The sequence below is a fragment of the Colletotrichum siamense genome (genome assembly GCF_013390195.1).
Source record: "Colletotrichum siamense strain Cg363 chromosome Unknown KSG_Cg363_contig08, whole genome shotgun sequence".
NCBI lineage: Eukaryota > Fungi > Ascomycota > Sordariomycetes > Glomerellales > Glomerellaceae > Colletotrichum > Colletotrichum siamense.
The window spans coordinates 584,878-691,626 of record NW_023501021.1 but is presented as its reverse complement, the minus strand read 5'-3'; the positions used below and the strand labels follow the sequence as shown (position 1 = coordinate 691,626).

The window sequence follows — 106,749 nt, the reverse complement described above, 5'->3', positions numbered from 1 at the left end:
AATCGAGGATTCCTCCCGGACGGCTGTGCTTGTTGCCAAGCTCGGGCGGGTATGTAGGTAAATTTGCGGCGAAGGGTGGTGGACTGCCGGGCCGGGGCTTCGGCGGTGCTGATTCGTTGACCCCAAGTACCGAGCGGAGCATACCCCGAACACACCTGCTTCTTTCGGCAGGAGGATCCGCATCGCGACATTGGTAGCTCGTTGGTTGCTTTTGGCAGTCCCCCCAACCGCTGCCTGCTGACCTTCTCTTTCCAGTCAGAACGCAGAAGAATAATCATGTTTTTGACTCGCCAAGTGGCGGGGGAGACACTGCGACGCCCGAGAGGCAGCTTGGGAAGGGGGGAGAAGACGAGATGCCAAGATGTAGTTGGAATAAGATAAAAAGAGGCGTTCTTCTCCCCGGGTTCTGGTGCTTGTAGTCAGTAGGCTCTACACCTCTCTCCGCTCTTTGACACGCCAAGCGATCGTCGTGGTTCAACCGCCAAGTCAACCCCCTGCTCTAGTCAATCCTCAGCACGTTCTTTTGAACCATTCAGAATGAAGGCCACCACCTTGGCAACCTTTGCCTTGTCGGCGCTCCTCCAGGGAGCCTCCGCCAAGGAGATCCCGCCCAGTGAGCTCGTCTCTGAGATCTACGACAGCGGTTCCGTCCACATGGACCTCATGGCCCGTAAGAAGGTAAGCGATTGACAACTTGTTCAAGTCAAGACAACGCGTCTGCTGACACGCAGTCAATTAGGAATCATGGGACCGCCAGAGAGCCGCCGGAGAGATGGAGTCCACTGCTTACCGCAGCCGTCTCGCCGAGGAGGGCCCCGTCTCCTGCGTGAACGGTGTTGCTGAGGTCGTTCCTGGCGATGCCATGAACACCTTCAAGTGCAGCAACATCGACTTCTACGACTTCAAGAGCCACTCCGACCTTGGCTCCACCACCGGCGAGGGTTCTTCCTCCTGGGGCTGGACCAGCCCTGACGGTCGCGAGTTCGCCGTCATCGCCCAGGCTGACGGTGCCGCCTTCGCTGAGGTCACCAAGGAGGGCAAGCTCGTCTACCTCGGACGTCTGCCTCAGTACTCTACCACGTCCATCTGGCGTGAGCTTCGTGGTTACAAGAACTACATCGTCATTGGCAGTGAAGCTGCCCGTCACGGTGTCCAGATCTTTGATCTGACCAAGGTCAGTTATGCACAGTCTTTTCGGCTTTCATTAGTTGGGTTTACTAACATTGCACCAGCTCTTGGACCTTGACCCCGCCAACCCCAAGACCTTCGACCCTAAGGCCGACTTGACCTCTTGGTGGAACGGTCTCCCCAACGGCTCTACTCACAACATCGTCATCAACGAGGAGAAGGAGTACGCCGTCGCCGTCGGTGCTCAGCCTCGCTCCAGCACTTGCCGCTCTGGTCTGATCTTCATTGACCTCAGCGACCCCGAGAACCCGACCTCTCCCGGTTGCGCCGGTGGTGACGGTTACGTCCACGACGCTCAGTGCCTCGTCTACCGCGGCCCTGATGAGAAGTACTTCGGCCGTGACATCTGCTACGGCTACAACGAGGACACTCTGACCATGTGAGTCTACATGAGTGATGTTCGAAGGTTCTCAAGCTAACAATCCCATCAGCTACGATGTCACTGAGAAGAACACCACCAACATCATCTCTCGCACCTCCTACGAGGGTGCCAGCTGTACGTAACTAGCCTTCCTGCAAGTGATTATAGTCGTTAATGGAATTGAAACAGACACTCACCAGGGTTGGGTTACCAACACCGAGTGGCAAGAGTACCTCGTCCTCGACGACGAGTACGACGAGTACGATGCCACTGGCCCCGCTGCCTCTGGATACCCCATCACCTACTTCTGGGACATCCGCTCCCTCGAGGCCCCTAAGCAGACTGGTGTCTACAAGAGCGCCGCCTACGGTATCGACCACAACCAGTTCGTCATTGACGGTTTCGCCTACCAGAGCCACTACGGCGCCGGCCTCCGCGTTATCGACGTCTCTTCCCTGCCCGAGGACCCCACCGGCGGTAAGGTCACCGAGGTCGGCTTCTTCGACATCTACCCCGAGAACGACGCCGAGCCCAACGGAGGATCCATCGACTTCGTCGGCACCTGGAGCCACTACCCCTACTTCAAGAGCGGCTACATCCTGGTCAACACCATTGAGCGTGGTGCTTTCCTCGTCAAGCGCACTGCCTAAATCGCTGCTTGAGGCAACTAAATCCGCAACCCTCCGGGGGCGTGGGCTTGCATTGCTCCTTCGAGTTGCAGGTTAACACTCGGCATGCCGAGATGCTCTTTTACATCTTCATGTTAATAGTAATCACAACTGTTGATAAATACCAATACCAATTTTTGATGCCATTTTCGGAAGACAAGTGATGAAAAGTGTGGCTTCATAAGCGCGCATCAAGGTTAGCCTGACATCCGTCTCGAAGACAAAGAATTTCTGCCCACGTCGGCCACGCGTCTGAATCCTTGCTGAGTCGAAGTTTCCCTGAAAGACTGGCGAACAGACTGCGTCGAGACGACGCTTTGACTTCGCCAATTTGCCTAACGTTGAAAAGAGTAACCAACCACCGAACTAATAGTACCGAGCAGAGGACGAGACAGGCCTGCACAGACCTCAGACTGAATAGTTGTAAACGCGGCAAACATTTGGAGGCGACAAAGCTCCAGTGATCTACAAATTGCAACCGCTTATTTTGTGGAATATTTCCAGGGGTCGGAAGGCCGGTCTTCAGTCCGCGGTTTAGTTGTTCTAGAAGCTGGCAAATCGCGGATAGGCTTTCGGCCTCCGAACGTTGCTGAAGGGGGCACTAGAGGAATAAAGTTGAGGCTACGAAACAATTGCGAGTCATCAAAAGGACGTCCGATCTTCTACCTTACTTGATGGGGATTAAACTCAGTATAGCCAGCGTACAATCGTTCCCCCGCATTCCCGTGTCTCCGCGTGTCCGTGGCTGCTGTGTACCGGGCAGCGACTCTTCCGCTGAGCGCCCAAGCATTGATGAAAATGTCGACGTAACCCACGGAATCATAATGCTGAAAATTTGGGAAAGCCCCGGAACGCACTTACGATTCAATTGATTGAGAGCTAAAGACGTATGATTACCGCCTGAGTCGGGGCGTCGAGGCGACGCGACAGCAGCAGCAGCAGCCATGGGGACGGAACAGCTGGACAGCATGCTGCGGCGCGATGCAAGGTTTCTGAGAGAGATTTGGTCATGGTTCACGGTCGGAGCCGTCGTCATATTCCTCCGTTTCTTCGTTCGGATCCGGATGGTTGGACCCAAAGGCCTCAAGGGCGACGACTATGTCATGTTCGTGGTGAGTATCTCAATTGAGTCATCGAGGGGTCGACTTTCTGACACAAGAGACTGCGCAGACATTAATCATGTACACTATCTGTTTCGTGATGGTGGATCTCGTTTGTAAGTTACCGTAATGTGTTCTAAATGGCAAGAACACAGACTCAAGACAGACCGGGAAGGAGTCATACTGACAGGAAGGTACAGACCGCTACGGCACCAACGTGGACCTCACCGCAGATCAGATTAAACTCCTCAATGATGAGGAAGTTTCTCGATTGGTTGAGGGTTCCAAGTTCCAGCAAGTTGCTTGGTACTCGTATACGGCATACCTATGGTCCATGAAAGGCACATTGCTCTTCTTTTAGTAAGATGATAGGCTTGGTTTGCAATGGCCGTTCTGCTAACAACTTCAATAGCAGACGGATGACTTTTGACCTGTGGCAACACGCAAGGGTATTGACATACCTGACTTGGTTCACAGTAGCCGCGTACCTAGCAGTTGTTGGCACTATAACCTTCAGTTGCCTACCGTAAGTATGACCCGTCTGGCGATGTGAAAGCTTTGGTACTAATTGCCTAATTGCAACGGTAGCTTCCAGGATAATTGGGGAGTGCGACCCCTTCCGAGTGAGAAGTGCGTCTTCAAGGCACAAAATCTACTGGTCACGACATTCTTCAGTCAGTCTTGCCCTACCCCAGACACGGCTCTAGCTGTCCCATTGTTGACTGTCTCGTAGATGTCATCACAGACGCGGCCATTCTGTGTCTGCCACTGCCAGTCTTGCGAGAAATCAGAGTTCCGCTATACAAGAAGCTGTTCATCGCTGTTCTCATCTGCTCAGGACTATTCGTCATAGCCGCGGCGATTATGAAATTGGCAGTGACCTTAGGTTCAGACCCCTCGACGATTACGGTCAACCGATGGGGCGTACGGGAATGCGAAATCGGGCTCATGGCCATCAATGCCCCGATTCTCCGCCCAATATTCTCACGCCGGTTTTGGCAATGGCATTACCGTCCACCAGCACGCGATCCGAACCCTATGGTCAGTGCGAGAAGAAGCAGAACCACGATCGGGCACAGGAGGAGGGCGTTCAAAGAAGATAGCTTGCTTGGGTGGATGAGCTCGACGCGGTCGCGCATCGAGACTGCCGTTGGAACGCGCAGGCATGGAAGCCCAGTGGACGAAGAGTTGGGAAAGGCTGCTGATGAGCAGGAACTTGAGCCTTTGGACAATACCAACGAGGCTACTGGCGATAACCAGGGAAGCTACAAGGATGTAGCGGAAGCCAGCGTGGAAGCTACGGACTCAGCGAAACATGATTGAAATCGAGATACCCGGAACGCATTTGAGATAGGTAGAGTTTGCAATCATAGATTTGAGCCACTTTGATGAAAAGAATTCCCATCTTACACTTTAGGATCATTGGTCAGATTTGAACCACACAATGTTCATGTGAAGGTGCAACGAATACGCATCTGACTTCATGCGATATCAATCGGGTGGAAGGATTAATCATACAAGCACAAGCGTGGCCACTGACTCTATTTCCAGTCCAGTCATATTTCTACAGAGTTCGCAAACCCAAGGTTGCCACCCATCTATCCATTTGTCATTCAGCGGGTGCCAACATGCCTAGCCAGAGGATACCATCTCAGTCAACCTACGGAAAATTTACCATGTGCCTCATCAAGCTCTACAGGCCAACATCAACAGGATCTAAGCACCAATCTCTACTCCAGTCCATAGCTCAAAGACGCTTCAGTCGGTCATCTAATCAATCAAGCAAGTAATAAGGACCCACACTGCCCATGTAGTTTACTCAAATCTCGTCGGCATCTTGCGATCCAGCGCCAAATCTCTTTCTCAGCGACAGGAACTCTCCGCAACGGTATACCTCAGGTAGTATATCTTCAGGAAGGCACCATTTGTCACGATTGCAAGGAACAGCAAACGAGCTTGTATCTTCGTCCTCGGTTTCCGAAGATTCGGCAGTCTGCTGGGAATGACGGAGAGGCCAGAGTAGAATCTGGCTGGGATAGGCCTGGCGACGGCTGAGCTGTTCATCGAGGTCAGTGGCTCCTACATCAAGCTCATCAACCTTGGATTCGACGAGGAATCCATCGTCATCATAAGTAGCTTCATCGAGGGGCTGTGCAATTTGATGGATCAGGGCATCAATGTTGATAGATCGTCGGGGACAAGGGGAATCATGGAATGCAGTGGCAATGAAGGAGCTTCTGTCGTCATCGGGCGAGATCCCTTGGATGGAAGTGGCCGAGGCCGCCTCTTTGTCCCAGGTCAATGTTACACTGCAATCGAGCAGGAGATTGCGATTCGGCCGGATGGGCGCGTTTTGGATCGGATCGAGAAGGAAGTCAATTGAGTCATCCTCATCAGGTTCATCCTCCTCCGGGATGACAGGAAGGGGTGTGGTAGTGCCAGTGATTGTCTTGTCGAGGTCCAAACACGTGGTTCGCTCCTCTGGGTCGATGTAGATGACGGGATCAGGGCTCGAAAACAGACTGTCTTTTTTCGAGGCCATTTTTTTCCTGGCAGACTGGAGCAAAGAGAATTCTCCGAATAAAGAGGTGTTATCCTGTGCCTCAAGAGACCAATCAGCCCATCGCGCATTGACCTGGCTTCTTGCGAACTCTGTGCTTGCGTTTGGCCGGGACTGCCAGTTCTCCTTGTCAGACATTGCATTTCGATCTCGGCGGCCTTTTCCATTTCCTGAAATGGGCTGGAGAATGTTGTTCTTGAAAGACGGGGCTACAGGTTTCGCCGAATTGCTTCGCAAGGGGATTCTGCTGGCTCTAGAGGCCACGGGCTTCCGCTTGATTTTGTTGATCTGCAACGGTCCGGGCATGGCCAAGGTGGTGTTGGGAGACGAGTCAGTCGTTGTGTCCTTCTGGGCATCCAGGGGTGCTGGCTTTGCTGAGGAGCAAATTGTCCCTTTCTTTGACACACAAAGAGGCTCAGGCTTTGCGGAGGGGTCGGCGTAGACATCTTCTTCCGAGTCGGACATGTCAGGATGTTGCTTGCGAAAGGAGACAAGTTCGGGGATCTCCAGCAGAGCGTCGATCTCCTGAACGAGACCATTGACCATGTCAGATACCTTTGTCCCACGTTCATTGAATACTGGAAGATGTTCGCAAGCGCCTTCAAACTGCCTGTCAATGGGGCTTTTGTGGAATCGCGATGGAATCATCAAGCTGTCTTCGTCACCGGTTGAGGTCTCGAGGCGGATATAAGGTCGAGGGTAAGGAGACCCGCTCCCAATGGAACTCGCACCAATCTCGGAATCGGAACCTGCTTTGCAACTGTTAACGCTTCTCGAATGGCCAGGTGATGAGAATGGTCCTATCCTTACCTGGACTTTTTGTGCAGTTTCGCGCGAGTTCAAGGCTCATGGCCGAGGAAGTGTCGCCAGTCTCTGACGGCTCCGACGAGTTCTAGTCGCCGTACATGTCGATAATCTGGTCCAACATATCTTCTACTGGATCGCCAAAAGGCCTTGAGGCCCTTGCCTTGAGGTCACACTCTCCCTCGCAGGGTTTCTGGGGTTGGCGTCCTGGGTGGATGATGGCTTCCAGAGCCATCTCGACGCGGCAGGTCAATCGTGCCATCGTGAAAGGAGAGTAGACCCAGGGTCGACGTAGTGGGCCAAGGTCGATACTCGGAGAAGCGGATACTCCCAGTGTTGGCACGAAAGCAGTAATCACAGCTCGTTGAGTGCTACGGAAAAGGTCGATGATGTCTACCTTGCCCATAGCTTTGACAGATGTGCCCCTGCGGGCTTGTGAGACCGTGAGAGTTCTTCTGTGGAATTATAGTTCCAGAGACGCGTCGACGCGTGGGTTCTCTGGGACTATGTCAGTACGGCTACGCGTTCGCGTGAGGTTGTTGACAAGATGATGGTAACCCCAGAATCGACGCTCATGGGCAGCGAAGTAAACAACTTACTAATTGGGCGGGCTTTGCGCGTTTCTTTACGGCTGACACGTACGTGACGTATCGTCAAAAGATAATTCAGATTCTTTGCGAGTCTCAGGAAGGATCTGATTGCAATCTCTGAGCGGTGCCGGGTTAATGGTTGTGCAACATCGACTTTTGTGCAACTGTTAAAGTGACAGCTGCGGAGAAGAAGGAGGAAGACAAAAGGCGCGCGGTTTGTCGCGTCTGGGTGGGTTTGGCAATTGCTTCTGTGTCCTGGACGAGAGTGGTGAGTGTTGACAGAAGAATCGCGATGTGGAGGAGAGAAGAGAGAGATGAAAAGCGAGGAGGGGGTGGGAGGGGGAGATGTAAGTGACGGGCGTGTGTGGGTGGGGCCGGCAGAGTTGTTGCCCTGGGCATGAGGCAGCACTCAACCTGACCTTCGGCCACGGCAGAAGATACTGATCTCCATGGAAACGACCGTAAACATTGATACAGCGTATAATCGACGCACGAGAAGACTCTTAGGGTGTCCACGGAAGGTAGACTGGCGCGAAATTTGAGGCCGAAGGGCGCAAGCTGGAGCTCGACGTTATTGTGCCCCTTTCATGGTAGCGAGATTTACTATTCGACGTAGATCTGATCTCTTTTTCGAGGACAGTCCCATATCAAGAGCTAATTGCGTTTAAACGTCACATTACGATGTCAGGTCTTGTTCTCGTACCTAGGAAAGGACCATCAGCGTGGCATATGAGCTGAAGTCTCGACTGCTTTCAAATATTACCGGGGTCGAAGTACAAAGATCTGTCAGGCGGAAGCAGAGCGACATATTGATCCGGGTACGGCCGACTCTTTCTTAGTATATTCCTTACTTATAAAAGGACCATCGAAATCACGTCTGATAGGAAGTCGATATATGGATGGATCTATAACTGGGACTGACGATAAAGAACGGCAGAGACGCCGACAAGGGTCACAAGGAAGGCATTACATATCAAAGATATGCAATGGGCTTGGCTTTGGGAACTTGTCACCAATAACACTGTTCTTCACGGAATTTGCTGAATGTTGGTGACGAACTCCTGTTTGATTCAATGATAAAGCTCGGACTACACAGACAACCTAAACGTTCAGCGCCTATTCCAAGCTGACGATCCCTTACTTCTAGGTGACACGCGCAGTCACAAAAGAAATCCTTGCCTCTTCTACATTCTTGCCCCAGTAAAATTCAAACCCCAATATCAGTTACAGAACAACGTCAGATGCCCACTCTCATACCTAATCCAACAATAGAACTAGAATGCCACGATTTCTATATCCGTCACCCCGACATCGATAATCTAAGTACTGTCCTAATGGACATCTTTGCATCATGAAGGACTAGCGGGCCATCGGATCCATGAGAGCGTCTGCAGGACCTTGAATAGCTCAAAATATCCTGGCGGCGAAGACGGGCTCTCTGTGAGCGAGTGGACGAGGCGAGGGACGGTCTGGGGCTTTGATTGTTCTTAGAAAGCGCCGCAGTGTCTTTCGACTCGGTCATGTGAATCCACTCGGCAACGTCAAGCGAAGTAGTTGTGTAGGGTCTCGGGTGAGCCGGAGAATCATCGGATGGTTCAAAGAACAAGACTTGGGCGTCTCGGACGTCTTGTCTACCATGACTCATCTCGTCGCTGTGACTGTCCTCACCGTCGTCCTCCTCCTCGCCGCCTTTTCTGCAATCCTCAGCGCTTTCGTTACGATCCATATCTGCGTGGAATTGTTGGATATGGGGCTGGCTGACATAGTCGTTGTAGTTCATGACGCTCTCGTGCGTTTCCTCGCAACGCGTAAGGTCTTCGCCGTCTAGTTCGGCGTAATTGAGGCCAGAGATCTGGTCATCATCTTCGCGGAAGCGTTCCAGCATTGCTATTGAGGCCTCCTGGGTGACTCCTCTTTGCCAGCGAGTCACCGAAACAGGATCGAAGTCTGACTCCTAGTCATCGTCGTACTCCTGTCGATCGGTTTGGATGATCTCGCAAACCTCATGATTAGCTGCCAGCGTCACATTGATACTCTGCCTGTGAGTGTCGTCAAATTTGTGTGCGCGTTGTGACATAGCCGATTGTGCGATGGTGCATGTCGTGAGCTGCAGTAAGAGTGACTGGACAGTCACTTTAGAGAAGCCGGTCTTCGCAACACTAAGCCCAAGGCTAGAGGCGGATCCTGCCGCGCGATCAGTCTTTCGATCTGGAAGAAGCACCTTCACGATTTGACCAGTTTGGCCCGAGACAGCGTCTTTGATGAAAGGCCAAAGCCCATCGTCCTTGATCGCCTCCAGCGGTGATTTGTAGCGATCCATCACTATTCATAAAGTACGTTAGCAACGGCAGGGAACACGCGACTCGTCAGAGCGTGCGGGAGTGCGGTAATTGAAGTCATCGCAACTGTATCAGAACATACCTTTAGAAGTGGGCGTCGTCATGCTAGAACAAAGTCGCCAGGTTTTTGAAATTTCTGGTAGTGTAATTACACTGCGCGACAAGCCTCTCGGGAGATTTGAGGGGGGTCTCTAGCGAGCAGTAGAAGATGTATGAGAGTGGAAAGAATTTGGGCCCGGGGGCAGAGAAGGTATAGCTTATGGACGTTGGCCTGACGAGGCAGCTCTGGTTGCTATGGACATCGCGAGGTGAGGCACCCACGAGGCACCCATAGCGACCACCACCACCAGAGCAACAACGAAGCCGATGAGTGAGCTATTCCACATTGCAAGTATTTCAAAACGCCTAGAACTACTTGTGAGATCGTCTTAGTATCTTTAAAAGAGAGACATGGACCGCAGTGACGAGGGAGACATCAAGGTCAGCATAGTCACGCAAGTGATTGCCTACCTTAACAGCTTCCCCCGAAGGGCCAAACTGTATTGAATTGGCCAGGGAGGCATGAGAGGAATAGAATAAGACCGCCTATTTTTCCTGTGCTATGTTGACTACTTTTCCTGTAGCTATTCTACTTTATCGTCGTATTTCAATCGTAGTCGCTTCTATAGTTATTATCGCTTCTATTATCGCTATCGTTTATACCGTCGTCGTCGTCGTCGTCGTCGTTATCGTCGTTATCGTCCTCGCTATGACTATTATCTCGGACAGGTATAATCAAATATATACGAAATACAGCCGCGCAGACACAGGCAAAATAGGCGGTCTCAAAAAAATAAAAAGGCATACCGGCCGCTCACAGAAGAAGAAAGTCACCAGAATGTTTAAGTTATTGAACACGGTTGGGCACTCTTGATGCCACATATGAATTGACTTGACTGGTTTAAAGTAATAACTGCGATGAACGTGTTCCGTCAGCTGAGTGAATTGCTCGATCAGGACTCCTCCATTTTGTCATCCACAATCACTGTTATTCTTGGTCATGCTTTTCACCGCGCTCACTTTTCCCACACAACTGGACTCAAGCCCCTTCTCTGTAGTCTGCTCATCATCTCACGCTGCCAAGGGCGCGCCATTCTGCCACAAACTCCAAGTACTAGCCTAGCACGTCCGAAATACAAACTCCAAAGCAAAGACGACAACGACAGAGCCAAAAACCAAGCAAATCATCACATCCATCTCCATACCTCTTTCTACTCCAAGCACCAATCTTTCTTCATCCTACGTCAAGCATGCAGACATCCGTGGCTACAACAAGCTGGAAAGCATCGCTACCGATTGCAGACACCAAGTGGACCAATCATCATGCAGAGTACAACGACAACCCTTTTGGACCACTCAAGATGAGTGGGAGCACGCAAGTCTGGTATGGGTCCAGACTGAGCTCAAGGGGCTTACGGTAGCCTACAATACATACCAAGCGCAGGAATCTCACACAGTCAACGGGAGTGGTTCACACGGCCCAATCGTAGGTCTCTCCATCATCTGTATTGGTATCTATCTTCCCGGCAGTGGAGGCTTCGTAGACGCCAAGGAGCGCGGCTCCGCTGGTAATGGTCTGGATGAAGCGCATGAAGCTGCTTCCGAGGGTGGCAAAACACCATTTTTTCGTCTCCGCAGGGGCCTTCGCGCTGTCACTGGCGCGGATCATCTTGTACTGTCCCGTCTCGTAGTTTCCGAAGAGCAGGTTGCGCGCAGACTTGGGAGAGGTCGTGAAGTTCTCGCCCTCGGGCTTGGGAAGATCTTCGTAGATCTCCTGGATGACGCTCTGCTTGGAGTACGTCTCGTAGCCAATGACGTTCTTGTGGCCGGTCAGAGCCCAGTCTTTGAGGTCGAGAACAGCGGTGTTGAAGCCCTCGTCGGCCTGGATTTCCTCGACGTCCTTGTATCGCGCGAGCTTTCCTTCGGTCTCAAGGAGGCCATCGAGCCTTGTGCCCCGGCGACCAGCTGATCTGAAGGTGGGGAAGGCGACAAGAGCTGAGTCGGTGTCTGTGTGAATGGTGCTGATGGATGAGACCTGGGACACGGAGATGGACCTGACACGCTGTTTGTTGTCGGCTTGGATGGAATTGCCGTCGATCTGGTATTGATCAGAAAGGCCAGTGACGCCCTTCTTCCTCTTCAGGGTGCGGGTGCTGCTTTTTCCAGCTGAAGACGAGGTGCCGGCGCTCGAGCCAGACGCGCTGCGGCTGTGAATCTGCGTCTTCTTGTCGGTGGCGATGTCGATGGACTGATAGCTGACGCCCTTTGATGCGAGCGGGAAAGCTCTAGTTGTTGTGGGTGAGCCCGCGACGCGTGAGGACTAGTCAGCGTCTTGGGTATCAGCCGCAATGATGGGAAAGGTGGCCGAGTTGGCACCGCCGGGTCGTTGTCCGTCTGTGCCTGGAGTGGTAGCCAGGTGTTGGGCGCTCTGACTCTCTTCGGTGAATGCAATGATGTGCTTGCGCGTCTTGTTCGCGTCGTGAGAGTCAGGCATGGTGACACAAGCCAAAGGCTGAGAGTGCGAAGTGGCCTTCACAGTCACCCAGGGCTGCTTGTAGGGCTTCCGAAGGGCAGAGCGAGTGGTGCTGTGCTTGGCAGCGACGTCGCCGTCGACTGCGGTCTTGTTGTTTTTGGCGGTGTGAGCCTGAAGGCCGAAGACGCGAACGAACAAGCCCATTGTGGGAGCTATTTCGAAGTCAGTATCTTTCACCATTGCGAGATTGTAGAGGGGTCGCGCTGAGGAGCGAGGAGGCGATCATCGAGGAAAGGGGCGGGCATGAACGTACTAGAGTTTTTTGTTTCGTGGAGATCTATGTAAGTAATCCTTCTGACCTGTAGAACGTCTTGATAATCGGTGACGTCTGCGAAAGAGCAACTCGTCAAGGGCAATTGAGGGAAATTGAGGGCGCAAGATAGAATAAGTCGCCGTGTATGCTCAACTTCTCAGCCTGCAGGGTAGAAAGGAGTTATCTTTTTAATTGATAGTAAGACGATCAAGATCTGAGTGCTTGCGAGGCAATTGGGTTACCAGTCGCGTTGATATTGTTGGTTGACGAGTTGTGCGTGATGTTGTTGTGGGAGGGAAGGAAGAAGTGAAGCTGGAGAGAGAGTCGGGGCAGAAGAAGTGGACGACCCTCGACGAAGAGTGATTGTGTCGAGGACCCACTGCATTGATTAAAAAGAATTTCCTATTTGGGATAGTCGCGAGGCATCAAGAGCGTTGTTTGATGGGTGCCTTGGGAACAAGGAGAAGATCACGACGCGTTGCCCAGCTACCAGGCCCGAGCCTCAGGCGCGCCTCGAAGGGATGGAACCAGTCAGGCATCAACCATCGCCAACGCAATAAGGCCATGGACAACTATTAGACCTGATATTCCACGCCGATTTACATCTTGCTGTGATAGATGGAAGGATTCGGTTGCTTTTTCTTGGCTTCGGCCACGAACTACCTGTCAGCTTTATTGTCATAAATGCCACGGGCTTATTCAATCATGATCTTGAAGGCTATTTACGTTTTCAAACTATCTCTTCCTCTCCGTCAATGAAACGTGAACCTTGCTCGAATTCTTGAAGGCGACGGAGCTCTCCTCGACTGATTGAATCAGCCCAATCCCGAAATGCGGAAATGTGGAAGAGGTGCCGGCAGCGGGAAGCCGCCTCCAAAAAGTCACGCTTGAAGCCGGAACTTTCCTCTTCCACACTCCATCCAGGGCGTAACTTCTCCATACGCGCCGTGTAGAGCTTCCTCAGTTTGGTCTGCTCGAATTGCATCAAGTGTTCCCAATACAGAATAGTCTTCCCTTCACTATCTAGGCCATCGTCTTTCCAGTCGTCTCCATTGTCGTTACCGTAAATTTCGCGGACTGGTTCTCGGTTTCTCACCTTGCCATCCAAGAATGACGGCATTTGCGTGAGGAACCAAGAGGGCATAGTGGAAACGGAGTTCCAGTTTACCAGACCGGTAATGTTTCCATCGTCGTCTATCAAGATATCTTCCAAGTCTGTTATGGGACTCCAGGGAACAGTCTGTTGAGAAGATTATGGATCGGAGAATACTATCGGAAGCACAGTCAAAAGCTTTCGTTCGACCTCCGCGATAGCTTCCGGTTCATCCTTGTCTGATTCGGTCTCCGCATTTTCTGCTTCTGCGGTTTTCTCCAGAATGATAATGTTTAGGAGCGACTTGAGCCATTCTTGGCTGGACTCAAATGGCCCTCGAGGTATATCGTAGTTATAGTTATTACCGCAGAAAAACACGTAATCAACCACCCTGCCTGGTGTGAAATGAAGCTCTGAGGGTGGCTGGTCATTTTCTTTGAGCTCGTCGAAATAAAGAGTCCCTACGGTTCGAAACTCTTTCAGCCTGATGCCGGCGTCAAGAATTTGTGCGTGATAATCGGCCATCTTCTCAGCAATAGCTTCCTTCTTCGCCATCGGCATCTTTCGCCAACGTTTGTGGGCTCGTATGCCGGGCATAAACTCCATGAGCATCCACTCGAAGCCGATCTCGTTGTCACTGGGGTTGTCAAATACAAAGACTTCAGGGACTGGAATGCTGGTTCTTTATTTGATCCACCTCATGGTCGCCACCTCACCGCGAGTCTGGTAGCCAGGATCAAGTGGAAGAAAGACGCGCATGATGGCCTTTCTGCCGTTGCCTTGAACGAGATATGTCTTTTTACCACCCCATTTTCCGTAAGGTGAAACATCGCATCTTGAGTTCTCGTCAAAGTTCAAATGTCGACGGCAGACCTTCTCAATGGCTTCCAGTGAAGGTTCTCGTGCCCACTCAGGGCTCGGACCCCAGATGGCGTCGTGCTCCCATACTAGCCCGTCTCGGTTCGGTCTGGACATCTAGCAGACTCAGTAGGTAGTGGTGAGATAAGACCCCACCCTAACTTCCGAAACACCCCCACTTCCGAAATAGCACTTTTGATGTATTTTAACCCTCGCTACGATAATTATATTTTTATATATCGCTAAATATCTTAATTAATCCGTAATAAAAATATATAATTTTATACTCTCTTTATTATTTAATAATTCGTTTTTAGATAATATTAATTTTACTTAATTTAAATTATTCTATACTTCCTATTTCTTCTTAATTATTTACTTAATTACTATAAAGTATTTATTTATATTTAGCTTAACTTTAACTTATTTTTTTAGCTATAATATTTTAATTTAAACTTTTAGAGATTTAATTATCTACTAATTATTAGTACTAAATATATTATTAAGGTTTAGATATTTACTTAGTTTCTAAATAAATAGTATATATACTACTAAATTAATAGCTTTTAGTTTTAACTATAAACTATTATAAAATAGCTATTTAAATTATAGTAAATTAATAGAAAACTTAAGTATTTTAATTATAATATTTTCTAAAGTTATAATAACGTTCTAATTATTTATAGCTACTTCTTTCTATAATAATACTCTTAGAATATCTATAAGAGCTAAAGTGAAGATAAACTTACTTATTAATAGCTTAGTAATATTAATAAATTATAGTTTTATTACTATTTATTCTATTTTAATAATATATAATTATAAAACTTTAGATCTTATATATAAATAGTATTAGAAGAAGTTCTACTTACTAATTAGTACTAAATTTAGTTAGAAATTCTAATTTACTAATTAATACTTATATAACACCTTTAGAAATAAAAAAACTAATATATTAAGTAGCTAAATAATATATAATAAGTATATAAGTAGATATATTAAGTAAATATTATATATATAGTATTACTATATAAAATTATTAGAAATATAGCTACTATAGCTATTAATAACTAATAGATATTTAAATTATAGTTTTTTTATTTTTATAGTAGTTTCTAGTATAAATATTTTATTTAATTACTTAAGATTAATAGTATTTAATATCTAGCTATTTACTAATAATATAAACTACTACTTCTTAAACTCCTATAAATTATTAGAGAATTACTACTATTAAATAGTCTTACTTTTAAAAATAATAAGGGGAGGTAAGTATATATTAGTAATAGAGATATACTTAATAATTATTATCTAAGTATAGTTTTTATTACTCTAAATAAATACTAAAAGTTTTTTAATATATTTTATTACTAAATAATCCTTTTATAAATCCTTAATAATACCTATTTTATCTATATTTTATCTAAGATTTATTAAGATTATCTTAACTACTAGAAGTTAGAAGATCTTAAAGAATAACTTAATACTATTAATTATAATATATTTTATATATTTAATATTTATTTTTTAAGTTCTTATTATTTTATAAAATAAGTTATAATATAAGAAGCCCTCTATTTATTTCTTATTAAGGGATTAAATATTACTATTAATATAGAGGATCTAAGTTATAAAGATTTAGATATATTAGTAGTTTAGAGTAAAACTTAATAATACTTATATAAGAACTTATATAATAAGAGAAACTTCTTATTATACTAAAATATATTACTAGCTTATATAAACTTCTTTTTTAAGCTTTTTACTATTAATTTTATAATAGATAGTAGGATATAATATACTTTACTTTTTTAAGGTTTATTAATAGGATTTACTACTATATATAGCTATAATAGCTATAGAGATATAACTCTTATTATATATAGCTATCTAGAGTATAGTAGTATTTTTAAAAATATTAATATTAATTATAGTAGTTAAGAAAGAAGAAGATAAAGTTAAGGATATATAGGTAGTAATATACGAAAACATAGTTTTTAACGCGTTTCGGAAGTAGGGGTATTTCGGAAGTTAGGGTGGGGTCTTAAACAACGACAATGAGGCTTTCAGGCGGTGCTGACGTGATTTCTGGTCGTAGGTAGCAATCGTGATGGGTGAAGTCGTCCGGAGGACAATGTTTCCCAGCCAGGAAAAAGAGTCTGCGCGCGATCTACACTTATAGTCTCGCTCAGGATTTATCTTGGAAATTCAAACATATCACCTCAAGGTTGTGGGGCCTTGATGACTGGACAAACGTTTTGTGTGCGGAGGAGAAAAGGTGAGCAATTGTTATACCCAACCGGCAAAGCTTCGGCACTCTTCCTGGCGTTCCACCATTTCTGGGGCGCAGTAAGCAGCCTGGGACTTTTCCATTGACCATGATGAGATTATTACCCAAGTAACCACTCGGATGAGCAAGGATTTTAAAAAGATGCGCGCAGCAACGCCCACAGCAGGAGAGAAATTATTCAAAGCTGACATCAAGAAAACTGGAGTAGAAAACCTCCGGCTAAATTTGTTTCTGCGGCCAGTATATTCGTCATCTTTTACGTTACTTGATTCGCGTAATTGATCTAATGTTAATCGTCGTAGTCCTAGAGGTTTAGTTCATCCATGGATCTATCAAGCGACCCCCTTTCATTTAGTACAATAGGAAAATTATTGATCAGGGCTCTTGTGTACGTCAATTCGAAGCCCATATCTCCACAATGAGTCTCTACCTGTATGGACGCTTTCTAGTTCTAGAGCTTAGTTTTACTATCTGGACGACAAGGACGACAAGGACGACAGGGACGATAGGGATGATGAGGATAATGGAATTATTAATATTAAAAACTATTAGAGCTCATATAATACTTATCCGCCCGGATAGCAAGACTATTTCAAATAACAATGCAGCCGAAATAACCAGGAGATCAGCAATGATAGCGACAATGAGTGGATGCTCGATTCCTCTCGGACAGTAGGAAAAGATCGTCTAAGTTGTTTGCCTGTGTTTGGGCGGCTACATTCTCTACTTGCTTGGCGGCTTCGATGAGGACGTTGGAACAGATACAACGATAGAAGAGATGATGATGGTAACGATAACGACGACATGCGACGACATGCGACGACATGCGACGAGGGAAACGATCAGAGGTGACGATGGCGACGACGAGACCGAGTGTACGCGCTAGAAATAGAGGGATAATCCCAGGATTGGGGCAAACTACTATTTAATACGTTTGAACCACCCGATGACCCGACGCATAGTTTCGTAACCCTTCATTGACTGTCAACGGACGCTGTTAGTTACCGCTGGTCGTCGTATAAGTCCCGTGTGAAGCGCCCTTGGCACAATAAACTGCTGACCATCCTCTTGGCAACACTGCCTTGGCACTGCAACTGATCCTGCGAATAACGCCACTGCCGAAAAGCCAAGTTTTATCAGCTGCTTGGTACCTTGGCAACATCAGTCATCTTTCGGACCATTTGACAACCACCTTGTGATCCTCCCGAATCACCATAACCTCAATGCATAGATGTCGTTGAATGTGAGGCGAATTCTTGTTGAATTTTTCATCCGCCACAATCATAGGTTATATGATCAACAATTATTGTATGCCAGCACATCATGGCGTCCCAGTGACCCGGCCCAGGCTAGTCATCTGCTAGCTCGAGCCTCCACCTGTCCACCAGCACCATGGTAAACCCCGATTCATCGTACATCCATCGTGGTATTTGTTGACAACCAATCCCTGTATCGGAGTTCAGCCTCAGCGATCGCTATCTGGCCTTGAAGCGCTGCCCCGCAACTCCGCCGGAATACAACAAGATGCCGTTAAGCTTATGGTTATCATTCCGGCCGTCGATGCCTAAAGAAGGAAGCCTTGCAAGGAGTCGTCGTCATCGGCTCATGGTCAGATACTTCAAAGAAGCACATGCGCCCGCCAAAAGGTCAAGGTCACGCTCAGCTGCAGTCAACATCAATCATACTTGCCATCCGTTCTCGGGCTCGCACGTTCCGACAGAGGCGCAGCTCATCCGAGCCTTTGGGACTGTTTGTCGCAGAGCCCTGCAGGATGCACGATGCACAGTGCAACCACGTTCCGTCTCCGGGTCAACCGCCTGCCCGGTACGGAATGCAGGATCTGCTGTTTCGATCGATTTGAATTGAAAGGGTAAGACCACCGGTTTTCGGCAGTCCAAAAACGCGCCTTAAAGGGGACTCGCCTGAGCGTCTTTCGGCGCGCTACGAGCTGAGGATGCCGACGCGGTGCGTCTTGGTGTAAGGGGGATCATCCCGGTTAGCCCTCCTAGCGCCGATCTCCCGCCCCCAACAGCAGAGGGCGATGTGAGAGTGTTCTTTTTTGGTCACTTGAGATAGGGTTGCATTTCTTATCTTACGGATCCTTTGATGCTACCCATCAGCCCTAAACATCGTCCTGCAGATCTTGTGCCTTTGAAGCATTGGATCAGAATGAAGCGTTTCTTGACGTGAGACTTCGACAGCGTGTTTCCAATCGTTAGTATTCCAATTACGAAATCCGATGTTCAACTCTGCCACAACCGTATTGGGCAAAACAGCTCGGACGAGAGTGTGCGAGCACTCAAGCCGCTGTGTAGCCCGGGCTGAAGTGGATGCCAGAACAGCAGGCTTCCTGCACTTAACCGGGTTTGAAGGCCGAGGAAACATGGCATTTCACGGCATCTCCAAAAGAAGCGCTGACAGGTTTGGAATTGTGGTATGACAGTCTGCTTGAATCATTCTAGTGCCCCCGGAAGTCCGTTTCAACGTTTCAGGGCGCCGTTCATCGTAGTCGCTCTCGGGTTCTCCACATACGTAAGTCGAACGGTATGACAGCCCCATTCAAGTTGCTGCACGAATGAAAGGTGCATGTTGTTGGAGTGGATTCCCTAATTCCGACGGACCCGAATACATGACCCGACTGTGTCGGGCTTGAGTTTTCTTTGAGTCAGACGAAGGATCCTTAGTGCAGATACGTATTCTCAGCCGGCGGTTGAAGCGATTCCACAATCATGTAAGCGCACGAACAAACTCAAACCATTAGCAGACTCGTATCAAAAGCCTTCCCGCTACACCCGCTCTAGCTTCCAACGGCCGCTTGCCGTTCACCTGAACCCCCTTTGTGAGCCCCCTTTTGCATGTAAGACTGGAGACCTTTGATCCGATGACGATGATTGGCAAATTCTGTTGGCTATAGCAGGTAGCGAACGCAGGATAATTCCTGAGGCAACCGCTGCGCGTGATGTGCAGGCGGTACCTGGCAGCTCGAAGCTTTCCGACGAACACTCTACGTCTCGGAAACCTTCACAATCTTACATCCATATTTGGAAATAATGTCAAATTTTCGTAACTCATCCAATCGACCCGGCTTCCTTCGAAAGTTACCAAACATCTGGCCCCAAATCGTCTCTACTCTCAGGCACAAGACACGAGCCTGGCGCTAAGCCACGCTAGAATATCAGGGACTACGCATGTGGCTGGCACCATTATTAGCCCACGCGCCAGGCTAGCTTAGAATCATCTGTCCTGTGCAGTAGTGCAGGCGCCGATCAGGTCAAGCTTGTTGTTCTCGTTACGGACATCGTCCAAGTATGGAGGTTCCCGAGCCGGCAGCCTGGGATGTGGGGATGGGGATCGACTCTAGAAGCCGTGAAGCCGGCATTGTGCAGTCCGGTCCCATTGAGTATCCGATCTGGACTCGAGTTATGATGAACTCGAGCCTCCTTCGAACAGGTATATAGCTCAAACATGCTCACCCCGTTTCTTGGCTTTTGGATTCATCATCAGTCACTCACTCAGGCTCTTGACTTCATTCTTTCTTTGGTCTCTACTTACATTCGTTTCTTCTGATCCACATTAGTGCGCCGCCAAGATGGTCGCCATCAAAGACCTTATGAAAGGCAGCCTTAAGTGGCTATTCACAGTCCAAGCGGCTTTGCGGCAGGACAAGACAAACGGGTACGCTGCCTCACTCTTTATTGAATGACAATAAGCTTCGTCTAATGCTCTAAACAGAAAGTGCGTCCTCGGCACACCGAATGCCCCCAAGCTTCCGAACTTTTTGAACAACAACCCTTTGCCCAACGGCTTCCCGTGGGGCCCTCTGACAGCCGACGGCACGAACTACTACAAGCAGTGGCCCAACACTGGCGTCGTCCGCAACTACGACTTCACCATCAGCCGAGGTGTCATCGCCCCCGATGGATATGAGCGTCAGGTCCTCCTGGTGAACGGAGCTTACCCCGGCCCCACCATTGAGGCAAACTGGGGAGACTGGATCCAGGTCACGGTTCACAACAACATTGACAACAACCCCGAGGGTACCTCCCTGCATTGGCACGGATTCCGTCAGCAGAACACCCAGTGGGAAGACGGTGTCCCTGCCATCAGCCAGTGTCCCATTGCCCCCGGCAAGAGCTACACCTACAAGTTCCAGGCATGTATACCCACCACCCACGCGAGATTCTCCCGACTGTGAGATGCCCTAGTACTGACAGCCCACCTTAGGCTACCCTCTACGGAACCTCTTGGTACCACTCTCACTACTCTTCTCAGTATGCCGGTGGTCTTACCGGCCCCATCGTGATCTACGGCCCTGGAAAGTCTGCCTACGACATTGACGTCGGCCCCGTCTTCCTTTCTGATTGGTACCACAAGCAATACTTCGACATTATTGAGGATATCCTGACTCCTAATGCCTCCGGCTTGGTCTTCTCTGACAACAACCTCATCAACGGCAAGGGCAACTTCAACTGCTCCACTGTTGCTGCTGGAGACAAGACTAAGTGCACGAACAATGCTGGTATCTCCAAGTTCAAGTTCCAGACCGGCAAGACCCACCGTCTCCGTCTCATCAACTCCGGTGCCGAGGGTACTCAGCGTTTCTCCATCGATGGACACACCATGACCGTCATCGCCAACGATTTCGTCCCCGTCGAGGCCTACGACACCAAGGTCGTCACTCTCGGCATCGGCCAGCGCACTGATGTCCTCGTCAAGGCCAACGCCGGAAACTCCAGGAGCTCTTACTGGATCCGCAGCAACCTCACCAGCTGCAGTCTGGCCAACCAGCCTCTTGGTATCGCCGCTCTCTTCTACGACCAGGCGGACCAGAACCAGAACCCCACCAGCACTGCCTGGGACGTTCCCGACCCAGGCAACTGCGCCAACGACGATCTTGCCATCACCAAGCCAGTCATGAAGCTTACTCCCCCTACCCCTAGCTACGTCAAGACCATGGAGATCCAGGTCACTCGCAACGCTTCTGGTATTGTTCAGTGGACTCTTGACGGCGAGGACTTCCGTGGCGACTTCAACAGCCCCACCCTTCTTCAGACCAACAAAAACAACCTCACCTATGCTGCTGACTGGAACGTCAAGAACGTCGCCAACAACGGTAGCGTTCGTGTTATTGTGAGCAACAACAGCCCTGCAGCGTAAGTACCTTCTTATACTCCCTAGAATTAACTGGAAACTAATGGGTTCTTAGTCACCCTATGCATCTTCACGGCTTCAACATGTACATCCTCGCCGAGGGTGACGGCCTGACCTGGGACGGAACCATTACCAACCCCACCAACCCCCAGCGTCGTGACGTCCAGCAGGTCCGCGCCAACGGCCACATGGTCATGCAGTTCGACGCCCAGGAGAACCCTGGTGCCTGGCCCTTCCATTGCCACATCGCCTGGCACGCATCTGCTGGTCTCTTCTCTCAGTTCATCGTCCAGCCCGATAAGATCAGACAGTTCCAGATCCCATCCAAGGTTGACCAGGTTTGCAAGGACTGGAGCGCCTGGACCAGCCGCAACATCCCCGATGTCATTGACAGCGGTCAGTAAGGGGCTAATTTTTACTTCTTGTTCATATGTACCAATCTGTTTGTAATTGTCTTTTTCATTTCGTTTAGGCATTGCGAGCTGTAGATCTTGCATTTGGCGGGCCCATTGTATTTAAGTAGTGGAGAGCATACATAGCATTTTCAATAAGAGTACATACTCTCCCAAATCCCAAGTCTTTACTGACGTGACGAGATGTCCTTGGCATGATGTTTCTCTCAAGAGATCCTAGCAGCCGGGTAGTATAGTCTCAGTACGAAAACAATTAGATTCTGAGAGGTGTGATGTCTATCATACATGGTCATACAGAATTACGTTCCATCACACTTGTATTTGCGACTACCTTCTTGGGTGCCCAATCAGCCTCAAGTTGTCGCGCCCACGCCCCCCATCACACAATACAAATACATGCAAGACGCCTCCTGCTTGCATTGTTAAAAGCCGGACTACTTGAGGAGCCATTTCTGTTCGAGGCCTTTTTTAATTCGGGGCCTTATACCCGTTCAAGTCCCGCACAAGGCTCGCAAAGCTGTCTTGGAACAAGAGCATAGCGTAAACCCGGTGAAAGACAAGTGCAAATTCGGGGGCAAAGGGCTTGTTCACAGTAGGATTGCATGACAAGCTCTCGAATACCACCCGAATTTCGTCCGATCGATTCGAGTTTCGTATAACACTAAACCTATGAGCGCCTGCAAATCGGCCTTGGTCGCTGCCGTAGGCGAAGTCGATGCTGCTCCTCGTACTGGGACCGTCCCCAGCGTCCTTATCCTCGTATTGAAGCTCGATGTTGCAGACTTGAAACGCGCCAAACAACAACGAATGCAATGTAGGAAGCTTTAGGGAAGAAACTCCCGAAACTGTCCAGACTCTTCGAAGTTCGGAATTTGTTCCCACGCCTTTTTGATAATCAGCTATACTCGGAAGACAAAATCTCCTGACTCACCTTCGAAACCAGTGAAATCCCGCCCGATGGCTGCCAGCACTATCCTCTCCGGCGCAAAGACTTTACCACCGAAGAAGCCATGCGTGAAGGCCGCCAAGATCCGTTCGTCTGTTACTTTACTTGCGTTCTTCGGTAAGGTCAAGTCCACGTATCGTGAATCGGATGTCGAGACATGGTTTCTCGGGTTGACGATGTCTTTAATGGTTGAAGATTGGCAATATGCATCAGAGATGCCGTTGTCGCTATGTATTCGACGTCTGTCGACGACACGGATCTGATTGTACACTTCCCACGCGTGCTTGAGGGCGAAAATGGTTGGTACGGCGACCACAACGCCAACCATGCTCCTGGCGCTCATCACATGCGTTGAGATCATTGTTACCAACGAATTCTTCTTTGGGTTTTGGATGAATAGGCATCTAGGATTGATGTTTACAGCATTCAGCTAGGCCATTATTTTACAATTATGGGAGTCACACAGCATTCGCGAGTTCTTCCGTCACACACCCGACTCTGCCCGTGTCTTTGGTCAGCACTGGTGTCCTTTCGTTCTAGCGTCTTGTTCCTTGGCGGTCAAAGGCAGTTCATCAGGTATTTAGGCAAATACAGTACGAACGTTTTCAAGAACAGGCACATTGGCTCGACGTGCAAATCATCACATGAAAAGCTCACGATCGGGAGCATGCATGATGCCAAGTGTGGTTTCTTCCGTATCGGTTCAACGGACGGGTCGGGTCCCGGCAGGCGGCGGCTAAGTTCTTTTCCGCTCATCGGTGACTTGGCCCGGGCCCCGCCCCCACTAAAGAAACATCCGGGAGGTTACCCGCCACATGCCGTATCGATTTTCCTCCTCGACGTCAAATGCCGTTGGAGAAGACGTGAACACCAACTTTTCCCATAGCACTGCGTTCAATGTTTTTCCGAGGCCTTGATCACTTGTCTTGTGTAAGCGACGTGTCGCACATCAGGACTGGGTGCTAGGGCGGTCAACGATGCCGCGACGACGACCGAAGCCGACACCATATCCCGGCGTGGCCCGACTCTTTTGAACGGTCGACTGTTTCTCGCGAGCCCAATGTGCTGGAAATCATCTGAAGAGCCATGTCTAATTCATCGTCGTTCGTGTCCACATCACCCGGGACGTCCGCTTGTCATGGCTTCAGCGACAACACCAGTCTAGGGATGTCGCCCCCTCAGTCCTCGCCGCCGACGCCCTGGCGCGGCTTCAGTCCCCGCGCCAAGGGCTACAATCCGGACGCATCCATTGCTCTGGTAGGAATTCGTGGGACTGGGAGATCGACTTTGGCAGTCATGGCATCCGGCGCGCTCGGATTCCGTCTCCTCGACGCAGACCAGCATTTCTTCCAGGTGACAGGTCTTTCGCGGGCGGCTTACAAGGCGGAACACGGTGCCGTGGAATATCGACGTGAGGAATTGAGATTGATGAGGGCAATGCTATTCGATAACCCAACAAGAGCCGTCATTGCATGCGGGCCTGGAGCCGTGGAGGGTACAGGTCAGACCTGGCTATCCGAGTACGCCCAGACTCATCCAGTCATCTACGTCCTACGAGACGCCGAGGAAATCAAAAGACATCTGCGGGTTTGGGATACAGAAGCCATCAGCCGCTTGATATACTTGAGCGGACCAACACATAGGTCGCTTTCCAATTTCGAGTTCTACAATATCTCGGACAGCTACGGCCAGGTAGCTGATCATGTTTCTGGATCCGGCCAGCAGTCTCCAAGGTCTTTAGCCCTCAAGCGGGTAGAGCACGACTTCCTTGAACTGCTGTTCCGCATCACCAACCGCGACCATCACGAATCAGGATTGTACCACGTCAGCCATGGCACGCCATCGTTAGCTCCAGAACACAGACCTTTCACCTACTCCCTGACTTTGCCGATGATGGATCTAGACAACGCTGGACCATTGCTCCGAGATATCAACACGACAGCTGATGTTGCAGAGTTGGTGATATCACTACGAGAGATGCGGGCCAGGTCACCCAACTTCGATGAGCCGGTGGCCAATTTCATCAGCCGGCAGTACTACGCCGTCAAGCGATACACGCGTCTTCCTGTCATATTCAACGTTCAGTTCGACGACTCCTGTCCGCGGCAAGACTTGGTCTACTATCTTCGCCTCATCGATCACGGCCTCCGACTCGCACCAGAGTATCTTTGCGTTGACTTGAGCTGTGGCGAGCAAATTCTCAAAAGCATAATTGCGGCCAGAGGAACGGCGAAGATCATCGGACAATATACCGATAACACGGTCTTGGAACACGGTTGGGACAACCCAGCACTTACAGCCCACGCACAACTTGCGGAACGCTTGGGTTGCGATATCGTACGGATATGCCGAGAAGCTGAGTCGACAACAGACAACTTTGCGGCCAAGTACTTCATTCAGAGCAAATCAGCAGACTTTAAGATTCCGCTCATCGCCTATAATACCGGCCGCCTGGGGCGAATGTCCTGTTACTTGAATCAGGTATTCTCACCAGTAACCGACCCTCTGCTGAGGTCCATCACCTCATCACCTTTGAACGATACCCTCCTCACCATTCAGGAAGCACAAAAGGCTCTGTATTCTTCTTTCCTCCTGGACCCCATGTACTTTGGTATCTATGGCATCAACGTGCTGCAGAGTCTATCGCCGGCAATGCATAACGCTGCATTCGAATCATGCGGAATGCCTCACGAATACAAAATCTTTCAGCACCCTACAGTTAACCACCTGAGACACCTGATATCGGACGAGAACTTTGGAGGAGCCAGTATCACTGCCCCGTTTAAGAAGGAGGTATTTGCACTGGTAGACCTGACAAGCCCAGAGGCGCAGGCCATTGGTGCCGTCAACACGTTGATACCTCTCCGGTCAGCAAGCATCGACTCTCTGATCGACCGAAACAGAACAGGCCCCGTTGCGGCTCTTTATGGAGACAATACCGATTGGATTGGCATTCATACATGCATACGCCAGAATCTCTCCCCCATCAATGGTGTGAAGAGGCGAACGACAGCTCTCGTGGTTGGGGCAGGCGGTATGGCACGGGCTGCGATGTACGCTCTGCTTCGTCTAGGGGTCCGGAACATATTCATACACAACAGAACGCTCAAGCATGCTGAGGAGATGCTAAGGCACTTCCAAGGATATTGCTCAAAAAATGGGAGAGGAAGTCAATCGCGGTCGTCATCCCGAAGCTCGGCGAACAGCGCGGAAGGCACACCTGACAGCACCACCGATATTCCAGCCATGACTTTGCTATCGTCCAAGTCAGATCCTTGGCCAGAGAACTTTGACCGACCTACTATTATCGTTTCCTGCATCTCGACGTTTGCGAAAGACGGCCAACCATCTGCAGACACTAGTCTTCCCGCGGACTGGCTAGCTAGTCCGACGGGAGGTGTTGCCATTGAGGTGAGCATATGCTACAAGTTTCATGATTGACCAACTTCTGACATCGTGTGCAGCTGTCGTACATGCCATTGGAACCCCCATTACTCAAGCAGGTTCGGGAAATGAGCGACCAAGGCTGGATCGCTGTTGACGGACTGAAGGTTCTCCCGGAACAGGGAATCAAACAGTTCGAGCTCTTCACTGCTCGGAAAGCACCTGGGAACATCATGAGAGACGAAATTTTGAAAGCATATAAAGTAAGAGGCGGTAATGGAGCTGAGTGAGCACTGTACATAGCGCGGGAAACTAGACGATTAAGATACCAATATCAATGCATGAATGAGACGATGAATTCCATACAGATGATGTCGTCTATTGGAGGCTGTACTGTCATCGAGCCGCCAGTGAAGGTCTGGCGTCATGGAATGAGCGGAATCCTTGCGAGATGCTTATAATTGATTCTTGAGTTCCACGATCCAGATCCATCAGGATTTCTTTGGAATACAATAAAAAAAAAGTCTTCACTGATGTCAAATCATCCGTCACCTGAGTTGATGTCATGCGGAAATGGCGGAAGATGTCTCTTCCGTTGTAGCAAGTAAGACTTCCCCCGTCAAGGGTCTCGGCGGATGATAGTATGATTTGGCTTGCGGCCATCTCCATCCAGGAATCTAACTCGTCCTCGTTCAGCTTCCACCATATGATTTGAGAGCTTACTGTACAGTTTTGAACAAGCGCTAACGATATCTTACTGGTCAATCTCCGGAAACAACCTACTGAATTCGCTCGATTTTTTGTCGGCAGTCTCTCTTGCCTATCATGACCGCAAATGTCTCCTCCCGGGAGGGACCAACGATGAACTTTTTCATATTCGGGCACAACATCTCCCATACTCTGTCTCCAACGCTGCACAACACTGGCTTCAGGGAGCTCGGCCTACCTCATCACTACCAGATCCACCAGACAGTGAGCGTGGATGATACTGTCAAAGAAATCATCCACCGAGATGACTTCGGCGGCGCCTCCGTCACATTCCCCCACAAGCTTCAGATTGGCAGACTACTAGACTCGGTCACCGACTTCGCCGACAAGATCGGGGCCGTGAACACCGTTGTCGTCGACACTGACCCGACATCCGGGAAGCGGCGATTGGTCGGCGATAATACGGACTGGCATGGCATCAAGAGATGTATAGCGAAGAGCGAACTTCAGGATTTGCAGTCGTCCGCTGCTTTGGTGCTGGGCGCTGGCGGAGCAGCTCGTGCTGCCTGCTTTGCCATCCAAGAGCTTGGGATTTCGGAAGTTCTCATCGTCAACCGCACAGCATCGAAGGCATATGATATGGCGATCAATTTCCCAGGAATCAAGGAAGCTCATGTGTTTGAGACTTTGGAAGAGGCTGTCGCGGACAGACAAAGACGCGGTGCTTCTGCCAAGCCGCTTCGAGTTGGAGTCGCCTGTGTCCCGGCCGATGACTTGGGGTCGGAGAAAGTCCCCGCGGCGCTGTTCTCTGGGGCTGACTCGGGGGTTCTTGTGGAGATGGCCTACCGACCTCAGGTGACAGGAATGATGTTCGTGGCCTCGCTACATGAAGGCTGGAGGGTATTCAGAGGTGTTGATGTCTTGGAGGAGCAAGCCTACGCGCAGTTCGAGTTGTGGACGGGGAGAAAGGCACCTGTGGAGGCGATGAGGGCGGCTATGCAAGCAAAGATTAAAGAAAATGAGCAATCTGCTTCCTCCAAGTAGACGTAGACAGTACATACACAATTTGGGCGCAGTTATAGAACTAGAGTTTTGCGACTTGGGCGCATAATCAATACAGTCGAGTGCATATGATTGAGAGACAGGAGACGATGGCAGAAACCATAATTACACGCAAAATAATGAACACGTAGATAATTTCGGATAGCGAAGTCCCAGAAAGACTAGAACAAGCGAATTAGTCAGGTGTCACTGTGTATTCTACCCAAGAGACCCATTTCGATGATCCCAAGACAGGCCCATTGCTCTATCTGTGCACCAAGCGATCTGGGATGAAGTTTCATAATTCTATCTTAAATATCAATGGCCTTTCCATCAACCCAGTCCTTTGCCTGCCAGTACAGCAGGTCATGTTTTTCGAGATTCCGAGTGCCAACATGCCGACGATGGCCAGGTAAGTCCAGCAATACCTCAACACCCATCGTAAGCTCTTGGAAATACGCAAGATACTTGTATCCAGGAGGATATTTCGATAGCTTCTCCTCGTCTATCTTGGGGAACTTCGCCGGGTTCGTCGGTATCACCTTGTCCTTCTCGTACCAATGCCTCACAAGCCGCGCACCCCATCGGTCGCCCACCTTCTCAAAGAAGAAGCAGAAGCGACAGTCTGCCTCGACATCAAACTCCGTACCGTCAAAGTCGAAACGCTGCGTGATAGTCGCTTTGAGTTTGGTGACAGCACGGGTGGCCTCTGGGTTGATGTCTGTGCTGCAGCCGTGGCACCGGTGCATGATGAATGCCCCTTTATCCATTCCTGCCTTCGACGCCGCAATAAAGTCTGTGAAGGGAACTCGGCCGGACCAGGTCGTGTAGACGTATGCGCCCGGATGAAAAATCGACTCGAAATTTTCCCATTCGCAAGCATCTCTGTGGGGGAATTATAGGTTAGAACAACAATTGGCCAAGTTCGGTCATACAGCTTCATACCTGTAAGATGGCCAACCCTCAGCAAGCTCTCTCAGTTTTAGCCTCTCCAAAACAAGGTGGTCTGGGCCATTGTTGCGAATAGCATTCTGAGGGCGTGAGCCGGCTGGGAGGCTATGCAGATCGGTCATTTTGAAAATGATGTCAGGCTTGCGAGTTGAATAGTTTTCGAGGTATACAAGAACCAATGCCACTCAAAATATTTTCTGGAGGACGCAGGTAGCTTCAAATGTTAGCCTAGCATTGCAACAAGCAATGTCAATAGTGCTTCGCTCCTCGGCAGCATCGGATGAAGCCTTTGCCGCTCAGTGCTCCCGCGCTGCTTCCCCGCGTCCCCGCGTGAGGGGTAGATTGGGAAGCGCTGCCTGTCTTTCACGTCAGGTTAGTATATTTTTGCAGCCATGATACCGGTGGAAAGATCTCACCATAATGAGTAAACCACTTCGTTGGGCATGTGTTGCGGCAGCTTGGCCGTGGTCGTTGTTGTTGGGCCAGCTCGGTCTTGGCTCGGATGCCGGAGCCGAAGATCGGCGCCCTGACGTGAAAGCAGGCAGTGCCGGCATACTTGTTGCGCTTGCATCCCTATCTTTTGAGCTTCTGATTTCTCCCTGCATAAGTGGTAGCTTTGTCCAATTTCTATTCATTCACCTTGCACCGGTTCCAATAGGTGGATGCGGTTCATGCAGGAGAGATCTCGAAGTGCCGACTCTGACACCAATCTGATAATGCCAGCGTACTCGGTGATTATGCTGTTGGCGACAGAACTGGAGGTCGAAATGAACAGGAACCATGACATGCGGCTATACTTGTGCTGTTCGTGGGCCTGGCTTATTCACATATGCTGGATAGATGACTCTGGAGCAGTCGCAGAATAGCGACTGTTCATAACGCCTGTGGCGTCTAGTCTCGGCTTGTCCCAGTCATTCCATCCCATCTTCGCTGAGAAAGTCGCCGACACAGGTGTTCCCAACGCGGAGTATGCGGACATAATTTGGCGTCAAGTGGAGATTGCTGACACTATCGGCCTATTTCTCCGTCAAGCGAAACCCCCTGCTAATAGCACGTAGCACGCTTTCGACGAATCACTGACCCGCGTAGAAATGCTTATTTAAATCAGTCAGGTGTAGCCGTGATTACATATCTCAAAATAGGCCAACGTAAGCGACGACTCGTTAGACTGCTCAGCACAGACGGCGGAGGAGGGCGGCAAAGATCTTAGCCGCCCACACACGTTTATTGAGATACACGCAATATCTACACATTCATGCCAAAAAGGTCCATCATGCGCAGTTCAGGGTATAGTGTAGCAGGGCCTGCCTCCCATAGCGAAACCGAGGCTCTAATCAGGGCTTGATTTGAGTAAGGGACTATCTCTGATCGAGAGCTGGTTCGTCCAATGAAACTTTGCATCCTAAAACCCAGTCTTTCTGGCAGTCTCCTCGATAAACGGTACCCCCTTTAATGCAATTGAGTCCGATTCAGGTCAAGTGGACCTTAGACACTAGCAGCCTCCCCGTCTTGCATCTTCCTGCCCATGGCAACATGCCCGTCGTCCCCATTATGACGATTTGGTGCTCTTCCGCCTTTCGATGGACTTGATCACAAATTTTGATGTCAGCTTCGTAGCTGCGCACAGCATGTCACAATGAGTCCTCTCCGCCGGCACCGGACTTCCGCAGGTGACGATGATCATGAGCGACCTACCAGCACTCGAAAGACGAAACGAGCCAGGACCGATGGTGAAGAGTCCGACGATGTGACAGCCCATGGCAAAACTCGGATGCGAGTCACACGAGCATGCAACGAGTGTCGAAAACGAAAAGATCGTTGCGATGGTGGCCGTCCAGAATGCCGACCATGTCTAGACGCAGGGCGTTCTTGCAGCTATAACCCACCGAAGAAACGTGGCCTACGAACAGGCTATGTCCGAGCCCTAGAAATCCTCTTGGGCATGATTTTCAGCTCGATAGACGAGTCTGATTCCTGGATTTCTGCACTGCTCGATGGCCAAGGCTGGAAGCCGCCCTTCCGTCTGGCAGCCATCGGGCCCACCTTGGCTGATGATGGAGACGCCTGCGAGGGATTCGTCGATGCCTGGAGAAAGACAGAAGCGCTAAAACATATCGAACAGTGGCTTTCTGTTGCGGAACCGTTAGAAAACGACAATGAGGGCAACTCTGACAAATCCTTTGACTCCCGAGTCAAGGAAGCCATCCCTCTCATAACAAAGATTCGAGGCGAACAGGACAGCCAAAACAGCACGACTACTGACATGGCAAGTCCTATGAACACGAGCACTACCTCCCCAGCGCGTAACCCTAGCCAGGATACCGGGACAATTCCCAGCACATCTGACTCCATTGCGCAAGACGCCGAGAACAACATCGATTCAATTCTGATGGCCACTCAAGTCTTCTCGCCCTTGCAAGATACGACAATGCGACAGGAATCTTTGTCTCGGCCCCAGTCTGGACGCTCGGAGCTCCCCGACAACTGGTCCATCTTATTGGATACCTATTTCTCAAACACGCACTCCTGGCTACCGATCTTCCAAAAGCACGAAATACTTAGGCTAGCGTACGTGCTGGAGAGTTGCGATAATCGTTCGAGGACAGCCGACTCAATGTCGCACGGAGACCGGTGCTCACTGTGGGCGGTACTGGCATACTCTTCACACCTTTCCAAGACCGAGGAGCACAGCACAAATGCGGTCGCCCTACACGCTAGGACGAGGCATCTTCTCGGCGAAAAGTTGGAGAAATACGAGTTGGGCCACATCAGAGCTCATATGATTCTTGCATTATTGCACCTGAGTCGCGGCGACAAAACGGCCACATGGCTTGCCGCTGGAAAAGCAACGTATGCCGCCGCGGCCCTTCTCCTAGCCCCCGATACGACGAATACATCGCAAGGCCAACTTGACGAAGGCTCCAAGAGGACTTTGGCATGCTGCTTTGTATTAGAAACTATGGTTGCTAGTTGGTTAGGTACGCGACCGTACTTCAAGCGTTCCGACCTCGCCAAAGTTGGCACGCTAGCGACAGACTCTATGGAAGAGTGGGAACCGTGGCAGATGAGGGACGGACAGGGCCGCACATTCCACTCGCACCACAGCCCGGGACATATAATCAGCACCTTCAACCATCTTGTTCAACTAGCCGTATTTCTGAACGACCTTCTAAGACTGCGCAATCAAGATGGTGAGAATGAGCGAATCCGCAAGCTGGACCGGGCTCTGAAAAGTTGGAGTCAGCAGAACAACCCTCAATGTCAAACATCTTCCGGGGCCGAGGCTTCGCCACAGATGTTCAATTTGCAGCTCATGTTTGCTGGCATCTTCGAGGCCGCGAGAACGGAACACCTACGACTAGCAGGAGACCGTCCTAGCTTTGACATTAATGGCAGCTACGGACGGATGGAAGAGCAACGCATGCTGCTGGAACAACGAATGAAGTCTATGGGAACTTCTTCTACACCCCCAACCGTTGTCATTCTTCTTTGCTGGTTTGAGAGATCGGTGGATGCTCAAGTCAGGGTTCAGAATCACGCCAGGATGAGAATGCAACTCCAGGCGTTGCGGGTGTCCATCTCCACGACAATCGAAAGCTACCTTCAGACCCAAACGCCCCTGAAAGATACTCATGAAAGCGCATCGAATCTTCTTAATGCTGGCAGCATGTCCAATTCCTTCGCCCAGTCGGGTGGACAGTCGACCCAGTCGGCCTTTCATCTGGGGTTTGCAACTCCCGCTAGCTCCGGCCTATCTACCCAGTCTCGAGAATCAAACCCTTCAATCTTCCAAGGGCTGGGCGACCCATACAACCGCAACTCGGTCAGAAACACGCCAATGGGCCAGAGCAATCTCTTAACGACTCAGACTCAAGGGCTCATGTCTCAGCCGCCGTCGATAGGTCCAGATATGAATATCGATCCTCTCTTAGATGCAGTTTCGGCGGAAATGGACGACAATGAGCTTTTCCAAAGCTTAGCTAGCTTGGACTCGGCAGATTGGTCAGTACGTCCTGCCAAGATTATCTTCCGTCTTATCCCTGACAAGTCCGTAGGTCCACAAATCCTCCCGAGTTCATGGAGCATCTTGGCATCCCACGGGGCATTGCTTCAGATCTGCAATCATTCTTTGACAAGGACCCCGGGTGAGATCTTAAAGCCGCTTTTGCTATCAACAAAACTCCCCACGGGGTATTTAGCTCAAGCGCTCTCCAATCGACCGGCATTGAAGCCGGCCCCGCGGGATACGTCAGTGAGGGGCCGGTACAAGGCTCTGCCGCCCGGTGACATCAACCAACCTGACCTTACCCGCCCACGCCACACACAAGTCCACCCTGGTCATTGGTAACCCGAAGGTTCCAACATCGACTGAACACACACAGCACACGCATACCATCTCCAAAGATCGACATTCACCTGCTTCAACCAGAAATCCCCGCGCAGCATCACCATGGCCGAATTCCGCCCTGCCCTGCTCTCTGCCTCCCTAGGCCGTGCCTGGCTTCATGACTTCGACAAGAAGGTAGCTGAAGCCGCCAAGCATGGCTTTGAGGGCATCGAAGTATTCTATGAAGACATCGAGTACCTTGCAAAGAAGCTCCACGATACCGACGAGCCGACCACCGATCACCTCCTCGCCGCCACAACCCACATCCGCAAGGTCCTCGATGACCTGAAGCTGACCGTTATCGGCCTACAGCCATTCCTCTTCTACGAAGGCCTACTAGATCGTGAACAGCACGCCCGCCTAATTGAGAAGATCAAGGTGTGGTTCAAGCTCGCTAAGACCCTCGGCACAAACACCATCCAGATCCCAGCCAACTTCCTTCCCGCGGAGAAGCTGACGGGAGACATGGGCATCATCGTCGGTGACCTCGTTGAGCTCGCGGACTTGGGGTTAAAGGAAGACCCGCCGATTCGATTCGCATACGAGAGTCTCTGCTGGAGCACTCACATTGATACATGGGAAAAGTCTTGGGAGGTTGCCTGTAAAGTCGACCGGCCGAACTTTGGTCTGTGCCTCGACACGTTCAACATCGCTGGCCGCGTGTGGGGAGACCCAGCGTCTCCAACGGGCAAGACCCCCAATGCGGATGCCGATCTCAAAGAGTCGATGGAGAGATTAGTGCGGGATGTCGATTTGGCGAAAGTGTTCTACATCCAGGTTGTCGATGCTGAGCGTATGGAGTCTCCCTTAGTCAAAGGTCACCCATTCCACGTTGATGGGAACCCGGCGCGGATGAACTGGTCTCGGAATGCTAGAGCGTATATCTATGAGACAGATAGAGGGGCTTACCTACCGGTGGAAGACGTGGCTCGGGTGCTGATTGAGAAACTTGGATACAAAGGATGGGTTTCGATGGAGCTGTTCTCAAGGACCATGTCAGAAGAGGGTGAAGGGGTACCGGCAGATCACGCTCGTAGAGGTATCGAGGCATGGAAAAAGTTTGTTCAGCGATTGCAGTTGATCAAATGAATACAAAAGTAGCAAATAATTGCACCAATTCCCTCCTCTGATACGTCACCAAAGACAAAGACGAGGAAGACGACAATGAAGATAGCGAGCACATAGGAAAAGCAGTCGCTACTATAGGGAAAATAGGGGATCACTATGTTAGAGCCATTAGAGCTTTCATTGGTGATGCCGCTGCATATCGAAGAATCAGCCACCAGCCAGCTTCCTTTCTTCACTATCTCTTGTGCTGTAAATTTAGGAGCAAATCAATACGATGAGGTCCAATGAACTGCCCCAAAATGCGATCAATTTAGACTAAAAGTTGATCCCCGGGCTTTTATCGGCAGCCTCCAAGAGAACTTTCCAAGCACCCTCCCCATCCAACTTCTTTACCCTCTCCTCTCCAGCCCAAAGTTTCCATTGCTCCTCAATCTGGTACCCAATTACGTGAGTACCCTCTACACAAGGCCATCCAAGAGACTCCGCCAACTTGATCGTCCGCGTTCTCCTTGGCTTGAAGCACATGTCCAGCAAAACACCCTTCTCGGGTCTTGAGAGGAAGTCTTCCAGGGAGTCCCTCACCGCAAGCTCAGAAGTAGACTTGGGCTCAAAATCCGGCACCGTTCCGACAACGTAGTACGGCGTCTCGAGCTTCTTCGACTCTCCCGCCTTGACATGAAATATCCGCGGCGCTGGTGACAGACGCTGCGAGTCGCGTATCAGATCGCTGACCTCTCCATCATCCCTGTTCAAGACGTAGATGACAGAGGCCTTGAAGTACGTGTGCAGAGCAAAAACGGCCGCGCGACTCGCGCCACCCGCACCGATGATCAGCGCAGGCTTGTTCAGGACTGGTCCCGGCTGGGCTCCCTTTTCAAGCAAACACCCTTTGACTCCGAGCCAGTCTGTGTTCGTACCACGCAGCTTCCGTGCATCCGTAGGGTCGCGGTACATATTGTTGCAGGCACCAATGGTCTCGGCTAGGGTGTCAAGCCCATCAAGCCGGGGCATGATGGTGTTTTTGTAGGGCATCGTGACAACCAGACCTGCCGTGGACTCTTCCCGAGCCAGGTCGAAAAGATCATCAATTGTCGCACATTCGGTCGCGAAAAACGTCCATGGCAAGTTTAGTGACTTGGCTATCGCATTGTGCATTGGTGGTGCGATGGAATGGCCGACGCCAATTCCAACGAGGTGGAGGGTCTTTTCTTCGGAGGTCGACACATTGAATGCCATGATGTACTCGGTTTTGATCAGAGGAAATATTCTCGAAACAATCCTTTGACTCCAGACATCAGAATGTTCCGCGTAGAGGCCTTCTGGGCCGCATCTGAAGTAGCCTCACACGGCTGTAAACTCTACGGCGGCCTGGGCCGGAGAAGATCTTTGCCGCCACCAGCCTAGGCATCCTGGCCCAGTAGTCACCACGTCAAGCACCTCATCATTCTCCCGCTTCTTTCGAAAATACACTCAGTATCATTTAGGCTGGAATTCATGTTTTCTTCCGAAACAGACGGGTCGAGGCGACCTGGCGGAATCTTTTACCGCTCAAATGACAGAGTAGCGCACCACCGGCATTGTAGTTCCAGGCCCAATTAATTCTTCTGCGATTCCTTGAAGCACTCAATTGGCTCCATAGAGTTACCTACTTCCGTCCTCCCCGCCGAGGATAGCATCCCGAGCCGGAGTAACGACAGCCCCACACCGGGCCCTTAGCGGTGGTCCGGGACCCTCTTCTCCGGCGCTGGTAGGGAAACTTGTAACTGCCTTAGGAAGGTTTCTAAATAGAGTGAAAAATGATTAACATTACATTGTACCTATCAATGATCTAGTCTATTTCATATCTCTCTTCTAATCAAAATGATAGGGTCACAACCCTTTACCCTAGCCGTCCAGTCCATCTCAGGTTGTGCCTACTTCCGCTTAACGCCCTGTCCCTTCGGCACCCTCACAAGCCAGTAAAGACCGCAGGCCACCACAATGTTGAAGCCAATATAGACCCAAAGCAGCCCAAAGTTCCTCCACCGGTCGTCGTACCTGATGTTGAAATGCGCAAGGTAATCATCCGTGGTCGCCATGCGACAATACCCGCAAGCGTCCGTCGCCGCTGCATCGACAAGGTATCCTCCAGCACTCTGCACGTACGGCCCAAGAAAATCACCACAAGTCAAATTCGAGGGAACAGGCACCTTCACAATCTCTTTCGACGTGCACACAACCTTTGACCCGTGCAGGCAGGTCGACAACGCTCCGGACGCGAGGTAGGTCATGGGACTGACGTAGTACATGAAGTCACTCCAAATGGCTGGCAGGTCGGCGCGTATGACGCTGATGCCGCAGAAGGACATGCATAGGATGGCGAGGAAGCTTGCCGGTATGCTGGCGAGGTCGGCAGTCTCAATAGCCACGATGGCGAGCTGCGAGAAGGTGCTCGTCCAGAGGAAGAACATCCAGATGAAGAGGAAGACGGTGAAACCGCGTATGCTCACATCGTCGGGAGTGGTGTTCCGGAAGAACCGCGCCGGGTAGTACCAGCAGAAGAAGAATACGACGGCTGCTATGGTGTTCCAGACCATCTCGATGACGACGTTGGAGAGAAGGTATGCTGGATCTATATTAATATGATGATTCAAAGCATGAGAGGGTTGGGCTCACTGGTCCACCGATAGACTCGAGACGGTCTCTCACGGACTTCGTAAAGCGCTCGTTGGGGGATGAACATGGGCATCACCTGCTTGCTGAACTCGTTGACGGTTGTCAAGCACATGAAGAAGGCGTAAAGCTGGTTCTGCAAGCCTTGGAGACTGTTGTCTGACTTGAAGGTGAAGCCGATGTACAGAGCCAGCAGGATGGTGAGAGTGAGCTTCGACCAGATATAGACAGGCGACCGCCAGAAGTGCTTGGCTGTACGGGAGAAGACTTGGACGAACTGCGTCCAGAACGAGGTGACAAACTCGTGCTCTGAGGACGGGTCACCCTGGCTGGTTTGACCTTCTGCCAGCTGGCGGAGGAGACGAAGTTCCTCCTTGACATCTTGATACTCGGCAGAAGAACGCCAGATTTCAAACCAGTTTGGTCCGTCCTCGGAAAGAGTCGTAACCTTGAGCATCCATTCCGCGGGGTTGGCATCAGGAGGACACGGCGGCGCGCCGTTGCGTTCGAGGTATTCAATCATAGTCCTGGCATTGGTGCCAATTTCTGCGTCACTGTCAGCTTATCTTCTTCTATCAACCGGGTGACTAACCTCCAAAGTAAACCGTTTTGCCGCCGCGCTGAAGCAATAGTAACCTGTCGAAGCGGGAGAACAGCATCGCCGACGGTTGGTGTATCGTGCAGAGGACCGCTTGTCCGCTCTTGGCAAGCTTCTCAATCAAATCGCAGATGGCCCAAGATGTTTGTGAATCAAGGCCTGATGTGGGCTCGTCCAGAAATACGAGTAGCTGTGGGCGTGCAGCAAGCTCAACCCCGATAGTCAAACGTTTACGTTGCTCAACGTTGAGACCTTGTCCAGGGACGCCGATCACTGCGTCGACGAAGTCGCCCATGTCAAGCAGGTCAATTACTTCGTCGATATAGGCTAGCTTTGCAGACGTCGGGATCTCCGCGCTCTGCCTGAGTAACGCACTGAACTCCAGCGCCTCGCGAACCGTCATGGTGTCCATATGCACATCCTGCTGCTGCACATAGCCGACACGGTGGGGGAAAGATTTGTCGGTAGGCTGACCGTTGACCATGGTATCGCCGGACAGAACGCCCATCGTCACACGGGTTGCCAAGGCATCTAGCAAGGTCGTCTTCCCTGCACCGGATGCCCCCTATGCCAACGTTAGCATGTCGTCCAGCGTTGGAAGGCAATTGCGCAGGACTCACCATGAGAGCTGTGATGACGCCTGGTTGCACAAAACCGTCAACGTGGTCTAGGATGCGGCGGTCCTGGCCCTTGATCTTGACATCGTAGCAGATATCCTCCCAGTGGAAAATGGGCTTTCCGCCAGCACTTGGTCGTGGTCGGTGCTCGGTTCCTTGCTTCTCTGGACGAGAAAGATGCTCCATCTCGATGACTGTGGTCTCCTTGCGTTGGCTCTCCTCGTCCATGTGGGCCTTGTCGTCAACGCCAGCAGGGGCCTTGCCGCGTCGAAAGACGAGAACCTCTCCTTCGCTCTTGGGTGGCTTGGCGTACTCAGCAGTGATGATGTAGGTGATGAAGAAGAACACAATATAGCCGCACAGAATACCGACGTTCCTGGCGAAGTTGTTAGTTGATAATCGTTAGGGGTGGACGATGTACGCGCCTCCACTTGTGACTGTTGAAGTAGCCGAAAGACTCTTCAATGTATCGGTCGCCATCGATCGCATCTGAGCCAGGAACAGCTCCGACTACAGAGCAGGTTCGTCCGCTGAGGCGCAACTGATCGTAGTCGGGCCCAGATGGCACGAGATTATCGCACTTGAAGGTGCGCCCGTGGAACTCATTCGCCATCAAGGCCTCGAAAGCATAGGACAGGGGGTTGATGTATCCCATCCATCGACTCCAACCTTGCATGTACGAGGTTGGCACGGTGAACCCAGCGTACATCATGACTCCGAGGGTGACAAGTGTGACAGGCACCATAGCCTGGTGTGACGTTCTCGCGAGCGATGCCATGGTTCTGTAAATACCGGACATGGCGAGTAAGACTGCAAACGAGACCAAGCAGAAGAAAAAGAAGGGCCCAGGCTCGCGATTCAAGTTGGCCATGAAATAGAGAATCGAGTTGAAAGTGAGGACATTGGTGATTTTGTAGGGAAGCTCTATAATGTAGCTGGAGATAGCCTCGGCGGATTGGTGATAAAGAGCGTAGCGGTTGTGCTTCTCGACGACGGGTCTTTGTGCATAAAGGGTAAGAACCTTAGCGCTTGTCAGTTCCCTCGGGAATTCCATTGGTGTTTGGGACAAATCAACTCACTTCCATCTCGCTGACGAAAGCATTGAATAATAGCGCGAAGAAAATGATGCCTCCTCGATAGTAGAATGTGCTCGAGTCAGTCTTGAGGTTGAAGAACATGCTTCCCAGCACGAACCCCACGATAATGTTGTACACAAGCGACGAAATCGTAAACCCGGGATCGGCAACCAAACGCTTCCAGCCCCGCCAAAGACAGAGCCTCACTTGGCGAGGGTACGTGATCATGTACGGAGACTTCATTCGTTGCATGGGACTTCTTTCGGCTTTGATGCTCTGCTGAAACTCTTCAAGTCGGTCTTTGGCCGGGTGGGTCTTTTCGTAAGCTTCAATGGCAGTCATGAGAGCTGCTCGGTCCGGCGATGCTTTCCATCTGGCTGCAAATTCGTCCGGAGTTCGAGGCGTCATGTTCTCATACCCGGGTCTGATGCGTCGCTCACTTGGAGATGTCATGGAGGTGAGGAAGTCGGGGGTGGTTTGCCTCTCGGGGCCTATAGTTGCTCAGTTAGTTCGATGGATTTGGGAAGTTGAACGGATCATGTAGGCTTACACATAAATCCCATGTCTTCGAAATACGATTTCGCTCGTTCAATCCTTCCAAAGTAAATCTGGCGGCCTTCGTAAAGAGCCGTCACTTTGTCGAACAACTGCATTTTATCAGCACAATGACCCGAGATTGATATGGCAGGCTTCGGGCTTACATCATAAGCAGACTGCGGCGCCTGATAAATGGCCACCACGGCTGCCACATTCAACAAGTCTGCTTGCGTCCGGAGATTCTGACAAAAGGCAATAGCATTGCCGCTATCGAGGCCGCGAGTGCTGTTGTCCCAACACTGGAATTTGGCACCTGTCAGAGCAGCCTCGACGATACACTCCGTTGCGTTGACAGCGTCCACCCCGCAGTTTTTAGCCCGAAAAAGGCAAAAAAAGGGGCTTTTTACCGAAAAACCACCAAATCGCCCTAAACTTCACGTTTTAATACCTCTATGCGTACGTAATGCGCGTAAATAAAAAATATATCAATCGATAGCCCTCGATTAGGTGATTATAATGATATCTTTTTTATTCTCGCGCATTACGTACGCATAGAGTTATCTAAGTGTGAAGTTAAGGCTAATTTTGAGGGGTTTTTTAAGCGGACAGTTCAACGCAACGCGCCGGGGGTTTCGTTTTTTCTTTTTAGCGTTGCGTTAAGTATCCGCTAACCTAGAAACCCCCTTAAAACCCCCTAAACTTCACACTTAGATAACTCTATGCGTATATAATGCGCGAGAATAAAAAAGATATCATTATAATCACCTAATCGAGGGCTATCGATTGATATATTTTTTATTTACGCGCATTGCGTACGCATAGAGTTATTAAAACGTGAAGTTTAGGGGGTTTTAAGGGGTTTCTAAGCTAGCGGAAAATTTTCCTTCCGGGTCAAACTTGGGGGCGGACGCTGTCAACGCAACGGAGTGTACTGACTCGCTTCCGCTCGCCTCCCGAAACCCCACGCACGAAATCATCGCCGACCTTCGTGTTGATCGTGTGTGAAATACCAAAGGCAGCCATGAGTACATCCCGCATGATGCGAGCATACTGCTTGCTCGTGAGACTGGCTGGGACATTCGTTGGAACTCGGGCTCTTGAGGCAAATTCCAGAGTGTCGCCAACTGTGAGAGGGGCCAGGTGCACGTCAACCTCGGCATTATATAGTACGTCGCCGCGGAACCAGTCGTGCATGTACCTGGGATTGATGCCTACACGATGTTAGTTGATGCCTTACATCGATTAGTCCCGACTTACCTCGAAAGTTCATGTATGAATCTGTTGAAACATTGAGTCCTTCAGTCTGACCAGCAAGTGTCTTGAGCAATGTCGAGCAGCCCGATCCAGGTGGGCCAAGGGCAAGAAGCATCTCACCAGGCTCGACAAGGCCCTCGAAGTCTTGCAAAATGTCGATCCTTCCCTTCGTTCTACCAGTCGCAAGCCCAACAAGATTTGTTGCTATACTCAGCGCGATGTTGCCTGTGCGTTTTTGGTATTGGGTACCGGTGCTGTATCCGAAGACGTTGAGGTTCTTGAAGGCAACCCCCGTCAATCTGCTTGGTGTTGACGCAGGGTCTGACTCGTACAGGCTTATGAAGGCTCTCGTCCACGCTGCAGAGTCAAAATTAGGGGATGACGGGTCCAGATGGCTGTTTATTGGCGGGTTGAGAACGTCATCTTGAGCATGGAGACTTTGTGGTCTGGAGGTAGCTGTGACTTGGCGTGCAAGATTCTCAATCTGTCTGTGCATGTCGTCGGTGATTGTTATTTCTGAGAGGTCAGACGCCCTGGCGTTTGAGACCTGAAAGTGATCGACCTCCTCTGATGGATGCATGGTTGCCCCCACTGATGAAGAGTTGACGTGGGGGTTCGTTCGAGGTTAGGAGTGTATGTGTTGCAGTTGCGGGAGTAAGGTTTACAAAGTGAAAGCAAACGTAACTTGGTCAGTTGAGTTGGTCTAAACGTCAGTTGGATTGATTCAATGCTGCCATCTGATTTCATGAAACCATAAACACTTATACCAACCGTTCTGAACATGGGACCGATCCTGCCATCTCGGCCGTCCGCGGTGACCGGCATTGAGAGCATCGCTCACGGGCCAAGACCCCGACAATGGCAGAAGCTCAACGAGTGTGTAAAGCCACACAGGCATCAAGTTCCCATAGGACTTCAACCCTGGAGCCTTCAACCTTTTTCAGCCCCTTTGGCCACGTGGTGTCATAAAAGAGAGCGGACCGGCCCCACGCGGTTCGGACGGCCGCGGATGGCCGATGGACAAGCGGTTCATCCAACTTGTGGGTCCACGCAGAATCAACGCCACGAAAGGCGGACCAACAACGGGAGAAGTTCTAGACTCGCGTCTCTGCGTATCGTGTACAAGCATTCAGCTAGTCTTGTCTATGTTTCCTTGTGCGAGGAAATTCTTCGGAAATCCATCCCTCCGAAGTTGCGGTTGTGTTTCTGTCACTTGGTCATTCCGTCTCCGTTGGCGCTATTGATGCTCCCACACAACGGGTGCTTGGAATAACTCAAGAGCAGTCTCCTCCGTAAGGATTCCAAGTGGGGTCCGCCCGGGGTCATCGAGAAGCCAGTCTTCCGAATTTGGATACTTAGCCGCCAGGGTTGTGTCTCGCCCGAGTGGCCTCTTGTTTCCTTCTTTTTCGCAGCAGCTTTGCAGACCCATCCCCGTTCAAAATGCCAACCGTCATTCGGCCGCATCCCGAAATTGTCGGTAAATGTACATACACGCCATCTCCTAATCGAGGCTTCTTCAAGGAGATTTCGGCCGAGGATCAATCTCGGGAATCGGTCCAAACGTCCATGTCCGATGCAGATGACGGCACTATTGTAGCCTGCGAAAACGGTTTCGTTTACTCAGTGCTCCGTGCCTGGCAGCAGCACCTACACCTCAAGCTGCGGCCCGATGATGTCTGGCTAGCCGTGCTCGTCCAATTCAGCTTCTTCATTAATGGACCTGGGGTGTGATCTTCTCCCCAGTACTGGGCTCTAGTACGAGGCACCTCTAGTATAGGGTTATTCTCTAATATAACAGAAGCCTGGAAAAACCTCATTTTTATACGCTTAACTTTTCTAAGTATTAATTTATTATTAGTAGTAAGGGGACCTTAGTATAACACTTTAATAGTAGAGTTATATAAAAAATAACTATATACCCTTTTCTCTAGTATATAGTACTTAAGTTTTCTACTATTTAAGGCTTTTCTATTATATAAAAAGCTTAGTTTATAGAGAGAGTACTTTTTAACCCTCTCTATAAGCTAGATTTTAGTATATAGTATAGCTAAAAGTAGTTAGACCTTTTTAATAGTAGAATTAATACCTCTATTATACTTTTTAATAATAATAAAGCTATAAATAAAGCTATAGATATAGTAATTTAGAGTATTTATATTACTTTAATTTAATAAAAGTAGTTATTAGCTAATTATTAAAGAACTATTAATAAAAATAGCTTTATAAAGGTATATAAATATATAAGAAGATTACTAATAAAGTTATTTTATTACTTCTTTAAGATATTCTATATAAGTAAGTAGTAGTTTAATATATTTATTTAATAACTAAATAAGTATACTAGTTTATAAGATTCTTAATATATAACTATAAAGTAAAAACTATTAATATTCCTATATATCTTAAGCTAAAGCTACTCTTAGTATATTACTACTTATATATTTAAAATTAGCTAAAATATAGTATTATAATATATTAACTTCTTACTTACTATTTATATTAAACTATATAAAGTATATATTTAACTTATAATAGAAAGAGAGATCTTATTAGAGATTAAAAAGGACCTTAAGTAAGAGGCTTTTTTAAACTATATTAGCGCTATTAATAGTACTTTAATCTATACTTTTATATTAAAAAAAAAGTAGAAGATTTAGTGTTATTAGAAAGGCTTTATAAGCTAAAATATCTTTATAGTAGTGAGGTTTAATAGTAGCTTTTTATATATACTTACTAATATAAAGAGGTTAATCTATAACTTAAAGTTAGTAATATTTATATATAACTAAGGGTTTATAATACTAAAAAGTAGATATTTCTTTATTAATACTAGCTTTAGAAGTAGAAATAGCTTTAATATTCTATACTATAAAACTTATTACTATCTATAAGATTAGAAGGATATAAACTTACTACTAATTACTACTTAAGAGCTATATAATCTTAAGTATAGCTAGCTTTAAGTAATTATAGAGTAAGCCTTTAGTTATTATAAGAAGAAGTTCTATATTATTTAAAGTTTAACGCTAGAATATAGCTTAAAGTAATAAACTATTATAAGTTTATAGTAATAAAGATATAATTAAAGTAGCTATAATAAAAAAAGAAGTAGTAAGTAAAGTAGTAAGTTAATATTAACTTTAGTAGAGGTAGGTTAATATTAAAATATATAGCAAAAACACTCTTTTTTTTAATACTAACGCTATATAGTATATATATAAAAATTATATTAAAAAACATACCTCCTTTTACTTCTCTAATATTTAATTAATATATAATCTTTTAAGCTTATTATTACTTTCTATTTTATTCTAAAGAACTATTAGTAATATAATAGAGTTTTAAAGCTTTAATAATAGTTCTCTTATAACTACTATATATTATACTACTATTAACTCACTTTAAAAATTTATTTTAAAGTTAATAAAAACTATATTAATTATTAGTTTACTCTTTATTATTTCCTCTAACTTTATTTACTTTCTCTCCTTTATAAGTTAAATACTTTAGCTTATATAAACTTAGCTCTTAGCGTTTATAATTATTTTATTACGTTTTTATAGTCTTAATATATTAAATAAGTATAGTAGTATTTATAATATTAAACGTTAAAGTAAAGGTATATAAGAAAGTATACTTAACGTAAAGTAGCTACTCTATAGGATTAAAAATATAAATAAGCTAAATATACTATTAATAATATTATCCTCTTTATTAATAAAATTATTAACTTCCTCTTTATTACTACTCTTATTATTTTTACTACTCTTATTAATATTATCCTCTATATTAGAGTCTCTTACTTATATAAGATTATCTATAATATATATACTTTTATTAGTTCTTAAGCTTCTATTCTATATCTCTAAATAAAGCTAAAGTTAACTTAACTTTATAGTTTATATCTATAATAATTTAAAGTTATTAACTAAAAAAGCTTTTTTTTTATTATTATTATAATATATTATATTAATTATTATATTAAAAGTATTACTTAATTTTAGTACTATTTATACTTATAAAGAGAATTTCTTCTTTTTAATATAGAACTTATTATATATATAATTTAATATTATAGTATAATTAAAAATCTTTATATTATTAAAGCTTTTTATAATCTCTACTTATATTAGTTTTAATACTTATAGCTTATTAATATTTAGCTTTTTATCTTAATAAGTATATAGAAATTCCTATATAAATATTAATATTTAATAAGATAACTAATAAATCTATATACTTATACTTCTTAACTTCTTTACTTTTTTAAACTTAGTTATAAGTAGAGAGTTATTATTATTTATAGGGGATATTCCCTTTTATTTTCTTAATTATAGATTTAGTAGTTTAATTAAGAGTAGCTTAATCTCTTTAATTTCTTTATTATTAGAGTTAGAACTCTTATTAATAATAAATATAGTAATAATAATACTATCTTTAATTTTTAAACTTTTATTAGTTTACTAATTACTAATAGAAATACTTAGAGTTATTATAAGAAAGTATAACTTAATAGTTTTTTAGTATATATAATAAGCTATAATATAAATAAAAGATTATAATAAATAGTAATTTAGTAAAATATAGTAATAATAGCTTTACTTAGGAGACCTTAGTTTTAAAAGTAATAAGTATATTCTATATTAGATTTAGTTAAAATACTAACTTAGTAGTAAAAAAAGTACTTCTATTATAATTCTGAAATTATATAAGGGACGTAGGTTACTGTTAAAGTCACTTTTACCTCATACTAGAGGTGCCGCGTGCTAGTACTGGGGAGAAGATCACACCCCTGGCCGCGCTGAAGCTCTGCGCCACCACTTCGTCGCCCATGAGGGCCAACGCACCCTCGTTGTTGAAGTCGGACCCGGTCAGACTGTCGACAGCTTCGACATGGCGGCCATAACGGATCATTTTGTTGTCCTGCTCCGCGAGCATTTGGTCGACCCCAATCTAGCCGACTGGCTGTTGCCGACCTTTAGCACGACCTTACCGCGTGACCGCTCCACTGCTGCTGCTGTGTTCCTCGGGACCATGAAACAATACTTCAACTACACAGTGAGCATTACCTGTGGTTTTCCTTCTATCACACTCCTCGGTGAAGTCAACGACTGGGTCGACCTGGCAAAGCGTGTCGCCCGGCTGGCAGACTTCAATGCCGACACACTGGATCGCGATGGATCTTCTATATCTGAGTGGTCGCGCTGTCTCGTCATCGTGGTTGAGTGGTGCATCGCCAGCTTTGATCGGCCGGACGATGTTGATGTACGCGATTTCTGGACGCACGCCTGCCATTCCGGAGGCGCGGGCATGTCAGGTGGAGTCGTTCATTTGTCTGGCTGGTTGACCGTATTTTGCTGGTGGCGAGCCGACGGGGCCAGGCAGAAGGCCTACAGTGACGAGGAGCTGGCAAGAGAGTACTCATGGCAGGAAAGAGACTGGGAGAGGCTGTACTTGTCCGGGGCTGAGTTTCCGGTTGTCGATCAGGGGGAAATACCCGCCGGTCTCACAAGGGTCCCGGTTACATTCGAACTTGGAGAAAAAGAACTTGGGGAAGAAAACGAGGAAGACGAGAAAATGGAGATGATCCTTTTGGGAGGTTCCAGTGGCATGAAGGTGTTGGACAGCGAAGGTTCAAGGTTCGCGCCGTTTTCTAGTTGGTGGCTCTTGAAGAGCGGGCCAAAAAGAGACAAGATGAGTACCAGACTAGCAGTCGCATCAACCACCGTCAAGGGAACCTTCTGCCAACCACGAACTGGCTTGGTACCCAAAGCAGTTGGAAATAAATCGATAAATGACCCCTCGAGAACTCGACATTCCGCGGCTCTCGAGATGCGCCAGAAGAACGTGGCATCAAGTAATGAAAAGGAAAATGCGTGAGGAGATGACTAGGTTAAGTCTTGTCGCACATTCTGTACATCTGCCGCAATTATCTCAGTCAATCATCCACCTAGGCTATTATTGTTCTCACAACCATTGTCATCTCTGCTGTCGTCGTCACTATGATACTTTAAATATGTGATTTCTATCCGCCCCAATAGCAAAACTCCCGGGATTATCAATCGGGTTGATCTTGTCTCTATCTAGATTCTACCTATCGTAGCGTCTTCACTAAGTCGTCAGGACCAAACCCTATACTAAACTCATAACCTTGCTCCTTCCCGGTACCCTATCCAAAACAACAATTCCAAAAGCGCAATCATTACAGTCATCCTCCATATTTATTCATCAGGCGTTGAAATCATGTCCAGTCATCCATCCAGCACTACGCATTCCCAGCCCACTTCTCGGCAACCCTGGAAGTGAAGAAGATGCCCGCCGCAATGAGCGTGAATCCCGGTGCAAACAACAATAGGATTGCCACGACGACGACGTTTGCGAGGAACTCTGTAGAGCCCAGAGGCGGGGCACGCCCGATGAAGCCGGGCCCGATGGTCCGCACGTTCACGACCGGCTCCCCCGCCAACTGCCTCCCGGCAGGGTTGTGCCCGTCCATATGTTGCCCTGTCGGGTTTTGAATGCCGCTGAGGGCATGCAGCACGTCGGTCACGACCGGTCTGTGCTCGTCTTCCATGACGATCCCGTCGAGCCAGGCTCGTATGTTTCCGTGCGGGTCGTCCCCGTAGCTGCGGGTCGGGTTTGGGTGGTGATGTTGATTCTCCATTGTTTGATCGACCAATGTGATTGTCGAGCGATCATCCTCGCGGGGGAAACGACTGTCTTCTGTGGTTCTCTTAGTATCTTGATATTCAGATATTTGGTCTGGACGGGTTCTCACCAATGTGCTTCACGAAATTCATTTTTTATGACCAGCTCGCGCACAAAGGCTCCTTCGGGGTTGGATGAGGCTTGGACAAAACTGTGAGAGGGAACAGACTGATTTTCCCTTAAATCTGGACTGCTTGGCTCTTGTTTTCTTAACACGTGCGTTGCTATGGGATGGACGAGGAATGGGAGGGAGAGCGATGTCACTGGAATGCTTCAATCAAACGGGGTGGCTATCGCTCATCAGCGGCGCCTTTTGAACAGTGAGACATGAGGCACCGATCTAAGTCACATAGTGCAGAGAAATTCTTTAACAGTGACTGGGCTTTCTGCTGTCTTTGAGTTGAATGGATTGAAGCCGCATGTGGTGCGATTCTTCATGGATCGGACACTATGAAATGGACATACAATAGCCTTACCTTGTACTAAAACCCGATATCTGATGGGATAGTTGGTCTCCAATTGTCAACTTTAATTCTACGGCGACTTCTTTGGCAATCGCTTCATACTACCAGGCTTTGCTACAAGCTGCGGTCTACTGACCGCACAAAGCTGATGCCTAATCAGCGAAATGTATCTAGACACAAAATCATGCCATATTTCGACAAGTGATCTCAGTTTCCATCTTCGGTCGATGAAAAGGGACTTTGGTACCGTGATGGGACTGAGGCCAAAATGCCCAGCCTGGGCACGCTTCAACCACTGAGTCAGCACGATCCTACAAAAGGCACTATCCGACCTCCACGCCACTCTTGACTTCTGCTGCGTCGCCCATCTCACGTTGAATCAAAATGGCCGACGAACTGCCGGATTTACCTTGGGCTGACCTTGCTGCCAAATTCACCTTCATCCACGCCAAGCCCAATGTTACCGACCACAAAGACCTCTTCCCCCGCCTAGAGCCCGAGCCGACGCTGGTGGCGGGCATCAACGACTTCATCCGCGTCTTCACAGAAGCCATCGCCGAGCACTCCGCCCGCGAACGCAGCAAATACGCAACAGAATACACAAGCCCACCCCACGACGAGATTCTAGTCGACGATGAGATGGTCAGGGAAATCAGCCCACTCTTCGGCCGGCTGCCTGAGTATGAGCACCTCATCAAAAACCCCAGCTGTCGCCACCGCCCCGATCCGCCGTGCAAATGTCTCGTTCCCTACAGCGAGCGCCGGGCAGATGGCCTTCTACGGCAATGGGAGGTGAACCACTGCTATGAGTTTGAACAGGTTAATGGCGCCGGCTGGAAAAGCTGGCAGTTCCTACTGACGCTGCTCATCCATGGCAAAATGGAGCCACTGCTCCGCCTTGCTGCAAATCCTGACAACGATTTTGACATATGGTCGACGGTTTGTATATGTCAATGTGGCGTAAGTATTGTGGCCCCCGCCTGTTCTGAAAAAAGGACCCCATTGAGCTCACCTAAGATAATGTAGGCGGACGAAGGCAGTGCGCGCCATATGTACGAAAACGCAACCCTGGTTTTCATCTGTTTCCAGATCCTACGCCAACACCCGGAGACCTGGACTCGCTGCGATTATCGATTGACCAAAATGTATCAGAGAATGATCAGCAAGGCGACCGGCGGCGACGCGTACTCACAGCTACCATACCTCTCCCACCTGTACTTCCTCGGCCTTCCAGAACGCCCAACGGGCCTGGCTCCGTACACGCGGATTCCCCAGCGCGATGTGTTCAACGTCGAATACATGCCGCATGATAGTGACATCCTCCCGGTAGAGGAAATGCTGAAGAAAAGAGGGCTGCCGACGGAGCTCGTCGCGGAGGTCATGGATTTGGCTAATTTCAAGCCACGACGAAGACTTAAAGTCGCACACGATCCATTTCATCGCGATAATCGGGAGGAGCTGGACAAGTACTTGGCGGAGTGCTGGGCAGTGATGGTGCGAGGGGACGTGTTCGCAAAAGCTTTCGGCTGCGAGATGAACTGGGACAACGATTTGGTGACGGCATTTAAGCAGCTTTTCCCTAGTCTTCGCTCAAAAGGAATTCCGGAGATGGTGCGGTCCGACGACGCCTATGTTCCCATGATTCCTTTCTTGGTTTGCAGATCAAATATTGAATAAGGGGTGGTGACGGCAAGGAGCCGGGCGAGGATCGCAGCGATGCAATGGACTTCAGAATTATTTCAACGGTTGTCTGCCAAGTTGAGCGCATTATTGTGTTCATGCATTCGGATTATATGCCTGCCACTCTCACTTTGCCGCTGATCAATTGATCAGAGAGAATCCCAGAGGCAAGCGTGGAAAAAGACCGAGTGACCGCCGAAATTCGCACTTCGTTCTCTTTCCCAACGCGTGCAACCAGCTCTGTTAGGCTTTTTTGCGTGCGATCTTCTTCGGGGGAAAGCAATTTGATCCGCTGCTTACCGCTGCAGCTTTGATGCCGACACAATTCCTGCTGGCGGGTCCTGCCACTCGGCTGGTCCCAGAGGATGCCATACAGCCCCATCCAGCGCCCTAGCGCCCGCAGTTAGCTCTCTCCGATACGCATCATACATTCCCCCGTTCGTCAGTTCCTACCTATCCATTCGCAAAGTTTGGCCCGACTATGAAATTTCAAACAGTTATCTATTGACTATTCCATGCGTCTGGAGTCACCCGTTGTGTGTTGCGGCTTAATCTAGGCAGCGGCTCCGGAACTATTGCATACGTGTTCGGCCAGAATGTCGTAGTAAAATTGAGGCGGTCATCGGCAGACTTTGACGGCTCCGGCGCCGGTAAAAGCGGGTACATCCAGAGAGACTTGCGGATGGACTGGCCGATAAAAGCGGGTATATAAGAGGCCATATAAGAGGCCAAAGAGATGACGGAGGAAGGGGTATGCAATAGTACCTCGTCCGATATCTCATGCATCTGAACCTAGGTTGTGGGGGCCTGCGTCTTGCTTTCGAAAGATAAAGCAGCTGATCTGATGGCCGGGGCATGATTGAGAGCCTTGTTCTAAACATGGCCAATCAGATTGTGCAATGATAATCGCTGAGCTGCCTTAGGACCAGGTACTTGCCCAAGTCCTCGTCCGTGGGTCGATCCCCTTAGCTCCGTGAAAAAAAGCCTTACAAAGGTGTCAACCAAATATTCGTGAACCTGCGCTGAGCGGGTCACGGCCGAATAGTAGCCATGATAGTCGTGCGCTGGTAGGAACAGCCAGTCATATTGTGCAGTGAAACTCCTGTCTGAATACTGGGCATCATTTTTGGTGTATTTTCGGAGGTTGGTCCGACAATCAGATGTCAAAAAATTGCCTATTGGCTGTTTGTGATTCTGGATGCATCATTTCTGCGGCGCAGAACTTTAAGGCTCTGGAGGTCTCCGTGAATGGAGAGCGAGGCTATTTTGAAGGGTAAGCAATGTCAATTACCTAGTTTGGACGCACCGTACGTAACTGGCACGGTGCGGTGGTCCGAGCGCTCAAAGCAGCAGGTCGCTCTGCACTAAATGGGGGCTATAGGTGTACATCATCTTCTAGCTGCTGCCTTGTCCGTTGCGCGTTCCGGGAAATTGACAAGGTAGGCCATGCTTTTGGCGTGCGGCCGACCTGTCAAATGTCGTCAATGCCATCATGTTGCCGGCCGGGTCTGTCTCTCGATTGTTTCTGTAGCCCTTTATAAGACGCCCGGTCCCCTCATGCACTTCAAGTTCTCCATACGTTTGACATATCGTAGCTTATGAGTCTACGCTATCATTGCTCATCACAGAAGCGATCATTAGAGTCTGTACTTTTGTTAGCACGTATCGAGCTATGGGAAGACTCCCTGACCAAGATATCGCCATCTTTCGTCATGCCCGTGCCGTTCTTGCACACTGTTTTCACGTCATCTCTTGAGTCGGGCTTAACGAAGCAACAATGTGGGCCTGAATCCTTGGACAGCAGCAGTGAGTACCCCGTCAATATTTCAACAGCAAATTGCTGGATTCTACTTCTTGGTTGCAGTATTATTCCCACTGACTAGGTGTATTTCATCTCCCGTTGTTTACTGATGTGGTTAATTGGCATAGATATACCTTCTCACAAACTATCCTGCTTACTTTATTTGTCTCCTGGTGGCCTGGGTGTGTATTATTTCGGGTCTGTCGTGGTGCGGTTGATGTATCTCGCTGGCGTTACGGTTAGTACTGTTCTCCTTTTTCGGAGATTAGGCACTTTGTCGAAAGGTATTTCAAACAGGCATGCCTACTGACTCCTATTAGTTCGTTCTTGTGCTCGTACAGCATTTTCATTGCCTGGAATGGTCCATATCGTGCTTCACCACGAACCAGACAACTTCGAGTAACTCTCAGCGAACTCGACTGGTCAGCTACAGGAATCTCACTAGGCACGAGTTTTCACACCACCGTATTGTGCAAGGGGCATCAACGACACGACATTCGACATTGACACTACAATCCAACGCCAGTTGCAACATGCTGGCTGTAGAATGCCTCTCTAAAAGGACTTCATTGTCTTCGTCTGGACTCAGCATGACTTCCAAGTCCGCCGGTCTGGAGCACATGCGAGTTCTGAAAAACGCTTTCAATTTGGCCAACAGAGGCATTAGTCGTGCCTCGTTCCAAGTGTATCATGGAAGCTCAGCTTGTCCTGAGACATCTGTTTTGGGACAACTTCCGCCGGCTCGAGTTCAAGACGATCAAAGCAGCAATGGTCTCCGAAAGTCTTTAAAGCGCTCATATTTTCAACGCAGACAAAGCGATGACGGAGAAGATAGAGACGCACCCAGCGCGAAAAGTTCCAGAGTTGAGAGCAGTCCCTCCTTCATCAAGAAGCTCGCCTGCCCATTTTACCGCAACGATCCCAAGAACCATGGAAAACACCGATCTTGCGCTGGGCCAGGATGGATAAGCATTCATCGCGTCAAGTGAGTGCAGCTGATTTCCAGACATCTCCCTATCAATATCTAATTTCTTTACAGAGAACACATACTTCGACAGCACGCCTTGCCAATTCACTGTCCTCGCTGCCTACAGACTTTCAACACAGAAACAGAATGCAACCTTCACCTCAGACAGGCTGCTCTTTGCCCGCTGAGCGATTCAACTCCCCCGGAGGGCTTCAACAAAGAGCAAGAGGCAGCCCTCCGAACAAGGAGAAGGGGCAATACAGAGAGAGAGTGGAGAGCCATATACAAGCTCTTGTTTCCCAATGTGCCAGAAGACCTCATTCCAAGTCCATGTGAGTCCTCTTTACCTTTCATATCTCTCGGAGCCCGTTGCTGATATCCGATTTTTATTGAGTGTAGACTATGAGGATGATGAGATGCATTTGGAGCTTCTCCAACGCAGGGAGTCAATTCGGTTCCAACGACACATGGAACTTGCGGTTCCTCGATCAGTCTTACGGCTTCTTGAACAGACGACGTTCGAAACCTCAGTCTCTCTCGACGTTCCCATGCGTACTCAACTGGTCGAAATCGTCGCGAGCGCTGTTGCAGAGGCGTCTCAATCTTACCGACGTGAAAGTCCACCGACTGAAGCGCAAGCCCCTGCCGTCCTCAACGAACCATCTACCTTCAGTCATCAGCCCCAGTCACCTGGCGCTCCGGACAGCATGCTCTATCTGCCGACCACGCCTATGCATGGGCCACTTCAGCCTCAAGCCAACGCGCAGCAGCAAGGCGTTCTGGAGCATTGGTTGGGCCATTCTACTGGCGTCCATGATGGGATGGAACATCAGGAAAATGATTCGCGGTCTGGGAATGGGTTGCTTGTGGACCCATGGATTCTAGACATGAGCCTTTTCGACTGGAGCCCTGATCAGGATACCTCGTTTCAGGGTCCATAGGAGTGCGTGTGTGTGCGTGTGTGTGTGTGTGTGTGTGTGTGTGTGTCTTTTAGCCTTCTAGAACCCCAAAGGGGTACGCGGCTGCTATCTGGCGCTCTGCTCATATGTTTTGTAGCCATCAGGGTTCATAGGAGCCAATTCGACATGAAGAGGGAGAGAGGAAGGGGAGAGGGGGCGGATTCTGCTTTTTCTTTTTGAACTTTGGTTTAAGTAGACACGGAATTTAGATCAACTCAAAGTCACTCCCTCAATCACCAATGTCCTTTCGTCTTGTCTTGAAGTTTGTCACACGTCTATTATCGCTGCATGCCATGAATCTAAAATACACATATGAAAATGGTGAAGCTCCAGAATGTACACTATCGTCTTCAGTCCTGCTGACCTCTCCCGCACACCCTTAACCGTAGTTAAGCTCAAACCGGGTAGCGAACCCAGCTTCCGTCGGCTCGACCTCCTTGACGGGATGTAGAATCATCGGCGGCAGACAAGGCCGGCCGTGCTCGATCTCCCAGTTCCTACCGCCGATATCCGTATCGACGTAGCCCATCCAGTTGTTGTACAACCGGGAAGGGGGCTCCGCGCGGTAGTACCACGTAGTGCCTTGGTACCTCCTCTCTCGTCCGTAGCCGAAAGGACTACCCTCGCCGCCACTGCCCATGTCTCCTGAATTGAACCACTTGTCCAGGAACGCACCGTTCCAGGGACGGTCGAACCAGGTAGGGTGCGGTGCGAAAACGGCCTTGAAACCGTGCAGCAGAGACACGGTCTGGGGGGTCATTTCCGACGCAATGTGGTTACCGCGCAGGTTCTCGACATGCATGATATCCAAAAGACGCTTCGAAAGGCGGGACTGCGTCACAATCGTCGTCCGGCGCGGGAGCGTCCTGGGATCGGGGTTCTCCTCATCCTTATATCCCCAGATATTATCACCAAAAATCCAACTACTGTTCACCGGGTTGAAGATCGGACCCAACGTGATCAGGTCGGCGTCCTCCCCGACACCCCACTTATACGCGTCGTCTTCGGGGTTCGCGACCGGCGGCTTGGGACCGACGGGGTTGATAAAGGACACCTTCGGCGGGCCCCAAACCTGGCTGCCGCGCGTGGCCTGCTCGGTATGCAGACGGAAATCGGTGTCGTAGTCGCCATGGAAGGCGGGAATGTAGTACCGCTCGTTGCGTTCCCACAGGCCCCGGCGCGGCTGGTTCCGCGCAAAGCCCTCCAGCCGGCGCACGAAGTCGTAGTTGTGCCCGACGACGCGGACGTCCATTTCCCAGTTCCAGATGAAATCGAACTCCGGGTGGTCGATGCTGAACTTCTGGACAGAGAGCCACTGCGCGTGGTGGACCGTCCGCTCCTCGGCGTCCGTCAGCGCCGTGTAGATGTCCCACACGGCCTGGTCGTTCCAGACCTTGGTCATGCTGTGGAATTCCTTCGGGATGTGCTTGTCCAGCACGTTCTGGCGCTCCTTGTCGTCAAAGATGTTGACCGAGTCGTCGCGCACGTGCAGCAGGAGGAACACCTCGTACTCTCCACCAGACCGCAGCGACAGCTCCGAGACGAGCGCCCGGATCACCTGCTTGTCGTTCTCGGTGTACTTCTTGCCGGTGTACGTCCTCAGCAGCACGGCGGTCCGGCTCTCGTGAGCCGTGTCCTCCCGCGCATCCAGCTCGCCGCCGTCCTCCCGCTTCCTCATCTCGTTCCCGTACTTGCTCGCGATGTCCTCGTACGCCGTGATGAGGTACTCGTTCGGCTTGCCCTTGCCGAACCGAGCCGCGTTCTGCTTCGCGCACTTCGTCTGCAGCTCGCCCCATTTGACGCTGTCCCAGTCGATCGGCAGGCCCGTCTTGGCGTGCAGCTGCGGCGTCAGCCCGTACTGGCCCAGCCGCGTGTCGCGCTCGTAGCAGATGTCGCCGTCCATGTCCATGATGTCGAAGCCGCCCATGCCCGGCTTGGGGAAGTCGCGCGGGTGGCCCTTGAAGACGAGCAGGTCTTCCACGGGCTCGCCGAGCGCGCCGACGCACGGCACGTACGCGGCGCGGCGCGTCTTGTTCCACTCGTCGCTGTTGTAGTCCGGGTACGGGTCGAAGTGCACCGGCCGCTGGTTCGCGGCCCAGGGCTGCTCCTCCGCGGCGGACTGTCTGAAGCGGTCTGCGAACTTGGCCGGGCGGTCGTCCTTGCGGCTCAGAGAGGCGAGCGTGTTGCCATAGATGGCGCCGCTGCCAGGAAGCCTGATCATAATGTGAGTTGGTCTGCGTTTTTGATGAAATGACGATGACGCTCGAATTAGTTGCGGCACTTACTTCTTGGCGGCTTCATACTCCCTCGCGAACTGGTCTCGCAACTGTTGCTCGTGGTGCGACCTCGCAGCCTCCGCATCCTGCTCCTTCTTCTTCCGCTTGGCCTCCGCCTCCTCCTTCTCCTTCTTCTTCTTCGCCTCCTCCTCGATCTTCTTCTTCCGCTTCTCCTCCTCGGCCTTCTTCTTGTCCTCCGCCTCGTCGTGCACTGGCACGGTCTGCGGCTGGTCCTGCTGCTTCTCCCACTCCTTGACCCTCTCGTCCTCTTCCGTCTTCTTGTCGTCCTCCTGCTTCTTCAATTCGCCGTCGTCTTTCTTGGCGTCCGCGTCCGCCGGCGTCGTCTTGGGCTGCTCCGGCTTCCACGGCTCAGTGAGCGGGACGACAGGCTTCGTGGGTGTCTCCTCGGCCAGTGTCGCCGCGTGCCCGTGGCGCCAGATGGCGACGTCCCGCCCGTTGCGGATGTACGCCGTCCATGATGTGTAGAAAAGGAAAGCGGCCACGGCCAGGAGAATGAGTGTCTTGGGTCGGGCCCTGGCCCTCAACGGGCTCTGCTTGAACATGATGCACTGCTTTTGTGGTTTTGGTGTCTCCGAGGCGTTGAGGGAGTGTAAACGCTCCGGAGGGGGTGAGTGATCCGGGGATGGCCGTGTTCTGAAATGCCAGACCACCGGCGTTATGTTTCGAGATGCTGTCTCAGCTTCTCAAAAAGAAGGATGCCCAGTGAACAGTGACATACAACGGAACGAACACCACCAGGAAGCCAAGCAAAACCTTGACCCGATATGAAATGGAAGTTGTAACCCGGTCAGTTCGTGGATGAGCGAAACTGTATTTCGATGAAGGGCATGGTGTGCGGGAAAGGGGGGGAGAAAAGAGAGTTCACGGAGGAAGGGCCCAACGGGTTTGTCCTGCGCGCGCGGGTTATAGCGAGGCGATTCAGCTTTCGCAGGGATGGCCTTCCCATCTTTTGATGTGACAAGTGTGCTTCCTGTCAAGACTAGTAGATTAAGGGGTCTCATCTTCTAGAAAGTGTGATGCTGCGTGCGTGGGAATGGTGGTGTGGGAGGCGAAATAAGGTTTTGGCTGAGTCGGTTGTGATACATGGGATGGTTGACAACTGCCGCCTCATACCCCGTCCACCGCGTCTTGGCAACTTGCCGGGAAAGATTTCCTCAGGCAGATGGGTGAGGGAAGCGCCCAGCTTTTCTGCCGATTGTTATTTCTCTGCAGAGCCTTGTGTCTCTTTCGTGAGTGCAGGACTGCAGACAACCTCTGTTGGCTCTTCAATCCGTCCCACATTTAGAGTTTGGACTTCCGACTTGAAGTTCCGACGATGCCGGCCACAATCCAACACACCACCCAACTCTACAACAAGAATAGAAATATTCTATGCAAACCATTCTGTCTTTCTATTTGAGATGAACTCATCAAAAATCTTCAGTGTCATGTCAGGTCTGAAACTCTAGTATTCTGTGCCACAGGGCAAGGTGCAGGCGGTGGTCTGCCGGTGTTGGGGTAATAAAACAGAGTTTTTGTGCAAGCAAGGACTACTCCTCCAACGAAGTTATTAAACTTTCCTCGTTGAAAATGTGATGTGGTAATTGTACCTTCACGAGGCGACCCTTCCTGCAACAGGGGGAAGGGGGGGCAACGCAATTCTCTTGGCGTAATGCTTGACGTCGCACCCGGTGGCTGCTCTGGGCAGAATAGAAGGGGTGATAACGGCTACGCAGGACGGATAGGTTGAACGCGTCGAGCGGGTGGCACTGAAGGAACAGCCCAAGATTGCACGCAAGAACGGGATCAACGATCTTTCGCCCCGAATGCACTCCCTTTAATTGCCATCTCGAGAATCTCTCTTCCCGTGTTGGACGAGGGCAGGGGTTCGGGCTTCGATAATCTCATTTCAGCTCAAAATTTGGTTTCGATATTCCTTCGAAGAGTATGATCTGGGCAGTTGAGGCTTATCGCCGCAAAGACCGTAGATAAGATCATGGCAAGCATGGCCTGCGTTCCATCACGCCATCCTCCGCGTTGTTCTTGCCACCATTCGGAAATCCCTACTCTTCAGGCAACGAGCGCTCTCAGAGAGCTGCTGACCGCTCAAGTCCGTTGAAAGTCTGTTGAATGTCCGGTGAGCATCGAGTTGCAGTCCTCGCATTGTCCCCACTTGCGACGTCTGAAGAGCCAATCCGACGCCCTTGCTTAATCGCTTCGAATCGGCACCCCGCGGCGGGGCAACTTCGTATTCTATCGGAAAGTTTAAATCACCGCAACTTCATCTCCTCTTTGGCGAGCTCCAATCGAGCAGATTTTGGACCATCGCAATTCCAACGGCCCGTGACAGGACATGATTTGAGATAAGGCTGAGAGGGCGACTTCTCCTGGTCCCATGCCTCTCCCACGTGAAACTCAAAAGAATCGCGGCTTGGGTTCAATCGATGTTGTATTTGACTTGTTTTTAAGGTTAGTAGTAAGGTATCAAAAGACCGCGCGACCTCCCGCTGTGCTCTATCCGGCCGACTCCTGGCAATCCTTTTCGCGTCTTCGGACAATGGCCTCATGGCCGCCAGCATCCGGGCTTCCATCCCGCCTAGTGCTCGACCTTGAGCGAGAAGTCGACGTGCGGTACGCCTTGGTGAATCGCGCTCGTCGAAACAATATCCACATCTGCGTAAATCGTCAGCCCAACAATCGCTCAATCCCGACGTCTCCCCAGAGTTCAACATCATCAAAGACTCACCATTGCACACGTAGTTCTCCACATTCTCCAACGTCAACCCGCCCGAGACCTCGACCAGAAAGTGCCTCTTGCCAGCCCACCTCTCCTTCAGACTCCTCGCCGCAACCTTGACGCCCTCGCCCGTGAAGTTGTCCAGCATCACCACGTCCGCACCCGCCTCAATCGCCTCGTCCGCCTCCGCCTCGCTCTGCACCTCCACCTCCACCTTCAAGCTGAACCCGCCCACGCTCTTGGCCGCCCGCACCGCGTTCGTGATGCTGCCCTTGCTCCACACGTGGTTGTCCTTCAGCATGATCATCGAGCTCAGGTCGTGCCGGTGCGCGTCCGCCCCGCCGACCATCATGCCGTACTTCTCCACCAGCCGGAACCCCGGCGTCGTCTTGCGCGTGCCCGCCAGCACGCCCCGGTACCCCGCCGCGCGCAGGTTCACCAGCATCCCGCGCGTCATGCTCGCCACCCCGGAGCACCGCGCGAGCGTGTTGAGCGCGACCCGCTCGCCGAGGAGGAGGCCGCGCGTGGGGCCCGTGACGGTCGCCACGGCCATCTTGCCCTTGGGCGCGCCGCCGTGGCCGCGCAGCTCGATGTGCGAGCCCTCTTTGACGTGCCACTCGACGGTGCAGTCGCACTGCCGGAAGATCTCGTCGACGAAGGGGCGGCCGGCGACGATGCCGCCGGATTTGCCCCAGAGGGTGGCCTTGCGTGGGTCTGAGCCGACGACGAAGCCGCCGTAGTCGAAGGAGGGCGTGTCCTCGGCCAGCCAGGCGGTGACGAGGGTCTTCCAGGAGGGCGGGAGGAGGTGCTCGAGGGAGCCGTGTTCGAGGGGGACGTCTTCCATTGTGCGGTTCGTGGTGGGGGTTGCGGGGTAGTTTTCGTTCGATCGGTAGGTATGTAGATTTCGTGGGGGGGTAGATCGATGTCGAAGGACCAATTACTCGTCGGGAGGTTGACAGGAATTAAAAATTGCAATGTGAGATGTTTGCGCCGCGAGGAAGGGAGGGAATCTTGAAGAGCAGGAAGGGGTCTTTGTCGCCACGGTTTGAGTTTCGTTGACGTTGACGCCGCGGCTTGAGTCGGTGCCGACTGCTGCCGGTCGCTGCCGATGGTGGGGTTAGCGGGTGCCAGCTCGGCGGGGCGTCTGTGCAATTGCCGCCAGCTGTGCTGCATCCGACGCGCCCGCTTCCGACGGTGTAAGTCTTCTCACCAACGACTATCACAAGCTGTTGACGCAGTCTTTGCTGCGAGAAAGTCCCGGTCAAGATGGTAACGTGGCAATTATCGGGCTCAAGAACCGAGGATGTCTGCAAAGACTGGCAATTATTCGCAATCAAGTGCGGGTTCGACCTGCGCAAGAGAGAACACCACAGGACTCAGCTTGACTTACACCGGGTGAAGATTACCTAGACGTGGCCGTTATACTAGCCATGTCTTTCAAAAGCTGCAATCTTGCTAGCCACGATCCTTCGGAAACGTTGATGGAGAGATGAGGATAAGCTACGTTTACTGCCCTCGATGGGCCATTCCCGCCGAGCACTTCAGCCTCCAGCGTCTCGTCATTGCCCAAAGCCGGCCTTTGAACAACCAGCCCCTGGATGCTTCCACCATGGCATCCAAGAGCAGCCATCACCACGTCCAACCTCTCCGCTATACTCTCAGCTTCGCACCGTCTATCGTGTATGCGCCCCGACTTCCTCAGCATCAACATCCGGCCCCGGCCCCTGAAGATGCGCCGCCGGATCCCGCTGCACACTACCCCCCTCCTTCGCCCCGTTTGCCCCGTTCTGTCCTGACCCTCCGCAACACGGCACAATCACGCTCGTCTTGTTCCTGGCCCCAGGCATATCCAGCGCCGGGTTCGACATAAAGAAATCCGCAGGCCGGATATGCATTTGATGAATCTCGACAGGCCTGTTCCGACGTTAGCAAACAACCCAACTCACTCGGACAAATGCTACTCACATCACAGGCCAGTCTTCAACCCGGGGATTGTGCGTCAGCCCGAAAACGCTCCAGATGACCGGACTACTCTTCCTCCCCTCCCCTCCTCCGTTCCCCTCCCCAACATCACCATCATTGTCGCCAAACCAGTCCCCCCGCTGCACCATATCCCACACACCCCCTTCCTCCTCAACGCTCTGGTTCGTAAACTCCCCCGCCGCCCACAGCTCCTCGTCCCGGTGCCCCGTCACCCACACATGGTGCCTTGCGAACTTGGCCCTCTTACTCACCTGGCTCGCCTCGTCCGCGAGTATCAGCTGCGTCGCGCTCGGCACAAGCTTATACGCCACGTTCCGCCCGCTCACCGCGTTCCGCACCCGCCGGTTCTGCATCTTCACCACGCGGTTCACCCGCGGCTCCGCGTCCACCCAGCACGCGCGCTCCACCTCCCGCTTCACCACCTTATAGAAATTCCCGTACGGGTTCGTCCGCTCGTCCATCGCCACCGGCACGCTCTCCTCCACCACGACCCCCGTGTCCCCGGCCGCGTACGAGTCCACCGCCGGGTCGATCCGCACCGCGAACACGTGCTGGTGGTTCTGCGCCAGCACCCCGTCCGCCACGACGACCCCGTACTCGCTCTCCGTCTTGCCCGCGTCCATCGCCACCACGCTCATCACCCCCGTCGCCCGCGTCTCCAGCGTGATCCCCCCCGCCGTGTCGAGCTTGTACGCGAACACATACTCGTAGTTCGCCAGCGTGACGACGCACTGCACCACCAGCTCCCGCAACCTCGTCACCACCGCCCGGTTCGTGCGGAAGTTCGTGTGCTTCCACCCGATCCCGTTGTCCTGCTCGTGCAGACACACCACCGCCTTGGCCACCGTCGGGTTGCCCCCCGCGTCCGCCAGCAGCGCGTCAAAGTAGTGGATCGCGCCGAGGCAGTCGCACCCGAGCTCGAGGTTATTCGCGACGCGCCCGAAGCCGCCGTCGCCGAGGTCGAAGGCCTGCTTGCGCTGGAACGGCGGCCGCGGGTCGCCGTAGGGGACGGTGAGCTCGCTGTAGCTGAGGCGGAAGAGCACGGGGCGGTTGTCGTAGCAGAGGTCGTGCAGGACGGCGCCCTCGCGCGGGGTGAAGCCGAGGCGGAAGCGCCACTTTTGCCAGGAGACGAGGTTGTCGCTGTGGACTGTGAAGCTGGCGCCCTCGGGCTGCGTGATGTTGATGGGTTTCAGGTCCGCGCGCTGGGGGATGTCGAGCAGTTCCGGGACGTATTCGGCGCCGGGGGTGATCTTCGTCGTGAAGAGCGGTTTGGGGCCCGCGGATGTGTTCCTGGGTTGCGGGTGCAGGGGGTCGTCTTTGCCGCCCGTGGCGAGGCGGTCGACGCGGACGATCTTCTTGGTGGTGAAGTCCATGACGGGGATGATGGGATCGGGTAGGCGTAGTGGTTCGAGTCCGGGTTGTTGGCGGCGGCGTCGCGGGCGAAGACGAGGCCTTGCATGGTGCGCGGAATGGCGCCGTCCGAGGGGTCTGGGCCGCCGTAGGGCCAAGGGTCGATCGTGACTGTGAAGTTCTCGGGGAGGGAGAACTCCGACATTGCGTCTTTGAAGAGGGGAGAGGCGATGCAGGCGTCTTGGAAGGCGCCGAACTCATCGCTGTGATATCGTGTCAGTGTGGGCAGACATGGCTTTCCAGGAGGGGCTTACGGGGTGTAGCCGGTCTGAGACTCTGGCTTGGCCACGATGCGCTCGGCTTCTGTCTTCGTTTCGAGATCGACGATGGACGTTGTGTATTCCGGGAGCTTCCCGCTCTTGATTACATCGTACTGGAGCCGCGCCCGTCGCGGGGGCCGCGGCGTGCTGTCGTTGAGGGTGCCTTCATGCTCGGCCTGCAAGAAGGGAATGAGCTCTGCTTTCTTCGGTTCTTGCAGGTAGATTGCGCGGAAGAAGAGCGTCACTTCAGAGGTGTAAAGCTTCTTCACGACGTCGCCAGCAAGCTTGAACTCGGCCTCGGAGAGGTCTTTCAACGGATGAATGGCCATGTCTGCACAATCACGTATTGTTTTTCTTGCGAATTGAGACGGACTGGCTGAGGCGGGCGAGGGAGCGGCAGCGGCCAGCCTTATCTAGACCTCAACGGGCGGCTGGGCGAGATGCAATGCGGGGGATCTTGCAGTAGTCTGGTGATATCGAGCCATTCAAACGCCTCCGGTATGCGACGGTTATCTTGGCGTGTGACCACAGATATGCCGCTGCTTCCTGTGGGAAGCACGACTACACATAGTCTTGACGCGATATGCAAACCAACTCGGCCAGCTCAAGACCATGACGGCGGGGTAATTGGTCTTGTCAAGATGATAGCTTCATCACGGTGGGGTAAGCTGTCGTGCATGTCCAATCCAGACGCTCATGAGCTGTAGTTTTCTCCAACATTTTTGGAGATCTCGTCGTCTCTTTAAGCTGATCTCATGCCGCATTGGGAAAGTCCATGCGGTGCAGCAAGGCGATTGGCTGCGGCCTCCATCAGCGTCTTGGGGGTATGGTTGGTGCCGCAGCGAAGGATCGCGCGCGAAGCTGATCAGGCGAGGACGAACTTCTCCGGGCGCCAGCCGAAAGGCTGGAGTCACCGTCTGGCCCAAGGCCCGTTTCCTGTGTCGTTGCATCCCGTTTGTGTTTGCTTGTTCAACTGCGATGTTTTCTGTGCCATTCAATGGCCGCGGGAACGACCGCCACACGGCCCGAACAGAGTTGCGTCAACGACGGTCCAACGTCGGAGCCGTGCATCAACATAGCATGAGCAGATCTGCAGGAAAAGAAGATTAAGATTAAGCTACGTTCGAAGCATGCGATTCATCTGACCTCCAAGGTCGCAATTCGCAATGCTGGTTATCCCCTCAAACTCGAGCGTTGCAATCCGGACGGAGGCCGGTCCACAATCAAGTATCAAGAGTGGTAGACAAGAAGCACCTCGGCAGGCTGGCCCGTGACACGGCATACCGAAGCTGCAGGCTGCCGCCCGGTCAGACGGCAGGCCGCTCGTCCGTTGCACGTCTCGGCACATGAGACCAAGAGACTTTTTCCAAACGAAGAGCGTTGATATGACGATCAGAGACATATCCCGCGACCCTGAATTTGACACCCGTGTAGGGAAGGCAAGGCAAGGCAAGGTTGGTGACCCACATCCCGAGAATGAGCGACGGCAAAGACGACAGCAAGGACGGCCCTGTTGAAGAGCCGTACCGAGTTGATGGGACAGCTCGGGTCGAGAGTTTGGACTTGAGTTGTTTCGCATACAAACACTTGTTTGAGAGAAATGCTCGCTCTTCAAAATGAGAACGCACCACCGTAGAGATTAAGTTATCATGGCCGAGTCCGTGATGATTGTCGAAATGATAATCGACGGCGGAACGTGCGCCGTCGTCTCTTGTGCGGCAAAACAAACTTCGAATTAAGCAAGTCATCATATGGCATTGTCAAGCTCCCCTGGACGAGTTCAGATTCTGATCGACCGTCGTCCAACGGGGCATGACTTGATCGGCAGGAGTCATCCGCAAGACCGGGTCGCTGTGGCCTGCGGCTGAGGTTGAGGCTATCTGAGATAAAGCAGTGGGCCGCTGTTTGGGAAGAAAAAGAAAAGAGGACTGAGAGACGTTGCGTAGACGTGGTTCTTCTCGCAACGGCGGGCCGTTCTGTCGATTGCCAATGTGGGGGCTGTGGATGGCATCAGTCTCGAGGTGCGAGCGAGACCGGTCGTTGGGTCGCTGGTGTTCGGATTGTAGTCATCCGCCTAGAGCCGAGACCATCGGATGCACCCGGCGGCCAGTCATCTGGTAGATGCATCGTGAAATGGCTTGCGTGGCATGGCGATTTTGCAGGGCGACAGGGCGGGACGGCGGAATGTCTAGACTTTTCGCAGAGACATCGGACGAAGGTGGAGGGCGCTCAGCCCCAAACGCGGGAGTAAGGTTGATGCTGTTTGATGTCAGGAATTTCTTGTTGTGGGCACACTGCGTTTTGTAAGTGATGTGCCACGAGCAGTAAGGGAGCGTCTCAAGTCTGCATGCTTGGCGAAACGGAGACGGTTCGGACTGAGGACGACACTGGAGTGGTGTTCATGGCTCTGGGCGGCGTTTGGCGATGCGATGGCTTGATGCTGCGTGGGGTGTTCACGTCCTTTTACCGGTCATGACATGAGAGTGGCCACTTGGCGTCGATGCCACGAAACAGGACAAGACAACAGCCTGCCTTGGGTGAGGTATCTTGGCGGCAGTGACGAGATGGTCGTTCCATGGCGCACGGCAGTTCAGTAAGAAAAGCGGAGGACGGGGAAGGCTCCTGGTCGAGGCCAAGTTTAATGGCGAAGGATGTGCTGCTATTGGTTCGCGTGGGTGCGGGGAGTTGTCTCTGGTTGAGTTGACGAGGCTTGATGAGGCTTGACGAGCACAAGCGATGGCCGACGTCTGCGAACCGTGGAGGCATTTTACTGCGTTCGACGGCGTCTGGGCTCTGGACAGCCGTAGTCTGGAGCTGGTGGTGCTGCTGCAGGTGCTGAAAAAGGCAGGCATGTACTGCGTACGGATAGAGTCAGTCCAGTCTTGAAGGATGAACGGCGAAGAGGTGGAGGTGCAGATTGATACCTATTTTAGGAGGTCTCCATCCAGGGTGCTCCCTTCTGAAACGCGCCAATTTATCTGATGTCGTGATGGCCCGGGGATCTCCATGATTGTTTTCTGGGCCGGCTTTTGGTACTCAATTGACATTCTTATTTCTCCTTCTCGATCTTTTTCGGGCCTCCCTGTCGTCCATGGACACGCCGAGATCCGCGAGGGCATCCACAGGACGGATCCCAATTACCAGAAATCTTGCTGAGGCCCCTGTTCGGGACACCGAAGCGAAAGGAGGAGAAGAAGACACCTGGTACGTGCCTCGTCCGGGTACATGGCAAGGTACGTATCATCAGGGGTGAGCCAGCGAGTGCCTGGCTTAGGTAAGGCACGGAGAATGGAAAACACGTGGAAGGAACTCCCAGGCAGGACTTGGCATTGGTATGGCAAGACGAACAGCAGGTGCAGGAGCGCAGAGACCAACTGATTCCACCTGCCCTCAGTGTCCCCGACTCCCCTCATCAGGTGTGCTTGGTGATCCATCCTGCCACCTGCGTATTCGTACGTGTGTGATGCCATCCATTATCCATGGACGAATTTGACTCGAATCCGTGCGCCATTCCTTGGGGTCCAACATGCCCAATATCCAGCCTTCCAAGGGACGGGCATTGCTTCGTGCAGATTGCTCCGCCAAGGCCACATCAGGCTAGACGTCCGCCGTCCCACGACTCGTTGAATACCTACTTTTTCCAAGTTAACCGGGCCAACAATGTTGGGCGACTGACTTCCACATTCGAAGCGAAGGCTTGCTCAATCTTACGAGCACACTCACACACACACACACTCCTTACTAAGAGCAGAGTGCAGAAGGCATTTGACGCGACGCGATACGAGACTTGCACGAGACGGGCGAGACGGGCGAGACGGACTCGAGTCAATCGACGAGACGGGACTCTTTGTCTGGACCGCCGCCGTGTCTCCCGTCCCCCGTCCCCCGTCTCAAAGTCACTCTCGCTCGGCAGCTCTTCCCGAGCACAGATGCCGCGATGCTCATTCGTCATATCCGTCGGCAGATGGCGTAAGTCTTTGGGCACTTTCTTCGGATTGTTTGTATCCGTCCCGTGTCCCGGCTTCCAGTGCTTCAGTGATTCATCCATTGCCTCGCTCGCCCTACCCGTCTGCCACCAGACCTCGGGCTTGTTCGTGTCTGCAATGTCCATGCACCCAGCGCGGTCGAGCACGGGGATCCCATCTCTTGGTGTCTTTCCCGTCCGTGCAATCCGCCCTCCCGTGCTGTCTCATCCGTCGTCTGGCCTGTCTGGCCTGTCGAATCCCCTGGCAGCAGCGCCAAGCGGCCAAGTTGCCCGTCAGCACCGGCGCCCATCCATCCACTACCTTAGGCCAGGTAAGGACTTGGAAAGCACTGCGCCGTAGCATTCGCGCCAGGGACGATCGTGTGGTTCTCCGACGGCCGGAAGCACCTCACGCAGTAGGGCATGCGCATACAAGGCAAGTGTGAAGATGGTGAGGTGGAGGTTACGCGGTGACGGTGCAGTGTGTACGTACTTTGCTGAGGTGTTGTCAGCACCGCAGCCCGCAGAAGGCAGACCCGGCGGCGACATCCAGCCAAGCAGCAGGTGCAGCAGGAGCAGGTGCAGCCAAGGTACCTACCCTGAGGTGTACCTTCCAGGGGGCCACGCCACCAAACCAAGGAAAGAAGGCACAGAAGGGACTTCCATTGCTCATTCTTTCCCCGGCCCGTCCAAGTCTCGTCCAGTCCCGTCCATTGCCTTGCGAATCGAATCGACGAATCGCTCGACTCCCTATCGCAACTTGCTCCTCCGAAGTAGCGCAGCCTCCATCTGCCAATCGTCCCTTCTTTTCTTCTCTTTATCGCTGAGGTGCCCTCCACTCCCTCCCTGAGTCCCTCTCTCCCTTGCATCCTGACCTACCTATTAAAGACTCGCCCTGTGCCAAGTCTCGCCCGTTTCCCATATCACTGCCGTCTCGAGGTTTTGCGAAACTCGACCGTCACTCACTCAACGAAGCAAAAACTTCGCTCCTTGGACAAAAACCCTTTCGACGACCACATTTCTACGAAGACACGCAGCTCGTCCAGATCAGCCTCCCGCTCAAGCCGTTCGGTGCCTTAATTGGAACAGCTCAGTCGTACTCGGTGCGGCACAGCACAGCCATCCGCCATCTTACGCAGCCCTGCATCCACCCCAAATCGTGTCCTCCAGCCGCATCGCCCTGACCGAAGACAAAAAAAAAATCACTAGGACCCTGGGCGAAGTCCCCTAATAATATCTTTGCCCATCTTATTCTGCCAACTTGCCGTCTACAACACAACAACTCTGCCCTTCCAGAGTCTCGACGACGTCAATTCGTCTTCATTCTCTTTCTACGTCTCTTGGCATTCAGATCGATCGCCGGGGAACTCGACCCAGTCGTCCCGTCCTGACCTGCGCCTCTCTCTGCGACGACGCTATCCCAAAGGTGCGCTCCGGTCCTCGTCTGCCCGTTACGTCTCCAGGCCCCACGCACTCTCTATCCGCTACCAGCTCATCCCTTCACCACCCAAACCTTGAACAAGCTCCCTCCCCTATTCCCCCGACCCAGACTTCATTTACCTGCCAGCCCTACCCGCCTGCTCTTCGCTGCGCAGCTTCTTGCGCCTCAACCTGTTGCCGACGTGCCCGATTTTCCTAATAATTTCCAAACTGACACCACCTCTTTTGGTTTCGCAGGAATCACCAAGCCGTAGTCCAGGCCCTCCAACTGCCGCGGCTTTGCCTTCTTTATACTCCGAATTCGACGTCCCCAACGGCTTTTTTTAAGCAACCACGTCGCATTCGTTTCGGCCCCCAACACGTCCTTCTTTAACGTCGCCGTCACTACAGCTTCCGTCTTTGCCAAGAGGAATTCGACTTCCCAATGACTTCATAGTCGTCAATTCATTCAACAAGAAAACTCGCTCTTTACAATACCACCTTCGCCATGCTTACCCCCAAGAGAGCCGTCGCCGCGGCCGCCTTCTTCCTAATCGTCTTCTACTTAATATCCTCCTCCCACGACACAACAACCACCTCCACGAAAGCTCCCGTCGCCGCCTCGAATCATGATACGACAGACTCCTCAAAGACGTCACATGCCTCCTCGATCGACAGCATGGAGCCCTCCTTCCCGAAGAAGGTAACTGGACAAAAGCCCATGATGGACATGTCCAAGATGTCGCTCGCCGACAAGCTGGCGTACCAATACCCCTATGACGTCGAGACGCGTTTCCCTGCCTACATCTGGCAGACTTGGAAGTGGACGCCTGCCGAGGAGGAGTTCAGCTTCCGCGAACAGGAGGCATCTTGGTCCGAGCAGCATCCCGGCTTCGTCCACGAGGTTATCACGGACAAGGTTGCTGTCAACCTGCTCCGTCTGCTCTACGCCTCTGTTCCCGAAGTCCTCGCCGCGTATGACGCTCTCCCTCTCCCCGTCCTCAAGGCCGACTTCTTCCGATACCTGATCCTGCTTGCGCGCGGCGGTATCTATTCCGACATTGATACCTATGCTATCCGGTCTGCTCTCGAGTGGGTTCCCGAGCGCATCCCCCGGGAGAGCATTGGTCTGGTCATCGGCATCGAGGCCGACCCTGACCGCCCCGACTGGAAGGACTGGTACAGCCGTCGCATTCAGTTCTGCCAGTGGACCATCCAGTCTAAGCCTGGCCACCCTGTAATGCGCGAGATCGTCACCCGCATCACGCAGGAGACCCTGAAGCGCAAGAGAGCCGGCCTGCTTGATAACATTATCGACAAGAACGTTGTCGAGTTTACGGGTCCGGCCGTCTGGACGGATACCATCTTCGACTACTTCAACGACCCGCGCTTCTTCGACCTGAAGAACTCCAAGGGCCCTATCGACTGGAGGAATTTCACGGGCATGGAAACTTCCAAGAAGGTCGGCGACGTGGTGGTCCTTCCCATCACCAGCTTCAGCCCTGGTGTGCAGCAAATGGGTGCCAAGGATTATGATGATCCTATGGCATTTGTCAAGCACGACTTTGAGGGTAAGATACAGTTGAATGAGGACTCCAGAATTCCAGCTAACGAGGATGTAGGCACATGGAAGCCCGAGGAGCTCCGCCATATTGGCGAGCAGAACGAGGAGAAGGCCTCCTCCTCATAAACCCCATGACAGCAACGACTTTTCTTTCGGCATATGTCTTTTAATAATTGCATCTCAAGCGGCGTCCTAAAGGCCATGTTTTCGGTGCGGACGGGGTTTCACGTGTTTTGATTTTTGAATTGGCTTTGTACGGCACCGGTGGAAGGAACTACGAGCGAACAGCATATTCTGCAAAACAGGAAAAGCATAGAGATTTCGGCATAGAGGTCCATTTCCAGTTACCATCAGATCTCAAGAGGAGGACGGCCTTCACAAGGAGGGCCGAGAGACTGCAGTCATTAGCATCGCGGTACATATACCCCAGACAGTTACAGTCAGAAATGAAGCGGTAAAAAGTTTAAGTCCCTCGATGCAAGTTATTTACATGGCTCGTGAAATGTCTTGGAAACTTAGGGGACCCAAGCCACTGCATTGGCCTGTCTATTCTTTGACGCACCTGCAATCACCCGCAGCGGAAGCTTGGCCGACTTGGCCAACAACGTGACAGCAATGAAGCGAGCTGGGCATTCGCAGGCGGCTCCTTCGGGCCCCCGGCCGAGGTTCACGTCACCGTGGACCTGCAATGGAGTTGTTCCCTGTCGCTTGTGTTGCGGCGGCGTGCAACCCCGCACATTTCCCCCCTTTTTCTCCGCATTTTGGGATCGGGAAGCTTGGAGCTCTCAGCTCTCTTCCCCTCTGCCAAGACTGGACCTTAGGTTGGGTAAGGTAGGTTGACCCCCCCGGCCGCCGGCCAGACGCGGTCCGGTGGGAGTGCGCAACACCGCATACCAGACAGCTGCCAGAGCCGAGAAGCGACCAGCCTCCCCTCACTTGTTGTTTTAGCCTTGGCTGCCGGTTATTGCGTACCCGCCAGAACGGATACTCTCAAGCAACGACGGCTCTCTTTCTCACTCTCATATGAGAGCTGTGCGAAGATCGACGGTCCGCCCGTTCGTCAGCTTTTTTCTTGTTAATGTCTTTCTTCTGTGAATCTTTGAAGATCTGAAGCGAGGACTACTGAGAGTTTCCTTTCAACGTCCGCGACCAGTGCAAGATGAGGATACCAGTGACTGGGGTCTGCCGCCTTGCGAGGTCCTCGAGCCTCGTGAGGTGGACGAGCTCGAGGGTCGCGGGTAGAGGGCTGCTTTCTGCTAGGGCTTATAGCTCCAAGCCGTTGAGCTTCAGCCAAGGTCCAGAGGATGTACGTTGCCTTCAACTCTGCTCCTGTACATGAGAGAGACCTCACCCTCACCTCAAACCACACAGATCCCTTCAAAGCTAACACCCGCCAGCCACCTCTCCTCACACACACAATCCCAGAACACTTCGCCTCCATCGTCTCCGCCCACGGCGACCGCCCCGCCGTCGTCGCCCGCGCCCCAACCGCCCTCTCCTCCGCCTCCACAACGCCCATCACCACGGAGCTGTCCTACTACGACCTCGACGTGCTCTCCAACTCCCTCGCGCACGGCCTGCGCTCCCTCGGCGTGCGCAAGGGCGACCGCCTCGCCGTCTCCCTCGGCAACGGCGCCGAGTTCGCCGCGCTGACGTACGCCGCCTTCAAGCTCGGCGCCGTGCTCGTCCCGCTCAACCCGGGCTTCAACGCGAAGCAGGTGGCCGCCGCGCTAAGGCATCTCGGGGTCGAGGTGCTTGTTATTGGCAAGGTGACGGATCTGCCGTATAAGCCCGGCCGGGGGCGGAGTAATCTGGAGTTACTGAGGGCGCTGGTGCCGGATTTGGAGAAGGGGAGCGTCGAGAGCGAGGCGGTCCCGAGCTTGAAGAGGGTCGTGGCGGTGGATAATCTCGCATTCCACCCGCAGGTCGAGTTCGGGAGGTATAGGGCGCTAACGCGGTACGAGGAGCTGCTCGCCGGCGGGCGGGGGACGGTCGTGCCGGATGAAAAGCTGCGCGCCGACGAGACGATTAATATACAGTTCACGAGCGGGACGACCTCGCAGGCGAAGGCGGCGATGCTGACGCACACGTCGGTGCTGAACAACGGGCACCTGATCGCGCGGCGGATGGGGCTCGTGCCGGGGGACAGGATCGTCGTGCCGCCGCCGCTGTTCCACTGCTTCGGGTGCGTGCTGGGGTACATGGCGACGGCGACGACGGGGGCGGGGATATTGTTCCCGAGCCCGGCGTTCGATCCGGCGGCGACGGTGAGGATGGTCGCGGAGTATGATGCCACGGGGCTGTATGGCGTGTCGACGATGTTCGTGGCGGTGCTGGAGGCGCTGGCGAGCGGGGCGGGCGGCGTGCGGCAGGGGGAGATGCCGCGGGGCTTGAGAAAGGGGATCGCGGCGGGGAGTAGTGTGCCGGAGAGCCTGATGCGCCGGCTATATGAGACGGTGGGGCTGGAGGAGCTGGTGATTTGTTACGGGATGACGGAGACCAGTCCGGTGAGCTGTATGACGGCGCCCGGGGACCCGTTTGAGAAGCGGACGGGGAGCGTGGGGCGGGTGATGCCGCATACGAAGGTGAAGATTGTGGACCCCGGCGATAGGGGGAGGGTGGTGGCGCGCGGGGAGAGGGGGGAGCTGGCGGCGGCGGGGTATCTTGTGATGAAGGGGTATTGGGGCGATGAGGAGAAGACGGCGGAGGTGAGGGTGGAGGAAGAGGAGGGGACGGTGTGGATGTACTCTGGCGACGAGGCCGTGATGGACGAGGAGGGGTATGTTGAGATCACGGGGCGGATTAAGGATTTGATTATTCGGGGCGGGGAGAATATACACCCGCTCGAGGTGGAGAATTGTCTGTTCCAGATGGAGGGGGTGAAGGAGGTTTTTGTGGTGGGCGTGCCGGATGAGAGGCTTGGTGAGAGCGTTGGCGCGTTTGTGGTTGTGAAGAAGGGGTGGAAGGGGGAGGGAGAGGATGGAGAGGGGGAGGTGCTGACGAGGGACGCGGTGAGGGCGTGGGTGAGGGAGCACCTTTCGAGTCACCTTGTGCCGAAGCATGTGTTTTGGATCGATGAGTATCCCAAGACGCCGAGTGGGAAGATTCAGAAGTTCAAGTTGAGGGATATGGCCAAGGAGATTTTGGGGGAGAAGAAGGATTAGGGGCAGAGGGGAGGTGTGGGGTGGTTGGAAATAGCATTGTTAAGGAGTATTGGGTGTGTTTTCTATGATGACAGTAAATGAATTATTTAAGGAATGACGTATCTACCTTGTTGTCCTTTTACGCTGCCACGAGAGTCCGGAGAGAGTTCAAAGTCCGCGAAGCAAAAGTCTCTAGGAACGCAACAAGACTCATAACGCCACGCATTCTTCCATCCCATGCTCAAAGTCCCAGTTCAAAATCGCCAAAACTCGCCATCCAGAAGCTGATCATCCATCCAGTCTGCGCCCTCCTGCTGTTGTCCCATACCATTAGGGCCGCCCACAGAAGAATCAAGATCATACTGGAGGCCAGACGAAGGTACGAATGGCTCGAAGATGTCCCCAGCCGTTGACGTAGAGAGTCCACCATGGGTGCCCTCAGTCATCGCTGTGAGAGTGGGGACCTCCAAAGGAGCCTCGAGACCGTAACCATCAGCTGTCTGAGATTGCGGGGCAGAGCCGGAATCGGAAGATTGGCAGCTGGTGATCTCCGGATCATCCATCCTCATAGGCGAGTTGGCGTCTTGTTGTCGGTATAATTGAAAAGCGTCTGCTTGGGCGTTTTCGATGATCTCAATCACCTGTCGACGTACTTGGTTCTCGAGTGCACGAGGAATCTTTAAGTTCTTCTGCTCAAGACGTCTCCTCACCGCAAGCCTGAGGTAGCTCTCCATCTGGTCTAAGTCTCTGCGCCGACGTTTGTCCAACTCTGCGATATCATTGTCATAGCCTATGTACGATCGTCAGTCGACACTCATATCTTTGTGGGGTTTGAAGGAATGAAACCTACGTGGGCTAGGGATGAGCTCCTCTGGCACAAGGGGAAACAAAATCCGATATATCTCTTTCCACTGCTTATCTGCAGGACCCCGGCGTCTTTTTCTCAAAGCCTTTTCCTGCTCTCTGTTGAATCCCATGGGGTGGGAGTTGGAAATGTCCAGCGAGCAAGGGGTAGGCAGCTTGAGATGCTTGTTGAGTTCCGTCTCAGTGATGAACAGTGTGGAGCATCGTCCACAGTGGATGGGGAGCGCATGTCGACGAAGGACGTGTTCTCTGATGTTTTACAGTGTCAGACATCCATAAGTGAAATGAGATATAAACGAGAGAAGAGAAGAAAAGGAAGAGGGCTCAAAAATTGCAACAGCAACGAAAAAGTGTGCTCACTTGACACGATGGACGGTTGGCCAGCCTGGTCCTGCACAAGACCGGTATTTATGGTATTTTGCAGGACAATGACGATAAAAAGGACATGCAAGCCCTTCGTTGGAATGCGAACCAGCTGCAGGTGCGATCGGGCGGCGTTTGCCTTGTGGTACATTCGGATCGTCTCTGTTATCCACCGCTTGGGGTATGCTTGTGGCTGCTTGGCTGTCGACCATGGGGTTGATCCAATCAGAAGACAGCATTTTGCGTCACTAGCTCGATTGAGTAGGTGGTAATTACCTGAACTATTTGTTAGAAAGCTTTTCGAAGAAGAATGAGAAACAAAAAATGAATTCAGGCGAGAAAACGAACACTGGATATGCCCTTAATTATTCGTAGCTCTAACACATAATGAACGTGTGAGAAGATGTTATACTGAGAAGTTTTTAATATTGAGATAGAAGACAAGGCGTTGGTTGTTTGCGTGCGGGGCAGGGAAAGGGGTTGTCTCGATTCCTAAGGTAGGGACAGAGGTATCGACTATCTTTAACTTTGTTCCTCTAAATGGCGGACGCATTCGCAAAAGAACATCAGGGAAAGTAGGCAAGAAGGTCAGGCAAGAATGGAATACCCGACTTGGATGTTTTGGGGAGTGGTGCCTTGGTTCGCCAATGTTAGCGTTGGTTGCCTTGAATGTGCCATCGCCAATCAAACGTCGCTCTTCCTCTCTCGATCTTTCGGGGGTCATCAACAGGCCCATCTCCGAGAGCCCCATGATTGATGTGGTCCTCAGTGAATCCCCTCCCCCATCGCCTACACTTCTCAGCTCGACACCTCGATGCTCGATGCGTGTGCAATGCGTGCAGAATAAGCTTAAGTGTATCGCATTGCCTGATCAAGGGCTATCGATTGATGTATTCTTTTGCACGTTGGGCACCTACCTACTGAGACATTGATGTGTGCAGTTTGAACACATTGTAGACATTGGCACACTACGGTATCCTATTCTCATCAACCCCGGATTGTATCTTTTTCTGCCACAAGGAAAAAAGTAAAAAGTTCTGCTGATTATAGCAATCTCGCACGCCTTTTACCAGCAGTCCACCGGCACTGCATCTGCGTACAGTTCCTCTGGGAGGTGAGCGATATGGGTTGGCTCGCTCGGGGCTTTGCTGTGGAGGTTTCAGGATGGGCAACCGCCCAGTGCGCTGCGCGGGTTGCAGGTACTCAGTGCAGCACGTATGGATACTGGTGGTGGAAATGCAAAGCCGGGCGGCTTTGCGTTCTCATCCAGGCAGCTGAGGCGGGTTGGCGGGAAGGATGCGGCAGCGTCTCCAGTCTTTTGCTTTACCTAGGTAGGTAGTAAGTAATTCGACCTTTGTCATCGGAAGCACTATGTAGGTACGTAGCCGACCATGAATACTTAACACCTAGAGGGACCTTCAATCCTATCAAATGCCACATGACACCAGAGAGTCCTACCTACAACACGCTCCGATTTTACCCCAATTCTGGAGTCTATAAAGTTTCTCATTGGTCTAAAAACTTCCTCAGCGTCGCTCGGTGTGTACTAATTAGCTCTATTCCGCACAAGGGGTCTGTGGCGTCCTTGGCATTTGATGGAATAGGAAATCCAAGTTCGCGAGCTGTTCTCATTGCGTGCGATGAACGGAGCTAGGCTTCAAACCCCGTCGAGCTTTAGACTATTTCATCTGAAGTAATTCCCTAAATTTTATGTTGTAATGCTAAGCGTTGGCCGGGTTGTAAGTGAGGTGGTCATGCAGAAAAAAGCAGAGCAACAGAAGCTTTAATTATTTATGCCAAGCTGGCCAGAGCCGTGGGCTGAATTGCGCGAACGCGCTCCTTTTTCTTTTCTTACTTCAATCCCAAATCCGGCTGCGCCGACACAGTGTTTCTACGTGTGTTCAAATACAGGAGATAGCGATGCCGCTGCGCTATCAGCAACGTACCATGCAGCCCCTGAATGTTTGTAAGCTCGTTGCTTCAGCCCCACAAGTACATATGAGAGACTGGGGGTTCACGACGAATTGAATTCCGCTCTACTTGACTTCATGAGTTTCATTGCTTTTTGCGGCTGGTGAGCAGGGTAACAGACTTTCGGCTGCATCATTGTGTGTGGTAATGTCTTGAACCCTTGGCATCACTGGCCAGCCCCTGGCAACCACTTTACGCGAAATACGACGCGAAACGCGCCGCCGCGCGAGCGTTGCAAGCCCTCGAGCGAGGGACATGATCTTTATAAGTGTGATGCCCGCGACCTGGGACTCTTTATCTGCTGCTCATTCCATCTCATTTCGAATACACCAGCCAACATCTTGGAAGGCGCCACAATGTTTTTCTCAAGTTTATGCCCTGGCAGCGTCACGACCAACTTGAAACCTCCATTCCCGCGACCCGAGATCGTGGAATCGACTAAGGACAAGACGAAAACCTCGATTTCACCCAGAGACAACGACAACGACGACGATGACGACGACAGAAAGAAGCAGAAGAAGAAGAATAAGAAGAGGAAAAATAAGAATAACAAGACCAGCGAAAGCGAGCCTTCACCTCTCAGTCGCCTAGTATGGAGAAAGCTTCCCGCAGAAATCCGACGGATGATTCTGGACGACCTCATCAATGATCCCTCAAACAAGCCGGCGTTGTCGTCCTGGGCAAGTGTGTGTGCAGACTGGCAGGTCCTCATTGAGGAACACACATTCAAGTCTCTCCACCTCAAATGGGATGATTCTCGTACGGATTCTGAGCTTCCGACATTCGAAGCCATTGTCACCGGCCATCGGCGGACACTGCTCAAGAACGTCACCCTCGAGATCATGCTCGGTAAATACAGTTGTTTGGTATGCGGCCGACCGGAGTCGGACCTGGAAATCGACAACAACAATCTCCGCTTCACAATCGCCCTACAGCAACTCTTTTTGGCCCTCAAAGACTGGAACGACGACATCTCATGTTACTACAGGCTCAGCCTGGAGATACGAGCCGGCTCCCAAAGCGACTTTTATCACTCCTTTCCGGACGTCGAACACGATGCTCACTACTTGCGCAACGACCACATCCAACAAGCTGCAGGGATGATGACAACTGTGATGACGAACCCGGCCGCAGCTATGTACTTGTTCGAAAATCCGAATGGCGAGAAAGAACGCGTCATTGGCAATCTCCTGCATTTCAAGAACATCGACTTGAAACTGCCCACGCTCCCATTCATTCATCAGCTTGTGGTGAATCGAAGCACAACGCGAAGCTTCACAGCAAAGACCATCAAGAAGCTCCTGAAGCACTTGACAGGTCTCGAACGCGTTGTCTACGAGCCCATGCAAGCTGTCGGCAAAGACGTCAAGCAGCGCCAAAAAGCCAACAAAGCTCTACTCCGGAAACTGCCATCCTCTATAGAGTCGTTCTCTCTGTACGAAGCACACTCAGAGTACCTAGAGATGCAGAAAATGGGCGTGTCAACTCCCCCAGAGGTGCGGACTGGCAAAAAGGTCGTGGCAGCCGCTGTGGCAGCCAGCTTGCGTTGCCGCAACCTCCAAGAACTTTCCCTGTCTAACGCAGTTGACGCCGAAGACTTCTTTGCACGGGCTTTGGAAGATCCCGCAGTGAAAGACGCTTTGGGGGATGCGCCCTGGCCGAACCTGAGGCGCGTGGCTCTGTCAACCCGATATGAGAGACGGGGGGATTCCAAAGTGTCACCCTATCAGCTGCTCCGCGACGCTGCAAGTGTAGCCCTACGCATGCCAAAGCTGGAGACTATGGAGATCTGGGCTGAATCTGAGTTGAGACGATTCTTGTTCCGGTACAATGTCGAGGGCGACCAGGTGGTCATCAGGGTAGAGATTGACTCGGGATATTATCAAGATGAAGTCTACCTCCCTTGCGCCAATCTTGTAAAGGCAGTCGACAAGACTCTGAAGATGTGGCGAAAGGTAGCAGGCCCGCGTCGTCAGCTTTCGCATACAGTGGAAATGGTTGAAGGCCAGGCCGCGTACTGGGACGACAGCGACGATGAAGACGCTATTTATGACGATGAAGATCAGAAGACGTGGCCGCCAGCACCGTCTGTCTGCGATAGCCTTCGGCTAAATGGCTTGGTACGGGATGCCAGTGCGAAGCGGCGTTTTGTATTCAAAGACTGGTATTGATGGGCATGTTGTCATTGAGACCAGGCGAGATGCGTTGTATTCATTACTGTGGCGTTTGGTGCAGCACGTTCATGTATCACTATCTGTACAACAATTACAGAAACCATTTCTTTGACTGAAAAATACCTTACCCTTACCTCCAAGTATCACATTCCATGCACCATTGAAGTTGATTACGTTCAACTAAGAGACTTAACTACTCCATATCACTGTGGTGCACTATGCTAGTCTCATTTACTGTTCCTCACTCGGCGAACCCCTGAACAACAATGGGCAATATTGACATTGAGTCTTGCTATCCGGGCGTATAACTCACATACTAGGTCTAATTGTTTATCTTATATTAGCAAGTTTCTGTACCTATCGTACCTCTCGTCCCTGTTCCTATTATCGTCGCTATCATGTTTGTTTATTGCCCTTGGTATCGTTGATGCCTACTTCCCGCCTGGATAGCAAAATCTTGATTTTATCAGGTGTCAATATTTGTACCTACCTTACTGCTTGATTTTGTATCCAATATTCAACTTCTGACCAAACCATGAGGGACTGTGCTAATGTAAACCAGAACTAAGGCAACTTGTCGCTAGGAAGGATCGTTGCCTCGTTTTTCAGGGCGACGTATGTCTTCTCCAGCTCAAAGACGTGAGCAAGAACAGCGAGGGCGTTATGCAGATTTTGCACACCGGCGACGATGGATCCATGAAGACCTGAACAGATCAGGCACCAGCACAATGTAACAACAAAATGGTACGGTAGTTGAAGTTGTGATCTACCTGTGAAAGCCATCAAGAATATTTCAGATGCGTACCTGAGTTGTCGGCTGAGGGCTGGATGTCTGGCGTGCCGTTGTGGTCATTGCTCTACGTTGACCATGGATCAGACAAGCCACTGGCCCAGTCGATGGAAGCAAGATTCCCAAGACTCATTGGACCAGCCAGTGCGGGGGACCAAGTGTCTGGCTTGTACATTATTAGATTCTGACTGCAAGATTCGAAAAGGAAAGGGAAATGTCTTGCCTGCTGGTATGAGCTCTTCGGTAAGAGGGTCTTCGGCAACAGGTATGCCGTAGGCAACTGCGTCAAGAGTGAGAGCGGTAACGAGGTTCGGTGTCTTCATTTTCGTAATGAGCGAACAGTGGTCTGGCGATGATTGTAATAACTAATGAATGATGAATATTTCGATGGGATGTCGAAAGTTTCAATTCCTAAGAGGGTCCAAGTCAGGGAAGACTTTTGACTCGACTGATGATCTCCAATCTTCGTCTTCCCCGTGAAAGGAATCTGGATCTGTAGCTAGCCCTCTTACTTAGGATGTGTCACTGGGGCATGGATCTGTCAACATACTATAGTCGTGAAGATACAAATCCACCAGCGTTTTCCAGAGGAGTCCTCCAAGTCCAATAAATCACCGAGATCGTTACACTTCTATCTTTTTAGGATACTCCGCAAATCATGAAGTTTTTCGGTCCTTTTGTCTCGCTGCCTTGTAGTAGCTCTAATAGTTTTTCTCTCTCAGACTTGAATGACCTAACAATTGTTCTTGCACATTAGCGCGGCAACCGCCAATGCCTACATGTGCAACTGCTTGAACGTCAACAGACCTGACTTCGTTGCAGCCGTCCACATTTTCAAGGCTTTCGGAGGCGTAATTTGTAGCGACAAGCCGCGGAACATCAACGGTGTAAGTTTCCACGGCGCTCTGAGCGATCTGGTTTCGACCAACAGGCATACCCATTGAACATGAGTGTATCATGAGCTATACCACCACTGATGCCGACTGTGCAAGACTCCTTTTCAAGACTGAGGACGGTGAGGAGGTCCCAGATACTACTTTAAAGGCGAATTGCGAGCACTACACTGACTTGTCTTCTAATTTGGATGGTCAAGGACAGAGGCTCAGAGGTACATATGCTAGGAGAATTGGTTGAGTTGTACATTTGAAATGTAGCCAAGATCTTATGTCAACATCTTCAATGGATCTCTGCTGGTTATGGAAATACTCGAAGTTAAATAGATGGACTGCTAAGTACAACATTTCAATGTTCCTGGTCCATGTCATCTTATGCATTATACCACCTGTGTCACTATGTTGCATCAGCTGTCTCCGTTGTCTCTTTGGTCTTCACCCTGCGTATTTTCAATTGGGGGTATTCAACTAGATGTCTGATCTTTGCGAAGAGAGCGTGAGCCCTTCTACAAGAAAGATTTGTCTTCCCGAACAGCCTCCGTCGTCAAGCTGTGGAAACGAATTATTTCCACCCGGGATGGTCCGTTAGAGCATGCACTGTCTTTTGGGACAGATCTTAGACAATGAGATAAAGAAAACTGCGCTCTCTTGATCTTTATTGAAAACATAACCTGCAACCCAACTTGTGCTGTGCGACTAACCGCGAAACTCTTCCCGTCCTTAACCATTGGACGCTCCGCCATCGCGACTAGCTGTCTCCAGCGATTCCCAACGTCGCATCTCCACCAGGAACTCATGAGTCACTTGATAAATAGACCTTTTTTTTTTTTTTTTTTTTTTTTTTTTTAATTCAATCCTTTGGAATGATGATGTTTGCTCACCAAAAATTGTCTTAATCTCTGGATTGCAGATATCCTCTCTGAGACCGGAATTTAAGTTCGTAACGCAGTCCAACCGTTGAAGCGCAAGCTCCAAGTTCTCACCGAATTCTCACTTAACAGCGTCCGTCCGCTTTGCCTCGGTCGTATACCAAAAGACTATACTAAGTCCCCACCCCTTGCAACAGAACCCCCCCACAACGGAGATGCGATTTCGCATGCTTTTTGCAGCCCTAATTTATAATTATATATTGTTATAAATAGCGATTTCTCTATGAATCCGTAACTTTAATATATAATTTTATACTCTTATTATTATTTAATGATTTGCTATTAATTAATACTATTTCTAACTTAATTAGATAATTCTAAACCTCTTATTTCTTTATATAAATCTATTTAACTATTATAAACTGCTTATTTAGGTTTAGCTTAACTTTTGTATATAGTTTTAGTTTATATTTTTTAACTTATACTTTAAGGTACTTAATAATCTTATAGTTATTCGCTATAGCTATATTATTAAGATTTAATTATTTACTAATCTTCTCTAAAAATAGGATATAGATAATAAGGTTAACTTTCTTTAGCTTAGACTTTATCCCCTTATAAAAAAGCTATTAATATAATACTAGATTAATAGAGGACTTTAATATTTTTATTATATAGTTTTTAAAAATAATCTTACTCTCTATAAACTTCTTATATTATACTAAGGTTTATAGAATATCTATAAGGGTAGGTATATAGAAGAACTAACTTATTATTAACTTAGCGATATTTACTAGCTATATACTTATTACTTTCTACCTAACTTTAATAATCTAAGGCTATAAAGTGTCTTTTTAGGTATAAGAGTAGTAATATAGAAAGTTCTACTTTCTAATTAGTATAGAGTTAAGAGTATAGTTATATATTTTAAGGTACTATTAGTAGACCTTTTTTAGAAGTGAGAATATAGATATATTAAGTAGCTAAGTAAAATATAATAAATAAGTAAGTAGGTATATAAAGTAGATATTATTTATATAGTACTTTTATATAAAGTTATCTAAAATGTAGCTTCTATAGCTATTTATAATAAAGAGATGCTTAAATTAATACTTCTTAGCCTTATCTGCTATAAATAGGATAAATACTTTCTCTAGCTACTTAATACCTATAGAATTTAATATCTATTTGTTCTATAATAATATAAAGAACTAAGAAGTAAAGTTATTTAGTTTATTAGGGAACTATTATTATTATATAATCTTCCTTTTAAAGATAATAAGTAGGTTAAGATACTTACTATCTATTAAGATATACTTAATAATAGTTATCTAAATATATTAATCTAAACTAGAGATAAAGATAGAAAGCTTTTTAGAATATCTTAATACTAAATTATCTTTTTATACCTCCTCTATAATTCCTATTTTATCTATATTCTATTAAAGACTTATTAGAATCTTCTTAACCTCTAAGAGGGCTATAATCTTAAAAAACTACTTTATATTATTAATTATTATATTTTTTTAATATATATTAAGCTTCTAAGCCTTTAAGGTCTTTATAATAGGGTTATAGTATAAGAAGCTTTCTATTTACTTCCTCCTAAGGGGTTTAGTATTACCTCTAGCGTAGAGGATATATTTAGTGAAGAGTTAGATATATTAGTAGCTAAGTATAAAGCTAAAGGAGCCCTATATAAGTACTTATAATATAAGGGATAACTCCTACTATGAGGAGAAGTATTACTAACCTTCTTTTACTTCTTATATTAACGTAGCGTTAGTAAAGTGTTAATAGATCGTTATAGATAGCACCTCCTATTTATATGAAGCTTATAGGATAGGCTAACTACTTTATACTACTATAATAGCGTTAGTAAAGTACTAGGAGGTATATAAGGGTATAATAAATACCTCAGTATTTTTAAAAGAATTTATTTTGATTATTATAGTAGTGAAAAGTTATAGGAAGTAAGGTGTACCTATGTAGTGTAGTATGCAAAAGTCGCGTTTTGACGCGTCTCTGTTGTGGGGGGGTTCCGTTGCAAGGGGTGGGGACTTAAAGCCACCAGCTGGAGCCATAGCTTTAGACATCACAGGGTCAATCTGGTTTCTAGATACTCTGGGATAAAGGTCTTTCATACGCATCGTCTACTAACGAAACATTGTGCAAGTTCATTTTCCCTTTTGGCCGGGATTTGAGCTCGGCACAGTGGTAGAGCCTTTTATACTTACGTCGCAGCGGGAGGGAGCGTGGTCTTCGTCGATGATGCTATGACAGCACATAATCAGCGTTGGCCTGCAGCCTGCAAAGACTGACCAGCTCAAGGACCGACATCCAGCTATAAAGTCACCCTTCAATTTGCTCTTCTCTCGTGTGCGCCGACAAAGATCATCTGGTATTCCAACAGCTCGATAACTTCAAAATACTTAACAACTAGGCCCAGATACATGCACATCAAAGGCAGTTGCAAAGACCCGATCCAACCTACAGTCAGTTAGCAGAACAACAGTCCCGATCTCTGACGTCCGGGTATTCCAACTTGAATTACATGCAGCTAAAGACAATGAGCGACAAAGTCATGGGCTCGAGGCTACAAAACTGAAACCATTTGACAGTGCCTGCAACAAAACAGCTCAGCTAGCATTCGGTTGTGGAGTTAATCGCAACAGCCTAAATCGCTTGCTTTCCTACACTGTCACCATTGCCCTGTTAGTTAACGGGAAGAACCTGGCATACAGACCCGAGAATTTATACCCAGTCTACAGCGCACCAAGCACGCGACCTGGATGCGGACCTATTTCTAACGGCTCATATCTACCTGCGTCGGACTTCAAGAAGATGCCTACCTCGTCACCGCGTGACCATTGTGCAATGTGAAAGTGATGCTGGGTACGCTATTCTCACCATGGCACCATAAACGTTAAACCACACCAGCTATTCAAAGCATACCTACTTCTGAGGACGTTCAATGCAAACAACGAAATTTCACCTATCTCTGATGAAGACTGCGGTCGCAGAAGATAACCCAGCTTTTTATCAAATTAGATTAAGAGTTTTTCTAATCTTATATGAAGATTTTCACTCTAATAAAGACGTGTGTGTAGTTGAACGTTATATAGATAGAATAGTCACTAAATGCCACTGGACGAGAGAAACGCTAAGAGATAGACGAGTTCTCCTGGAGGAAATTCACTAGCGAGATTGCAAAATATGTCAAGCCAGTCCCCGATGTCCCCGAAAGCATCATGGAACCGAATTGCCACGCTGCCCGAACGTACACAACCCCGATTGCTGGGTTGTCGGAACATTAACTCAAGTGAACTCTCCTACATATATATACTTCTTAGAGTACAGCCCGTAAGCCCCCAGCTGCTGAGACTTACAACCGACGCCAACCATACTGAGCAAGACAATCTCATATAAAATCACCTCCTCTCTAGTAGACTGGTCGTCAAAGGCAATATCGAAATGACGGCCCGGACATAGAGTTCGCGATATCTACTAGCTTCACCAACATGCATCCTCAAGCCCGCCACAGGTCTTACAACTCCTCAGCCAAGGCCACTTTCGCCCACATCCCCAAACGTCCAATGAATACTCCCCAAATCATCAACTACCAGCAACGAAACCGGACAGAGACACACACTTCGTGGCATATAGCACCCGTAGATTCCACGGCCAACCCACAAATTGTATGGCAACCGAGATTGGATGCCGTATACTGGCGAAAAGGGTGTAGATGATGATTTTGAGCCCCTGGTATTTGGTCTGGAAAGATTTTCTCATGTCCTCTGAGCAGATTATATGTCAACGAGGGAATGTAAGAAAGCTGCATGTAACTGGGGGCCTGGAGGATGGAGGGAGGTTTGCGAGGCGGCTCAGTTACCAATGCAAGCCAACTTCACCTCACACCCTGACTTCCAGCGCGGTAGGTAGTCGCCAGCTCCGCCGGCGATCACCGGCTTCCGGCACGGAGACTAGGCGTCGGACCCCACACCGGCCCCGCGCACTCATCAACCGCATACACCAAAGTACACATCATCAAACATCACCATTCAAACGCACTCTGTCATGCATCAACTCAAAATACTTTTTTGGTTCATTTCTCAATACGTCCGACTGTGTGAATAGATCCCAATGCGACGGGACGGATCCTCTCCCGGACCTCCCGCGCACACAACTCTTTTTTCCCTTTTTGTCTTGATAAAGCAAACCAAATGTCATCTATGCCTGTGTTGGTGCCCGCCATCCAGGCGTGTGGCACACATGAATTTCTAGCAAATAGTAATGCGGCAGTCGTACCTATCCGGCCCGAGTACGATCGCCTCTGAACTCCTTTCTTCCCACACCAGCTTTGTACATCCGGACGTCTTTGTCTTCTCCCATCCCCGTGACGCCTCGTTTGCATGCTTCATGGAAGACTGCAGTATCCATCATGCTGATTTAGTCGACCTGCTTCTCGCAGCCGATTCTGCCCAGAAGCTCCTTGCGATCGCTGTGGCCCGGCAGGCTGACGCCGGAGGCGCTCGCTTGCCTCTTGATGCCCGATCTGCGCTCCCAGCTCTTGAGGTCCAGGTCCTCGACACCAACCTCCTGCTCGAGAGGCTGAGCCTCCTCGTAGACGTAGTCGGCCTCCTCCTCAGCCTCGCCCTCATCGTCACTGCGGGTGTCCTCGGCGTTTCCGCCGCGGAGAACCTTCATGACGACACGGATGATCATAAAGAACCAGCCAATGGTGATGACCTGAAGGGCGAGGAGGGGAATGAGGAAAGACCACCTGATCACGCTTGGGAAGCAGACAGTGCCGTCGAACTTGTAGAAGGGCTCAAGCATCCATGTCATGGATCCCTCCGGTGCAGGGAAGGGACCGGCCACATTAGGCGCCTTGCCAGAGAAACAAGCCTGGGTCTCGGGAATGGCTTCGGGGAGGTCGGTGTAGATCGACCAACAGACCATGACGTAGAAGATGTGGCGGGCGACGAGCCAGGAGACGACGAAGGCGCCGAACATGAAGTCGCAGAGAGTGTTGAGTCCGACGTACTTCAGGCACTTGGCAAGCTGCGCATTGTTAGCACGCTGGTGTGAATTGGGAGAGGGTAAGCCATACAGGGAAAAAGAGATCAACAACGTCCATCAGGACCAGGATCAAGTTACCAACTCGGGTCATGTGGTAGCCGTAGCAGGCGGAGATCAGGGAGCAGGTGATGATGTGGTGCGTGAACATCTGCCAGTGATCCTTGCGGCGCTCCTCAATGTTGATGACGATGATCTGCTGCAGCCAGAAAGACCACTGCGCCAGAATGTAGAACTTGTTCAGGCCGGTCAGCTCACGCTGGGGCCAGTTCGTCCAGAGCTCCTTCAGGTTCAGCCAGTAAGGCGACGTCTTGTAGATGTACTATGCAATGTCAGCTTGCGTTGCGCAACCATGCCATTGGGGCCACTGACCATGCCCAGAGGCCAGAAAACGAGGTAGTAGATCAACAGCCAGGCCTGCTCGCTGAAGCGCGTCAGGTCCTTGCGCTTCGAGACGCCCCAACCCTTGGCCAAAGGAGCCAGCACGTATTCCATGGTCGCGGCGCGCAGGCCGGTGAAGAGGATGATGCAGAAGGTGAGAAGGCAGGCATCGCCGAGGCCGGCGCCATACAGGCCCGTCTCGGGGTTCTTGTAGGAGAGGGTGAAGAACTTGATCGTGTGGGCTTGCGCCTTGGGGATGCAGAAGTGGGCGAGGAAGAGGAGGGCGAGAAGGTTGAAGGAGAGACCTGAAAGCAGCGACCGTTAGCATGGTCTGCGACCTCACACATGGAGACAATGTCTCGAAGCAATCGTCTGCCGTGGAACATAGGGCTGCTCCGGCAGTGGCTTGAGATCGGGCGCGTGTGTGGGGTAATTGGGAGCAAAGGAGGCGGACAAAGACGCAGACATACCGACTTGGTTCTCGACCATCCACCTGCTCAGCATCTTCCAGGCGCTGTCATCTTTCCTCCTGACCCTTCGTACCAGAACGACGTTGACGTTGTTGTGGCCCTGCTGGTAAAGGGGGCCGTTCATAAGCTTGAGCTGCTTGGTGCTGGCGTTGCGCTTGATCTTGGAGCTGTGCTTGTCGAAGACGGGGGAGACGGGAGAGATTGGGGAGACTGGCGATGCCGCCTCATAACCGGCGGTGTCGGCCATGTTGGGTTGTGACTGAGCCCCAATTGGAACTCAATGGGGTGATTTGGGAGGGCGACGGCTCGGATTGAGGTCGCGGGGAAGACCGTGATGGTCGGTGAGCGGAGGACGAGAGGCAGTGTCCCTTTTTCCGTGGTGTCAAGGCCGGGTTGGTTGACGGCGGTGGGTTGATAGCGACGCGGGCGGTCGTGGAAGGGATTCCCTGCAGGCGCGAGTTTGGTTGGTGGTGCAGAGCAGAGCGCTTCTCGGTCGAAGGGGGCGCTTTCTGCTTCGTGGACTCGGGGAGGGGAGGGAGAGGGGAGGAAACGAACGACCAGGTCGGTTTTAGGGAGGTTGAAGATCGAGAAGATGGGATTGTAAGGGCAGCGTCGCACACAATGGAGACGCAGACCGAACCTTGGAGACGGTGGCAGGACCTGGAACTCTGGACAGGAGGACACAGGTACTGGGCCAGGATGGACCGGGATGTGCTCTGTTGCTCCAGAAAGCTGCCGGGATAGGGCGTGCAGCAGAAGTGCTCCGTGTAAGGTGTGCTTTTCTCGTTCAGCGCTCAGTGGTGGTGCTGCTGCTGCGTCCTGCCGGTCACTGGAGACTCGTTGGAGAGCGAAAGAGACACAGAGAGTGAAAGATGAGAGACGCGAGGTGGGTTGGGTGTTGGGTGGGGGGAACAAGAAGTCGAGGGTACTTTTTGCGAGCGATTTCTTGCTACCGCGTGTGGATGTTTAGCTCGAAATCTGGCGAGCTGCTAAGTACAAGGTACGCGGATTTGAAAGGGTGCAACACCATCCACGACGGCAGCGCTGAAGTTTGAACCACTCGCCTCGCAATTCTCCACTCCACAATTGAACCTTGCACCGCGCCGTAGCCTTCCACCCTTCCACTTCCACGCCTTCCAGGCCCAGTGAGTGGTGTCCAGTCCCATCCATGTCCACAGCCCCCGGGGAGGGAAGCAGCCGGGCCCTCCAGTCGACCGCCGCCCGCGAAGGGTGGCCACTGACCGTCAACCAATTCGACTTCCCCCCTGGCTAACTGCCATTGGGACAGGACAGGGGGGAAGACTGGGTTGGTCTAGCTCACACACAGATCGCCCGTTCTTTACAGCGGCAGCGAGGGTTCATCAAAGGCGGTGAGCAACGCAGCCAAGCAAAACGGTAGCAGAGGGAGCAACAAGACGGCGGGCGGCGGGAAGGGAAAAAAAGGGATGTGGGCAACCTGCGACCTTTCCTTTGCAGAAGAGGGAAAGGGAAAGGGCCCCAGGTGCTCAGAGCAGGTACGGATACCAAAGGGGCCAACCGTGACACAGGGGTCCTCCTCTTCGTCTTTTGCACAGGCTTCCGCCATTCAATGGACGAAATCAAGGTACGAAACAGGTACGTACTCGCTCGCTCTCTCTATTTGAGGGACGCTGGAGGGAATGGTGGGGGACCCCTATCCCGCCGCCGCCTTGTCTTGTCCAGTGTGTGCCGGGTGTGTGTGTGCCCATTGCTTGCACCTGCAGCCGTAGCCGTGGAATTGGACGGAGCTTAAAATTGAGACTACCACTGGCCCTGTCCACAATCCGCCGCCAGTGTCATTTGTGCAAAGCACCACGTTTTTCTCCGTGACCTTCGTCCATGTCGGAATCCATTACCGTCGTTGTCTGGTTCTTTGGCTCCCAAAACTCGCCAATGATTAAAGCCTATTTAGACGAAAAACTGGGCTTACGGCAGATGGACGGGGGTGCAGAACAGCAACATGGTAAAGACACAACAGCAATATCCAAAACCAAGGGCCAAGGACGGGACAGAACGCTAGACATGCTACGGGGAGGGGCCGCTGCTGCTGAGCGTGGAGAGAGGAAGCGAAGCACTCGCAAGAACTCCAGGAGTATTCGTAGCGTACTTACAGGCTACGGATACAGACAGGGAAAATAAAAGGAGGGGAAAAAACAAGCAGTGGCGGGTCGTCCTTTTCCTCAACAAGTTTCGACCTTGGCGAGCCATTGATCCCAATTGGATTGTCATTGAATCTCGTTTACGACCACCACTTCTTCCCTGTCGATGCGACGGAATACAGAGAGTTGGCGGCTATTGGAAAAAAAAGACGTCGGGCTTCCGCGGGGGGACGGACGCCAATTCGCCAGTGCGACGAGGAAACGGTGGTAGGGGACAATCTTCATCTTCGTTGCCCGTTCACTTTAAAATGAAGTGATTTTCCTCCACCCCAGCGCCTTATCAACTTATCGCCGTTTGGCATATACCAGCCCCCTGTCAATCACTTTCTTCTCTCTTTGCTTTTTCTTTCTGGGTGTCCGTGTTGCTCCAGCTCTTCCCGCGCCACCCCTTTTTTTTTTTTTTTTATTTTTTTTTATTTTTTTTCAGTGCTCCTTATTTCCCAGAAATCCCATCTGTGCAACCAAACAGTGTGCCGATAAACAATGTTTGGTCAACCCGTCCCGTCCACCGACTCCGGCAGGCACGTCCACCACCGCCGCGAGGGCCAGCCAGCGACTTTTCACGCTCTGGAGATGATGCGCAGTCGGGCCGGGTGCTGTCACTCTCAGGTACACAACCCCTTTAGCCGCCGCGCCCACACACCACACACGCCCCCTCCAACCAATCGTCACTCTCCCAAAGTCGCCTCTAGAGCGAGTCGGCCTACTGCCGTCAGAACACTAAATCGCCAGCGCAAGATTCGAGAGAGCCGCAAGATGTCACTCCCCAAGGCTCTTCCTATCCCAATCCTTCCGTGCTAAGGTAGAAAACCTTCTTTTGCGTCCATGATGACACCCCCTAAAAGGATCGTCATCATCAGTTATTGAGCCGCGACATATCTATTGTCTGCACCACCAACCCAAAAATGTGATGATGAGGCTGCACTTACGTATCCGTACAATAAACCAGACGAATACGGACGGACCTCGCATCACAGACAGCCCCCCCCCCTAAACGAAAAGGATTAGCCCTCTTCCTCACATGAAATGTTCCATGCACGGAAGGTCAGCCAGACCATTACACTGACATATCGGATGCCGCGTTTCATCCCATCTCTCTTTCGCTGAAGAACAACAGCTGCCTGTTGTCGCAAAGTAGAAGTGGCGGTCGCGATTGCATCAAGAAGTGAGGGGCAGCAGCAGGATAGTGCAGCCAGCTTGCCTGCTTGCTGGCTGCTGCAACTGCTACCCGACATGGCAACATCAGACCACGCGTTTGCCAAGCCTGTCCGCCCAAATTGAATCATTCAGAAAGCGCAAGAAGCGTGCCCCTGCCTTGCGGCCGTTTTTAGCGTTCGTGCTTGCTGTCAAGGGGGCGCGTTCAGGAACGAACGAGACGACAAGGTGGCAGGGAGTTCAAGTTGCATATTCTGCATATGATAGTATATGGTATAATTGACTACACTACCCAGCATAACGGGGCCTTGCACAAACCAAAACAGAACCTTGAAGATTCTCCCCGTGCATACCAACGCCACAAGTTCCCCCATCACATGACCCCACCTCCGACTCCGCCACACTCTACCCCATGCTCCAGGCTGCAGCCACTAGCCACAATCTCATAATCGCCGGTCGCATCACCACTGCACCCTCCCCACATGATCCTGACGACAACGACCTTCCATTACACCCGTCGCCTCCAGCTAACCTTCCCCTCCAACCTCCACCTCCTCGTCGCACCGCAAACTCTCGCAACCACATCGCCAAACCCCTTTTGATTTTCTCACAGTAGCGCGAACACGAAAGAGAGAGCAACCGCCAAAATGTCCAACGCAAAGTACACTCCCGCGCCGACGAGCGACCCGGACGAGAGCACAAGCTACGCCCAGCCGCCCCCCGCCTACCAGGCCGAAGCCTCCGCGGCCGCCGACACCGATCGCCTCTTCGGCGGTGGCGCCCCGCGCAGCAGCCAGGACGATGACATCCCCGACGACTTCAAGGTAAGCCTCCTCCTCCTCCCTTCCTCGCCTGCGTCGCACCGCGCCATCGCGACATGCAACGACTAACACGCATCGACAGTTTGGCGGCTCCGTGGCCGAAGCGACAACCGACATCCGCAACCAGTTCATCCGCAAGGTCTACGCGATCCTCACCGTCCAGCTCATCGCCACCGGCATCGTCTCCGCCCTCAGCTTCTGGAGCCAGAGCTACAAGACATGGATCCAGTCTCACCCAGGCCTCGTCTGGGCATCCGTACGTTCTCACGTCCGCCCTTTCCAACCCTCACGTTCACAACAGCTAACATGCTTCTCCCTAACACAGCTCCTCGGCTCCATAGTATTCATGCTCCTCACCTACTGGAAGCGCAAGTCCTACCCGACAAACCTCCTCTTCCTCGGCCTCTTCACCCTCACCGAGGCCTACACCATCTCCGTCATCGTCTCCTTCTACAAGACCGAAATCGTCCTCAACGCAGTCGTCCTCACCGCCGGCATCTTCGTCTTCCTCACCCTCTTCGCCTGCCAGACAAAGTACGACTTCACCTCCTGGATGCCCTACCTCTTCGGCGCCCTCTGGGGCCTCGTCCTCTTCGGCTTCATGGCCGCCTTCTTCCCCTACAGCTCCACCGGCGAGCTCATCTACGGCGGCCTCGCCGCCCTCATCTTCAGCGCCTACATCCTCGTCGACACACAGCTCGTCATGCGCAAGCACCACGTCGAGGAGGAGATTGCCGCCGCCATCAGCCTGTACCTTGACATTATCAACCTGTTCCTGGCTATTCTGAGGATCCTCAACAGCCAGCAGAACAACTAAGCTGGACTGTGTCGTCACCAGGTGGAGGATGAACAGGGAGATTGGACTTGCAAGCCGACAAAATGGTTTTAATAGAATGGTGCTTTTGCGTTCTCATAGTAGTGTATGGATAGTTTCTTTTTGCTGGTTCGGGACTTTGAGTGTTTGCTGCTATTCGTAATACCAGATCAGGTAGTAACACACACAAGATTGGCTCCACGTCACAAGACACGCGCACTTCAGTGACACATTTGGTTGATGAAGCCGTAAAGTAATTTGATATCTGCATTAGAAGTCCACTAATAGAAAAGGAAAATGAGGGCGTTAGTAAAAGGGCTACAAAGGCACAGCCGGAAAGATGCGGTGGGGCTGTGTAATCGGGATAAGAGTAGCAGATCGACGGGTAACAATAATCCAGACGTCCTACACACTCATCCCGCCCGCGACCTCGCCCGAAAGATCTGCTCCGCCTCGAGACTATACACCGCCTCCGTCCACAGCCTCTACCAAACCGGTAGCCTCTTCCCAGTCGTCGCATTCGTAGTAGACCTTTTTGGGGTTTTATCTTCGTGTCAGAGAAACGAACTCGCAGGGTAGGGGAATATTGTTCTTTCTCTTTCAACACAGCACGGAAACCAACGCCAGTATAGAAAAAGACCAACGTCGCAGTTTCGGGGTAACCATAAGCAGGGCCAAGGGTGAATTAGTTGGCTTCGTTGTCGCCGTTGGCTTCGGCCGGGCCGCCCGCTGCTGCCGATGCTTCTCTCTGCATGCGAGCCTCGATCTCGCGGAGCTGCGACTCGCGAGCCAGGAGCTCCTGTCGCTTCTCGTTGATCTCGCGCTGGACCTTGATCTCGATCTCGCGAAGCTTCTCCTCCTCGCGCCTCAGTTGTTCCTCCTTGAGACGCACGGATTGCGATGCGAGGTCCTCCGGGTTCATGGACGAGTCACTGTGACATGTCAGTGCGTGATGCAGGGAAAGGGGCTCAGTCAAGACGTACACTCCAGCACCGCCCTCAACAGACTTGCTGAGCTTCTCGGTACGGTAGTTTTCGTAGAGGAAGTCGTGGGTGATTTCCTTCAGGTCGGCCAAGTGGCTGTGGAGGAGCGCGGAGCGGATGGCGAGGAAGTCGGAGTGGCGCGGGTTGTCGACCTCGACAACACCCCAGGGGTACTGACGGGCGCGGACCTTACGGCCGCCAATCTCGACAACCTCCTCAGAGCCGACGATGGCGAACGGCATCAGGCCTCTCAGCTCGGCGTTCTCTTCAACCGTGTCCTCATCATCCTCTTCAATGTCGTAGGGGAAGTTGTAGACGGGGATACGGTAGTGCTCGATGTCCTCCATAACAAGCTTCTTTGACTCGGCCAGCTCAGCAGGAGTCAGGGAGTCGGCACGGCCAATGACGGGGATGACGTTAACACGGGGGGCGAGGCGCTTCATCAGCTCGATATCAAGCTCACGGAGACTAGACATGTTAGCATCGGCGAATGGGGAATGAGGCTCGTTGGACCTACCCGTGACCGGTGGGGGTGATGAAGTAGAGCATGGCGTGCACACGGTTGTCCCTGAATCGCGGGTTACGCTTGATACGGGATTCCTCGGCCAGAATATCATCGTATTGTCTCTCAAGGTAGCCGACAATCTCGGAGAAGCTGCGGCAAATTAGCAAGAGATGCAGCGGTGTGTTGGCTAAGCGGCGTACCTGGCCTCGTTGTCAATCTGGTCACCGAATCCAGGGGTATCAACAATCGTCAGGGAGATGCGAGTGCCCTCCTCGTCCAGCTCCAACTCTATGTGGGTGTTAGTTTGGCGGTGGTTGGATGGCCTGACGCGGGTTACACGTACCGACGGTGATGGGCTTGATCTTGACACCGTCCTCGACAGACGCGCTGTTGGGGTCGTCCGACTCCTTGTGGCCCAACACACTCTTGCCGCAGAGGGTGTTGACAAAGGTCGTTCTTCCTGTAAGGGTATCGGGGTCAGTCGACGGGACTCGGAGATCGAGTGGACACAGGCTGGCCGCGTAGGGGGGGGGATTCGAACGTACCAGTGCCTGATGCTCCGCAGACCATCAAACAGAACTGGATTCCCTTCTTCACGTTCTTCTTTCTGCGCATCATCTTCTGTAGCGGTGTTGGTGGTCAGCTGCTGGATAATCCTAGGGGTGGCAGATGGACTGAGGCGGTGGTGGCTTCTCGCAGTCGAGGTTGGGGGAGGAATTGTTGATGGGGGCCAGACGCAAAGAGTGCAACTGGATTCAGGGGATGTGGACAAACATACGGCGGTGGTTGAGGTGTAACGGCTAGACTCGCACGCGGTCGGATGAAGGAGTCGTCGACCAGGTCAACGACGGCGAGAAAGAAAGGATGGTGATGTTGGCAATTGGAAGGGGACAGCGAACGTCAGTCGTGTCGTGTCGTGTCGTGTGGACGGAACGAAACGAAAGGACTGCTGGATCCCAAGTGTCGTTGTAGTGGAATGGACAATGGACACTGGCCTGGGGGGTCAGAACTTAGGACGGGAGGTGCAGGTGCACAGGTGCAGCACTAAAGGGGACGGGAGGGTCTTGACCGACGGGTGTTGGAAAATGCAATTTCACACAAAATGTTGCGGCAGGAGGTCCCAAGGCGATCTCAGCCAATTGACGGCCAACGCTGCTGGCTCCTGCACGCCCAATTCAGGGGGACAGCAAGTCCCCGGCCCACGCTCCTTTCCCCAAAATTTGACGCTAGTCTTCTTGGGGGCTAGCACAGACAGCGGGGTATCCTCGGGCAATTTTGGGGGAAAGAAGGTGACAGGTCACGAGACTCTGCGTGGTCCGTGCCGAAGCTGGGCGATTGTCAGTGGCAGATGAGTGCTGCAGCTGAGGTGCACTGTTGGCCAGACTGCCAACGGGCAGACAGTGGGCAGACACACTGAGGTGCTTCTGCCTGTGCTGTCGGGTGTGCACTTGCCTGGTCGCAGCGCGTTGAAATCACTCTGTTTGCCAGCCCAAACATGTTTCGCGTCGCTGCAGCCATTGGCTGCCGGCTTGGCCGGTGCCACCTGACAAGCCACGGCAGGTGCTCTAATCACACCGTCCCTTCATCTCAACAATGGTTTAACTTCCTGCGGCGCTGTGGAAGCGATGATACGTGCCTCATTTCCATAACGGTTGTCCCAGGCTGACTTCTCTGCTGAGACACCGACCACGGGATCGTTTGTGAACATCGCCCTGAATAGCAACCAAATCAAGGATCGCATCAAACAGCTTCTGCGCAAGTGTTGACCAGGCCGCTGTCCACTGCAGCCAGCACGTCCACCTATCAGCAGCCCCTGTTGGCACTCACAGCTTCCTGACTCGGCTGTCCAGCTGACTGCGACCCGCTCAAGCAACGACAAGGCCATCGTTCAAGAGACTCCAGCTCATCGTCAAACAGCTTACAGTGGCCTCTCACGTCGTGGGAAACATCTTTCAAGAATGATATCATAGCGAATAGCTTCGACGAATAGCACAATACTGGCTCGGTCGCCCAGCCTTTACATCTGCATCTGCATTCCCATCCCTTACAACCGCGCCCCTCAGCGTCGTCACACAGGCCACGGCATCACTTTGCTACACCGGCTTAGAGGGCCCATCGTCATCTCCCTTCGCCGACGATGAATACCCGGCCGCCTATCGAGACAGCGCCGTCCACGGTCGTTCTGTCGGTTTCATTCAATAACGATGCGAGCTGCTTCTCTGTCGGCCTTAACACAGGCATCTGCAGTACGTTTGTTTGCTTGCTGCCTCCGGAGGCCCCGTCTCTAACATCGCGCAGTCTTTCACACGAAATCATGTCTTCTTAAGGCTTCTAAAGGTTTGCGCCCGTGACATTCAGACTCATGAGCAAGACTGAGACTTTTTGACAGATTTTAATGGAGGCATTGGCCTCGTTGAGATGATGGGCACCACAAATTATCTCGCACTTGTTGGCGGCGGAAGACAGCCAAAGTTCAGTTCTAGTAAAGTGCGTGCTCCTCCTCGCTCTGGCAAGACCGAGTGCTAAACATGACAGGCCATCATCTGGGACGGTCTCAAATCAAAGGTGGCCATGGAAATCTCCTCGTTAACACCTGTAAGAGGCGTTCGTATTGGCCGCAACCGCATCGTCGTCGCGCTTCAAAACAGCGTTCGCGTATATTCATTTGCGAAACCACCCGATCTCCAGGCCGTGTATGAGACCACAAACAACCCTTTTGGTCTCTGCTGCCTCTCAGAAAAGACTATTGCGTTCCCAGGTAGAACAGTTGGCCAGGTCCAGCTCGTGGATATTGGCACTGGCAACGTTAGCATCATCCCCGCGCACTCCTCAGCACTCAGAGCCATCCAACTGAGCCCCGACGGCGAATCGCTGGCTACGGCGAGCGAGCAGGGTACGCTGATCCGAGTCTTCGCGACGAGCAACTGCGCGAAAGTGGCTGAGCTGAGACGAGGCGTGGATCCTGCAACCATCTTTTCTCTTGGATTTAGCCCGGAGGGCACCAAGGTGGCTTGCACGTCAGACAAGTCTACATTGCATGTGTTCGACGTCCCCCATCCAAAGAGGGGTGTCGTTGTTCCAACAAGTCCCTCAGCATCAATGGCAGGATCTGGCATTCTCGCTGGGAGACCAGGCGATGACGGGAAGGGCCGATGGGGGTTTCTGGGCAAGATCCCCTTGATGCCCAGAATGTTTTCAGACGTCTACTCATTCGCATCCGCACCATTCGAAGCCGGCGATGACCCGTTCATGGGCAGCCTCCCCCTCTCAGAGCAGACTCCCCTTGGCACAACACGACCGCAGAAGGGACTCATCGGCTGGATTAACGAGGAAAGTCTGGTGGTTATTGGCGCGGGCCAAGATGCGAGGTGGGAGAAGTTCATTATCGCCAAGGGCGAGGACGGACGTCGTTATCTTACACGGGAAGGCTGGAAGAGATATTTGGGTAGTGGCTAGACACCCCTGATCGCAAGGCGTTTGGGAAATGTTTTGGGAAATGTTGGTTCACGGCCACGGCACGGCGTTTACTGGTTGTCATCATGGTTGTCATCATGGTTGTAGGCATCAAGGGGTATCAGCGGTAGCATCGCCTTTTTTTTTTTTTGTGCTAGAAATTAGGCTATGGGGTATCAGCGAAGTAGCGCTTTATTGGCGAGAGTTTATATTATCGTCGAGCCTGCGGTGATCTGCTCCTGCTTCTCCGTTTGTGCCGTGGCTCCTCGTCGCGATCCCTTGGCTTTCTATGGAAGCGTTCCTCGGACTCATCCCGGTGACGGCGCCGCCGCTCCCGTCTGGGATCTTCATCACCGCCGCGGTCCCGATCCCGCCGGTCCTTTGAACGATCCCTATCTCTCCGACTCCTATCGTCTTTCCTGTCGTCTTTCGTAGACTCTCGCTCTCGAGAGTCACCCCGGCGCCTCTCCCGACGAGAGCTCTTCTCTCCGTCCCGCCTGTCCCTATCGTCCGGCGTCTCGTCGCGACGCGACCTCCGGGACCGGTGTCTGTCCTCATCTCGATCCGCATCCCTCATCTCCTCATCGCTATCGTGTCTCCGCGACCGGTGTGACCGATGCGACCTGTGACGATGCCTGTGTTTCCTCTCCGACTTGTCCCCTCTCCTCGCCAACGCCTCCTGGATCTCCTTCTTCTTCTCCTCGATTAAGAACTCCTTCATCGGGTCATCATCATCATGATCTCTAATCAGGAGCGCTAGCTCCCTCTCCTCAGGAAGCTGCGGCCTCTCCTCCTCCTCTTCGTCCTCGGAGCCCTCGTCCGTCTTATCACCGCCGTCGCCGCCCTCCAGCTTCGCGACCGTCTCCCAGTCCACCTTGCCCTCGTCCGGGTCCTCGTCGTCGCGGAACTTGTACCGCGCGTGGTCGACGCTGATCATGCGGCTGCCGATCGTCGCGCCGCCGAGATTGTCGACTGCCAGGTCGGTGCTGCGCTGGTCCTCGTACTTGAGCCAGCCGAAGCCCTTGGACTTGCCCGTCTCCTTGTCGCGCGCCAGCTTGAGCCAGACGGGCTCGCCGAACTGGGAGAAGATGGTAATCACGTCGCCCTCGGACATTTCGTAGGGGAGACCGCCGAAGTAGATGTACGCCGTGTCGCGGTAGTCGACGTGCCAGGAACCCTCGGGGGAGCTGTTTCCCTGTTAGCTGGCGGACGGACAAGAGTTGGCACAGGTGCGGTGGTGAAAACTTACATTCCATGCTCAATTTCCTTCTTGTTGAGCTCCTGAATCGCGCGGATCTTGTTCATCTTGGCAGCTGAACCGAGGGCTTACGCTCCCTGCTTGCGAGATGTTGATGTATGCCTGCAAAAAGAAGGCTGGCGCAACGAGCTTCAACTGCAAGGCTGAAGGAAGCGACGTCCAGAGCTCGCTGCAGCTGCAAGCTCCACACACACAACCACACCACACACCGCGGGCCGACAAAGTGGCTCGCGTAGCAGCGTCAGTGCGTCATTTCCCCCAACGAGCGCCAAAGACAACCCCTAAATTGGCACTTCGGTAGCGCACTGTGCCGTGCCATGACAGCACATTTAGGCTTCGGGAAAACAGCCGGTCCGGCGCTGCCAAATTCCCCGACACTTTGATGAAGGGGGCATGAACTGGCTGGTCTGGCCGTTGAAGATACCAGCCCAGCTGCTCGAGGCAGACCTGTAGCCTCTTTAGTGATAATATTGCTGTGATTGCTCGTCTTTCCGACTTTCTCTTTCCCATTCGAAAGCACTTGTCCGCCTCCAACAGTCCTGTGATCCCAGGCCAGCTCACCATCCTCCCCTGAGTCGCGATCCCGAACGACGGACGACGCGTTTTGTTTGTCCATTGCATAAAGCTGTCAACTGCCAAACCCACCTCCTCCCCCCGAGGACCACAAAACACCACGACAACACCACCGCTCGCAGCAACAACCGAGGCACCCACCACCAACACCGCCAATCGCTTCCCCTCATGCGTCCTCGCGGATCAACACAATCATGACGGCAAGTGCAAACAGGGTGTCGACGTACACCTCGGCCTCGGCGGGGTCTGACGGGCGCAATGGCGAGAAGAAGGACCTCTGGAGCTCCATGCTCGACAACGTCGCCAGCGGCAAGCGGTTACCGGAGAAGAACATGATCGTGCTTGGCGGCACGCCCGACTCGCAGCGGGAGTTTATCGAGTCGCTGTCGCACAGCAGCGAGAAGCGGACCCTGGACCGCCAGAGCTCCAAGACACCGCCTGTCGCAAACAGCTTCGCTCTGGGTTACACTTACTACGACGTCTTAGACGCCGACCAAGAAGGTGCGTTGGAATAAGTTTATCTTTAGCCCTCGTAGCTTTGACCGCTGACTTGCTTGCACAGACATCCTGGCGAGAATCTCCCTCTACATGCTGTCGACGCCGTCAGAAGCTTTCCCGAAACTCATCCAGCCGCTAATCACTCCCGAGACGATACCGAATACCCTAATGGTTATTCTCCTGGACTGGTCTACACCACACATGTGGATGCGGCAACTAAGGGAATGGATCCTGTTTATGCGGAGCATTCTTGAGAACTCGAGCCACGAGTGTCAAGCGGCGATGGAGGAGCTCATGGTCAGTTGGAGGGACAGGGGTAGAGGCGGCGGCTCGACCAACCTCGACGGCACAGGGGCGACGACCAGCGAAGGAGACGTCGCGTTGCCTCTTGGCCCTGGTGAGTGGGAGGAGGGTATCGGACTGCCGTTGTGTGTGGTCTGCCAAAATGTGAGTCTTCGACGAGCACAGGAACGACTCAATGGCTAACAAGTTCGCAGGCGGAAAAGATGGAGCAGCTGGAAAAGACACAAGGTTGGAAGGAGGGAGACTTTGATCAAGTTCTTCAGTACCTCCGAACAGCTTTACTAAGACGTACGTTCGCCCTCCAATCTTGTCAGGCATCAAGCTAACTTCTGTAGACGGCGCATCCCTCATCTACACTACTCCGAACGTCCCCTCCTCGATATCGAGCCTTGTACACTCCAGCCTAGGCATCACCTCTCTCCTAAAACGCCAGCCGCTCAAGCACAACGTGATCGACAGGGATAAGATCCTCGTGCCCCCGAACTGGGACTCCTGGGGCAAGATCCGCGTACTGCGCGACGGCTTCGACGTCGAGACCACGAGCCAAGGCTGGTCACACGACCTGCAATCCACCTTCCCCTCCCCACCCATGACGACCGAGGGCCTCGAAATCGTCACCAAGGCCAAGGCGGACGGTGACTACAACGGCGAGGTGTGGTCCTCCGCTGTCGCGCCATACGAGGACTGGATCCGCGACCTCAGCAGCGCAGGCAGTGCCATCTCCTTCGCGGGCCGCGACGCTGACCCCTCGCAACTGGAAATGTCGTCGACGGATACGCAGGAGTTTTTGGGATCCAGTCTGCAGACGCTCGAGCAGTACCGCAGCAGGAGCGCCGAGGACAAGAAGGCGGACGCAACCAAGTCAAGGACGGGCCAGCAGCGCGCGGATGAGCCGGACCTCGGCGCCACATTGCGCCAGGGCGACGGCAAGGTCAGCCAGCACATCGGACCTGTGCAGTTCAACATGGGAGGCATCCAGGTGGATGCCGACGACATGGTGCAGCGGCTTAAGGTGAGCATTGATAGGATCTTGCGGATGATGAGGTGCGGAGACTAACAGACACAGGACCGTCAGGCATACAGCTCTGCACAGGAACCGACCACGCCGCCGGCCGACACCGCGAACGAGAACCCCGACGACATGGACAACGACAAGCTGGAGGCGTTCTTTAGCGGTCTGATGAACCGCAAGCAACCGACCAACGGCTCCTGAAGCTCCTTTTGAGACGACATACACTACCACACTACAAAGCCTCATCTCACGAGGCTACCCTCTTTTTAAGCATGGGGAATCGGTCAGACTTTGACCTACCACTCCCTCTTCTCCTGGGGCGAATTTAGTTTTTGAATGAGACGTGTGTACCATATTTTGGCGAAGATGTGAGGGCAAGCTGGGGACGGCAAGGGGAAAATCTTGCCAAAGGGTGGGTGAGGGCTAAAATCAAAGTAAAGAGAAAAGAAGCGATAGATTGGCGGCGGTTGAGTTGGGGTGGACTGCTTTATTTCCATCTAGCATGTCAGCAGTCAGTCAGTCAGTCGCTGTAGAATAGATACCCCGATTATGACAATGGTATACGTTTGGTGTTGTTCATATCCAATACATACCTGGGATGAAGTCATGAGAACGAGAGTGTTCGAGCACGATCTAGAAGCGCTCACAAAAAGCCCCGATTAAATCTTGCTAAGCATGGTTCTTTCAACTGAACGCAATCAGCGCTTCGAGTGAATCAGGTCGACATATCGGCGTCTCGTTGAATGTTTCTTCATTGAGTTGATATACCTGAACTGCATACATGACTGCAGCCTCTACTGAATCCTGGGGCAGGGGTCCACATCCTTTTACAGGATGTAAACCAGCATTCCAGATCTTCTATCAAACTAGCAAATCTAGTTCGTCTTTCCCAACGAACAAGAGGTTGTCTAATTCTCAAGTAGGGCAAAGGGGAAAAAAACCAAAGGCTGTGGAGAGACTCAAGAAGAACAAGCCACTGCTTCTATAACCTAATGGATAATACTTTAAGGTATGTATTTAGGGGACATGTACAGATAATTTGTGTTTCGTAGTGCACTGATGCTTTTACGGTGTGACCAAGTAGTAAGCACCCACCAGTCCCAGATTCAAGTGATCATCTAATTAACGTTTTTCTCTTTTTCAAAGTCACAATCTCTTCCTCCATACTTGCAATGCCAAATTCTATTCCAAAAACGACAGCAAAAACCTAAGGTAGAAAGAATCAGGGGCATTTTTCCATGGTCCGAGAACAGCTGGCGAAGGCAAGCCGTGTAGCAATTTGCCAATCAAATTTAGTCGCTACAATCCAAGGAGTCGTCACCAAGGCAAAATTAACCAGCCTCTGCGTCTGGGCACTCCCGTAGACATTCCATCTAACACCAATCGCCTCTGACTATGACATTCCAGTTGGTAGGATGAAACGCCTGTCCAGCGACGTCGTATCGGAGAATTGTACCGGCCGCATATTTTTGACAGTTCTCGTATATTTTCCAAGCTCCGTTGCCGATACTCACGAATGAGACTAATTTTTTGGTGACAGGGGCCTTGCAGTTGAATCAGTCAGATGTGTTATGTTTACATAGAATGAAAACAATTTTGATAGCGAGGAACCTAGGCGATGCCAATCGCACCGTGAAGAGGAGCAAAAGAATATCTAATGGTTTTCAAACAAGAGCATGAGAACATAAACTTACATCGTTACACCACCAAATTGCCGCGAAATCGGAACAGCTGACCCGGCCGCAATTGCCTGGTCCAGGGCCATTCTTTGGTCTGCCGTTCACTCTGTAGAGATACTCGATGCCTTCCCGCACACGGCCCCGATCAGCCGGGCCCCATCTGCCGAAGCACTCGTGAGAGAACTCCCGGACAATGGCCTGACGTTTTTCGTGGCTACTAGAAGCTGCGATGACCTCAGACAAGGTCCCATTGTCTAGTCCGTAATCTTCTCGGAAATTCGGATTGATCTTTGTAACTTCCGCAACGACATTCTCGATTGTGCCGTTGACAGAAACGAATCCTGCGCCAGGTGCTGTTTCTACCTCCCACTCAATCTCGTCAACGCCGTAGCCCGGAATAGAGGATTCCTGGCCTAGGATCTTGAGGGCATCAGCAAAAGGTATATGGTAAAAGGGGCAGATCAGAACTGACTCGAGTTATCATCAAAGATAGAGCGGTAGCAGTGATAATCTTCTCAACCCGTGTTCGCCTCGTGTAATGAGCGCCACCCTCCATGTTTCTAACATGTCGTTTCCAAGCGCCACTGGAAGATTTCTGTGGTTTGCGGTCGGCCCATGGACACAAGTCCAGCTCAGGCGAATACCTTACCTCTCAAATCGCGCCTGTAGCCCAAGACGGACCACGGTAGAATACGGTGTGCAAAGCGTGCTGCTATTACCTAGTTAGACAGTGACTTCTGACAGATTGACCCGTCACATTAATTCAATTGTTCAGGGAGATGCCCATGAAGTGGGCTGCCACCGACGGCACAGCAAAATATAGTGTATCCAACCCTTAGAGCCAAGTCATGAACTGGGAATAAATCGCAGGATACGCACTTATTTGCGTTTGCCTTACCTAAAACCCCTATTAGTATGCAATTTATTACCCCTCTACGCCACTTTTTACTATTAATAATAATACTACTAATATTAATTAATATACTTTTTAATATAATTTAAGCTTTTTAATACTATTTAAAGTATAATATAAGTATAATATTATAATACTAGAGTAGGATAATAATAATATAGTTTTTATATAATTAGTATAGTTATTAAAGTTAGTAGTATTATATAGAAATAAGAATATCTCTCTAAAACTAAAATTTCTACTAATAAGATTAATAATATAAAAATCCTTTTTATTTACTTTAGTTCTCTAAGAAGAAAATTATAAAAAAGAGCTTATATTATATTAACTTTAATTTAACTTAAAATATATTATTTTTAATAAAATAGCTATAATAGGGAGCTTTTAGCTAACTATAAAAAAGATAGTAAAGTCCTCTATTAGTTTTAAGAGAAATAAAGCTAGCTTAATTAATAAAGAGTATAGTAGTAATTAGAACTCTTAAAGTAGAGTAAATATAAAAAGAAGAGGGTTTTATATTAGTAGTAGTATATATAAAACTATAATTAAAGTTATTACTTAATAGCTTTAGTTATAAATAAACTTTATAAATAAATAATATAACTTATTAGTACTAAAAGTAATAAATAATAGTATTAATAAGGTTAAGAAGATATAATAGCTAGAAGTTAATAATATTAATACTATTATTAAGGTTACTATTAAGGCTATTATTAAGACTACTATAGAGCTACTAATTAATTTTACTACTAAAGAGGATAATCTATTTAATAAGTATTTATTACTACTTCTATTATAATTATTATTATTATTACTATTTCTTATAGAACTTTAAATTTATATAGAGATTAAGATTTCTAGGAATAATATTAAAATATAATTAAATATTAAGGTTAAGGAGATTAAATAAGAGAATATAGATAACTAAGCTAAATATATTATTTATAATATAATTAGAAACTTCTATTATAAATATACTTTATAATATTATAATTACTTTTTTATATTTAATTCTACTTAAGTTATTTTTCTCTCTAGTATAAATTATTAAGCTATATTCTCTAAAGAGATATTTTATATTAACTACTAAAAGCTTAATAATTAAGATTTATAGCTATTTAAGTATTAAGGATAGATTAGTAATATTATTAAGAATAATAAAAAGAAGAATAAGTTATTATAAGTTAAGATTATTACTCTTATTATATTAAAACTACTTAATTAGTATATATTAATCTCTATAAACTATTATTATAAGTTTTAATAGTTATTTTTAGTACTATTTAGTATAAGTTTTATTTAAATAACTCCTTTAGTTAGAGTAATATTATTTTAAAACTCTATTAAGATATTTTTATAACTTAGTATAACTTTATAAACTTTATATTAAAATAATAACTTTATTAAGCTTATTCTTATTAAGCTTAGTAATATTAGTAGACTATTATATTAATAGAGGTAATAAAGTAACTTATTACTAACTAATAAGTTAAAGTAAAAAAAGATTTAAAATATATATTAAGCGATCTAAGCTTTCTATAAGTATAAGTTAGGAGTTAAGTACTTTAATAATTATAATAGTATTACTAATAACTACTATATTATTTATCTTTTTACTTTATTAAGCTTACTTATTTATCTTTAGATCTATAAATAATATATTATAGCTTAAGTAGAAGCTATAGCTAATAGAGAAATAACTATTAATAAGCTTCTAGAGAATATTATTATTAATATAACTTTATACTATAATAACTACTTTTATAAGAGTAAATTTAAGTTATAGAGTAAAGTTATATTAAAAGTAAATAGTAATAAAAATAGTAGAAGTAGTATTAATAAGCTTAATCTACTTTTTTTTAGCTTCTATATTATAAACTAAGTTAATATATTATTATTATTACTATTCTATAACCTTATATTACTAACTTATTCTTATTATAATTATTATACTTCTACTTAGTTATTATTATTAATACTACTATTAATAAGATTATTATTAATATTACTATATATTAAGAAGTAGGATTTATTAATTTTATCTTCTTCTCTATTTATTCTTTAGATTAAGCTTATATTATAACTTCTCTATAAATATCTAAAGTATTTATAAAGAATAGAAGGGACTAAGGATATTAAATAGATATTATAAGCTACGCCTATTATTAACGTCTAGGTAGTGTTATAGACTTAGGAGAATTCTGCTTTTAGTAACTACGTTTACTTAACTACTACTTTATACCTATTTTTCCTCTATATAAGGGGCTTCTTAGAACCCTCCCCTTTTTAGCTTAGATTCCTATAATTAAGGTACCCCTAAGTTAAATAAACTAAAGGCTAGCTTTTTATATATCTAAGCTTAATTTAAATACCTATTTTACTAATTATATAGAGTAATAAATAGTAAATAAAAAATAGAGCTAACTAAACTAGAAATAGCTAGCTTAAAACTAATATTAGTAAATAAGGAGGTATTTAAAGCAATTTATATAGCTATTAATAAGCTTAATAACTAGCTTAATAACTTAATAATCTTATAGTAAATTAATAATAAGCTAGCTATAGATCTAATATAAATAATAGTAGCTAATAATATATTAGTATTAGTAATACTAAACTTTATAATAACTTTATTAGTATTACTATTAGTACTACTATTATTTTCTAAACTAGATATTACTTAGGAAATAAGTAGTATTTAGCGCTTAAAGTTTCTCTTTAACCCCCCTAAGTTTAAAGGAAGTTATAATAAGTATACTATATAAGCATAATAAATATATAATAAGATTAAAATAGATTAAGCTTTCTACTTAAGTAACTAAAAAGTATAATATTTTATTAACTCCTACTTAGAACTTAAAGTATAGTTAGTAGTTATAGCTTTCTATAACTTAAGAAGTAGTAATAGCTTATTTAAGCTAGATACTTTTTTAGTATACTTAAATTATATTTATAGTAACCTAAATATAGAAAATAAAGCTTTTAGAAGATTATTAAAACTTAAGATAAAATATAATAAAGCTTTTACTTTATTCTTTCCCTATTTTAAATATATTATTATAAAAGTAAGTAGTATAACTTAGCTAAATAGTATTTAAATTAATTACTTATATAAAGTACTATTATATAAGCTTTTTAATTATCTAATTAACTATTTAACCTCTTATAAGTATACTAAGTATATAAGCTTTATATAAGATATTATATAGAAATTAGAAGGATTATATTATATTTATAATATTTTATACTAGCTTAAGACTTTTAGAATAAAGTTATTACTTCTAAAAGTAAATATAGATAGAGATATTAGGATAATAGGTTTAATATATATTTTATATAAAAAAATAAATAAAAACCTTAGTAAAGAAATATATTATTATTTTAAGTATAATTAAGTTAGCTATTTATAGAAGGATTATTAAAAGATTAAGAGGTTAAGAGATAGCTTTAAAATAGTAAAAGCTATTAAAGAAATAATATATTTAGATTTAGAAAAGATTAAGAAAGAAAAAGATATTTCTAATTTAAGAAATAAGTAACTTTAATATAAAATTAAGTATTAGGGATAATAGAGGAAGAGTAAGCTAGTTAGAAATAGTTCTAATTAGAATATAGTATAAGTAAGCTTTTTATAATATTAGTAGTTAGAGTTAATAAAAGTATTCCTACTAATACTTTAATAGATTATAGCTATAATATTTATATAATAATAAATTATTAATATATTTACTACTTCTATTTACTATATATTAACTACTAAGTATAATAATTATAAAGTTTTATTAATAATTTAGCTTAAATTATTATAAAAGGAGTAGCTATATTATATTTTAAAATTAAGGGTTATATATAGTAACTTTTTACTTATATAGTAAGAGGGTTAGATATTAACTTCTTTTTAGAGAAATTATAGATAGAATAAAATAATATTATTTATAATATAGTAGAGAAGTATAT

At 50.0% G+C, this 106,749-nt stretch overlaps 32 protein-coding genes across 32 annotated transcripts; 16 read left to right on the top strand and 16 right to left on the bottom strand.

Annotated features, from left to right (window-relative positions):
• Positions 1-537: 537 nt before the first annotated feature.
• On the top strand, positions 538-2,199 carry CGCS363_v011812 (uncharacterized protein; the record flags this gene model as incomplete). Its single annotated transcript, XM_036643661.1, has 5 exons — positions 538-678; positions 740-1,174; positions 1,233-1,567; positions 1,620-1,684; positions 1,739-2,199. The coding sequence occupies 5 exons, from the start codon at positions 538-540 to the stop codon at positions 2,197-2,199; spliced, it is 1,437 nt and encodes a 478-aa protein (XP_036490438.1).
• A 962-nt stretch (positions 2,200-3,161) lies between these two features.
• CGCS363_v011811 (uncharacterized protein) lies at positions 3,162-4,640 on the top strand (the record flags this gene model as incomplete). The annotated part of the gene is made up of 6 exons (XM_036643660.1): positions 3,162-3,329; positions 3,388-3,433; positions 3,518-3,677; positions 3,730-3,843; positions 3,906-3,991; positions 4,051-4,640. The coding sequence occupies 6 exons, from the start codon at positions 3,162-3,164 to the stop codon at positions 4,638-4,640; spliced, it is 1,164 nt and encodes a 387-aa protein (XP_036490439.1).
• Positions 4,641-5,136: 496 nt separating this feature from the next.
• CGCS363_v011810 (uncharacterized protein) lies at positions 5,137-9,156 on the bottom strand (the record flags this gene model as incomplete). Its single annotated transcript, XM_036643659.1, has 2 exons — positions 5,137-6,626; positions 8,940-9,156. 2 exons carry the CDS (start codon positions 9,154-9,156, stop codon positions 5,137-5,139), a joined length of 1,707 nt encoding a protein of 568 aa, XP_036490440.1.
• Positions 9,157-9,225: 69 nt separating this feature from the next.
• CGCS363_v011809 (uncharacterized protein) lies at positions 9,226-9,714 on the bottom strand (the record flags this gene model as incomplete). Its single annotated transcript, XM_036643658.1, has 2 exons — positions 9,226-9,593; positions 9,693-9,714. 2 exons carry the CDS (start codon positions 9,712-9,714, stop codon positions 9,226-9,228), a joined length of 390 nt encoding a protein of 129 aa, XP_036490278.1.
• Positions 9,715-11,120: 1,406 nt separating this feature from the next.
• CGCS363_v011808 (uncharacterized protein) lies at positions 11,121-12,326 on the bottom strand (the record flags this gene model as incomplete). The annotated part of the gene is made up of 2 exons (XM_036643657.1): positions 11,121-11,904; positions 11,971-12,326. The coding sequence occupies 2 exons, from the start codon at positions 12,324-12,326 to the stop codon at positions 11,121-11,123; spliced, it is 1,140 nt and encodes a 379-aa protein (XP_036490277.1).
• Positions 12,327-13,170: 844 nt separating this feature from the next.
• CGCS363_v011807 (uncharacterized protein) lies at positions 13,171-14,503 on the bottom strand (the record flags this gene model as incomplete). Its single annotated transcript, XM_036643656.1, has 4 exons — positions 13,171-13,241; positions 13,321-13,675; positions 13,739-14,165; positions 14,226-14,503. The coding sequence occupies 4 exons, from the start codon at positions 14,501-14,503 to the stop codon at positions 13,171-13,173; spliced, it is 1,131 nt and encodes a 376-aa protein (XP_036491147.1).
• A 5,762-nt stretch (positions 14,504-20,265) lies between these two features.
• ptaK-0 (oxidoreductase ptaK) lies at positions 20,266-22,231 on the top strand (the record flags this gene model as incomplete). Its single annotated transcript, XM_036643655.1, has 5 exons — positions 20,266-20,351; positions 20,409-20,833; positions 20,901-20,923; positions 20,949-21,829; positions 21,883-22,231. 5 exons carry the CDS (start codon positions 20,266-20,268, stop codon positions 22,229-22,231), a joined length of 1,764 nt encoding a protein of 587 aa, XP_036491146.1.
• A 477-nt stretch (positions 22,232-22,708) lies between these two features.
• On the bottom strand, positions 22,709-23,547 carry CGCS363_v011805 (uncharacterized protein; the record flags this gene model as incomplete). Its single annotated transcript, XM_036643654.1, has 2 exons — positions 22,709-23,124; positions 23,172-23,547. 2 exons carry the CDS (start codon positions 23,545-23,547, stop codon positions 22,709-22,711), a joined length of 792 nt encoding a protein of 263 aa, XP_036490971.1.
• A 725-nt stretch (positions 23,548-24,272) lies between these two features.
• On the top strand, positions 24,273-26,860 carry qutR (Quinate repressor protein; the record flags this gene model as incomplete). The annotated part of the gene is made up of 2 exons (XM_036643653.1): positions 24,273-26,597; positions 26,651-26,860. The coding sequence occupies 2 exons, from the start codon at positions 24,273-24,275 to the stop codon at positions 26,858-26,860; spliced, it is 2,535 nt and encodes an 844-aa protein (XP_036490970.1).
• Positions 26,861-27,395: 535 nt separating this feature from the next.
• On the top strand, positions 27,396-28,322 carry CGCS363_v011803 (Pentafunctional AROM polypeptide; the record flags this gene model as incomplete). Its single annotated transcript, XM_036643652.1, has 1 exon — positions 27,396-28,322. The coding sequence occupies one exon, from the start codon at positions 27,396-27,398 to the stop codon at positions 28,320-28,322; it is 927 nt and encodes a 308-aa protein (XP_036491151.1).
• Positions 28,323-28,630: 308 nt separating this feature from the next.
• Positions 28,631-29,392, bottom strand: CGCS363_v011802 (PEP2-like protein; the record flags this gene model as incomplete). The annotated part of the gene is made up of 2 exons (XM_036643651.1): positions 28,631-29,204; positions 29,265-29,392. 2 exons carry the CDS (start codon positions 29,390-29,392, stop codon positions 28,631-28,633), a joined length of 702 nt encoding a protein of 233 aa, XP_036491150.1.
• A 1,514-nt stretch (positions 29,393-30,906) lies between these two features.
• Positions 30,907-33,419, top strand: qutA (Quinic acid utilization activator; the record flags this gene model as incomplete). The annotated part of the gene is made up of 2 exons (XM_036643650.1): positions 30,907-33,272; positions 33,326-33,419. 2 exons carry the CDS (start codon positions 30,907-30,909, stop codon positions 33,417-33,419), a joined length of 2,460 nt encoding a protein of 819 aa, XP_036491149.1.
• A 301-nt stretch (positions 33,420-33,720) lies between these two features.
• Positions 33,721-34,746, top strand: qa-4-1 (3-dehydroshikimate dehydratase; the record flags this gene model as incomplete). The annotated part of the gene is made up of 1 exon (XM_036643649.1): positions 33,721-34,746. The coding sequence occupies one exon, from the start codon at positions 33,721-33,723 to the stop codon at positions 34,744-34,746; it is 1,026 nt and encodes a 341-aa protein (XP_036491148.1).
• Positions 34,747-35,040: 294 nt separating this feature from the next.
• Positions 35,041-35,961, bottom strand: qa-3-1 (Quinate dehydrogenase; the record flags this gene model as incomplete). Its single annotated transcript, XM_036643648.1, has 1 exon — positions 35,041-35,961. One exon carries the CDS (start codon positions 35,959-35,961, stop codon positions 35,041-35,043), a length of 921 nt encoding a protein of 306 aa, XP_036490975.1.
• A 677-nt stretch (positions 35,962-36,638) lies between these two features.
• On the bottom strand, positions 36,639-42,039 carry ZRA1-2 (ZEB2-regulated ABC transporter 1; the record flags this gene model as incomplete). The annotated part of the gene is made up of 10 exons (XM_036643647.1): positions 36,639-37,330; positions 37,381-37,923; positions 37,970-38,540; positions 38,596-38,968; positions 39,024-39,613; positions 39,672-40,159; positions 40,219-40,315; positions 40,370-40,504; positions 41,175-41,416; positions 41,463-42,039. 10 exons carry the CDS (start codon positions 42,037-42,039, stop codon positions 36,639-36,641), a joined length of 4,308 nt encoding a protein of 1,435 aa, XP_036490974.1.
• A 5,685-nt stretch (positions 42,040-47,724) lies between these two features.
• CGCS363_v011797 (uncharacterized protein) lies at positions 47,725-48,123 on the bottom strand (the record flags this gene model as incomplete). Its single annotated transcript, XM_036643646.1, has 1 exon — positions 47,725-48,123. One exon carries the CDS (start codon positions 48,121-48,123, stop codon positions 47,725-47,727), a length of 399 nt encoding a protein of 132 aa, XP_036490982.1.
• An 892-nt stretch (positions 48,124-49,015) lies between these two features.
• On the top strand, positions 49,016-50,308 carry CGCS363_v011796 (uncharacterized protein; the record flags this gene model as incomplete). The annotated part of the gene is made up of 2 exons (XM_036643645.1): positions 49,016-49,570; positions 49,658-50,308. 2 exons carry the CDS (start codon positions 49,016-49,018, stop codon positions 50,306-50,308), a joined length of 1,206 nt encoding a protein of 401 aa, XP_036490981.1.
• Positions 50,309-53,073: 2,765 nt separating this feature from the next.
• Positions 53,074-53,485, top strand: CGCS363_v011795 (uncharacterized protein; the record flags this gene model as incomplete). Its single annotated transcript, XM_036643644.1, has 3 exons — positions 53,074-53,097; positions 53,152-53,411; positions 53,479-53,485. 3 exons carry the CDS (start codon positions 53,074-53,076, stop codon positions 53,483-53,485), a joined length of 291 nt encoding a protein of 96 aa, XP_036490980.1.
• A 932-nt stretch (positions 53,486-54,417) lies between these two features.
• CGCS363_v011794 (uncharacterized protein) lies at positions 54,418-56,877 on the bottom strand (the record flags this gene model as incomplete). The annotated part of the gene is made up of 2 exons (XM_036643643.1): positions 54,418-56,251; positions 56,324-56,877. The coding sequence occupies 2 exons, from the start codon at positions 56,875-56,877 to the stop codon at positions 54,418-54,420; spliced, it is 2,388 nt and encodes a 795-aa protein (XP_036490979.1).
• A 2,033-nt stretch (positions 56,878-58,910) lies between these two features.
• On the bottom strand, positions 58,911-59,895 carry CGCS363_v011793 (Nicotinate-nucleotide pyrophosphorylase; the record flags this gene model as incomplete). The annotated part of the gene is made up of 2 exons (XM_036643642.1): positions 58,911-58,987; positions 59,061-59,895. 2 exons carry the CDS (start codon positions 59,893-59,895, stop codon positions 58,911-58,913), a joined length of 912 nt encoding a protein of 303 aa, XP_036490978.1.
• An 829-nt stretch (positions 59,896-60,724) lies between these two features.
• On the bottom strand, positions 60,725-63,033 carry AO-I-1 (Copper amine oxidase 1; the record flags this gene model as incomplete). The annotated part of the gene is made up of 4 exons (XM_036643641.1): positions 60,725-60,965; positions 61,017-62,324; positions 62,384-62,647; positions 62,699-63,033. The coding sequence occupies 4 exons, from the start codon at positions 63,031-63,033 to the stop codon at positions 60,725-60,727; spliced, it is 2,148 nt and encodes a 715-aa protein (XP_036490977.1).
• A 5,562-nt stretch (positions 63,034-68,595) lies between these two features.
• OCH1-0-0 (Initiation-specific alpha-1,6-mannosyltransferase) lies at positions 68,596-69,777 on the top strand (the record flags this gene model as incomplete). The annotated part of the gene is made up of 2 exons (XM_036643640.1): positions 68,596-69,658; positions 69,710-69,777. 2 exons carry the CDS (start codon positions 68,596-68,598, stop codon positions 69,775-69,777), a joined length of 1,131 nt encoding a protein of 376 aa, XP_036490976.1.
• Positions 69,778-70,955: 1,178 nt separating this feature from the next.
• Positions 70,956-72,815, top strand: SID4 (Acyl-CoA ligase SID4; the record flags this gene model as incomplete). The annotated part of the gene is made up of 1 exon (XM_036643639.1): positions 70,956-72,815. The coding sequence occupies one exon, from the start codon at positions 70,956-70,958 to the stop codon at positions 72,813-72,815; it is 1,860 nt and encodes a 619-aa protein (XP_036490509.1).
• Positions 72,816-73,048: 233 nt separating this feature from the next.
• CGCS363_v011789 (uncharacterized protein) lies at positions 73,049-73,771 on the bottom strand (the record flags this gene model as incomplete). The annotated part of the gene is made up of 2 exons (XM_036643638.1): positions 73,049-73,584; positions 73,645-73,771. The coding sequence occupies 2 exons, from the start codon at positions 73,769-73,771 to the stop codon at positions 73,049-73,051; spliced, it is 663 nt and encodes a 220-aa protein (XP_036490389.1).
• A 2,577-nt stretch (positions 73,772-76,348) lies between these two features.
• On the top strand, positions 76,349-78,163 carry CGCS363_v011788 (uncharacterized protein; the record flags this gene model as incomplete). Its single annotated transcript, XM_036643637.1, has 1 exon — positions 76,349-78,163. The coding sequence occupies one exon, from the start codon at positions 76,349-76,351 to the stop codon at positions 78,161-78,163; it is 1,815 nt and encodes a 604-aa protein (XP_036490391.1).
• Positions 78,164-79,735: 1,572 nt separating this feature from the next.
• Positions 79,736-80,090, top strand: CGCS363_v011787 (uncharacterized protein; the record flags this gene model as incomplete). Its single annotated transcript, XM_036643636.1, has 2 exons — positions 79,736-79,843; positions 79,908-80,090. The coding sequence occupies 2 exons, from the start codon at positions 79,736-79,738 to the stop codon at positions 80,088-80,090; spliced, it is 291 nt and encodes a 96-aa protein (XP_036490396.1).
• A 5,077-nt stretch (positions 80,091-85,167) lies between these two features.
• On the bottom strand, positions 85,168-86,895 carry CGCS363_v011786 (Sphingosine N-acyltransferase-like protein FUM18; the record flags this gene model as incomplete). The annotated part of the gene is made up of 4 exons (XM_036643635.1): positions 85,168-85,782; positions 85,832-86,119; positions 86,170-86,483; positions 86,649-86,895. The coding sequence occupies 4 exons, from the start codon at positions 86,893-86,895 to the stop codon at positions 85,168-85,170; spliced, it is 1,464 nt and encodes a 487-aa protein (XP_036490397.1).
• Positions 86,896-90,627: 3,732 nt separating this feature from the next.
• On the top strand, positions 90,628-91,618 carry Tmbim4 (Protein lifeguard 4; the record flags this gene model as incomplete). Its single annotated transcript, XM_036643634.1, has 3 exons — positions 90,628-90,804; positions 90,884-91,057; positions 91,127-91,618. The coding sequence occupies 3 exons, from the start codon at positions 90,628-90,630 to the stop codon at positions 91,616-91,618; spliced, it is 843 nt and encodes a 280-aa protein (XP_036490398.1).
• Positions 91,619-92,300: 682 nt separating this feature from the next.
• CGCS363_v011784 (Septin-like protein spn3) lies at positions 92,301-93,721 on the bottom strand (the record flags this gene model as incomplete). The annotated part of the gene is made up of 6 exons (XM_036643633.1): positions 92,301-92,547; positions 92,599-93,066; positions 93,116-93,253; positions 93,304-93,391; positions 93,447-93,563; positions 93,649-93,721. 6 exons carry the CDS (start codon positions 93,719-93,721, stop codon positions 92,301-92,303), a joined length of 1,131 nt encoding a protein of 376 aa, XP_036490399.1.
• Positions 93,722-95,240: 1,519 nt separating this feature from the next.
• On the top strand, positions 95,241-96,559 carry apg-14 (SVP1-like protein 2; the record flags this gene model as incomplete). Its single annotated transcript, XM_036643632.1, has 4 exons — positions 95,241-95,349; positions 95,402-95,440; positions 95,493-95,590; positions 95,639-96,559. 4 exons carry the CDS (start codon positions 95,241-95,243, stop codon positions 96,557-96,559), a joined length of 1,167 nt encoding a protein of 388 aa, XP_036490392.1.
• A 208-nt stretch (positions 96,560-96,767) lies between these two features.
• Rbmx2 (RNA-binding motif protein, X-linked 2) lies at positions 96,768-97,861 on the bottom strand (the record flags this gene model as incomplete). Its single annotated transcript, XM_036643631.1, has 2 exons — positions 96,768-97,743; positions 97,806-97,861. The coding sequence occupies 2 exons, from the start codon at positions 97,859-97,861 to the stop codon at positions 96,768-96,770; spliced, it is 1,032 nt and encodes a 343-aa protein (XP_036490393.1).
• A 720-nt stretch (positions 97,862-98,581) lies between these two features.
• DYNC1LI2 (Cytoplasmic dynein 1 light intermediate chain 2) lies at positions 98,582-100,401 on the top strand (the record flags this gene model as incomplete). The annotated part of the gene is made up of 5 exons (XM_036643630.1): positions 98,582-98,888; positions 98,950-99,332; positions 99,383-99,476; positions 99,524-100,200; positions 100,255-100,401. 5 exons carry the CDS (start codon positions 98,582-98,584, stop codon positions 100,399-100,401), a joined length of 1,608 nt encoding a protein of 535 aa, XP_036490394.1.
• Positions 100,402-106,749: the final 6,348 nt, after the last annotated feature.